The 144,179-nt window shown below is 50.9% G+C and overlaps 3 protein-coding genes across 5 annotated transcripts; 1 reads left to right on the forward strand and 2 right to left on the reverse strand.

Moving 5' to 3' along the window:
* Positions 1-2,972: 2,972 nt before the first annotated feature.
* ETFRF1 (electron transfer flavoprotein regulatory factor 1) lies at positions 2,973-5,221 on the reverse strand. Its single transcript, XM_073650523.1, has 3 exons — positions 5,140-5,221; positions 3,831-3,927; positions 2,973-3,523 (listed from the first exon to the last, which is right to left on the reverse strand). Exons 2-3 carry the CDS (start codon positions 3,873-3,875, stop codon positions 3,305-3,307), a joined length of 264 nt encoding a protein of 87 aa, XP_073506624.1. The 5' UTR covers positions 3,876-3,927; positions 5,140-5,221; the 3' UTR covers positions 2,973-3,304.
* DNAI7 (dynein axonemal intermediate chain 7) lies at positions 5,134-49,294 on the forward strand. Of its 3 annotated transcripts, none has more exons than XM_073650520.1 (15): positions 5,134-5,267; positions 28,713-28,818; positions 29,021-29,112; positions 29,440-29,544; positions 37,859-37,996; positions 38,278-38,424; positions 38,624-38,727; positions 38,870-39,137; positions 39,309-39,411; positions 39,700-39,863; positions 41,519-41,705; positions 41,795-42,009; positions 43,113-43,277; positions 43,419-43,532; positions 48,903-49,294. In XM_073650520.1, exons 1-15 carry the CDS (start codon positions 5,265-5,267, stop codon positions 49,170-49,172), a joined length of 2,181 nt encoding a protein of 726 aa, XP_073506621.1. In that variant the 5' UTR covers positions 5,134-5,264; the 3' UTR covers positions 49,173-49,294. The 3 variants fall into 3 exon arrangements, with proteins under 3 accessions (XP_073506621.1, XP_073506622.1, XP_073506623.1); XM_073650521.1 differs by having other exon boundaries at positions 41,795-41,918; positions 43,076-43,277; XM_073650522.1 differs by having other exon boundaries at positions 41,795-41,844.
* Positions 49,170-119,177, reverse strand: IRAG2 (inositol 1,4,5-triphosphate receptor associated 2). The gene is made up of 38 exons (XM_073650519.1): positions 118,610-119,177; positions 118,387-118,497; positions 118,128-118,308; positions 117,972-118,045; positions 116,412-116,493; positions 113,795-113,953; positions 113,019-113,136; positions 112,895-112,945; positions 111,557-111,634; positions 111,374-111,430; positions 111,099-111,158; positions 110,470-110,534; positions 110,288-110,390; positions 109,530-109,670; positions 107,954-108,055; positions 107,405-107,568; positions 99,108-99,222; positions 97,798-97,960; positions 97,137-97,177; positions 96,540-96,648; positions 95,905-96,037; positions 94,160-94,238; positions 89,458-89,498; positions 89,318-89,382; positions 53,515-53,721; positions 53,353-53,399; positions 53,135-53,189; positions 52,749-52,800; positions 52,626-52,653; positions 52,183-52,323; positions 51,910-52,044; positions 51,423-51,567; positions 51,301-51,338; positions 51,162-51,221; positions 50,425-50,483; positions 50,165-50,266; positions 49,939-50,040; positions 49,170-49,606 (listed from the first exon to the last, which is right to left on the reverse strand). The coding sequence occupies exons 1-38, from the start codon at positions 119,175-119,177 to the stop codon at positions 49,363-49,365; spliced, it is 4,275 nt and encodes a 1,424-aa protein (XP_073506620.1). The 3' UTR covers positions 49,170-49,362.
* Positions 119,178-144,179: the final 25,002 nt, after the last annotated feature.

Raw genomic sequence — 144,179 nt, forward strand, 5'->3', positions numbered from 1 at the left:
TTACCTGCCAGTCACCTGCCAGATTCCTGCCTGTTACCTGCCAGATTCCTGCCTGCTACCTGCCAGATTCCTGCTTGATACCTGCCAGATATCCGTTTACCTGCTTGCAAGCCTGCGGTCCGACGGTCTGCGTTCCGACACCTGTCAGTCTGTCTATGGACCAACCTGCCCGCTCACCTGGGAGCGCTCGTCTGCTACCTGCCTGCTAGTCTACCTGGAGGCTCCGCCGTCACTTGCTGTGACCACCTGCCTGTCCAGAGACTCTTGTCTGCTCACCTGGGAGCGCTCGTCTGCTACCTGCCTGCTAGCCTACCTGGAGGCTCCGCCGTCACTTGCCGTGACCACCTGCCTGTCCAGAGACTCTTGTCTGCTCACCTGGGAGCGCTCATCTGCTACCTGCCTGCTAGCCTACCTGGAGGCTCCGCCGTCACTTGCCGTGAGTACCCGTCCTTCTACCCAGAGACTGTCCCTGTCACTTGCCGTGACTACCTGCCCTTCTACCCAGAGACTGTCCCTGTCACTTGCCGTGACTACCTGCCCTTCTACCCAGAGACTGTCCCTGTCACTTGCCGTGATTACCTGCCCGTCTTCCCTGGGAGCCACCCGCTTCCTTACAAGGACCGCCCCCTTGTATAGTTGCTCAGAGGTTCCGCCTCCCAGACCCGTTACACATAGTCACTCCGGCACGTGCCAGTATCTGTTTTTAGTTTAACATATTCATGGGCATCTTGCAAGGCCTGGTCATAATAAGCCTTCTGGTGCTCACCAGTCAGATAGGGGGCCAGCATCTCCAACCACTGCTCCGGCGGTAGCTTTTCCCACTCTGCCACCCTCTCAAACATAGTCAAAAATGCCTCCACATGATTGCCCGGGGTCATTTTTTGCATGGCTCGTCTTACCGGACGTACGAGTCATCACCTGAAGTTGGAGGGGGGGGGGGCTATCGGCCTCCCACGAACCGACTCTGCGAGCAATTCCATCTGCTGCTGTTGTCGGAGCTGGTCCTGTTGGTGGATCTGTTGCAATAGCAGCTTGCTTGTCTCCTGCTGGGCTAGCACCAGGTGCTTGATCAGGTCCTCCATACCATCTGTCTTAGTTTTCTGGCTTATGGCTGTCTTTACCCAGGACATGCGGTTTGTCCTCCGCTGCTACACGTGGCTTCTGGGGATCTTTCCAGCGCTTCTACCGCCACCTGTGGTAGATCGCTCACACAGCTGCACATGGTGGTAGATGCAGGAATGCTGTTCCTTTTAATTCCTGAGTGGTTTATTAAAAACATGGCATAAAACACTATCAAGTCCATTAAAACAAACAGGCCTATCGTGGCATAATGGGTAAACTGAAGAAAATAAGGTAGCACAGTCCATAGGCCTGTGGAGGGGTCCGTCCGGATAGGGTTAGCACAGAAAACATGGTTCAGGAAAAGAAACACAAGCTCCTCTCTGGAGCGAGCGTCTCCAGACACTGAACCACTAATGCCTATGCAGGCCGTGTATTTAAACCCCAGACCACACCCTGAGGTGGAGATATGGAGAACAACCTCCCGCCCGCTCTATGGTTGTTCTCATAAAAACACGCCCTTTTACAAATGGTGGATTAACCCCTCCCAGCAAATAACATGCTGGAGGAAACTTAACGATTTTAATTCACTGAAGCCTGAAACATATCTCCCCTCCAGCACTTTACCAGTGACTTTGTCACAATTGTAAAAAGCTGCAAACAGAAGAGATGTCTACCGCTGATACATTGTAACAAGCCGCGCACAGGAGAGATGTCCACCGCTGATACATTGTAACAAGCCGCGCACAGGAGAGATGTCCACCGCTGATACATTGTAACAAGCTGCACACAGGAGAGATGTCCACCGCCGATACATTGTAACAAGCTGCACACAGGAGAGATGTCCACCGCCGATACATTGTAACAAGCTGCACACACGAGAGATGTCCACCGCTGATACATTGTAACAAGCCGCACACACGAGAGATGTCCACCGCTGATACATTGTAACAAGCCGCACACAGGAGAGATGTCCACCGCTGATACATTGTAACAAGCCGCACACAGGAGCGATGTCCACCGCTGATACATTGTAACAAGCCGCGCACAGGAGAGGTGTCCACCGCTGATACATTGTAACAAGCTGCACACAGGAGAGATGTCCACCGCCGATACATTGTAACAAGCTGCACACAGGAGAGATGTCCACCGCCGATACATTGTAACAAGCTGCGCACAGGAGAGATGTCCACCGCTGATACAATGTAACAAGCTGCGCACAGAAGAGATGTCCACCGCTGATACATTGTAACAAGCTGCGCACAGGAGAGATGTCCACCGCTGATACATTGTAACAAGCCGCGCACAGGGGAGATGTCCACCGCTGATACATTGTAACAAGCCGCGCACAGGAGAGATGTCCACCGCTGATACATTGTAACAAGCCGCACACAGGAGCGATGTCCACCGCTGATACATTGTAACAAGCCGCGCACAGGAGAGGTGTCCACCGCTGATACATTGTAACAAGCTGCACACAGGAGAGATGTCCACCGCCGATACATTGTAACAAGCTGCACACAGGAGAGATGTCCACCGCCGATACATTGTAACAAGCTGCGCACAGGAGAGATGTCCACCGCTGATACAATGTAACAAGCTGCGCACAGAAGAGATGTCCACCGCTGATACATTGTAACAAGCTGCGCACAGGAGAGATGTCCACCGCTGATACATTGTAACAAGCCGCGCACAGGGGAGATGTCCACCGCTGATACATTGTAACAAGCCGCGCACAGGAGAGATGTCCACCACTGATACATTGTAACAAGCTGCGCACAGGAGAGATGTCCACCGCTGGTACGTTGTAACAAATTTGCATTATTAGGTCACAATGAGTTCAGGACTTTGGATGTAAACAATTGTAGTCACTGACAGGAAGCAGAGGGATAGAGGGAGTCGAGACCTCGGGGTGCAGTGATTGCGCTTTATTATTAATAGTTCTCTGCACACGATCATCAGGCGTTTTCTGCCCTTTACCACAATGCAGTTGGTTCGGGGCCCCGCAGCGACTTTGGCAATGAGACAGGTGTTTGCCGCTGCTACATCACAGTAAGTAGAAGACGAGCGAGTGGTGAATAGTCAGAAACAGACGGATCCCTCCGGACTCGCTCCTCGCTGTATGTCGCTCCCCGCACTGTGCTGCGATGTGGCAGTGGCAGACAGCGATCTGCGTCTCGGCCGGGGGATGTGAGGCTCCTGGACCTCCCCTCCGGCTGCAGACCACTTATGCACGTCCTGATTTCTAGGACTCGGGGCCGTCCTCGTAGTATCGCTGCTTCATCGCTCGGTACTTGCGCAGGAAATATAACGCTTCCAGCTCTTTAATGACGAACTCCCCCCGAGCGATGAGTTCCCGGATCTTCTCCGGGTCGCTGACGTCCTTGTTCTTCATGAAGGCTTTCTTCAGTCGCTCCTTGAAGAAGGCTTCACCTTTCGGGTATTCCCGTCCCAAGAAGATAAGCTGCGGACGAGAAAGATGGACGGTGTCATACAGGGGAGAGGAGCCGACGAGCACTGATCAGTGCCTGCAGGGGGCAGCACTCAGAATGGTGTATAAAGCTGCATTATTTATTTATTTTTTTTATTATTATGTCCAGTTACACTCCTCCAACCTGCCATGTGTCAGTCTTCACTTGAGGCCTGGAATTCTATTCATGTAAAGACAAACCAAGGATCAAGTCCATCTCAAGAAGTGACATACTAATCAAGGATCAGGAGGCTCTGGATGAACAAGATAAGGCAGTGGTCATTGCTGGGGGGGGGCTTACGTTCTTGTACAGCTTCACGACCTCCCCTCGCAACGGATTCGCCATCTCCACACCTGAGGGACGGCGCTCGGGGGTCAGCACATCATGGAGGGCGCAGCTGAAAGAGAAGCAGATGGGTGTGAGGAGGAAGGTGGGCGCACGAGACCACCGGTGAATGCTCGAAAACCCGCAAACGCTACAGCGTAAACTGCCCGGCAGAGGGCAGGATCGGTGAGAAGGTTCCCGGCCGCTCTGTGGGGGTCCCGGGGTCCCTCCATCCTTCTATTCTGGGGACAGAACGGTTTCATTTTTCTCTTTTTCAGGATAATCCTCATTTCTCGATATCACGATTTTGGAGTAATTACAACTTATTAATTAACTTTTAGTAACTTTTTCTGTTGCGAACGAGTCGCAGGAGTTAATTTGTTGTTACTTTTGCGCCTTTTTTCCCAGAATAAAATTGTTCCCAGCACTTGTTCTTTTGCGCCTCGTTCCTTACATAATGGCCGCCTTTTTTTTAATGTTATCTCGGTTTCATCTCTATTTATTTGCTTCGGCATTACGGGCGTGATTTTGGGTATCCAGAATGTTTTAGCCTATGGCTGTGTTCACACATTGCGTTTTTTCATGCAATTTTTAAGCTGCGTCTTACAGCAGCAGAAGCTCTGAGATTTCCCAAGTCTCCTTGGCTTTTTTTTCCCTGATTTTGCAGCAGTCGTTTCTTGCATTGTTTTTTTCTCCCATATAAAGCAATGGCTGGTGGAAAAAAGCTGCAAAAAACACAGCAAAAAAATAGGCAGGTTTCAGGTTTTATTGCGTTTTTGGTGCAAAAACCTGGGGAAGTTGCATCGTTTTTTTTTTTTCATGCATTAAACTTTATCGACACGCACAAGAGACAAATGCACCTGACAAAAACGCTGTAAGGGAAATTTTCACGGGGTAATAAAATGTTATTTTCGCACTTTTTGTTTTTCGGGAGGCGGAAGAACTAAATATCAGCAATTGTGGTGACTTCATGGCATTTATAGTCCAGGTCTTATAATGTCCCCCGGGGGGGGGAGTAGCGGCCCCTCGCCCCTTCCTCCATAGTGGCCTCCTGGTGATCAGTGATTGGCTGCAGCGCTGAGACTCTCGGATTGGACCAAACAAGAACGCTGCAGCTGATCACTGGTGAATAAATACAAAAACTAATCAACTTTATTGGGGAATTCTGACAGATCAGTGATGAGACTACAAGTCCCAGCATGCCCCGGGGCGGTGTGATGAGGGGGGGGTCGGGTATGGAGGGTTTGGGGGCCGCTGCTGTTTCCCCGCTCTCCCCAGCACTGACCTCCAACCGACTTCCGGCAACAACGCGGCGCCTGCCGATGACGTCACCAGGTGCGCGCCGAGCTCCCAGAAGGCCCTGCGGTCTCTATGGCAACGAGGACGCAGCACCGAGACTAAAGAGGCAACATGGTGAGAGCAAGGGGGAGAGGAGTAATGGGGCGAGGGGGCCAGAAACCGGGGAGCTGAGGAGGAAGAGGAGTAATGGGGGGACAGGGCCAGAAACCGGGGGGCGGAAGAGGAGTAATGGGGGAACAGGCCCAGAAACCGTGGGACTGAAGAGGAGTAATGGGGGAACAGGGCCAGAAACCGGGGGACTGAAGAGGAGTAATGGGGGGACAGGGCCAGAAACCGGGGGACTGAAGAGGAAGAGGAGTAATGGGGAGACAGGGCCAGAAACCGGGGGGCAGAAGAGGAGTAATGGGGGGACAGTGGGCAGAAACCGGGGAGCTGAGGAGGAAGAGGAGTAATTGGGGGACAGTGGGCAGAAACCGGGGGGCTGAAGAGGAGTAATGGGGGAACAGGGCCAGAAACCGGGGGGCTGAAGAGGAGTAATGGGGGAACAGGGCCAGAAACCGGGGGGCTGAACAGGAGTAATGGGGGAACAGGGCCAGAAACCGGGGGCTGAAGAGGAGTAATGGGGGAACAGGGCCAGAAACCGGGGGACTGAAGAGGAGTAATGGGGGGACAGGGCCAGAAACCGGGGGACTGAAGAGGAAGAGGAGTAATGGGGAGACAGGGTCAGAAACCGGGGGCTGAGGAGTAATGGGGGGACAGGGCCAGAAACCGAGGGGCTGAGGAGGAAGAGTAGTAATGGGGGGAACAGTGTCCAGAAACCGGGGGCTGAGGAGTAATGGGGCGGACGGCGGCCAGAAACCGGGGGACTAAGGAGGAAGAGGAGGAATGGGGAGACAGTGGCCAGAAACCGGGGGGCTGAGGAGGAAGAGGAGTAATGGGGGGGACGGCGGCCAGAAACCAGGGGTCTGAGGAGGAAGATGAGTAATGGGGGGACAGCAGCCAGAAACCGGGGGGCTGAGGAGGAAGAGGAGTAATGGGGGGACAGTGACCAGAAACCGGGGGACTGAGGGAAAATGGGGGGGGACGGTGGCCATAAACCGGGGGTCTGAGGAGGAAGAGGAGTAATGGGGGGGACGGCGGCCAGAAACCAGGGGTCTGAGGAGGAAGAGGAGTAATGGGGGGACAGCAGCCAGAAACCGGGGGGCTGAGGAGGAAGAGGAGTAATGGGGGGACAGTGACCAGAAACCGGGGGACTGAGGGAAAATGGGGGGGGACGGTGGCCATAAACCGGGGGTCTGAGGAGGAAGAGGAGTAATGGGGGGACAGCAGCCAGAAATCGGGGGGCTGAGGAGGAAGAGGAGTAATGGGGGGGACAACGGCCAGAAAGCGGGAGACTGAGGAGGAATGGGGGGACAGCGGCCAGAATCCGAGGGGCTGAGGAGGTAGAGTAGTAATGGGGAGACAGGGCCAGAAACCGGGAGACTGAGAAGTAATGGGGGGACAGCGGCCAGAAACCGGGAGACAGGAGGAAAAGGAGTAATGGGGGGACAGCGGCCAGAATCCGAGGGACTGAGGAGGTAGAGTAGTAATGGGGAGACAGGGCCAGAAACCGGGAGACTGAGAAGTAATGGGGGGACAGCGGCCAGAAACCAGGGGGCTGAGGAGTAATGGGGGGACAGCGGATAGAAACCAGGGGGCTGAGGAGTAATGGGGGGACAGCGGCCAGAAACCAGGGGGCTGAGGAGTAATGGGGGGACAGCGGATAGAAACCAGGGGGCTGAAGAGAAAGAGGAATAATGGGGGAACAGTGGCCAGAAACCGGGGGGATAAGGAGGAAGAGGAGTAATGGGGGGACAGCGGCCAGAAACTGGGAGACGGAGGAGGAATGGGGGGACAGCAGCCAGAAACCGGGGGGCTGAGGAGGAAGAGGAGTAATTGGGGGACAGTGACCAGAAACCGGGGGACTGAGGGGGAATGGGGGGGGACGGTGGCCATAAACCGGGGGTCTGAGGAGGAAGAGGAGTAATGGGGGGACAGCAGCCAGAAACCGGGGGGCTGAGGAGGAAGAGGAGTAATGGGGGGGACAACAGCCAGAAAGCGGGAGACTGAGGAGGAATGGGGGGGCAGCGGCCAGAATCCGAGGGGCTGAGGAAGTAGAGTAGTAATGGGGAGACAGGGCCAGAAACCGGGAGACTGAGAAGTAATGGGGGGACAGCGGCCAGAAACCGGGAGACAGGAGGAAAAGGAGTAATGGGGGGACAGCGGCCAGAATCCGAGGGACTGAGGAGGTAGAGTAGTAATGGGGAGACAGGGCCAGAAACCGGGAGACTGAGAAGTAATGGGGGGACAGCGGCCAGAAACCAGGGGGCTGAGGAGTAATGGGGGGACAGCGGATAGAAACCAGGGGGCTGAGGAGTAATGGGGGGACAGCGGCCAGAAACCAGGGGTCTGAGGAGTAATGGGGGGACAGCGGATAGAAACCAGGGGGCTGAAGAGAAAGAGGAATAATGGGGGAACAGTGGCCAGAAACCGGGGGGATAAGGAGGAAGAGGAGTAATGGGGGGACAGCGGCCAGAAACTGGGAGACGGAGGAGGAAGAGGAGGAATGGGGGGACAGCAGCCAGAAACCGGGGGGCTGAGGAGGAAGAGGAGTAATGGGGGGACAGTGACCAGAAACCGGGGGACTGAGGGGGAATGGGGGTGGGGCGGTGGCCATAAACCGGGGGTCTGAGGAGGAAGAGGAGTAATGGGGGGACAGCCAGAAACCGGGGGGCTGAGGAGGAAGAGGAGTAATGGGGGGAACAACGGCCAGAAAGCGGGAGACTGAGGAGGAATGGGGGGACAGCGGCCAGAATCCGAGGGCTGAGGAGGTAGAGTAGTAATGGGGAGACAGGGCCAGAAACCGGGAGACTGAGAAGTAATGGGGGGACAGCGGCCAGAAACCGGGAGACAGGAGGAAAAGGAGTAATGGGGGGACAGCGGCCAGAATCCAAGGGACTGAGGAGGTAGAGTAGTAATGGGGAGACAGGGCCAGAAACCGGGAGACTGAGAAGTAATGGGGGGACAGCGGCCAGAAACCAGGGGGCTGAGGAGTAATGGGGGGACAGCGGATAGAAACCAGGGGGCTGAGGAGTAATGGGGGGACAGCGGCCAGAAACCAGGGGGCTGAGGAGTAATGGGGGGACAGCGGATAGAAACCAGGGGGCTGAAGAGAAAGAGGAATAATGGGGGAACAGTGGCCAGAAACCGGGGGGATAAGGAGGAAGAGGAGTAATGGGGGGACAGCGGCCAGAAACTGGGAGACGGAGGAGGAAGAGGAGGAATGGGGGGACAGCGGACAGAAACCGGGGGGCTGAGGAGAAAGGAGAATAATGGAGAAACAGCGGCCAGAATCCGGGGGGATGAGGAAGAGGAGTAATGGACGGGACAGCGGACAGAAATCGGGGGACTGAGGAGGAGTGGGGGGATAGCGGCCAGAAACCGGGGGGCTGAGGAGGAATGGGGGGAGGGGGCCAGAAACCGGGGGGCTGAGGAGGAAGAGGAGTAATGGAAGGACAGCGGCCAGAAACCGGGGGACTGAGGAGGAAGAGGAGTAATGGGGGGACAGCGGACAGAAACCGTGGGGCTGAGGAGGAATGGGGGGACGGTGGCCAGAAACCGGGGGGCTGAGGAGGAAGAGGAGTAGTGGGGGGACGGCGGACAGAAACCCGGGGGCTGAGGAAGAAGAGGAGTAATGGGGGGACGGCGGTCAGAAACAGGGGGGCTGAGGAGGAAGAGGAGTAGTGGGGGGACGGCGGCCATAAACCAGGGGGATGAGGAGGAAGAGGAGTAATGTGAGGGCGGCGGACAGAAACCGGGGGACTGAGGGGGAAGAGGAGGAATGGGGGGACAGCGGACAGAAACCAGGGGGCTGAGGTGTAAGAGGAATAATGCAGGAACAGCGGACAGAAACTGGGGGGCTGAGGAGGAATGGGGGGGATGTTGGCCAGAAAATGGGGGGGATGAGGAGGAAGAGGAGGAATGGTGCTCAGCGAACAGAAACCGGGGGGTGACAAGAAAGAGGAGTAGTGGGGGGACGGTGGCCAGAATCTGGGAGACTGAGGAGGAAGAGGAGTAATTGAGGATCTGGGCCAAAAAACGGGGGGATGAGGAGAAAGAGGAGTAATGAGGGGACGGCGGCCAGAAACCGGGGGACTGAGGAGGAGAAAGCAGCAGGCACAGTCCAGGGGGTCTCAGTTATTAGGAGTATTTATCTGGGGGGGGTGTATGAGGGGTATTAATAAGGAGGGGGTCAGGCACAGTCCGGGGGTCTCAGGTATTAGCAGTAGTAATCTGGGGGAGTATGAGGGGTATTAATAAAGAGGGGTCAGGCACAGTCCGGGGGTCTCAGGTATTAGCAGTAGTAATCTGGGGGGGGGTATGAGGGGTACTAATAAGGAGGGGGTCAGGCACAGTCTGGGGGTCTCGGGTATTAGCAGTAGTAATCTGGGGGGAGAGTATGAGGGATATTAATAAGGAGGGGGTCAGGCACAGTCTGGGGGTCTCAGGTATTAGCAGTAGTAATCTGGGGAGTATGAGGGGTATTAATAAGGAGGGGGTCAGGCACAGTCCGGGGGTCTCAGGTATTAGCAGTAGTAATCTGGGGGATATGAGGGGTATTAATAAGGAGGGGGTCAGGCACAGTCTGGGGGTCTCAGGTATTAGCAGTAGTAATCTGGGGGGTATGAGGGGTATTAATAAGGATGGGGTCAGGCACAGTCTGGGGGTCCAAGGTATTAGCAGTAGTAATCTGGGGAGTATGAGGGGTATTAATAAGGAGGGGGTCAGGCACAGTCTGGGGGTCTCAGGTATTAGCAGTAGTAATCTGGGGGGTATGAGGGGTATTAATAAGGATGGGGTCAGGCACAGTCTGGGGGTCCAAGGTATTAGCAGTAGTAATCTGGGGAGTATGAGGGGTATTAATAAGGAGGGGGTCAGGCACAGTCTGGGGGTCTCAGGTATTAGCAGTAGTAATCTGGGGGGTATGAGGGGTATTAATAAGGATGGGGTCAGGCACAGTCTGGGGGTCCAAGGTATTAGCAGTAGTAATCTGGGGGGTGTGAGGGGTATTAATAAGGAGGGGGTCAGGCACAGTCCTGGGGTCTTAGGTATTAGCAGTAGTAATCAGGGGGGTATGAGGGGTATTAATAAGGAGGGGGTCAGGCACAGTCCGGGGGTCTCAGGTATTAGCAGTAGTAATCTGGGGGGTATAAGGGGTATTAATAAGGATGGGGTCAGGCACAGTCTGGGGGTCCAAGGTATTAGCAGTAGTAATCTGGGGAGTATGAGGGGTATTAATAAGGAGGGGGTCAGGCACAGTCCTGGGGTCTTAGGTATTAGCAGTAGTAATCTGGGGGGTATGAGGGGTATTAATAAGGAGGGGGTCAGGCACAGTCCGGGGGTCTCAGGTATTAGCAGTAGTAATCTGGGGGGTATGAGGGGTATTAATAAGGAGGGGGTCAGGCACAGTCCGGGGGTCTCAGGTATTAGCAGTAGTAATATGGGGGAGTATGAGGGGTATTAATAAGGAGGGGGTCAGGCACAGTCTGGGGGTCTCAGGTATTAGCAGTAGTAATATGGGGGAGTATGAGGGGTATTAATAAGGAGGGGGTCAGGCACAGTCTGGGGGTCTCAGGTATTAGCAGTAGTAATATGGGGGAGTATGAGGGGTATTAATAAGGAGGGGGTCAGGCACAGTCTGGGGGTCTCAGGTATTAGCAGTAGTAATATGGGGGAGTATGAGGGGTATTAATAAGGAGGGGGTCAGGCACAGTCTGGGGGTCTCAGGTATTAGCAGTAGTAATCTGGGGGGTATGAGGGGTATTAATAAGGATGGGGTCAGGCACAGTCTGGGGGTCCAAGGTATTAGCAGTAGTAATCTGGGGGGTATGAGGGGTATTAATAAGGAGGGGGTCAGGCACAGTCCGGGGGTCTCAGGTATTAGCAGTAGTAATCTGGGGGGTATGAGGGGTATTAATAAGGATGGGGTCAGGCACAGTCTGGGGGTCCAAGGTATTAGCAGTAGTAATCTGGGGAGTATGAGGGGTATTAATAAGGAGGGGTCAGGCACAGTCTGGGGATCTTAGGTATTAGCAGTAGTAATCTGGGGGGAGAGTATGAGGGATATTAATAAGGAGGGGGTCAGGCACAGTCCGGGGGTCTCAGGTATCAGCAGTAGTAATCTGGGGGGAGAGTATGAGGGTTATTAATAAGGAGGGGGTCAGGCACAGTCTGGGGGTCTCAGGTATTAGCAGTAGTAATCTGGGGGGGTATGAGGGGTACTAATAAGGAGGGGGTCAGGCACAGTCTGGGGGTCTCGGGTATTAGCAGTAGTAATCTGGGGGGGGTATGAGGGGTACTAATAAGGAGGGGGTCAGGCACAGTCTGGGGGTCTCGGGTATTAGCAGTAGTAATCTGGGGGGAGAGTATGAGGGATATTAATAAGGAGGGGGTCAGGCACAGTCTGGGGGTCTCAGGTATTAGCAGTAGTAATCTGGGGAGTATGAGGGGTATTAATAAGGAGGGGGTCAGGCACAGTCCGGGGGTCTCAGGTATTAGCAGTAGTAATCTGGGGGATATGAGGGGTATTAATAAGGAGGGGATCAGGCACAGTCTGGGGGTCTCAGGTATTAGCAGTAGTAATCTGGGGGGTATGAGGGGTATTAATAAGGATGGGGTCAGGCACAGTCTGGGGGTCTCAGGTATTAGCAGTAGTAATCTGGGGGATATGAGGGGTATTAATAAGGAGGGGATCAGGCACAGTCTGGGGGTCTCAGGTATTAGCAGTAGTAATCTGGGGGGTATGAGGGGTATTAATAAGGATGGGGTCAGGCACAGTCCGGGGGTCTCAGGTATTAGCAGTAGTAATCTGGGGGGTATGAGGGGTATTAATAAGGAGGGGATCAGGCACAGTCTGGGGGTCTCAGGTATTAGCAGTAGTAATCTGGGGAGTATGAGGGGTATTAATAAGGAGGGGGTCAGGCACAGTCCGGGGGTCTCAGGTATTAGCAGTAGTAATCTGGGGGATATGAGGGGTATTAATAAGGAGGGGATCAGGCACAGTCTGGGGGTCTCAGGTATTAGCAGTAGTAATCTGGGGGATATGAGGGGTATTAATAAGGAGGGGATCAGGCACAGTCTGGGGGTCTCAGGTATTAGCAGTAGTAATCTGGGGGGTATGAGGGGTATTAATAAGGAGGGGGTCAGGCACAGTCTGGGTGTCTCAGGTATTAGCAGTAGTAATCTGGGGAGTATGAGGGGTATTAATAAGGAGGGGGTCAGGCACAGTCCTGGGGTCTTAGGTATTAGCAGTAGTAATCTGGGGGGTATGAGGGGTATTAATAAGGAGGGGGTCAGGCACAGTCCGGGGGTCTCAGGTATTAGCAGTAGTAATCTGGGGGGTATGAGGGGTATTAATAAGGAGGGGGTCAGGCACAGTCCGGGGGTCTCAGGTATTAGCAGTAGTAATCTGGGGGGTATGAGGGGTATTAATAAGGAGGGGGTCAGGCACAGTCCGGGGGTCTCAGGTATTAGCAGTAGTAATATGGGGGGCATGAGGGGTATTAATAAGGAGGGGGTCAGGCACAGTCTGGGGGTCTCAGGTATTAGCAGTAGTAATCTGGGGGGTATGAGGGGTATTAATAAGGAGGGGGTCAGGCACAGTCCGGGGGTCTCAGGTATTAGCAGTAGTAATATGGGGGAGTATGAGGGGTATTAATAAGGAGGGGTCAGGCACAGTCTGGGGGTCTCAGGTATTAGCAGTAGTAATCTGGGGGAGTATGAGGGGTATTAATAAGGAGGGGGTCAGGCACAGTCCGGGGGTCTCAGGTATTAGCAGTAGTAATATGGGGGGAGAGTATGAGGGTTATTAATAAGGAGGGGGTCAGGCACAGTCTGGGGGTCTCAGGTATTAGCAGTAGTAATCTGGGGGGGTATGAGGGGTACCAATAAGGAGGGGGTCAGGCACAGTCTGGGGGTCTCGGGTATTAGCAGTAGTAATCTGGGGGGGGTATGAGGGGTACTAATAAGGAGGGGGTCAGGCACAGTCTGGGGGTCTCGGGTATTAGCAGTAGTAATCTGGGGGGAGAGTATGAGGGATATTAATAAGGAGGGGGTCAGGCACAGTCTGGGGGTCTCAGGTATTAGCAGTAGTAATCTGGGGGGGTATGAGGGGTACCAATAAGGAGGGGGTCAGGCACAGTCTGGGGGTCTCGGGTATTAGCAGTAGTAATCTGGGGGGGGTATGAGGGGTACTAATAAGGAGGGGGTCAGGCACAGTCTGGGGGTCTCGGGTATTAGCAGTAGTAATCTGGGGGGAGAGTATGAGGGATATTAATAAGGAGGGGGTCAGGCACAGTCTGGGGGTCTCAGGTATTAGTAGTAATCTGGGGGGTATGAGGGGTATTAATAAGGAGGGGGTCAGGCACAGTCCGGGGGTCTCAGGTATTAGCAGTAGTAATCTGGGGGATATGAGGGGTATTAATAAGGAGGGGGTCAGGCACAGTCTGGGGGTCTCAGGTATTAGCAGTAGTAATCTGGGGGGTATGAGGGGTATTAATAAGGAGGGGGTCAGGCACAGTCCGGGGGTCTCAGGTATTAGCAGTAGTAATATGGGGGAGTATGAGGGGTATTAATAAGGAGGGGTCAGGCACAGTCCGGGGGTCTCAGGTATTAGCAGTAGTAATCTGGGGGGAGAGTATGAGGGTTATTAATAAGGAGGGGGTCAGGCACAGTCCGGGGGTCTCAGGTATTAGCAGTAGTAATCTGGGGGGTATGAAGGGTATTAATAAGGAGGGGGTCAGGCACAGTCCGGGGGTCTCAGGTATTAGCAGTAGTAATCTGGGGGGTATGAGGGATATTAATAAGGAGGGGGTCAGGCACAGTCCCGGGGTCTCAGGTATTAGCAGTAGTAATCTGGGGGGAGAGTATGAGGGATTATTAATAAGGAGGGGGTCAGGCACAGTCTGGGGGTCTCAGGTATTAGCAGTAGTAATCTGGGGGGAGAGTATGAGGGTTATTAATAAGGAGGGGGTCAGGCACAGTCTGGGGGTCTCGGGTATTAGCAGTAGCAATCTGGGGGGAGAGTATGAGGGTTATTAATAAGGAGGGGGTCAGGCACAGTCCGGGGGGTCTCAGGTATTAGCAGTAGTAATCTGGGGGGTATGAGGGGTATTAATAAGGAGGGGGTCAGGCACAGTCTGGGGGTCTCAGGTATTAGCAGTAGCAATCTGGGGGGAGAGTATGAGGGTTATTAATAAGGAGGGGGTCAGGCACAGTCCGGGGGTCTCAGGTATTAGCAGTAGTAATCTGGGGGGAGAGAGTATGAGGGTTATTAATAAGGAGGGGGTCAGGCACAGTCCGGGGGTCTCAGGTATTAGCAGTAGTAATCTGGGGGATATGAGGGGTATTAATAAGGAGGGGGTCAGGCACAGTCTGGGGGTCTCAGGTATTAGCAGTAGTAATCTGGGGGGTATGAGGGGTATTAATAAGGAGGGGGTCTGGCACAGTCCGGGGGTCTCAGGTATTAATCTGGGGGGGGTGTATGAGGGATATTAATAAGGAGGGGGTCAGGCACAGTCCGGGGGTCTCAGGTATTAGCAGTAGTAATCTGGGGGGTATGAAGGGTATTAATAAGGAGGGGGTCAGGCACAGTCCGGGGGTCTCAGGTATTAGCAGTAGTAATCTGGGGGGTATGAGGGATATTAATAAGGAGGGGGTCAGGCACAGTCCGGGGGTCTCAGGTATTAGCAGTAGTAATCTGGGGGGGGAGAGTATGAGGGTTATTAATAAGGAGGGGGTCAGGCACAGTCCGGGGGTCTCAGGTATTAGCAGTAGTAATCTGGGGGGTATGAGGGGTATTAATAAGGAGGGGGTCAGGCACAGTCCGGGGGTCTCAGGTATTAGCAGTAGTAATCTGGGGGGTATGAGGGGTATTAATAAGGATGGGGTCAGGCACAGTCTGGGGATCTTAGGTATTAGCAGTAGTAATCTGGGGGGAGAGTATGAGGGATATTAATAAGGAGGGGGTCAGGCACAGTCCGGGGGTCTCAGGTATCAGCAGTAGTAATCTGGGGGGAGAGTATGAGGGTTATTAATAAGGAGGGGGTCAGGCACAGTCTGGGGGTCTCAGGTATTAGCAGTAGTAATCTGGGGGGGTATGAGGGGTACTAATAAGGAGGGGGTCAGGCACAGTCTGGGGGTCTCGGGTATTAGCAGTAGTAATCTGGGGGGGTATGAGGGGTACTAATAAGGAGGTGGTCAGGCACAGTCTGGGGGTCTCGGGTATTAGCAGTAGTAATCTGGGGGGAGAGTATGAGGGATATTAATAAGGAGGGGGTCAGGCACAGTCTGGGGGTCTCAGGTATTAGCAGTAGTAATCTGGGGGGTATGAGGGGTATTAATAAGGAGGGGGTCAGGCACAGTCCGGGGGTCTCAGGTATTAGCAGTAGTAATCTGGGGGATATGAGGGGTATTAATAAGGAGGGGGTCAGGCACAGTCCGGGGGTCTCAGGTATTAGCAGTAGTAATATGGGGGAGTATGAGGGGTATTAATAAGGAGGGGTCAGGCACAGTCCGGGGGTCTCAGGTATTAGCAGTAGTAATCTGGGGGGAGAGTATGAGGGTTATTAATAAGGAGGGGGTCAGGCACAGTCCGGGGGTCTCGGGTATTAGCAGTAGTAATCTGGGGGGTATGAAGGGTATTAATAAGGAGGGGGTCAGGCACAGTCCGGGGGTCTCAGGTATTAGCAGTAGTAATCTGGGGGGTATCAGGGATATTAATAAGGAGGGGGTCAGGCACAGTCCGGGGGTCTCAGGTATTAGCAGTAGTAATCTGGGGGGAGAGTATGAGGGATTATTAATAAGGAGGGGGTCAGGCACAGTCTGGGGGTCTCAGGTATTAGCAGTAGTAATCTGGGGGGAGAGTATGAGGGTTATTAATAAGGAGGGGGTCAGGCACAATCTGGGGGTCTCGGGTATTAGCAGTAGCAATCTGGGGGGAGAGTATGAGGGTTATTAATAAGGAGGGGGTCAGGCACAGTCCGGGGGGTCTCAGGTATTAGCAGTAGTAATCTGGGGGGTATGAGGGGTATTAATAAGGAGGGGGTCAGGCACAGTCTAGGGGTCTCAGGTATTAGCAGTAGCAATCTGGGGGGAGAGTATGAGGGTTATTAATAAGGAGGGGGTCAGGCACAGTCCGGGGGTCTCAGGTATTAGCAGTAGTAATCTGGGGGGAGAGTATGAGGGTTTAATAAGGAGGGGTTCAGGCACAGTCCGGGGGTCTCAGGTATTAGCAGTAGTAATCTGGGGGGTATGAGGGTTATTAATAAGGAGGGGGTCAGGCAAAGTCCGGGGGTCTCAGGTATTAGCAGTAGTAATCTGGGGGGTATGAGGGTTTAATAAGGAGGGGGTCAGGCACAGTCCGGGGGTCTCAGGTATTAGCAGTAGTAATATGGGGGGGCATGAGGGGTATTAATAAGGAGGGGGTCAGGCACAGTCCGGGGGTCTCAGGTATTAGCAGTAGTAATCTGGGTGGAGAGTATGAGGGTTTAATAAGGAGGGGTTCAGGCACAGTCCGGGGGTCTCAGGTATTAGCAGTAGTAATATGGGGGGGCATGAGAGGTATTAATAAGGAGGGGGTCAGGCACAGTCCGGGGGTCTCAGGTATTAGCAGTAGTAATCTGGGGGGTATGAGGGGTATTAATAAGGAGGGGGTCAGGCACAGTCTGGGGGTCTCAGGTATTAGCAGTAGCAATCTGGGGGGAGAGTATGAGGGTTATTAATAAGGAGGGGGTCAGGCACAGTCCGGGGGTCTCAGGTATTAGCAGTAGTAATCTGGGGGGAGAGTATGAGGGTTTAATAAGGAGGGGTTCAGGCACAGTCCGGGGGTCTCAGGTATTAGCAGTAGTAATCTGGGGGATATGAGAGGTATTAATAAGGAGGGGGTCAGGCACAGTCCGGGGGTCTCAGGTATTAGCAGTAGTAATCTGGGGGGTATGAGGGGTATTAATAAGGAGGGGGTCAGGCACAGTCCGGGGGTCTCAGGTATTAGCAGTAGTAATCTGGGGGGTATGAGGGTTATTAATAAGGAGGGGGTCAGGCAAAGTCCGGGGGTCTCAGGTATTAGCAGTAGTAATCTGGGGGGTATGAGGGTTTAATAAGGAGGGGGTCAGGCACAGTCCGGGGGTCTCAGGTATTAGCAGTAGTAATATGGGGGGGCATGAGGGGTATTAATAAGGAGGGGGTCAGGCACAGTCCGGGGGTCTCAGGTATTAGCAGTAGTAATCTGGGTGGAGAGTATGAGGGTTTAATAAGGAGGGGTTCAGGCACAGTCCGGGGGTCTCAGGTATTAGCAGTAGTAATATGGGGGGGCATGAGAGGTATTAATAAGGAGGGGGTCAGGCACAGTCCGGGGGTCTCAGGTATTAGCAGTAGTAATCTGGGGGGTATGAGGGGTATTAATAAGGAGGGGGTTAGGCACAGTCCGGGGGTCTCAGGTATTAGCAGTAGTAATATGGGGGGAATGAAGGGTATTAATAAGGAGGGGGTCAGGCACAGTCCGGGGGTCTCAGGTATTAGCAGTAGTAATCTGGGGGTTATTAATAAGGAGGGGGTCAGGCACAGTCCGGTGGTCTCAGGTATTAGCAGTAGTAATCTGGGGGGTATGAGGGGTATTAATAAGGAGGGGGTCAGGCACAGTCCGGGGGTCTCAGGTATTAGCAGTAGTAATATGGGGGGCATGAGGAGTATTAATAAGGAGGGGGTCAGGCACAGTCCGGGGGTCTCAGGTATTAGCAGTAGTAATATGGGGGGCATGAGGAGTATTAATAAGGAGGGGATCAGGCACAGTCCGGGGGTCTCAGGTATTAGCAGTAGTAATATGGGGGGCATGAGGGGTATTAATAAGGAGGGGGTCAGGCACAGTCCGGGGGTCTCAGGTATTAGCAGTAGTAATCTGGGGGGTATGAGGGGTATTAATAAGGAGGGGGTCAGGCACAATGCGGGGGTCTCAGGTATTAGCAGTAGTAATATGGGGGAGCATGAGGGGTATTAATAAGGAGGGGGTCAGGCACTGTCCGGGGGTCTCAGGTATTAGCAGTAGTAATCTGGGGGATATGAGGGGTATTAATAAGGAGGGGGTCAGGCACAGTCTGGGGGTCTCAGGTATTAGCAGTAGTAATCTGGGGGGTATGAGGGGTATTAATAAGGATGGGGTCAGGCACAGTCTGGGGGTCTCAGGTATTAGCAGTAGTAATATGGGGGGCATGAGGGGTATTAATAAGGAGGGGGTCAGGCACAGTCTGGGGGTCTCAGGTATTAGCAGTAGTAATCTGGGGGGTATGAGGGGTATTAATAAGGAGGGGGTCAGGCACAGTCCGGGGGTCTCAGGTATTAGCAGTAGTAATATGGGGGAGTATGAGGGGTATTAATAAGGAGGGGTCAGGCACAGTCCAGGGGTCTCAGGTATTAGCAGTAGTAATCTGGGGGGAGAGTATGAGGGTTATTAATAAGGAGGGGGTCAGGCACAGTCCGGGGGTCTCAGGTATTAGCAGTAGTAATCTGGGGGGAGAGTATGAGGGTTATTAATAAGGAGGGGGTTAGGCACAGTCCGGGGGTCTCAGGTATTAGCAGTAGTAATCTGGGGGGAGAGTATGAGGGATTATTAATAAGGAGGGGGTCAGGCACAGTCTGGGGGTCTCAGGTATTAGCAGTAGTAATCTGGGGGGAGAGTATGAGGGTTATTAATAAGGAGGGGGTCAGGCACAGTCTGGGGGTCTCGGGTATTAGCAGTAGCAATCTGGGGGGAGAGTATGAGGGTTATTAATAAGGAGGGGGTCAGGCACAGTCCGGGGGGTCTCAGGTATTAGCAGTAGTAATCTGGGGAGTATGAGGGGTATTAATAAGGAGGGGGTCAGGCACAGTCTGGGGGTCTCAGGTATTAGCAGTAGCAATCTGGGGGGAGAGTATGAGGGTTATTAATAAGGAGGGGGTCAGGCACAGTCCGGGGGTCTCAGGTATTAGCAGTAGTAATCTGGTGGGAGAGTATGAGGGTTATTAATAAGGAGGGGGTCAGGCACAGTCTGGGGGTCTCAGGTATTAGCAGTAGTAATCTGGGGGATATGAGGGTTTAATAAGGAGGGGGTCAGGCACAGTCCGGGGGTCTCAGGTATTAGCAGTAGTAATCTGGGTGGAGAGTATGAGGGTTTAATAAGGAGGGGTTCAGGCACAGTCCGGGGGTCTCAGGTATTAGCAGTAGTAATATGGGGGGGCATGAGAGGTATTAATAAGGAGGGGGTCAGGCACAGTCCGGGGGTCTCAGGTATTAGCAGTAGTAATCTGGGGGGTATGAGGGGTATTAATAAGGAGGGGGTCAGGCACAGTCCGGGGGTCTCAGGTATTAGCAGTAGTAATATGGGGGGCATGAAGGGTATTAATAAGGAGGGGGTCAGGCACAGTCCGGGGGTCTCAGGTATTAGCAGTATTAATCTGGGGGTTATTAATAAGGAGGGGGTCAGGCACAGTCCGGTGGTCTCAGGTATTAGCAGTAGTAATCTGGGGAGTATGAGGGGTATTAATAAGGAGGGGGTCAGGCACAGTCTGGGGGTCTCAGGTATTAGCAGTAGTAATCTGGGGAGTATGAGGGGTATTAATAAGGAGGGGGTCAGGCACAGTCCTGGGGTCTCAGGTATTAGCAGTAGTAATCTGGGGGGTATGAGGGGTATTAATAAGGAGGGGGTCAGGCACAGTCTGGGGGTCTCAGGTATTAGCAGTAGTAATCTGGGGGGAGAGTATGAGGCTTTAATAAGGAGGGGGTCAGGCACAGTCCGGGGGTCTCAGGTATTAGCAGTAGCAATCTGGGGGGAGAGTATGAGGCTTTAATAAGGAGGGGGTCAGGCACAGTCCGGGGGTCTCAGGTATTAGCAGTAGTAATATGGGGGGCATGAGGGGTATTAATAAGGAGGCTGTCAGGCACAGTCCGGGGGTCTCAGGTATTAGCAGTAGTAATCTGGGGGTTATTAATAAGGAGGGGGTCAGGCACAGTCCGGTGGTCTCAGGTATTAGCAGTAGTAATCTGGGGGATATGAGGGGTATTAATAAGGAGGGGGTCAGGCACAATGCGGGGGTCTCAGGTATTAGCAGTAGTAATATGGGGGAGCATGAGGGGTATTAATAAGGAGGGGGTCAGGCACTGTCCGGGGGTCTCAGGTATTAGCAGTAGTAATCTGGGGGATATGAGGGGTATTAATAAGGAGGGGGTCAGGCACAGTCTGGGGGTCTCAGGTATTAGCAGTAGTAATCTGGGGGGTATGAGGGGTATTAATAAGGATGGGGTCAGGCACAGTCTGGGGGTCTCAGGTATTAGCAGTAGTAATATGGGGGGCATGAGGGGTATTAATAAGGAGGGGGTCAGGCACAGTCTGGGGGTCTCAGGTATTAGCAGTAGTAATCTGGGGGGTATGAGGGGTATTAATAAGGAGGGGGTCAGGCACAGTCCGGGGGTCTCAGGTATTAGCAGTAGTAATATGGGGGAGTATGAGGGGTATTAATAAGGAGGGGTCAGGCACAGTCCAGGGGTCTCAGGTATTAGCAGTAGTAATCTGGGGGGAGAGTATGAGGGTTATTAATAAGGAGGGGGTCAGGCACAGTCCGGGGGTCTCAGGTATTAGCAGTAGTAATCTGGGGGGAGAGTATGAGGGTTATTAATAAGGAGGGGGTTAGGCACAGTCCGGGGGTCTCAGGTATTAGCAGTAGTAATCTGGGGGGAGAGTATGAGGGATTATTAATAAGGAGGGGGTCAGGCACAGTCTGGGGGTCTCAGGTATTAGCAGTAGTAATCTGGGGGGAGAGTATGAGGGTTATTAATAAGGAGGGGGTCAGGCACAGTCTGGGGGTCTCGGGTATTAGCAGTAGCAATCTGGGGGGAGAGTATGAGGGTTATTAATAAGGAGGGGGTCAGGCACAGTCCGGGGGGTCTCAGGTATTAGCAGTAGTAATCTGGGGAGTATGAGGGGTATTAATAAGGAGGGGGTCAGGCACAGTCTGGGGGTCTCAGGTATTAGCAGTAGCAATCTGGGGGGAGAGTATGAGGGTTATTAATAAGGAGGGGGTCAGGCACAGTCCGGGGGTCTCAGGTATTAGCAGTAGTAATCTGGTGGGAGAGTATGAGGGTTATTAATAAGGAGGGGGTCAGGCACAGTCTGGGGGTCTCAGGTATTAGCAGTAGTAATCTGGGGGATATGAGGGTTTAATAAGGAGGGGGTCAGGCACAGTCCGGGGGTCTCAGGTATTAGCAGTAGTAATCTGGGTGGAGAGTATGAGGGTTTAATAAGGAGGGGTTCAGGCACAGTCCGGGGGTCTCAGGTATTAGCAGTAGTAATATGGGGGGGCATGAGAGGTATTAATAAGGAGGGGGTCAGGCACAGTCCGGGGGTCTCAGGTATTAGCAGTAGTAATCTGGGGGGTATGAGGGGTATTAATAAGGAGGGGGTCAGGCACAGTCCGGGGGTCTCAGGTATTAGCAGTAGTAATATGGGGGGCATGAAGGGTATTAATAAGGAGGGGGTCAGGCACAGTCCGGGGGTCTCAGGTATTAGCAGTATTAATCTGGGGGTTATTAATAAGGAGGGGGTCAGGCACAGTCCGGTGGTCTCAGGTATTAGCAGTAGTAATCTGGGGAGTATGAGGGGTATTAATAAGGAGGGGGTCAGGCACAGTCTGGGGGTCTCAGGTATTAGCAGTAGTAATCTGGGGAGTATGAGGGGTATTAATAAGGAGGGGGTCAGGCACAGTCCTGGGGTCTCAGGTATTAGCAGTAGTAATCTGGGGGGTATGAGGGGTATTAATAAGGAGGGGGTCAGGCACAGTCTGGGGGTCTCAGGTATTAGCAGTAGTAATCTGGGGGGAGAGTATGAGGCTTTAATAAGGAGGGGGTCAGGCACAGTCCGGGGGTCTCAGGTATTAGCAGTAGCAATCTGGGGGGAGAGTATGAGGCTTTAATAAGGAGGGGGTCAGGCACAGTCCGGGGGTCTCAGGTATTAGCAGTAGTAATATGGGGGGCATGAGGGGTATTAATAAGGAGGCTGTCAGGCACAGTCCGGGGGTCTCAGGTATTAGCAGTAGTAATCTGGGGGTTATTAATAAGGAGGGGGTCAGGCACAGTCCGGTGGTCTCAGGTATTAGCAGTAGTAATCTGGGGGATATGAGGGGTATTAATAAGGAGGGGGTCAGGCACAGTCCGGGGGTCTCAGGTATTAGCAGTAGTAATATGGGGGGCATGAGGAGTATTAATAAGGAGGGGGTCAGGCACAGTCCGGGGGTCTCAGGTATTAGCAGTAGTAATCTGGGAGGTATGAGGGGTATTAATAAGGAGGGGGTCAGGCACAGTCTGGGGGTCTCAGGTATTAGCAGTAGTAATCTGGGGGGTATGAGCGGTACTAATAAGGAGGGGGTCAGGCACAGTCTGGGGTCTCAGGTATTAGCAGTAGTAATATGGGGGAGCATAAGGGGTACTAATAAGGAGGGGGTCAGGCACAGTCCAGGGGTCTCAGGTATTAGCAGTAGTAATCTGGGGGGTATGAGGGGTACTAATAAGGAGGGGGTCAGGCACAGTCTGGGGGTCTCAGGTATTAGCAGTAGTAATCTGGGGGGGGTGTATGAGGGGTATTAATAAGGAGGGGGTCAGGCACAGTCCGGGGGTCTCAGGTATTAGCAGTAGTAATCTGGGGGGTATGAGGGGTATTAATAAGGAGGGGGTCAGGCACAGTCTGGCGGTCTCAGGTATTAGCAGTAGTAATCTGGGGCTTATGAGGGGTATTAATAAGGAGGGGGTCAGGCACAGTCCGGGGGTCTCAGGTATTAGCAGTAGTAATCTGGGGGGTATGAGGGGTATTAATAAGGAGGGGGTCAGGCACAGTCCGGGGGTCTCAGGTATTAGCAGTAGTAATCTGGGGGGTATGAGGGATATTAATAAGGAGGGGGTCAGGCACAGTCCGGTGGTCTCAGGTATTAGCAGTAGTAATCTGGGGGGTATGAGGGGTATTAATAAGGAGGGGGTCAGGCACAGTCCGGGGGTCTCAGGTATTAGCAGTAGTAATCTGGGGGGTATGAGGGGTATTAATAAGGAGGGGGTCAGGCACAGTCTGGGTGTCTCAGGTATTAGCAGTAGTAATCTGGGGGGTATGAGGGGTATTAATAAGGAGGGGGTCAGGCACAGTCCTGGGGTCTCAGGTATTAGCAGTAGTAATCTGGGGGGTATGAGGGGTATTAATAAGGAGGGGGTCAGGCACAGTCCGGGGGTCTCAGGTATTAGCAGTAGTAATCTGGGGGGTATGAGGGGTATTAATAAGGAGGGGGTCAGGCACAGTCCGGGGGTCTCAGGTATTAGCAGTAGTAATCTGGGGGGTATGAGGGGTATTAATAAGGAGGGGGTCAGGCACAGTCCGGGGGTCTCAGGTATTAGCAGTGGTAATCTGGGGGGTATGAGGGGTATTAATAAGGAGGGGGTCAGGCACAGTCTGGGTGTCTCAGGTATTAGCAGTAGTAATCTGGGGGGTATGAGGGGTATTAAAAAGGAGGGGGTCAGGCACAGTCCTGGGGTCTCAGGTATTAGCAGTAGTAATCTGGGGGGTATGAGGGGTATTAATAAGGAGGGGGTCAGGCACAGTCCGGGGGTCTCAGGTATTAGCAGTAGTAATCTGGGGGGTATGAGGGGTATTAATAAGGAGGGGGTCAGGCACAGTCCGGGGGTCTCAGGTATTAGCAGTGGTAATCTGGGGGGTATGAGGGGTATTAATAAGGAGGGGGTCAGGCACAGTCTGGGTGTCTTAGGTATTAGCAGTAGTAATCTGGGGGGTATGAGGGGTATTAATAAGGAGGGGGTCAGGCACAGTCCGGGGGTCTCAGGTATTAGCAGTAGTAATCTGGGGGGTATGAGGGGTATTAATAAGGAGGGGGTCAGGCACAGTCCAGGGGTCTCAGGTATTAGCAGTAGTAATCTGGGGTGAGAGTATGAGGGATATTAATAAGGAGGGGGTCAGGCACAGTCCGGGGGTCTCAGGTATTAGCAGTAGTAATCTGGGGGGCATGAGGGGTATTAATAAGGAGGTGGTCAGGCACAATGCGGGGGTCTCAGGTATTAGCAGTAGTAATCTGGGGGGTATGAGGGGTATTAATAAGGAGGGGGTCAGGCACAATGCGGGGGTCTCAGGTATTAGCAGTAGTAATATGGGGGAGCATGAGGGGTATTAATAAGGAGAGGGTCAGGCACAATGCGAGGGTCTCAGCTATTAGCAGTAGTAATCTGGGGGTTTGAGGGGTACTAATAAGGAGGGGGTCAGGCACAGTCCAGGGGTCTCAGGTATTAGCAGTAGTAATCTGGGGGAGTATGACGGGTACTAATAAGGAGGGGGTCAGGCACAGTCTGGGGGTCTCAGGTATTAGCAGTAGTAATCTGGGGGGTATGAGGGGTATTAATAAGGAGGGGGTCAGGCACAGTCCGGGGGTCTCAGGTATTAGCAGTAGTAATCTGGGGGGTATGAGGGGTATTAATAAGGAGGGGGTCAGGCACAGTCCGGGGGTCTCAGGTATTAGCAGTAGTAATCTGGGGGGTATGAGGGGTATTAATAAGGAGGGGGTCAGGCACAGTCCGGGGGTCTCAGGTATTAGCAGTAGTAATCTGGGGGGTATGAGGGGTATTAATAAGGAGGGGTTCAGGCACAGTCCGGGGGTCTCCGGTATTAGCAGTAGTAATCTGGGGGGTATGAGGGGTATTAATAAGCAGAGCAGTTACAGTCCGGGGGTCTCAGGTATTAGCAGTAGTAATCTGGGGGGTATGGGGGTTATTAATAAGCAGAGCAGTTACAGTCCGGGGGTCTCAGGTATTAGCAGTAGTAATCTGGGGGGTATGGGGGTTATTAATAAGCAGAGCAGTTACAGTCCGGGGGCCTCTGGTAATGTCCGGCCGTGTCCGTCGTGATCAGTGGCGGTCGCGGGCCCAGGACCCCAGCAGTCACCGCTGCACCTGCTGTTACCGTGGCCGCCGCTGATACTTTGTTTCTTTCTTCTCATTCATCTTTTCTTCTTACTTTATTTCCTGATATTTAGAAAAAGAAAAGGAAGGCGAGAAAGGCGAGTAAGGAGAGCGGAGAGCGCGGACCCCGCTGCCGCAGACCTAGAGCCAGATAGGAATATTCACACTGAGTCAGTGATGATGGAGACCTCATATCTGTGCTAGGCTGCGTTCACACGGAGCGATTTTTCCTTCAGCCAAAGCCTGCGTTCAGAATGTCCGTTTAGTGGCGTTTTTATTGTGTTTTTTGGGAACAGGTCACATCAGATTTCTGAGCTCTCATAACTTCTGCTGATTCAGTAAAAAGCAGCTTTAAATTTGCATAAAATTAACATTGAAAAAATTCTGCAAACCGCTGTGTGTGAACATAGCCTTATAACGCCATGTATACAGATTAGGGTCTGTGCACACGTAAATATTTGCTGCGTTTTTTAAACAGACTGCAGCATTTCTTAGTACCAGCAAAGTGGATGAGGTTCCTGACGTCTCGTTCACACACTGCTTATTTTTTCCTTGCAGATTTGAAGCAGTTTTGTATCTGCAGCGTATCTTTCAGCGTTTTTGCAGTGCTTTTTCCCCCTTTGTAACGATTTTGAAAAAACGCGGCAAAAACGCAAATCTTTTATGCAGCTTTTTTTCTACCAAGAGACATGTTTATTATGCAGGAATGTCTGCAACAAATACTTAATGTGTAAACATGCCCTTAATGTGATGTCATGGAGCGGCAGTCTGGTGTCTGGTGCAGGTCCGGGCAGCAGTGTGTATCCTGTAAAGACAAGAATGACAGACGCCAGAGATACCAAAGCCAGCCACAGTGCCATCCTAACAGTGACAGTGCGTCATAACCGTGCCCACTACAGTCCCCCATAATAGAGCCAGCCACAGTGCCATCCTAACAGTGACAGTGCGTCATAACCGTGCCCACTACAGTCCCCCATAATAGAGCCAGCCACAGTGCCATCCTAACAGTGACAGTGCATCATAACCGTGCCCACAACAGCCCCCCATAATAGAGCCAGCCACAGTGCCATCCTAACAGTGACAGTGCATCATAACTATGCCAACTACAGCCCCCCATAATAGAGCCAGCCACAGTGCCATCCTAACAGTGACAGTGCGTCATAACAGTGCCCACTACAGTCCCCCATAATAGAGCCACCCACAGTGCCATCCTAACAGTGACAGTGCATCATAACCGTGCCCACTACAGTCCCCCATAATAGAGCCAGCCACAGTGCCATCCTAACAGTGACAGTGCGTCATAATAGTGCCCACAACAGCCCCCCATAATAGAGCCAGCCACAGTGCCATCCTAACAGTGACAGTGTGTCATAACCGTGCCCATTACAGCCCCCCGTAATAGAGCCAGCCATACCGCTCCATAACTGCTACAGTGCCATCCACTGCCCCCCATAATAGAGCCAGCCATAGTGCCATCCTAACAGTGACCGTGCGTCATAACAGTGCCCACTATAGCCCCCATAATAGAACCAGCCACAGTGCCATCCTAACAGTCATAGTGCGTCATAACAGTGCCCATTACAGCCCCCTATAATAGAGCCAGCCATACTGCCCCATAACTGCTACAGTGCAATCCACTGCCCCCATAATAGAGCCAGCCACTGTGCCACCCTACCAGTGACTGTATAATAACCGTGCCCACTACAGCCCCCCATAATAGAGCCAGCCATACCCCCTCATAACTGCTACAGTGCCATCCACTGCCCCCCATAATAGAGCCAGCCATAGTACCATTCTAACAGTGACAGTGCGTCATAACCGTGCCCACTGCAGCCCCCTGTAATAGAGCCAGCCATACTCCCTCATAACTGCTACAGTACCATCCACTGCCCCCCATAGTAGAGCCAGCCACAGTGCCATAGTGACAGTGCGTCATAACCGTGCCCACTACAGTCCCCCATAAAAGAGCCAGCCATAGTGCCATCTTAACAGTGACAGTGCGTCATAACCGTGCCCACTACAGCTCCCCATAATAGAGCCAGCCACAGTGCCATCCTAACTGTGACAGTGCGTCATAACAGTGCCCACAACAGCCCCCCATAATAGAGCCAGCCACAGTGCCATCCAAACAGTGACAGTGCGTCATAACCATGCCCACTACAGCCCCCCATAATAGAGCCAGCCACAGTGCCAGCCTAACAGTGACAGTGCGCCATAACTATGCCCACTGCAGCCCCCCATAATAGAACCAACCACAGTGCCATCCTAACAGTCATAGTGCGTCATAACAGTGCCCATTACAGCCCCTCGTAATAGAGCCAGCCATACCGCCCCATAACTGCTTCAGTGCCATCCACTGCCCCCATAATAGAGCCAGCCATAGTGCCATCCTAACAGTGACAGTGCGTCATAACAGTGCCCACTACAGTCCCCCGTAATAGAACCAGCCACAGTGCCATCTTAACAGTGACAGTGCGCCATAACCGTGCCTACTACAGCCCCCATAATAGAACCAGCCACAATGCCATCCTAACAGTCATAGTGCGTCATAACAGTGCCCATTACAGCCCCCCGTAATAGAGCCAGCCATACCGCTCCATAATCGCTACAGTGCCATCCACTTCCCCCATTAAAAGAGCCAGCCATAGTGCCATCATAACAGTGACAGTGCATCATAACAGTGCCCACTACAGTCCCCCGTAATAGAACCAGCCACAGTGCCATCTTAACAGTGACAGTGCGCCATAGCAGTGTCTACTACAGCCCCCCATAATAGAACCAGCCACAGTGCCATCTTAACAGTGACAGTGCGCCATAACAGTGCCTACTACAGCCCCCCATAATAGAACCAGCCACAGTGCCATCCTAACAGTCATAGTGCATCATAATAGTGCCCATTACAGCCCCCTATAATAGAGCCAGCCATACTGCTCCATAACTGCTACAGTGCCATCCACTGCCCCCATAATAGAGCCCGCCATAGTGCCATCCTAACAGTGACTGTGCGTCATAACCGTACCCACTGCAGCCCCCCATAATAGAGCCAGCCATACCCCTTCATAACTGCTACAGAGCCATCCACTGCCCCCATAGTAGAGCCAGCCACAGTGCCATAGCGCCATCCTAACAGTCATAGTGCATCATTGCAGTGCCCACTACAGCCCCCACACCAGGGCCAGCCATAGTACCAGTGACAATGCCCCTAAAATTGTACCAGTCCTGGAGGCAGTGCCTTCTTTATGGAGGACACATTAGTGATTTCTCCTATGAAATTTGAAGGGGTCACATTACGATCCCCCATCCCCTATGATCCATATGTCGGAGCCCCCACAGCCTCAGCTCCGTGCTTTCAGCTTCCACCGGCCTCCACTCTGGCCTCTGTAGGACACTTTCTCCGTTTTCTGCTTTCCGGATTATCTCTTGGTTTTGTCTCAGATTTTCCGGATTATCAGACAGCAGAACAACATTGTTATAACCCACGTTTCCTATTACAGTCATCAAAAGGGACGTCGGCTTCTTCCCGGAAGAAAGGAAAACCCAGCAAAGCGGAAAAACAGCGGCTGCAGAAAGAGGAGGAGGAGCGAAGGCAGCGGGAGGAAGGTGAGCGGTCTGCACGCGCATCGGGGGGGCTCCTTCCTACCATATTGTGGGATTTCACTCTGAAAGGGGTTTTCCACTCTGAGCTGTGTCTGTCTTTCTATTCACTGACAGCAAGCAGAGGATATTTCCAGGCCCATCAGAAAGTTGTAGAACGGACATATTGGATTTAACCCTTTCCTCCCCTTGTCTCTGTGATTCCCAGAGGACGCTCGGTTTCTCGCTGAGCAGATCGAAGCCGCTCGTCTGGAGAAAGAACGACTGGAAAGAGAAGAGCTCGAGCGCCTGGAGGCCAAGGTGAGACCCGGCCGTGAAAGGGGAGGGCCCGGCCGTGAAAGGGGAGGACCCGGCCTTGAAAGGGGAGGGCCCGGCCGTGAAAGGGGAGGACCCAGACCTGCTTGAAGGGGAGGACCCGGCCAGGAAAGAGGAGAACCCGGACCTGCTTGAAGGGGAGGACCCGGCCGTGAAAGGGGAGGACCCGGAGCTGCTTAAAGGGGATGTCCACCTCATGTTTATTGCACCAAGGGCCCGATAGTGCTGGACATTATTAGAGGAGTGGCCGGTGTCACATGCCGGTTATTGCCCCTCGTTATCGCTCACATCTCTGCTCTCATCGTCTTACAGCAGCGGGACCACCGCGAGGAGGAGCTGGGAGAACGCCGAGCGCTGCTGGAGGAGAAGCTGGACGCTGCGGCTCGGTGGAAGAAAGACCTGCGGTCACGAGCGAAGGTGCGAGAACTACCCAGAGTGCAGCTCCTCGTAGACACCGGCCACCATCCTGCCCCCTTATATGAGTCTGCAGAAGAGCGCGTCTAATCCAGGAGACACTGTCCTGAGTGCAGCACACGCTGTATGTTATAGACGGTACATGTGTCCTGAGTGCAGCAGCGCACGCTGTATGTTATAGACGGTACATGTATCCTGAGTGCAGCAGCGCACGCTGTATGTTATAGACGGTACATGTGTCCTGAGTGCAGCAGCGCACGCTGTATGTTATAGACGGTACATGTATCCTGAGTGCAGCAGCGCACGCTGTATGTTATAGACGGTACATGTGTCCTGAGTGCAGCAGCGCACGCTGTATGTTATAGACGGTACATGTATCCTGAGTACAGCAGCGCACGCTGTATGTTATAGACGGTACATGTGTCCTGAGTGCAGCAGCGCACGCTGTATGTTATAGACGGTACATGTGTCCTGAGTGCAGCAGCGCACGCTGTATGTTATAGACGGTACATGTGTCCTGAGTGCAGCAGCACACGCTGTATGTTATAGACGGTACATGTGTCCTGAATGCAGCAGCACACGCTGTATGTTATAGACGGTACATGTGTCCTGAATGCAGCAGCACACGCTGTATGTTATAGACGGTACATGTGTCCTGAGTGCAGCAGCGCACGCTGTATGTTATAGACGGTACATGTGTCCTGAGTGCAGCAGCGCACGCAGTATGTTATAGACGGTACATGTGTCCTGAGTGCAGCAGCGCACGCTGTATGTTATAGACGGTACATGTGTCCTGAATGCAGCAGCACACGCTGTATGTTATAGACGGTACATGTGTCCTGAGTGCAGCAGCGCACGCTGTATGTTATAGACGGTACATGTGTCCTGAGTGCAGCAGCGCACGCTGTATGTTATAGACGGTACATGTGTCCTGAGTGCAGCAGCGCACGCTGTATGTTATAGACGGTACATGTGTCCTGAGTGCAGCAGCGCACGCTGTATGTTATAGACGGTACATGTGTCCTGAATGCAGCAGCGCACGCTGTATGTTATAGACGGTACATGTGTCCTGAGTACAGCAGCGCACGCTGTATGTTATAGACGGTACATGTATCCTGAGTGCAGCAGCGCACGCTGTATGTTATAGACGGTACATGTGTCCTGAGTGCAGCAGCGCACGCTGTATGTTATAGACGGTGCATATGTCCTGAGTGCAGCAGCGCACGCTGTATGTTATAGACGGTGCATATGTCCTGAGTGCAGCAGCGCACGCTGTATGTTATAGACGGTGCATATGTCCTGAGTGCAGCAGCGCACGCTGTATGTTATAGACGGTACATGTATCCTGAGTGCAGCAGCGCACGCTGTATGTTATAGACGGTACATGTATCCTGAGTGCAGCAGCGCACGCTGTATGTTATAGACGGTACATGTGTCCTGAGTGCAGCAGCGCACGCTGTATGTTATAGACGGTGCATGTGTCCTGAGTGCAGCAGCGCACGCTGTATGTTATAGACGGTGCATGTGTCCTGAGTGCAGCAGCGCACGCTGTATGTTATAGACGGTACATGTGTCCTGAGTGCAGCAGCGCACGCTGTATGTTATAGACGGTACATGTATCCTGAGTGCAGCAGCGCACGCTGTATGTTATAGACGGTACATGTGTCCTGAGTGCAGCAGCGCACGCTGTATGTTATAGACGGTACATGTATCCTGAGTGCAGCAGCGCACGCTGTATGTTATAGACGGTACATGTGTCCTGAGTGCAGCAGCGCACGCTGTATGTTATAGACGGTACATGTATCCTGAGTACAGCAGCGCACGCTGTATGTTATAGACGGTACATGTGTCCTGAGTGCAGCAGCGCACGCTGTATGTTATAGACGGTACATGTGTCCTGAGTGCAGCAGCGCACGCAGTATGTTATAGACGGTGCATGTGTCCTGAGTGCAGCAGCGCACGCTGTATGTTATAGACGGTACATGTGTCCTGAGTGCAGCAGCGCACGCTGTATGTTATAGACGGTACATGTGTCCTGAGTGCAGCAGCGCACGCTGTATGTTATAGACGGTACATGTGTCCTGAGTGCAGCAGCGCACGCTGTATGTTATAGACGGTACATGTATCCTGAGTGCAGCAGCGCACGCTGTATGTTATAGACGGTACATGTATCCTGAGTGCAGCAGCGCACGCTGTATGTTATAGACGGTACATGTGTCCTGAGTGCAGCAGCGCACGCTGTATGTTATAGACGGTGCATGTGTCCTGAGTGCAGCAGCGCACGCTGTATGTTATAGACGGTGCATGTGTCCTGAGTGCAGCAGCGCACGCTGTATGTTATAGACGGTACATGTGTCCTGAGTACAGCAGCGCACGCTGTATGTTATAGACGGTACATGTATCCTGAGTACAGCAGCGCACGCTGTATGTTATAGACGGTACATATGTCCTGAGTGCAGCAGCGCACGCTGTATGTTATAGACGGTACATGTGTCCTGAGTGCAGCAGCGCACGCTGTATGTTATAGACGGTACATGTGTCCTGAGTGCAGCAGCGCACGCTGTATGTTATAGATGGTGCATGTGTCCTGAGTGCAGCAGCGCACGCTGTATGTTATAGACGGTACATGTGTCCTGAGTGCAGCAGCACACGCTGTATGTTATAGATGGTGCATGTGTCCTGAGTGCAGCAGCGCACGCTGTATGTTATAGACGGTACATGTGTCCTGAGTGCAGCAGCACACGCTGTATGTTATAGATGGTGCATGTGTCCTGAGTGCAGCAGCGCACGCTGTATGTTATAGACGGTACATATGTCCTGAGTGCAGCAGCGCACGCTGTATGTTATAGACGGTACATGTGTCCTGAGTGCAGCAGCACACGCTGTATGTTATAGATGGTGCATGTGTCCTGAGTGCAGCAGCGCACGCTGTATGTTATAGACGGTACATGTGTCCTGAGTTCAGCAGCGCACGCTGTATGTTATAGACGGTGCATGTGTCCTGAGTGCAGCAGCGCACGCTGTATGTTATAGACGGTACATGTGTCCTGAGTACAGCAGCGCACGCTGTATGTTATAGACGGTACATGTGTCCTGAGTGCAGCAGCGCACGCTGTATGTTATAGACTGTAGATGTGTCCTGAGTGCAGCAGCACACGCTGTATGTTATAGATGGTGCATGTGTCCTGAGTGCAGCAGCGCACGCTGTATGTTATAGACGGTACATGTGTCCTGAGTGCAGCAGCACACGCTGTATGTTATAGACGGTACATGTGTCCTGAGTTCAGCAGCGCACGCTGTATGTTATAGACGGTACATGTGTCCTGAGTACAGCAGCGCACGCTGTATGTTATAGACTGTAGATGTGTCCTGAGTGCAGCAGCACACGCTGTATGTTATAGATGGTGCATGTGTCCTGAGTGCAGCAGCGCACGCTGTATGTTATAGACGGTACATGTGTCCTGAGTGCAGCAGCACACGCTGTATGTTATAGACGGTACATGTGTCCTGAGTGCAGCAGCGCACGCTGTATGTTATAGACGGTACATGTGTCCTGAGTGCAGCAGCGCACGCTGTATGTTATAGACGGTACATGTGTCCTGAATGCAGCAGCACACGCTGTTTGTTATAGACGGTACATGTGTCCTGAATGCAGCAGCACACGCTGTATGTTATAGACGGTACATGTGTCCTGAGTGCAGCAGCGCACGCTGTATGTTATAGACGGTACATGTGTCCTGAGTGCAGCAGCGCACGCAGTATGTTATAGACGGTACATGTGTCCTGAGTGCAGCAGCGCACGCTGTATGTTATAGACGGTACATGTGTCCTGAATGCAGCAGCACACGCTGTATGTTATAGACGGTACATGTGTCCTGAGTGCAGCAGCGCACGCTGTATGTTATAGACGGTACATGTGTCCTGAGTGCAGCAGCGCACGCTGTATGTTATAGACGGTACATGTGTCCTGAGTGCAGCAGCGCACGCTGTATGTTATAGACGGTACATGTGTCCTGAGTGCAGCAGCGCACGCTGTATGTTATAGACGGTACATGTGTCCTGAATGCAGCAGCGCACGCTGTATGTTATAGACGGTACATGTATCCTGAGTGCAGCAGCGCACGCTGTATGTTATAGACGGTACATGTGTCCTGAGTGCAGCAGCGCAAGCTGTATGTTATAGACGGTGCATGTGTCCTGAGTGCAGCAGCGCACGCTGTATGTTATAGACGGTGCATATGTCCTGAGTGCAGCAGCGCACGCTGTATGTTATAGACGGTGCATATGTCCTGAGTGCAGCAGCGCACGCTGTATGTTATAGACGGTACATGTATCCTGAGTGCAGCAGCGCACGCTGTATGTTATAGACGGTACATGTGTCCTGAGTGCAGCAGCGCACGCTGTATGTTATAGACGGTGCATGTGTCCTGAGTGCAGCAGCGCACGCTGTATGTTATAGACGGTACATGTGTCCTGAGTGCAGCAGCACACGCTGTATGTTATAGACGGTACATGTGTCCTGAGTACAGCAGCGCACGCTGTATGTTATAGACTGTAGATGTGTCCTGAGTGCAGCAGCACACGCTGTATGTTATAGATGGTGCATGTGTCCTGAGTGCAGCAGCGCACGCTGTATGTTATAGACAGTACATGTGTCCTGAGTGCAGCAGCACACGCTGTATGTTATAGACGGTACATGTGTCCTGAGTTCAGCAGCGCACGCTGTATGTTATAGACGGTACATGTGTCCTGAGTACAGCAGCGCACGCTGTATGTTATAGACTGTAGATGTGTCCTGAGTGCAGCAGCGCACGCTGTATGTTATAGATGGTGCATGTGTCCTGAGTGCAGCAGCGCACGCTGTATGTTATAGATGGTGCATGTGTCCTGAGTGCAGCAGCGCACGCTGTATGTTATAGACGGTACATGTGTCCTGAGTGCAGCAGCGCACGCTGTATGTTATAGACGGTACATGTGTCCTGAGTGCAGCAGCGCACGCTGTATGTTATAGACGGTACATGTGTCCTGAGTTCAGCAGCGCACGCTGTATGTTATAGACGGTACATGTGTCCTGAGTTCAGCAGCGCACGCTGTATGTTATAGACGGTACATGTGTCCTGAGTGCAGCAGCGCACGCTGTATGTTATAGACGGTACATGTGTCCTGAGTGCAGCAGCGCACGCTGTATGTTATAGACTGTAGATGTGTCCTGAGTGCAGCAGCGCACGCTGTATGTTATAGATGGTGCATGTGTCCTGAGTGCAGCAGCGCACGCTGTATGTTACAGACGGTACATGTGTCCTGAGTGCAGCAGCGCACGCTGTATGTTATAGACGGTACATGTGTCCTGAGTGCAGCAGCGCACGCTGTATGTTATAGACGGTACATGTGTCCTGAGTGCAGCAGCGCACGCTGTATGTTATAGACGGTACATGTATCCTGAGTGCAGCAGCGCACGCTGTATGTTATAGATGGTACATGTGTCCTGAGTGCAGCAGCGCACGCTGTATGTTATAGATGGTACATGTGTCCTGAGTGCAGCAGCGCACGCTGTATGTTATAGACGGTACATGTGTCCCGAGTACAGCAGCGCACGCTGTATGTTATAGACGGTACATGTGTCCTGAGTGCAGCAGCGCACGCTGTATGTTATAGATGGTACATGTGTCCTGAGTGCAGCAGCACACGCTGTATGTTATAGACGGTACATGTGTCCTGAGTGCAGCAGCACACGCTGTATGTTATAGACGGTACATGTGTCCTGAGTGCAGCAGCGCACGCTGTATGTTATAGACGGTACATGTGTCCTGAGTGCAGCAGCGCACGCTGTATGTTATAGATGGTGCATGTGTCCTGAGTGCAGCAGCGCACGCTGTATGTTATAGACGGTACATGTGTCCTGAGTGCAGCAGCGCACGCTGTATGTTATAGACGGTGCATGTGTCCTGAGTGCAGCAGTGCACGCTGTATGTTATAGAATGTACATGTGTCCTGAGTACAGCAGCGCACTCTGTATGTTATAGATGGTACATGTATCCTGAGTACAGCAGCGCACGCTGTATGTTATAGATGGTACATGTATCCTGAGTTCAGCAGCGCACGCTGTATGTTATAGACGGTACATGTGTCCTGAGTGCAGCAGCACACGCTGTATGTTATAGACGGTACATGTGTCCTGAGTGCAGCAGCGCACGCTGTATGTTATAGACGGTACATGTGTCCTGAGTGCAGCAGCGCACGCTGTATGTTATAGACGGTACATGTGTCCTGAGTGCAGCAGCGCACGCTGTATGTTATAGACGGTGCATGTGTCCTGAGTGCAGCAGCGCACGCTGTATGTTATAGACGGTACATGTGTCCTGAGTGCAGCAGCGCACGCTGTATGTTATAGACGGTACATGTGTCCTGAGTGCAGCAGCGCACGCTGTATGTTATAGACGGTACATGTGTCCTGAGTGCAGCAGCGCACGCTGTATGTTATAGACGGTACATGTGTCCTGAGTGCAGCAGCGCACGCTGTATGTTATAGACGGTACATGTGTCCTGAGTGCAGCACCCAACTCTTTATACACAGAGATGGATGCGCTGCAGAGGGTGGTCCGGTGTCTGTAAGTGAGGAGCACAGACCCACCATACTGTGTGCTTACCCTACCTGCACCCTCACACTACCACTCTGCGTGCTTACATTACCATCACCCTGCGTGCTTACACTCTCAGCACCCTGCGCGCTTACACTCTCAGCACCCTGCGCACTTACACTCTCAGCACCCTGCGCGCTTACACTCTCAGCACCCTGCATGCTTACACTCTCAGCACCCTGCATGCTTACACTCTCAGCACCCTGCGCGCTTACACTCTCAGCACCCTGCATGCTTACACTCAGCACCCTGCGCGCTTACACTCTCAGCACCCTGCGCGCTTACACTCTCAGCACCCTGCGCGCTTACACTCTCAGCACCCTGCGCGCTTACACTCTCAGCACCCTGCGCGCTTACACTCTCAGCACCCTGCGCGCTTACACTCTCAGCACCCTGCGCGCTTACACTCTCAGCACCCTGCGCGCTTACACTCTCAGCACCCTGCGCGCTTACACTCTCAGCACCCTGCGCGCTTACACTCTCAGCACCCTGCGCGCTTACACTCTCAGCACCCTGCGCGCTTACACTCTCAGCACCCTGCGCGCTTACACTCTCAGCACCCTGCATGCTTACACTCTCAGCACCCTGCGCGCTTACACTCTCAGCACCCTGCGCGCTTACACTCAGCACCCTGCGCGCTTACACTCTCAGCACCCTGCGCGCTTACACTCAGCACCCTGCGCGCTTACACTCTCAGCACCCTGCACGCTTACACTCTCAGCACCCTGCGCGCTTACACTCTCGGCACCCTGCGCGCTTACACTCTCGGCACCCTGCGCGCTTACACTCAGCACCCTGCGCGCTTACACTCTCAGCACCCTGCGCGCTTACACTCTCAGCACCCTGCGCGCTTACACTCTCAGCACCCTGCGCGCTTACACTCTCAGCACCCTGCGCGCTTACACTCTCAGCACCCTGCGCGCTTACACTCTCAGCACCCTGCGCGCTTACACTCTCAGCACCCTGCGCGCTTACACTCTCAGCACTCTGCGCGCTTACACTCTCAGCACCCTGCGCGCTTACACTCTCAGCACCCTGCGCGCTTACGCTATTATCACCTTGCATGCTTAAACTACCAGCACCCTGAGCACTTACGCTCTATGCACCCTATGCTACGAGCACCCTAAGCACTTAAACTCTCAGTAGCATCCATAGTTACACTCTGAGCACCCTGTGCGGTTACATTCTTGACACCCTGCACACCTATGCTGCCAGCACCCTGCCTGTTTACACTCTCAGCACCCTGCATGCTTATGCTCTGAGCACCCTGCCTGTCTACTCTTTCAGCACCCTGCACTCTTACGCTCTCGGCACCCTGCACGCTTACGCTCTCGGCACCCTGCACGCTTACGCTCTCGGCGCCCTGCCCTCTTACGCTCTCGGCGCCCTGCACGCTTTCGCTCTCGGCACCCTGCACGCTTACGCTCTCGGCACCCTGCACGCTTACGCTCTCGGCACCCTGCACGCTTACGCTCTCGGCACCTTGCACCCTTACTCTCTCGGCACCCTCACGCTTGCGCTCTCGGCACCCTGCCTGTTTGCGCTCCACACCCTACATTCTCTGCCCCCGGCCTGTCTACACTCTCAGCGCTCAGCATGCTTGCACTCTATAACCTGCACGCTTACGCTCTCCTTCAGCTCCATTCTCTGCTCTAATGATCCGCCTGTCACATTCGCAGTGGGATCGTTACATGCTGTGCAATGGGAGCCCCGATCCCACCGTCCCCCAGGAGATCAACACCTTCATGAGCCTGTGGAGCGACGAGGCGGAGGAGGACGTGGAGTCCACGCTGAGCAGAAGCCGCCTGGTGCTGTGTGTGAGTCCACCGCCGCCGCACTGTCAGGAGGCGGGATACAGGCTGGTGTGAACGGCGCCTACTGGGAGGTGCTGGGGCCGATCTCAGGACCTGGGTTTGGCCTTCAGATGCCGGGGAGGGGGGTCACTCATCGGAGCTCACGGGCACCACTGACTTGATGGTGCAGAGAGGGGTCACACAGAGGGGAGGGGTCGCACAGAGGGGCACACAGGGGTCGTACGGAGGGTCAGAGGTGTCACGGAGGTGTCTGCGTAGTAATCTGACTTCTTGTGACGTTGCAGCTGATTGCGGAGCTGGAGTTCCTCCTCGCTGACGCTCCCCGCGAGGAGCTGGGAGAAGACGAAGCCGCCGAGTACACGCAGACGACACGGCAGCTGCAGGCGCTTCTCCAGCGCAAATTCGATGACGCCACGGAGCTTCTCCTGAAGGTACCGGTGTACTGGCAGTGTTACCGTCCTTGTCTGGCTCCTGCTCTAGTTACTCCCAGAGCTGCAGGCGACATGGTCAGACACAGACGTGGTATGTGAGTTGTATGTGCTGCCACTGAGTGCAGCTCTGGATGTGACTGGAGCAGACGCTCAGCGCTCCGCGCAGACTTACACTGATGTCCGTCCGTCCGTCCTGCAGAACGCGGCCGCACTGTCGGACATCGATACGGGGAACATGGAGAAAGTTATCGGAAATGAAACCGTCGCCCTCTGCATCTGGGCCAATCTGAACAAGAACCCCAGGTGAGACCCCCGGAGCGGTGCTGCTGACCCCCCGGAGCGGCGCTGCTGCCCCCCCCGCCCGGAGCAGTGCTGCTGCCCCCCCCGCCCGGAGCAGTGCTGCCCCCTGCAGGGAGCCTTTACCGGCCGGTTCCCCTCCGTGCAGGTTCCGGGGTCACCACTTCCAGGAGGAGGCGATGGCGTTCGATCTGCCCAAACCTCTGGCGCTGAGTAACATCGCCGTCCGCATCCTCCGCACGGACTACGACCACCTTTCCTGTCTGAGCCGCACGTTCCAGCCGCCGGCGAAGGAGGCTGAGGAAAATCCCGAAGCCCCGGAGGGTGAGGCCGGAGACTGGAGGCCGGCGGAAGAGGAGGAGGAGGAGGAGGACGGGAAACCTGTGCCGGGAAGTGACGCTGCAGAGGAGGTGAAGGTGAGGAGGACAAGACCCCCCTAGAGTAGCCTGTGACGGGGCTCATCCAGAGCTTGTTGGTGCATCGGGCACACAGAACAGGGGAAGGTGACTGGCGATTGATTGAAGATGGCCACCTGCACTCACAGCAGCACAGAGGGGCTGGAGCACAACCTGTTTTCTGTACCGCAGAGCATCCTGAGCGCCGCGGGGGACAGAGAAGACATAAACGAGCCAGATGAGAAGGCGGCTGCTGAGGCCGAGAGGGAGAGTCCGGCGGGAGACCCCAGTGAAGGTGGGTGCACCCCTCCAGCCTGCTGACTGTTTCCCCAGCCGCCTGCAGCGGAGAAGGTCTGGATCTGATCTCTGTGCTGGCTCCATCCCATGAACGGTGTCTCGTACCCCAGTCCCCTCCCAGAGCTGCAGGTCAGGTAAACTGCAGAATTGTGATCGCAGCTCTGAAAGGAACTTATTGGGATGAAGTACTAGGACCAGGCGCTCGTACACATTAATCACCAATCCATATGTCTTAGAAATCCTAGATTATTAGGTGCCGGATTAAAGGAATGTCTGTATTATTCAGGCCGATCCCCGACACCGAAACTGGACGAAGCCGAAGAGGAGGAGACGCTGGAGGACGACGTGCTGGATCTGCGGCAATTCACAAGTCTGGGGGGAGTTTATTATTTCGATGTCCTCGTTCTCCCACCGCAGCAAAAGCAAGTGAACGGCTGGAGCATGGTGCAGGTAACGAGCGCATACCCCCGAAACACTGCAGAACACTGAGTGCAGCTCTGGAGAGTAATACAGGATCAGTAATGTATGTACACAGTGACTGCACCAGCAGAATAGTGAGTGCAGCTCTGGAGTATAATACAGGATGTAACTCAGGTTCAGTAATGTAATGTATGTACACAGTGACTGCACCAGCAGAATAGTGAGCGCAGCTCTGGAGAGTAATACAGGATGTAACTCAGGATCAGTAATGTAATGTATGTACACAGTGACTGCACCAGCAGAATAGTGAGTGCAGCTCTGGAGTATAATACAGGATGTAACTCAGGATCAGTAATGTAATGTATGTACACAGTGACTGCACCAGCAGAATAGTGAGTGCAGCTCTGGAGTATAATACAGGATGTAACTCAGGATCAGTAATGTAATGTATGTACACAGTGACTGCACCAGCAGAATAGTGAGTGCAGCTCTGGAGTATAATACAGGATGTAACTCAGGATCAGTAATGTAATGTATGTACACAGTGACTGCACCAGCAGAATAGTGAGTGCAGCTCTGGAGTATAATACAGGATGTAACTCAGGATCAGTAATGTAATGTATGTACACAGTGACTGCACCAGCAGAATAGTGAGTGCAGCTCTGGAGTATAATACAGGATGCAACTCAGGATCAGTAATGTAATGTATGTACACAGTGACTGCACCAGCAGAATAGTGAGTGCAGCTCTGGGGTATAATACAGGATGTAACTCAGGATCAGTAATGTAATGTATGTACACAGTGACTGCACCAGCAGAATAGTGAGTGCAGCTCTGGAGTATAATACAGGATGTAACTCAGGATCAGTAATGTAATGTAATGTATGTACTCAGTGACTGCACCAGCAGAATAGTGAGTGCAGCTCTGAAGTATAATACAGGATGTAACTCAGGATCAGTAATGTAATGTATGTACACAGTGACCGCACCAGCAGAATAGTGAGTGCAGCTCTGGGGTATAATACAGGATGTAACTCAGGATCAGTAATGTAATGTATGTACACAGTGACTGCACCAGCAGAATAGTGAGTGCAGATCTGGAGTATAATACAGGATGTAACTCAGGATCAGTAATGTAATGTATGTACACAGTGACTGCACCAGCAGAATAGTGAGTGCAGCTCTGGAGTATAATACAGGATGTAACTCAGGATCAGTAATGTAATGTATGTACACAGTGACTCCACCAGCAGAATAGTGAGTGCAGCTCTGGAGTATAATACAGGAGGTAACTCAGGATCAGTAATGTAATGTATGTACACAGTGACTGCACCAGCAGAATAGTGAGTGCAGATCTGGAGTATAATACAGGATGTAACTCAGGATCAGTAATGTAATGTATGTACACAGTGACTGCACCAGCAGAATAGTGAGTGCAGCTCTGGAGTATAATACAGGAGGTAACTCAGGATCAGTAATGTAATGTATGTACACAGTGACTGCACCAGCAGAATAGTGAGTGCAGCTCTGGAGTATAATACAGGAGGTAACTCAGGATCAGTAATGTAATGTATGTACACAGTGACTGCACCAGCAGAATAGTGAGTGCAGCTCTGGAGTATAGTGCAGGATGATATTATACACTCTTTGTAGTTTTCCTGATCTCTTTCCTCTGGTCTCTGCAGCTTCTGACTGGCGGTTTGCAGAGGTTCTCTTACCCCCAGGAATCGTTCCTTTCCTCCAGTCTGGGGGTGTCGCTCCAGGAGAAGGATATGGAGGGTCTCCGCTCGCCCCCAGTTGGAGTTTCCATTAAAGTTCCCCACAACGTGATCTTCTTTGAGGATCCTCAGGTGGCTCGATGGGACCCAGAAAGTAACGTAGTCGTTCTGTCTTGGCGCCTCCTCCTCATATGTTCCCGCCATCGCTCCCGTCCTAATTTCTCCCATCTTTATATATTTCAGGCCTGAACTGGAAGACGGACGCCATCATGAACGTGACCTACAAGGCGGAGGTGCGGGAGCTGAGGTTCAGCATGGAGGCCTTCTCCACCTTCACCCTGGTCCAGGAGTCGCACCTTCACATGCCGTACGAGTCCTGGGAGCTGCACCCCAACGGCAGCAACGGGGTCACGCTGAGCATCGCCTCCGCCGTCACCGACATCCAGATAGAAGTCAAGGCCAGTCCGTCTCTGCACCGCTGCTCGCTGTCACTGGACCACTAGCTTAAAGCTCACGCGGAGTTAACCCTTTACTGCTCATTCACGTTCTTTCAATAGCCGTAATTACTTTTTCGCTGCCATTCACGGCCCGGAGTCGGATGAGGTCCTATTTCGTTTTTTTTGTGGGATAAGATCTACTTTTTATTGACACCATGCGACATATTAGAAGACGGGCAAAACTTGTCTTGTGTTTCTCCAGGTCACTAAATTATGACAATTTTTTTTTTTTTCTAATGAACAAAAGTTCTAAAAGTTTTTGCGCTTTTCCTAGTCCCCTAATATTTACATTTTTTTTTTAGTGCGGCTTGTTTTTTTTTTTGCCTGGCGATCTGACTGTTTTATTGACACCGTTGGGCTCTATACGACATTTTGATTGCTTCTTATTGTATTTTTTTTTTTTTTTTTTTTTTAAAGGGCCAGTGTCCAATTTTATGTAAATACAGTTTAAGCCCTTAATGACAAGCACCATACACGGAGCAGGCTCAGGAGATAGCAGGCAGAGGACGGCTGTGCATCGGACATAGCGGGCAGAGGACGGCTGTGCATCGGACATAGCGGGCAGAGGACGGCTGTGCATCGGACATAGCGGGCAGAGGACGGCTGTGCATCGGACATAGCGGGCAGAGGACGGCTGTGCATCGGACACGGCAGGCAGAGGACGGCTGTGCAGCGCAGCCGAGCACAGCAGACAGCAGGCAGACGACGGCTGTGCAGCGCAGCCGAGCACAGGAGACAGATGATGGCTGTGCAGCGCAGCCCATGGCTGTACAACACCGCTATCAGCTGTGAGTGAAGTTGAGCATTGGGTGCTGCTGTTAACCAGTTAAATGCCGCTGTCAATCTTAACATGATTGCATGGGGTCTGCTGAAGACCCCCATGCCGGTCATGGCCGTTCTCCTATGAGGAGCCGCCTGGCGTTAACATTCATAGGCAGTGACTTTTACTATTCAACGGACTATGAAAAAAAAAAACATAATAATTTCCATAAAAACCAAAACAGACCCCCAAATCTTTGTGAGCCAGCAGGGGGCATCCTATTAATACAGTGTGTCCGGCGCAGGATGAGCAGTGTCGGCTGGCTGCCGTCTCCGGCGTTGATGCAGACCTGACGCGCGTCATCGGGAGGTGGACGACCCCTCTGTGTCTCAAGGCCGAGATGAAGAGAGTCGGTCTGAACGTCTTTCCTGCAGAGGATTCTGGGAAATACGTCAGCATCAATAAGAAGGTGAGAAAAGCCGAGCGCTTGTACCGACCTGTAGTGACATCAGAGGCCGCCATGTATAATGACATCACCGTACACAACACGCACTTGTCCACAATACGCCGAGTTGCGCATTTTACAATTTAAGGTTTTTTTTCTTGACAGAATGAACAGGTGGAAACGATGGCGTACCAGGAGATGGCGCTGCTGTCACCATCATTCACCTTCGCCTGGAGCAAATGGAACCACAGCTGTGGCCACGAGCAGATCGTGGTGAAGGTGCGGGGCGAGCATGGGGTGAAGGGGGTGATAACGCGCTCCCTGCGGTGTGACCCCGTACACTAATCCATGCGTCAGTCTGTGGGAAAACACCCCTATAAATAGCGGGGGCACCCAGGCATCCGATTACTTTATTAGATTCCAGGAGTAATAATGGAGGGATAGCACAATGTGTAAAAAGATCCTGCAGGCGTCAGTACAGGTAGGAAAAACACTGATGCAGGAGCGAGGGGTGGGAGGAAAAGAGGCGGGCGAAGGAGCGAGGGGTGGGAGGAAAAGAGGCGGGCGAGGGGTGGGAGGAAAAGAGGCGGGCGAAGGCGCGAGGGGGGAAAAGAGGCGGGCGAAGGCGCGAGGGGGGAAAAGAGGCGGGCGAAGGCGCGAGGGGGGAAAAGAGGCGGGCGAAGGCGCGAGGGGGGAAAAGAGGCAAGAGAAGGCGCGAGGGGGGAAAAGAGGCAGGAGAAGGCGCGAGGGGGGAAAAGAGGCAGGAGAAGGCGCGAGGGGGGAAAAGAGGCAGGAGAAGGAGCGAGGGGGGAAAAGAGGCAGGAGAAGGAGCGAGGGGGGAAAAGAGGCAGGAGAAGGAGCGAGGGGGGAAAAGAGGCAGGAGAAGGAGCGAGGGGGAAAAGAGGCAGGAGAAGGAGCGAGGGGGGGGGAGAGGCAGGAGAAGGAGCGAGGGGGAAAAGAGGCAGGAGAAGGAGCGAGGGGGGGGAGAGGCAGGAGAAGGAGCGAGGGGGGGGGAGAGGCAGGAGGAGGGAAAAAAGGCAGAAGGAGCGGGGGGAGGCAGGAGGAGGGAAAAAAGGGAAGAGAAGAAGCGAGGGGGGGGGGAGAGGCAGGAGGAGGGAAAAAAGGGAAGAGAAGAAGCGAGGGGGGGGGAGAGGCAGGAGGAGGGAAAAAAGGGAGGCGAAGGAGTGAGGGGGAGGCAGGAGGAGGGAAAAAGGAGGAGAAGGAGCGAGGAGGGGGGGGGAGAGGCAGGAGGAGGGAAAAAAGGGAGGAGAAGGAGCGATGGGGGGGGATGCAGGAAGAGGGAAAAAAGGGAGAAGGGGGGGAGGCAGGAGGAGGGAAAAAAAGGAGGAGAAGGAGCGAGGGGGGGGGGGGAGAGGCAGGAGGAGGGAAAAAAGGGAGGAGAAGGAGCGAGGGGGGGGGAGAGGCAGGAGGAGGGAAAAAGGAGGAGAAGGCGTGAGAGGGGGGGGGGAGAGAGGCAGGAGGAGGGAAAAAAGGGAGGAGAAGGAGCGAGGGGGGGAGGCAGGAGGAGGGAAAAAAGGGAAGAGAAGGAGCGAGGGGGGGGAGAGGCAGGAGGAGGGAAAAAAGGATGAGAAGGAGTGAGGGGGGGGGAGATGCAGGAGGAGGGAAAAAAGGGAGAAGGGGGAGGCAGGAGGAGGGAAAAGAGGGAAGAGAAGGAGCGAGGGGGGAGGCAGGAGGAGGGAAAAGAGGGAAGAGAAGGAGCGAGGGGGGGGGCAGGAGGAGGGAAAAAGTAGGAGAAGGAGGGGGGAGGCAGAGGAGGGAAATAAGTAGGAGAAGGAGCGAGGGGGGGAGGGAGAGGCAGGAGGAGGGAAAAAAGGGAAGAGAAGGAGCGAGGGGGGGAGAGGCAGGAGGAGGGAAAAAAGGGAGGAGAAGGAGCGAGGGGGGAGGGAGAGGCAGGAGGAGGGAAAAAAGGCAGAAGGAGCGGGGGGAGGCAGGAGGAGGGAAAAAAAGGGAGGAGAAGGAGCGATGGGGGGGGGGGATGCAGGAAGAGGGAAAAAAGGGAGAAGGGGGGGAGGCAGGAGGAGGGAAAAAAAGGAGGAGAAGGAGCGAGGGGGGGGAGAGGCAGGAGGAGGGAAAAAAGGGAGGAGAAGGAGCGAGGGGGGGGGGAGAGGCAGGAGGAGGGAAAAAAGGGAGGAGAAGGAGCGAGGAGGGAGGCAGGAGGAGGGAAAAAGGAGGAGAAGGAGCGAGGGGGGAGGCAGGAGGAGGGAAAAAGGAGGAGAAGGAGCGAGGAGGGGGGGGGAGAGGCAGGAGGAGGGAAAAAGGAGGAGAAGAAGCGAGGGGGGAGAGGCAGGAGGAGGGAAAAAAGGGAAGAGAAGAAGCGAGGGGGGGGGGGAGAGGCAGGAGGAGGGAAAAAAGGGAAGAGAAGGAGCGAGGGGGGGGGAGGCAGGAGGAGGGAAAAAAGGGAGGCGAAGGAGTGAGGGGGAGGCAGGAGGAGGAAAAAGGAGGAGAAGGAGCGAGGAGGGGGGGGGAGAGGCAGGAGGAGGGAAAAAGGAGGAGAAGAAGCGAGGGGGGAGAGGCAGGAGGAGGGAAAAAGGGAAGAGAAGGAGCGAGGGGGGGGGGGAGAGGCAGGAGGAGGGAAAAAAGGGAAGAGAAGGAGCGAGGGGGGGAGGCAGGAGGAGGGAAAAAAGGGAAGAGCAGGAGCGAGGGGGGGCAGGAGGAGGGAAAAAGGATGAGGGGGGAGAGGCAGGAGGAGGGAAAAAAGGGAAGAGAAGGAGCGAGGGGGGGGGAGAGGCAGGAGGAGGGAAAAAAGGGAAGAGCAGGAGCGAGGGGGGGGCAGGAGGAGGGAAAAAGGAATGAGGAGGGGGGCAGGAGGAGGGAAAAGAGGGAAGAGAAGGAGCGAGGGGGGGGCAGGAGGAGGGAAAAAGTAGTTGAAGGAGGGGGGGAGGCAGAGGAGGGAAAAAAGGAGGAGAAGGAGCGAGGGGGGGGAGAGAGGCAGGAGGAGGGAAAAAGTAGGAGAAGGAGGGGGGGAGGCAGAGGAGGGAAAAAAGGAGGAGAAGGAGCGAGGGGGGGGGACAGAGGCAGGAGGAGGGAAAAAGTAGGAGAAGGAGGGGGGGGGAGGCAGAGGAGGGAAAAAAGGAGGAGAAGGAGCGAGGGGGGGGGGAGAGAGAGGCAGGAGGGAGGGAAAAAGTAGGAGAAGGAGGGGGGAGGCAGAGGAGGGAAATAAGTAGGAGAAGGAGCGAGGGGGGGGGGGGAGAGGCAGGAGGAGGGAAAAAAGGGAAGAGAAGGAGCGAGGGGGGGGGGAAAGGGAGGAGAAGGAGCGAGGGGGGAGGGAGAGGCAGGAGGAGGGAAAAAAGGGAAGAGAAGGAGCGAGGGGGGGGCAGGAGGAGGGAAAAAGGATGAGGGGGGAGAGGCAGGAGGAGGGAAAAAAGGAGGAGAAGGAGCGAGGGGGGGGGAGAGGCAGGAGGAGGGAAAAAGTAGGAGAAGGAGGGGGGGGAGGCAGAGGAGGGAAAAAAGGAGAATAAGGAGCGAGGGGGGGAGAGAGAGGCAGGAGGAGGGAAAAAGTAGGAGAAGGAGGGGGGGAGGCAGAGGAGGGAAAAAAGGAGGAGAAGGAGCGAGGGGGGGGAGAGAGGCAGGAGGAGGGAAAAAGTAGGAGATGGAGCGAGGGGGGGGGGAGAGGCAGGAGGAGGGAAAAAGTAGGAGAAGGAGGGGGGGGAGGCAGAGGAGGGAAAAAAGGAGAGAAGGAGCGGGGGGGGGGAGAGAGGCAGGAGGAGGGAAATAAGTAGGAGAAGGAGCGAGGGGGGGGGGGGGGAGAGGCAGGAGGAGGGAAAAAAGGGAAGAGAAGGAGCGAGGGGGGAGAGGCAGGAGGAGGGAAAAAAGGGAGGAGAAGGAGCGAGGGGGGAGGGAGAGGCAGGAGGAGGGAAAAAAGGGAAGAGAAGGAGCGGGGGGGGGGGAGAGGCAGGAGGAGGGAAAAGTAGGAGAAGGAGGGGGGGAGGCAGGAGGAGGGAAATAAGGAGGAGAAGGAGCGAGGGGGGGAGAGGCAGGAGGAGGGAAAAAAAGGGAAGAGAAGGAGCGAGGGGGAGGGAGAGGCAGGAGGAGGGAAAAAAAGGGAAGAGAAGGAGCGAGGGGGGGGAGAGGCAGGAGGAGGGAAAAAGAAGGAGAAGGAGCGAGGGGGGAGAGGCAGGAGGAGGGAAAAAAGGAGGAGAAGGAGCGAGGGGGGAGGGAGAGGCAGGAGGAGGGAAAAAAGGGAAGAGAAGGAGCGAGGGGGGAGGGAGGCAGGAGGAGGGAAAAAAGGGAAGAGAAGGAGCGAGGGGGGAGGGAGAGGCAGGAGGAGGGAAAAAAGGGAAGAGAAGGAGCGAGGGGGGGGGAGAGGCAGGAGGAGGGAAAAAAGGGAGGAGAAGGAGCGAGGGGGGGAGAGGCAGGAGGAGGGAAAAAGAAGGAGAAGGAGCGAGGGGGGAGAGGCAGGAGGAGGAAAAAAGGAGGAGAAGGAGCGAGGGGGGAGGGAGAGGCAGGAGGAGGGAAAAAAGGGAAGAGAAGGAGCGAGGGGGGAGGGAGGCAGGAGGAGGGAAAAAAGGGAAGAGAAGGAGCGAGGGGGAGGGAGGCAGGAGGAGGGAAAAAAGGGAAGAGAAGGAGCGAGGGGGGAGGGAGAGGCAGGAGGAGGGAAAAAAGGGAAGAGAAGGAGCGAGGGGGAGAGGCAGGAGGAGGGAAAAAAAGGGAGGCGAAGGAGCGAGGGGGGGGGAGAGGCAGGAGGAGGGAAAAAAGGGAGGCGAAGGAGTGAGGGGGGAGGCAGGAGGAGGGAAAAAGGAGGAGAAGGAGCGAGGAGGGGGGGGGGGAGAGGCAGGAGGAGGGAAAAAAGGGAGGAGAAGGAGCGAGGGGGGGGGGAGAGGCAGGAGGAGGGAAAAAGAAGGAGAAGGAGCGAGGGGGAGAGGCAGGAGGAGGGAAAAAAGGGAAGAGAAGGAGCGAGGGGGGGGAGGCAGGAGGAGGGAAAAAAGGGAAGAGAAGGAGCGAGGGGGGGGCAGGAGGAGGGAAAAAGGATGAGGGGGGAGAGGCAGGAGGAGGGAAAAAGTAGGAGAAGGAGGGGGGGAGGCAGAGGAGGGAAAAAAGGAGGAGAAGGAGCGAGGGGGGGGAGAGAGGCAGGAGGAGGGAAAAAGTAGGAGAAGGAGGGGGGGAGGCAGAGGAGGGAAATAAGTAGGAGAAGGAGCGGGGGAGGCAGAGGAGGGAAATAAGTAGGAGAAGGAGCGAGGGGGGGGAGAGGCAGGAGGAGGGAAAAAAGGGAAGAGAAGGAGCGAGGGGGGAGAGGCAGGAGGAGGGAAAAAAGGGAGGAGAAGGAGCGAGGGGGGAGGGAGAGGCAGGAGGAGGGAAAAAAGGGAAGAGAAGGAGCGGGGGGGGGGGGGGAGGCAGGAGGAGGGAAAAAGTAGGAGAAGGGGGGGGGGGGGGCAGAGGAGGGAAATAAGGAGGAGAAGGAGCGAGGGGGAAGAGGCCAAGGGGCTGCGTAGAGGTTGGGGAATAGTAGGGACGGTGCACTTGGTTGAAGCCTGGCTGGCTGACCTCATAGCGGCTGTAACAAGCCCCTGACCTCCTCCCCATGTTGCTAGGCCAGCAGTCCCTTTTTCTGCCCCTCCAGCAGCGCCCCCTCCTGGTCATTGTGGTATTAGGTGTCAGAATCTGCCGTGTATGAGGTCTGTTCCCTTCCAGGTGAGGGAAGCCGCCGGCTCGTGCAGTGAGGACGACTGGTCGCTGTACATGCTGAGCCCCCAGAGGACGCAGCGCCTCAAGGTGTCCGAGTGCAGCGAGAGCTTCTCGGCGGAGCTGTACGACGGCAGTGAGTTCCACAGCTCCTTGTATCACATGGTCCGAGACCACTGCAGCCCCGAGGCCATGGCGCGGCTGCCGCACTCCCACCACCTCTTCATAGACTGTGTGTACGAGCTGCTGCGCTCCACCAGACTGCTGACCTTCTCGTAAGATAAACCCAACTTTATTCAATAAATACCACAACCGACCACAGTCAGGAAGACGCAGGGCGGAGAAAATACAGAGAAACCGGATCACCCCTCCCCCGCCTGCAATAAAATAGTATATACATAGGCTTAAATTATATTCTGTCCTGATACAAATGTACAAAACCTCAGCGCTGGAGAAAGTTCCCGGTGCTTCATACCGGCGGGGGCGCATTGTGCCGGAGGCCCAGATACGGCCACAGCAGCTGCTGGACAGATGTCCACGACACGCCGGTGCCCGCCGGAGCGCCATCCACTGGTTTATGGAAGGAGAGGCCCGTGAGGAAGCTGAGCAGCGTCACCAGTAGGACGGCGGCCACGGCCAGGACCACCAGGGGCTTATTGATGTTCACCATGGATCGTTTCAGGCTCGTCGCACAGGACAGGACTCTGCTATAACTGCGGGGAAAAAATACACTCACATAAAAAGCAAAAATTAAAAAAAATTATATACATTTTTCCACTTATGTACGTATATGAAAAAAGATCTCAAAGTAAAAGTATAAAAAAAAAAAAATATATAAAAACTTAATACAGAAAATTAGTTAAAAAATACAGATCTAAACTTAAAAGAAAACAAAAGTGGTTGAAAAATGAAAAAAATAAAAGCGTAGAATGATGCACTGGATAATGTGGCGATTATTTTTCTGCACGCAGCTACTTTTTTATATCTATAATTTTCGGGCATTGAGAGGTTTTAATCACTTGTTCTAGAAGGTGCAGCGACTTACGTGGTCTCCGCCGTGGCGGGCGGCAGCGCTCTCTGGACGTAGCTGGGTTTCCGGACTCGCTCTTCTTTTACTTCTTCTATTAGTTCGGCGCTCGGCTCGTCCCTGTGCAGGTAAAACGAAGCGCGGTCACAGCGGCGATCGGGGGAGGGGGGCACAACAAATACACGACGATCCCAGGCAGAAATCTGATCCGGACAGAACGTGATGGGGCGCAGCGGTCACTTACTCCTTTATGGCGGTCTCTTCGCTCGCCTCCGGCCGGGCGTACGTGTCCATGAAGCGCTGCAGCGTCGGGCGGTTATCGTTCGGTCTGGAACCCACCAGCTTCCTGGGGGGCAAAGAAAATATGGTTTCCTTAAAGGGATCATTGAAACAGCAAGTACAGGAGTCTCTCTCCTGATGGGTCCCCCTTTTAAGAGTCCAGCAGAGGCAGACCCACATCATTACCAGCGATCCCCCCCCCCCCCCCATCACAGACCCCCTTACCAGCTGTTTGACCTCCGATGTTGTAGTTTTCCATCGATTCTGTCTCCTCCAAATAGATCCTGTGATGATAAAAATTATAGATTGGAGGTCGGCAATGAGTGAACGCGACCCTCACTGGATAATGCTGAGGTTCTCCACACCCCGTGTGCCCCCTGCAGAGTTACCCATCTACCACCCCACGAGGCCCCCATAACCACCAGGCGGAGTCCAGACAATGGCGTCTGCTGGAGTCCGAGAAGTTCTGCAACTTTCTGATAGATTTTGGTTTCCGGTCAGTGAAGGTAACAGTCCGACGACGACTCTCAGGGAAGTCGCCCTCCGAAACCGATTGTTACAAGGTAACAAAGCTGCACAGGTTCGGACTGGCGCACGGGGGAACAGGGGAATCCTCCGGTAGGCCACAGTGATGAAGTGCTAATGAATTGTGCAGAAAAAAGAAAAAAAAAAAAACTAGCCAAATTCATATTATAGAGAAGCAAAAGTAAATTTGTATACTGGGGGTCCGGTCATTGTTTCATGTAGCTGAACAGGGGCCCCAAGAAGCACCGTTACTGGGAGGCCTTACCCTGTCCAGTCCGACAGTGAATCTGTATACAATGTAACAGACCCTCAGGCCAGAATGGGTGGTCTTTGGCCTCTGAACATAAAGTCTGGACTTCCCCAGTCACTGACAGCAGGAAGGAACTGAAGCAGCATTAGTTGCAGAACTTCATGACAGAGTATAGAAGGGGAGATACCATGGGGGATCCGGTGCCTCTGGGGTACGCCGGCATGCTGACCCTCCTGGCTGGTGACACCTGGCACAGAGAAGGAGAGGTGAGAAGACAGCGACCACCCTGACCCTCGCCAGCGCTCTGCCCAAATCACAGGACTCACCTTACTCGCTATAGAGGACGCCAGCTTCAGGGAATCCTCTGTAAGAGCAGACATTACACGTTACCATTACCTCCTGCCACCAGGGGGCGCAGTGACCGCACACCATTCCCCGCACAGGTCACCTCTCTCCGGGGGGGCGCTGGAGCGATCGTTCTGCTGCATGGCCTCCCGCAGCTCCTCCAGCTCCGCGTGCTCCTTGGCGTACATGCGCTTCAGGTTCTCCACGTGCTGGATCATCACCTCCACCGCCTTACTGACTCTGCTCTCCTGCAAAACAGAGACCGCTACTTACACGGAAAGACCCTCTGCTTGCTGGCAGTGAGTGAAACAGTCCTGTCCAGACCCCCCCCCCCCCCCAAAAAAAAAACTGAGGGTTTGTTACACTGTATCGGTGCATCATTGTGTAGCTCATCAAGAATGGATACAATGTAACCGTCCGAAAACCCATCCTGAGCTGAGTGTTCGTTACATTGTATCTATGAGGAGCTCAGAGGATTGAAGAGACTGAATATGGGACCTTCTGACAGCTTTGGTTTTGTTACATCGTATCCAGTGTCTGAATGGGAACATGAATTGTTTAGATCCCGTCAGACGACGTCCCGCGCTCACCTGGTGAATGGCGCCCAACATCTCCGATCGGCTGGCCACCCGCGTGGTGTGCTGGATGAGGAACTCCAGGCTTTTCTCCAGCCTCTTCACGATGTCGTGCGTCTGATTGTCGTCCTCGCAGAGCGGCGTCAGCGCCTGCAACCGAGAGATCTGTAAATCTAACTTGCCCGGAGGCCAACGCCGAACCCGGTCCCACCGATCACCCCCACCCCGAGCGCCTCGGCACAACCACAGTCATCCTCCAATAAGATGGTCGGTCGTTTCCGCACGAACCTCCAGCAGCTTCTTGCAGCTCGCCAGTTCCTTCTTTAGGTTTTCTTCCGCCAGATCTCGGGACCTTTCTTCAAGTCGCAGCCTCTTATCCAACGTGAAGATGTCGCATTTGAACCCGAGGGAAAGACGCAAGAACTCGGTCTAAAAATAAGAAGCAATAGATACGAGGAGCTCAGCAGAGGTATGAGTGCAGCTCTGGGGTTCCCCCATTAGCTTTCTGGCTGCAAAACACGTCCCCCGCCACCTCCTGCTGATTCAGTGTCTGTGTACAGTGCAGGGGAGGTGGGGGGGACACCGATCCACAGACACTGAACCGGGTGAAGATCTCCGCCAACATGTGGATGCAGCTTTGGATGTGACCAGAGCATGGAGCGAGATGGATCTGGTCACAGATTGTGATAGTGCACCGGTGCCGCCGTCTTCGGGGGGTTCACAGAACTCACCTCCATTTCCTTCTCATTACTTGAGCGACTGCAAGAGAAAAAAAAAAAAAAAAAAAGATTTCACACATTTAGGAAATGAGACGAATGTTCAGGAGCAAAACGGAGGAGTCCAGGGGCACTTACTGGTTCTCCTCCACAGCCTGGAGATTCCTCACCATAGACCCAGCGGAAGGTCCTAATGTGCAGAAGAGAAAGGGTTAAATGAACACGGGCCCGGAGTCTGGGGGCCACACAGTGGAACCGGAGGATAGCCCGGACCACGGCGATCAGCTTCCGTTATTGGTAGGGGGTCTTAGCACTTGGATGCAACCTTTCACATGTCAGGAGCACTGGTGATACAACATTACAGTAGTGGCTCTCATGTAATCTGCTCATTGACCACCAGAGGTCACTACAGCCTACAATAAGATCATGTTTTTTTGGGGGCGAGGAATGAGGGGCTGGTGCGCAGACTACACCACTTCATCCCTCTCTCCAGGGGGTCTCCATCCCAGGAGCAAATACCTCACCTTCCTCTGGGGGCGGCCGCTTCTCCTCGCTCTCCGGCTTTATGTGCGACGATTCCTAGAAAGACAAGAGCACATTCATCAAGTCATGAAGCGGAGACGTCCGGAGCCAAATGTGTGTGACCCCCTGCATCATATCCTAATGGGCAATGTTCCCCTCCAGCTCTGTTGGGGGTTGTAGTCCACAGTTCATACGTTGATCAGCATTGGTCTATACTCACAGCGCCGCCATCTTTGGAGCAGTCTTCTCGGTGTTGTACGGATGAGGCTGTGAGGCAGAAATAATCAGAGTCAATCAGCACAATCTGCGATCACATCGGCCATCACCCCCCTGAGTGCTACATTTAGGGTCTTGCAGATTCTAGGATCCTCCCGTCATTTACCCTCATTCTCCGTGAAGCCGGAATCTTGTGAACGTTCTGCCGCGTTTTCCTTCTCGGCGTCGTCTTTACTTTCTGCGTCGTCTTTACTTTCTGCGTCGTCTTTACTTTCTGCGTCGTCTTTACTTTCTGCGTCGTCTTTACTTTCTGCGTCGTCTTTACTTTCTGCGTCAGATCCGCGCTGTAGAATAGTCACCAAGTCTGCGCCGGCTACGAAGAGAATATGACGGATCAACGTCACGAGGAGAAACAGAAGACGTCGCCTGGCAGTTTAGTGGTGTCTTAGCCCGTACTATCCCTGGGAAAGATGGGTGGCACAGAACAGCCGCCATGACAGCGTTATACAGCGTGGCATAAGCCGGAGACGAATCGTCAGCATTCAGGAAAATGGAGTAAAATCATGTCTAGGAGCCGCTCCTGGGAACAGACGCTCTCCGGCTCTGCTGCATCGCGCTGAGGATTAGGGCTCGTGTCGTGTAAAGGTCGTCCCGACGCCCCGGGGCAGCGCTGCTGCTTGTAGAACAAATCACAGGATAATCGGCGGCTAATTATCAGCTTTGTGTTGTCACTAATAATAATAATGACGGGTTTAAGAGCCGGAAGAACCTTGTAAAGGAGCCGTGCACATTTATAGATCCGGGCACGGCTGTTCCCAAAGAAAAAGTCTCTGCCCGGGATCTAGAGATCCTGAGCTCCGAGCAGCCCCTGGATCCCACTGGTTTCTACAACAGATCAAACCGATGGAGATCCAGGAATCAAGAGATCTCCATCCCCAGACCAATGGGAGCAACCAGTGTCCTGCTGAAAGAGCGCTGCCATTAGGGGATCCGCTGCCATACAGCAGAGACTGTGCATCCACATGATGCCTGCAGAACATCACCCCCACCATACTGCAGAGCCACCACTAGGGGGAGCACACTACATACAGATTTATACAGCCACCACTAGGGGGAGCTCACTACATACAGATTTATACAGCCACCACTAGAGGGAGCTCACTACATACAGATTTATACAGCCACCACTAGGAGCCTGTAGTCTGTGGAGGAAGGTGTCTCGCTTTGTTTGCTCCGTAGCAGTTCTTTTACACCCAGGAATCCCCCCCCCCTCTCTGACCCAGGAAAGAGGGGTTTAGCAGATGAACTGTGGGGCTGAGTCCATGTCTCCCACCCCTCGGTCTAAGCCGGCGAGGGGTGGGAGCTCATTGCTACCGGCAAAGAGGGTCACCAGATCCAACAAGGCCCAAAGCATGGAGGACACAGGAGGGCTGCAAAGCCCCTAAGGCTGAGGCGAGGGCCACTGCTGTGTCTCCTCCCAGAGGTGAGCGGAGTACTCGCAGAGGTGCAGCAACTGCGGTGGAGAAGGATTGGGGCACTAGGGCCGCACGGGAGCCTGTTACCAGCTATGGCTCCCGCATCCATGTGTACCTCTGAGTATGAGGAGGCCGGGAAGACCCTGAGAAGGCTCCGGGGAGGAGATGAAGGAGGCGAGGCAGGCTGCAGACAGAGCCTCTTGCACAGACAAGTCTGCCCTAACAGCCAGGATATCCCGCCTGGGGATATGCATCGAGGGCATGGAAGTCCAGAGAGCGGCCATATTGGACAACAGAGGGCACTTTTCGGGAAAAGCTGGAGAATGAGGACTGGTTCCACAACATGGCTGCTGCAAAGGAGCCAGAGGGGTCTCGGCCTCCGACCCAGGTGGAGGAGGTGGACCATGTGGAGATGGAGGCGGCACCGTACCCACCTGCGGGCTTGGTAAGTGATCTCCAGGCCACACACAGCCAGCTAGATCCAGTGCAGGTCCCACTCCCATCAGACAATAGTATTTCAGAGGATGATGGGGGTGATGTGGATGATAGCAGTAGTGGGGGTTGCCTCGTCATGCAGCAGATCCGTCAGCTAGAGTCCCCAGTAAATTATGCCCACCTGAAGTTTGGGGATGAGGTCTGCGGGGGGACGAGGCAACCAGGAGGGGGAAAGAAACGGAAAAAAGGAAGAAAACATCGTAGGAGAAGTTGGTGTTTGTCCCCCTTCCTGGGACCCCCCAATCCCGCTGTGTGGAGCCCGCTACGCACCCCGGCCCGGGCCCAGCAGTGTGTCCGGTGCGAGGGAGCGGGGAGAGTACAAGACATAGGGCGCAGGTCGCCGTCTCTGCTGGCGGTAGCAGAGGGGGCGAGAGTGGTCCCTCCCGGCAGCTGTACAGGGGGTCTCCAGGAGAAATGTGGTTGGTCTTCGCTGGAGGGGCGATGAGGCGTGTCCATCCAGGACAAATGTGGTGAAGCTCCTCATGAAGATGGACTTCAGGGCTATTGACTTATTTGCTCTGATACATCCTTTTGGGACCTCCATCTTTGATATCAGCCTTATTCGGCCGGAGGGCTTGGGGCTCTTTTGGGTCGAATTATGAGCTGGTAAAAAAGAGGAGCCCGGTTGGCAAAGGTTTGCCGTGGAGGCAATTTCTTGCCAAAGTGGGCCGAAGAAAGTGACCGTTTTAACGTGTAACGAGTCTCTTTCTGGCATAGACATAATGACCTGGTTGAGCCGGTACGGCGAAGTTGTGGAGGTCCCTAAGAACAACTGGGACAATTTTGGCATCTGGTCAGAGGGCTGGACCTTCACGGTGACGTTGAAGCGTTCAGGGGGCACTGTCACCCACATCCCTTCCTCGGCTTTCCTGGGAAGGGATTGGATTCTGGTCTTCTACCAGGGACAGCCGATGGTCTGCCACAGGTGCGGTGATCCTCGCCACTTCAGCGCGGGCTGCATGGTGCAGAAATGTGCCTTGTGTGGCGAGGTGGGTCACCTCGCCACGTCCTGTGGTGTCATTATATATCACCTGTGTGGTGATCTAGGTCACCCATTCAGCAACTGCCCTCGTTCCTTCTTGAATGCCATGGCCGGCCGGGCGGAGGGGAGCCACGAGGAAGTACCTGGCGGTGCAACTTCTGCAGAGGCTGGAGGTGGCAGCGGGGGAGGAGCTGAGGGGCCAGTGAAGAATGACAGGGCTACGGGCCCCTCTTACCATCGGAGGCAGGCGAGCATTCAGGAGCAGCCTCGGGAAACTGGAGTGATGGCTGCCCCCTCCTCCAAAGCGATGGCCCATTTCACTGAGGCCCCAGGGAAGGAAGTGGTGAATGAAGAGATCAGACGGATGGAGAGAGGAGATGGCTGATCTCTCAGATGCCTCCCAATATAGAAGTTTTGATGAGGATGGAGGGGAACAGCCAAAAGAAATGGGTGACAAGGGTACCAAGATTACCAAAAGTACAAAAAAAAAGAGGAAAAAGAAGGGAGGTGGAAAATCTTCTCCCTCCCTGACCAAGGTGCCTAGGGAAGGTCCCACTGACTCCCCTCTGATCCCCCTCACCAACCAGTTCCAAGACCTTGACCACCCAGCTGAGATGGGAGTCGGGGGTGAGGTTCCGGAGGTAACATTGGGAGAGTCTTTGGGAAGGGGTGGGGGGTCCCTTCTCCGGAGGATGCGTCTTCCTCGTGAGGTGAGGCCAACCCTGGGTCCAGAGATGAGAAAGAGGTGGGAGGGATGGATACCTCTGGACGATGAAGCCCCCCCCTCTTCTTTTCAGAGAGACAGATGAACAGGCTAGGAAAATGGGTGGGGGGGGAGGGGGAAAGAAAAAAGGCCATCTAATTCGATCACTCATGATGGCGGCACCCACCCAGTTGACTCTGGCGTCCATTAATGTCGCTAGTATAAAGTCTGATGCTGCTAGATTTGTGGCTGAAATTTTGAGACCAGACTTATGGATATGGGGGCCATACACAAGGTGGAGAGCGAGTGGAGGTGCTGGCACTCGTATTAGTCTCTTGCTGCCGAGCCGTGTAGCGGGGTGGTGGTCCTTTTTAAGACTGCATCGGTTGAATGCTGGAGAGAGTTTTCGCGGGAGAAATGGGGAGGTGCCTGGTCTTGGACATCTTCATGAGGGGACAGGAGCTTCGGCTCATTAACATCTATGGTCCAGTCAAAGCGGGACCGTAAAAGTCTCTTCCTGAAGATTAAGCCCCATCTTTTTACGAGCCGGCAGGTGGTCTTTGGAGGCGACTTTAATACTGTCACAAGGCTTCGTTATAGGGGAGGCTCCATTGACCTCCTGGCTTATGATAGTAATACTCTTAATAGCATAGCTAGTGACGCTCGCCTGGTGGATGTCCACATCCGGCACACCCCAGATCACTGTGGTTTCACCTTTCATAGAGGTAACTGTAGGTCCAGGATAGACAGGTTTTTTTTTTTTGAAGGAGGAAGCCATGTCTTCAGCAGTATCTGTTGTTGAGGTGGAGTTCTCCGATCACTGTCTGATTTCTTTTTCCTTGAATGTTGCAGAGACCCCCTCGGATGGGAAAAGGACTATGGAAGCTGAATTCGTCCCGCTTGGAGGAAGCGAAGATCAGACAATCCTTTGGAGGACTTTCTTCAGAGCTAGGTACCGCTTTTGGATCTCTGTAGCAATAAGTCAGACTGGTGGGAGATGTTCAAAGAAAGGGTTGAGAGTTTCTTCCGCCAGCTCTCGAGCCTCAGGAGTCTGAGCAGGTACCGCTTGTATCAGGGACTGAGGAGGAAACTAACATCTCATCTCGACTGGAGATGACCGTGAGGGAATCTCCACAGTGAACTCTTTACTCAAGGAGGTGTCAGTACGATAGGCATACATCTTTGGTTTTTGAGAGGGATTTCGGGAGGTACCGCTCGCCCAACCCCTACAGAAACTGTAAGATGTCAGTGAGTTGTAAGGTGGTGACAGGTCTGGTCGATGGTATGGGTTTCTTGAACAGATCCAAGTCAGGGATCCTGGATGTGATCTGATCTTTCTACTCACACCTTTTGGGGAAGGAGGATGTGGATCAGTACGTGATGTTGGCTTTCCTGGCCGAAGTCATCCCTGAGCCATGGGATGACCCCTCGCTTCACGTTTTGACAGGTAATCAGGGAAGAGGAAGTTCGACTGGCCATTGATGGGCTTCAGCCCAAGAAATCGCCAGGTCTGGATGGCTTAACATCCAAGTTTTATAAAACCTTTAGGGACTCCTTGGTCCCACTCTTGACTGAGGTGCTTAACGAGTATCTCTCCTCAGACACTCTTTCCCGGTCAATGAGGCAGTCGGCCCTGATTATCCTGTCAAAGGGTAAGGACTCGTCCCATATTGAGAATTGGCGTCCCATAGCACTTCTCAATATGGACCGAAAGATTCTGGCAAAGGTGCTGTTCAATCGGCTGGTGAAGTTTGCACCCCAGCTCCTTTCGAGGGCCCAGTATTGCTCTGTTCCAGGCCGCAGCACTTTTAGTGCAGTACTCGGTGTCCGAGAGGCAGTGGAGCTGGGTAGGACGGGCCACTGGAAGGAGTATTTGCGGTCTTTAGACCAGGTGAAGGCTTTTGATCAGGTTAACCACGATTACCTCTGGTCCGTCCTTCTGAGGTACGGTCTGCCTGGGGGGGTTGGTAAATTGGCTAAAGATCTTGTATGCGGGGGGCAGAGACTTTCCCGCTCGTGAGTGACTGGTCTGGCCGCCCTTTTGAGGTTTGGTCTGGGGTCCGCCAGGGCTGTCCGTTGAGCCCACTGTTATACGTGTTTGCGATAGATCCCCTTTAAAGGAGGGTTGAGCGCAGGCCGTTGGCGGGAGTCAGGATGGATCAGGCGGCCTCGGAAGCCACTCTAAGGGTGGTAGCGTATGCCGATGACGTCTCCTTTTTCGTATCCTCGGTTGAGGAGGCGGAGTGGGTCATGTCTGAGGTTAGTTGCTACTCCGAGGCTTCTGGGTCCATGCTTAAATCAGGGGAAAAAAAAAAAGTGTGAGAGTCTCTGGTTGGGAGGGGGAAGACCCTAGCTTTAGTCTCCCAGACACTCTTCCAGAGCCCCAGGCTTCGGCAAAAATTCTGGGCATTGAATTTGGCCCTGGGGACTACCCAACAAAATTGGGAGGGCAGAATTCAGATAGTCGCCCAGAAGGTGGACCAGTGGAAGGGTTGGTCTTTGACCCTGAGGGAAAGGGTTAGCCTGGTTAAGGTTTTTTTTTGCTACCCTTGTTAATATACCTGGGTAGTGTCTGCATGTTGCCAGAGCCTCTCTGGACACAGGTCTACAGTCTGTTCTTCCAGATGTTATGGGGGAATAGACTGAACCTAGTCAAACAAGAGGTCACATATCGCACAAAGAGACTAGGAGGGTTGGGTATGGTCATCCCAATGGTGTTTCTAGTAAACACTTGTCAAGACTAACATCGCCAACCGCTGGTCAGAGAGAGCTCCTCCGTGGGTATTCTCCTGCAGGGGATGGTTTCGGCCCTTCTTCCAGGATGGGAGACAGGAGGGCAAGTGAAGGATCTCCGCACACCGCATGGACATCTCCCAGCTTACGCTACCCCGGTTCTGAAGGTAATCCGCCTGTGGGGTCTGGGAATGTGGGAGATCAGGACCATGTTGAGGAACTTTCTTGACATGAGGGTTTTGTTGACCCAATTCCAGAAGCCCATGGTGCTCAAAGATTGCCCAAGTCGGGTTCTGGAGGGCGGGTTGAGGTTGAATTCTACACTGGTCCCCTTGAAGTTTTGGGACTTGGTGCTGCTTCAATGGGAAGGTGTATGTAAGGGACAACCTGAAGTGTAGGAACTCCAAAGACCGGGGTTGTCCCAGTGAGGAGTGTTGCGACACGCTGGAAAGCATGGCGCACTTCGTCCTTCAGTGTCCTTTTAATACAAGGGTCTACAACGGGGTAGGTGCTTCCATAGGTTGGCTTCGGCTGGCACACCTTTCCTATGCGGAGGGGGCGTATGGGGCATTCAGATCCCTGGGTGGCAGAGATTGGGGCACTTTATTTCTAGTCCGTTTAGTCATCAAGTTTTACACGTGGAACGCAATCCTGGCTCTGGGTTAGTGGTGTAATGTAGAGAGTTATGTAGCATTGTATTGTAAGGTGATGTTCCTGTGGCTTACTGGGTTAATGCACCTGTCTTGTAGGCAGGAGGTCATAGGTTCCTCGGTGAGATTATTTTTGTATTGTGTGGGTTTTTTTATTGGTGGTGGTGGTGGTGGGGGGGGGGGGGGTTAGTGGTAGGTTTGTTATCATTGTATTTGCTATGTAACAAAAAAAAAACTTGTGTGGTTTATGTAGATGTGTGTTAAGCCAGGCGGCTTTTATGTTTCCTTTTGGGTGATAGACAGTTTTCTTTGTCAGGTTTGGTATGATGTGTGTATTAATAAAATGTGTCTTCTCTCCTTGGGTGAAGTAACCTGGGGAGGAGGAGATCTGGAAGGATCAAAAAGTGACAAGAATAAAGGACAGAAAACAGCTAAGAGAGAAAGATGGAAGGAGGAAGCTTCTCTGAGAAAGAAGAAGACAGTTTTTTTGTTTTTTGTTTTTTTTTTTGGGGGGGGGGGTTTGATTGCAAGTTTTGTATTTTGAGAATAAAAGTTCACCACTAGAGGGAGCTCACTACATACAGATTTATACAGTCACCACTAGAGGGAGCTCACTACATACAGATTTATACAGTCACCACTACAGGGAGCTCACTACATACAGATTTATACAGTCACCACTAGAGGGAGCTCACTACATACAGACTTATACAGCCACCACTAGGAGGAGCTCCCTACATGCAGAATTATACAGTCACCACTAGAGGGAGCTCACTACATGCAGAATTATACAGTCACCACTAGAGGGAGCTCACTACATGCAGATTTATACAGCCACCACTAGGAGGAGCTCACTACATACAGATTTATACAGCCACCACTAGACGGAGCTCACTACATACAGATTTATACAGCCACCACTAGGGGGAGCTCCCTACATGCAGAATTATACAGTCACCACTAGAGGGAGCTCACTACATGCAGAATTATACAGTCACCACTAGAGGGAGCTCACTACATACAGATTTATACAGTCACCACTAGAGGGAGCTCACTACATACAGATTTATACAGTCACCACTAGAGGGAGCTCACTACATACAGATTTATACAGCCACCACTAGGAGGAGCTCCCTACATGCAGAATTATACAGTCACCACTAGAGGGAGCTCACTACATGCAGAATTATACAGTCACCACTAGAGGGAGCTCACTACATACAGATTTATACAGCCACCACTAGGAGGAGCTCACTACATACAGATTTATACAGCCACCACTAGAGGGAGCTCACTACATACAGATTTATACAGCCACCACTAGGAGGAGCTCACTACATACAGATTTATACAGCCACCACTAGGAGGAGCTCACTACATACAGATTTATACAGCCACCACTAGAGGGAGCTCACTACATACAGATTTATACAGCCACCACTAGAGGAAGCTCACTACATACAGATTTATACAGTCACCACTAGGAGGAGCTCACTACATACAGATTTATACAGCCACCACTAGAGGGAGCTCACTACATACAGATTTATACAGCCACCACTAGGAGGAGCTCACTACATACAGATTTATACAGCCACCACTAGGGGGAGCTCACTATATACAGATTTATACAGTCACCACTAGAGGGAGCTCACTACATACAGATTTATACAACCACCACTAGAGGGAGCTCACTACATACAGATTTATACAACCACCACTAGAGGGAGCTCACTACATACAGATTTATACAGTCACCACTAGAGGGAGCTCCCTACATGCAGATTTATACAGCCACCACTAGGAGGAGCTCCCTACATGCAGAATTATACAGTCACCACTAGAGGGAGCTCACTACATGCAGAATTATACAGTCACCACTAGAGGGAGCTCACTACATACAGATTTATACAGCCACCACTAGAGGGAGCTCACTACATACAGATTTATACAGTCACCACTAGAGGGAGCTCACTACATACAGATTTATACAGTCACCACTAGAGGGAGCTCACTACATACAGATTTATACAGTCACCACTAGAGGGAGCTCACTACATACAGATTTATACAGTCACCACTAGAGGGAGCTCACTACATACAGATTTATACAGTCACCACTAGAGGGAGCTCACTACATACAGATTTATACAGTCACCACTAGAGGGAGCTCACTACATACAGATTTATACAGTCACCACTAGAGGGAGCTCACTACATACAGATTTATACAGTCACCACTAGAGGGAGCTCACTACATACAGATTTATACAGTCACCACTAGAGGGAGCTCACTACATACAGATTTATACAGTCACCACTAGAGGGAGCTCACTACATACAGATTTATACAGCCACCACTAGAGGGAGCTCACTACATACAGATTTATACAGCCACCACTAGGAGGAGCTCACTACATACAGATTTATACAGCCACCACTAGGAGGAGCTCACTACATACAGATTTATACAGCCACCACTAGAGGGAGCTCACTACATACAGATTTATACAGCCACCACTAGGGGGAGCTCACTACATACAGATTTATACAGCCACCACTAGGAGGAGCTCACTACATACAGATTTATACAGTCACCACTAGAGGGAGCTCACTACATACAGATTTATACAGTCACCACTAGGGGGAGCTCACTACATACAGATTTATACAACCACCACTAGAGGGAGCTCACTACATACAGATTTATACAGTCACCACTAGAGGGAGCTCACTACATACAGATTTATACAGCCACCACTAGGAGGAGCTCCCTACATGCAGAATTATACAGTCACCACTAGAGGGAGCTCACTACATGCAGAATTATACAGTCACCACTAGAGGGAGCTCACTACATACAGATTTATACAGCCACCACTAGGAGGAGCTCCCTACATGCAGAATTATACAGTCACCACTAGAGGGAGCTCACTACATGCAGAATTATACAGTCACCACTAGAGGGAGCTCACTACATACAGATTTATACAGCCACCACTAGGAGGAGCTCACTACATACAGATTTATACAGCCACCACTAGAGGGAGCTCACTACATACAGATTTATACAGCCACCACTAGGAGGAGCTCACTACATACAGATTTATACAGCCACCACTAGGAGGAGCTCACTACATACAGATTTATACAGTCACCACTAGAGGAAGCTCACTACATACAGATTTATACAGTCACCACTAGGAGGAGCTCACTACATACAGATTTATACAGCCACCACTAGAGGGAGCTCACTACATACAGATTTATACAGCCACCACTAGGAGGAGCTCACTACATACAGATTTATACAGCCACCACTAGGAGGAGCTCACTACATACAGATTTATACAGTCACCACTAGAGGGAGCTCACTACATACAGATTTATACAGTCACCACTGGGAGGAGCTCACTACATACAGATTTATACAGTCACCACTAGAGGGAGCTCACTACATACAGATTTATACAGTCACCACTACGGGGAGCTCACTACATACAGATTTATACAACCACCACTAGAGGGAGCTCACTACATACAGATTTATACAGCCACCACTAGGAGGAGCTCACTACATACAGATTTATACAGCCACCACTAGGAGGAGCTCACTACATACAGATTTATACAGTCACCACTAGAGGGAGCTCACTACATACAGATTTATACAGTCACCACTAGGGGGAGCTCACTACATACAGATTTATACAACCACCACTAGGGGGAGCTCACTACATACAGATTTATACAACCACCACTAGAGGGAGCTCACTACATACAGATTTATACAGTCACCACTAGGGGGAGCTCACTACATACAGATTTATACAGTCACCACTAGGGGGAGCTCACTACATACAGATTTATACAGCCACCACTAGAGGGAGATCACTGCATACAGATTTATACAGTCACCACTAGGGGGAGCACACTGCATACAGATTTATACAGCCACGACTAGAGGGAGCTCACTACATACAGATTTATACAGCCACCACTAGGGGGAGCTCACTACATACAGATTTATACAGCCACCACTAGGAGAAGATCACTACATACAGATTTATACAGCCACCACTAGAGAAGATCACTATATACAGATTTATACAGCCACCACTAGGGGGAGGTCACTACATACAGATTTATACAGTCACCACTAGAGGGAGCTCACTACATACAGATTTATACAGTCACCACTAGAGGGAGCTCACTACATACAGATTTATACAGTCACCACTAGAGGGAGCTCACTACATACAGATTTATACAGCCACCACTAGGAGGAGCTCCCTACATGCAGAATTATACAGTCACCACTAGAGGGAGCTCACTATATACAGATTTATACAGCCACGACTAGAGGGAGCTCACTACATACAGATTTATACAGCCACCACTAGGGGGAGCTCACTACATACAGATTTATACAGCCACCACTAGGAGAAGATCACTACATACAGATTTATACAGCCACCACTAGAGAAGATCACTATATACAGATTTATACAGCCACCACTAGAGGGAGCTCACTACATACAGATTTATACAGCCACCACTAGGAGGAGCTCACTACATACAGATTTATACAGTCACCACTAGAGGGAGCTCACTACATACAGATTTATACAGTCACCACTAGGGGGAGCTCACTACATACAGATTTATACAGTCACCACTAGAGGGAGCTCACTACATACAGATTTATACAGTCACCACTAGGGGGAGCTCACTACATACAGATTTATACAACCACCACTAGGAGGAGCTCACTACATACAGATTTATACAGCCACCACTAGGAGGAGCTCACTACATACAGATTTATACAGTCACCACTAGAGGAGGAGCTCACTACATACAGATTTATACAGTCACCACTAGAGGAAGCTCACTACATACAGATTTATACAGTCACCACTAGGGGGAGCTCACTACATACAGATTTATACAACCACCACTAGAGGGAGCTCACTACATACAGATTTATACAGTCACCACTAGGGGGAGCTCACTACATACAGATTTATACAACCACCACTAGGAGGAGCTCACTACATACAGATTTATACAGCCACCACTAGGAGGAGCTCACTACATACAGATTTATACAGTCACCACTAGAGGAGGAGCTCACTACATACAGATTTATACAGTCACCACTAGAGGAAGCTCACTACATACAGATTTATACAGTCACCACTAGGGGGAGCTCACTACATACAGATTTATACAACCACCACTAGAGGGAGCTCACTACATACAGATTTATACAGTCACCACTAGGGGGAGCTCACTACATACAGATTTATACAGCCACCACTAGAGGGAGATCACTGCATACAGATTTATACAGTCACCACTAGGGGGAGCACACTGCATACAGATTTATACAGCCACGACTAGAGGGAGCTCACTACATACAGATTTATACAGCCACCACTAGGGGGAGCTCACTACATACAGATTTATACAGCCACCACTAGGAGAAGATCACTACATACAGATTTATACAGCCACCACTAGAGAAGATCACTATATACAGATTTATACAGCCACCACTAGGGGGAGGTCACTACATACAGATTTATACAGTCACCACTAGAGGGAGCTCACTACATACAGATTTATACAGTCACCACTAGAGGGAGCTCACTACATACAGATTTATACAGTCACCACTAGAGGGAGCTCACTACATACAGATTTATACAGCCACCACTAGGAGGAGCTCCCTACATGCAGAATTATACAGTCACCACTAGAGGGAGCTCACTATATACAGATTTATACAGCCACCACTAGAGGGAGCTCACTACATACAGATTTATACAGCCACCACTAGAGGGAGCTCAATACATACAGATTTATACAGCCACCACTAGAGGGAGCTCAATACATACAGATTTATACAGCCACCACTAGAGGGAGCTCACTACATACAGATTTATACAGCCACCACTAGGAGGAGGTCACTATATACAGATTTATACAGTCACCACTAGGGGGAGCTCACTACATACAGATTTATACAGCCACCACTAGAGAAGATCACTATATACAGATTTATACAGCCACCACTAGGGGGAGGTCACTACATACAGATTTATACAGCCACCACTAGGAGAAGATCACTACATACAGATTTATACAGCCACCACTAGAGAAGATCACTACATACAGATTTATACAGCCACCACTAGGGGGAGCTCACTACATACAGATTTATACAGCCACCACTAGGAGGAGCTCACTACATACAGATTTATACAGCCACCACTAGGAGGAGCTCCCTACATGCAGAATTATACAGTCACCACTAGAGGGAGCTCACTACATGCAGAATTATACAGTCACCACTAGAGGGAGCTCACTACATACAGATTTATACAGCCACCACTAGGAGGAGCTCACTACATACAGATTTATACAGCCACCACTAGGAGGAGCTCACTACATACAGATTTATACAGCCACCACTAGGAGGAGCTCACTACATACAGATTTATACAGTCACCACTAGAGGGAGCTCACTATATACAGATTTATACAGCCACCACTAGGAGGAGCTCACTATATACAGATTTATACAGTCACCACTAGGGGGAGCTCACTACATACAGATTTATACAACCACCACTAGAGGGAGCTCACTACATACAGATTTATACAGCCACCACTAGGAGGAGCTCACTACATACAGATTTATACAGCCACCACTAGGAGGAGCTCACTACATACAGATTTATACAGTCACCACTAGAGGGAGCTCACTACATACAGATTTATACAGTCACCACTAGGGGGAGCTCACTACATACAGATTTATACAACCACCACTAGGAGGAGCTCACTACATACAGATTTATACAGCCACCACTAGGAGGAGCTCACTACATACAGATTTATACAGTCACCACTAGGAGGAGCTCACTACATACAGATTTATACAGTCACCACTAGAGGGAGCTCACTACATACAGATTTATACAGTCACCACTAGGGGGAGCTCACTACATACAGATTTATACAACCACCACTAGAGGGAGCTCACTACATACAGATTTATACAGTCACCACTAGGGGGAGCTCACTACATACAGATTTATACAGCCACCACTAGAGGGAGATCACTGCATACAGATTTATACAGTCACCACTAGGGGGAGCACACTGCATACAGATTTATACAGCCACGACTAGAGGGAGCTCACTACATACAGATTTATACAGCCACCACTAGGGGGAGCTCACTACATACAGATTTATACAGCCACCACTAGGAGAAGATCACTACATACAGATTTATACAGCCACCACTAGGGGGAGGTCACTATATACAGATTTATACAGCCACCACTAGGGGGAGGTCACTACATACAGATTTATACAGTCACCACTAGAGGGAGCTCACTACATACAGATTTATACAGTCACCACTAGAGGGAGCTCACTACATACAGATTTATACAGTCACCACTAGAGGGAGCTCACTACATACAGATTTATACAGCCACCACTAGGAGGAGCTCACTATATACAGATTTATACAGCCACCACTAGAGGGAGCTCACTACATACAGATTTATACAGCCACCACTAGAGGGAGCTCAATACATACAGATTTATACAGCCACCACTAGAGGGAGCTCAATACATACAGATTTATACAGCCACCACTAGAGGGAGCTCACTACATACAGATTTATACAGCCACCACTAGGAGGAGGTCACTATATACAGATTTATACAGTCACCACTAGGGGGAGCTCACTACATACAGATTTATACAGCCACCACTAGAGAAGATCACTATATACAGATTTATACAGCCACCACTAGGGGGAGGTCACTACATACAGATTTATACAGCCACCACTAGGAGAAGATCACTACATACAGATTTATACAGCCACCACTAGAGAAGATCACTACATACAGATTTATACAGCCACCACTAGGGGGAGCTCACTACATACAGATTTATACAGCCACCACTAGGAGGAGCTCACTACATACAGATTTATACAGCCACCACTAGGAGGAGCTCCCTACATGCAGAATTATACAGTCACCACTAGAGGGAGCTCACTACATGCAGAATTATACAGTCACCACTAGAGGGAGCTCACTACATACAGATTTATACAGCCACCACTAGGAGGAGCTCACTACATACAGATTTATACAGCCACCACTAGGAGGAGCTCACTACATACAGATTTATACAGCCACCACTAGGAGGAGCTCACTACATACAGATTTATACAGTCACCACTAGAGGGAGCTCACTATATACAGATTTATACAGCCACCACTAGGAGGAGCTCACTATATACAGATTTATACAGTCACCACTAGGGGGAGCTCACTACATACAGATTTATACAACCACCACTAGAGGGAGCTCACTACATACAGATTTATACAGTCACCACTAGGGGGAGCTCACTACATACAGATTTATACAGCCACCACTAGAGGGAGATCACTGCATACAGATTTATACAGTCACCACTAGGGGGAGCACACTGCATACAGATTTATACAGCCACGACTAGAGGGAGCTCACTACATACAGATTTATACAGCCACCACTAGGGGGAGCTCACTACATACAGATTTATACAGCCACCACTAGGAGAAGATCACTACATACAGATTTATACAGCCACCACTAGAGAAGATCACTATATACAGATTTATACAGCCACCACTAGGGGGAGGTCACTACATACAGATTTATACAGTCACCACTAGAGGGAGCTCACTATATACAGTCACCACTAGAGGGAGCTCACTACATACAGATTTATACAGCCACCACTAGAGGGAGGTCACTACATACAGATTTCTACAGCCACCACTAGGGGGAGCTCACTACATACAGATTTATACAGCCACCACTAGGGGGAGCTCACTACATACAGATTTATACAGCCACCACTAGGGGGAGCTCACTACATACAGATTTATACAGCCACCACTAGAGAAGATCACTATATACAGATTTATACAGCCACCACTAGGGGGAGGTCACTACATACAGATTTATACAGCCACCACTAGGAGAAGATCACTACATACAGATTTATACAGCCACCACTAGAGAAGATCACTACATACAGATTTATACAGCCACCACTAGGGGGAGCTCACTACATACAGATTTATACAGCCACCACTAGGAGGAGCTCACTACATACAGATTTATACAGCCACCACTAGGAGGAGCTCCCTACATGCAGAATTATACAGTCACCACTAGAGGGAGCTCACTACATGCAGAATTATACAGTCACCACTAGAGGGAGCTCACTACATACAGATTTATACAGCCACCACTAGGAGGAGCTCACTACATACAGATTTATACAGCCACCACTAGGAGGAGCTCACTACATACAGATTTATACAGCCACCACTAGGAGGAGCTCACTACATACAGATTTATACAGTCACCACTAGAGGGAGCTCACTATATACAGATTTATACAGCCACCACTAGGAGGAGCTCACTATATACAGATTTATACAGTCACCACTAGGGGGAGCTCACTACATACAGATTTATACAACCACCACTAGAGGGAGCTCACTACATACAGATTTATACAGTCACCACTAGGGGGAGCTCACTACATACAGATTTATACAGCCACCACTAGAGGGAGATCACTGCATACAGATTTATACAGTCACCACTAGGGGGAGCACACTGCATACAGATTTATACAGCCACGACTAGAGGGAGCTCACTACATACAGATTTATACAGCCACCACTAGGGGGAGCTCACTACATACAGATTTATACAGCCACCACTAGGAGAAGATCACTACATACAGATTTATACAGCCACCACTAGAGAAGATCACTATATACAGATTTATACAGCCACCACTAGGGGGAGGTCACTACATACAGATTTATACAGTCACCACTAGAGGGAGCTCACTATATACAGTCACCACTAGAGGGAGCTCACTACATACAGATTTATACAGCCACCACTAGAGGGAGGTCACTACATACAGATTTCTACAGCCACCACTAGGGGGAGCTCACTACATACAGATTTATACAGCCACCACTAGGGGGAGCTCACTACATACAGATTTATACAGCCACCACTAGAGAAGATCACTATATACAGATTTATACAGTCACCACTAGGGGGAGGTCACTACATACAGATTTATACAGTCACCACTAGAGGGAGCTCACTATATACAGTCACCACTAGAGGGAGCTCACTACATACAGATTTATACAGTCACCACTAGAGGGAGCTCACTACATACAGATTTATACAGCCACCACTAGGAGGAGCTCACTACATACAGATTTATACAGCCACCACTAGGGGGAGGTCACTACATACAGATTTATACAGTCACCACTAGAGGGAGCTCACTACATACAGATTTATACAGCCACCACTAGAGGGAGCTCACTACATACAGATTTATACAGCCACCACTAGAGGGAGGTCACTACATACAGATTTATACAGCCACCACTAGGGGGAGCTCACTACATACAGATTTATACAGCCACCACTAGGGGGAGCTCACTACATACAGATTTATACAGCCACCACTAGAGAAGATCACTATATACAGATTTATACAGCCACCACTAGGGGGAGGTCACTACATACAGATTTATACAGTCACCACTAGAGGGAGCTCACTATATACAGTCACCACTAGAGGGAGCTCACTACATACAGATTTATACAGCCACCACTAGAGGGAGCTCACTACATACAGATTTATACAGCCACCACTAGGGGGAGCTCACTACATACAGATTTATACAGCCACCACTAGGGGGAGCTCACTACATACAGATTTATACAGCCACCACTAGGGGGAGCTCACTACATACAGATTTATACAGCCACCACTAGGGGGAGCTCACTACATACAGATTTATACAGCCACCACTAGGGGGAGCTCACTACATACAGATTTATACAACCACCACTAGGGGGAGCTCACTACATACAGATTTATACAACCACCACTAGAGGGAGCTCACTGCATACAGATTTATACAGTCACCACTGGGGGGAGCTCACTACATACAGATTTATACAGTCACCACTAGGGGGAGCTCACTACATAAAGATTACACAGTCACCACTAGGGGGAGCTCACTACATACAGATTTATACAGCCACCACTAGAGGGAGATCACTATATACAGATTTATACAGCCACCACTAGAGGGAGATCACTACATACAGATTTATACAGTCACCACTAGAGGGAGCTCACTATATACAGATTTATACAGTCACCACTAGAGGAAGCTCACTATATACAGATTTATACAGCCACCACTAGGGGGAGGTCACTACATACAGATTTATACAGTCACCACTAGAGGGAGCTCACTACATACAGATTTATACAGTCACCACTAGAGGGAGCTCACTACATACAGATTTATACAGTCACCACTAGAGGGAGCTCACTACATACAGATTTATACAGCCACCACTAGGAGGAGCTCCCTACATGCAGAATTATACAGTCACCACTAGAGGGAGCTCACTACATGCAGAATTATACAGTCACCACTAGAGGGAGCTCACTACATACAGATTTATACAGCCACCACTAGAGGGAGCTCACTACATACAGATTTATACAGCCACCACTAGAGGGAGCTCACTACATACAGATTTATACAGCCACCACTAGGAGGAGCTCACTATATACAGATTTATACAGCCACCACTAGAGGGAGCTCACTACATACAGATTTATACAGCCACCACTAGAGGGAGCTCAATACATACAGATTTATACAGCCACCACTAGAGGGAGCTCACTACATACAGATTTATACAGCCACCACTAGGAGGAGCTCACTACATACAGATTTATACAGCCACCACTAGGGGTAGCTCACTATATACAGATTTATACAGTCACCACTAGGGGGAGCTCACTACATACAGATTTATACAACCACCACTAGAGGGAGCTCACTACATACAGATTTATACAGCCACCACTAGGGGGAGCTCACTACATACAGATTTATACAACCACCACTAGAGGGAGCTCACTGCATACAGATTTATACAGTCACCACTGGGGGGAGCTCACTACATACAGATTTATACAGTCACCACTAGGGGGAGCTCACTACATACAGATAACACAGTCACCACTAGGGGGAGCTCACTACATACAGATTTATACAGCCACCACTAGAGGGAGCTCACTATATACAGATTTATACAGCCACCACTAGGGGGAGGTCACTACATACAGATTTATACAGTCACCACTAGAGGGAGCTCACTATATACAGATTTGTACAGTCACCACTAGAGGAAGCTCACTATATACAGATTTATACAGCCACCACTAGGGGGAGGTCACTACATACAGATTTATACAGTCACCACTAGAGGGAGCTCACTACATGCAGAATTATACAGTCACCACCAGAGGGAGCTCACTACATACAGATTTATACAGCCACCACTAGGAGGAGCTCACTACATACAGATTTATACAGCCACCACTAGAGGGAGCTCAATACATACAAATTTATACAGCCACCACTAGAGGGAGCTCAATACATACAAATTTATACAGCCACCACTAGAGGGAGCTCAATACATACAGATTTATACAGCCACCACTAGAGGGAGCTCACTACATACAGATTTATACAGCCACCGCTAGGAGGAGCTCACTACATACAGATTTATACAGCCACCACTAGGGGTAGCTCACTATATACAGATTTATACAACCACCACTAGAGGGAGCTCACTACATACAGATTTATACAGTCACCACTAGGGGGAGCTCACTACATAGATTTATACAGCCACCACTAGAGGGAGCACACTGCATACAGATTTATACAGCCACGACTAGAGGGAGCTCACTACATACAGATTTATACAGCCACCACTAGGGGGAGCTCACTACATACAGATTTATACAGCCATTACTAGGAGAAGATCACTACATACAGATTTATACAGCCACCACTAGAGAAGATCACTATATACAGATTTATACAGCCACCACTAGGGGGAGGTCACTACATACAGATTTATACAGTCACCACTAGAGGGAGCTCACTATATACAGTCACCACTAGAGGGAGCTCACTACATACAGATTTATACAGCCACCACTAGAGGGAGCTCACTACATACAGATTTATACAGCCACCACTAGGGGGAGCTCACTACATACAGATTTATACAGTCACCACTAGGGGGAGCTCACTGCATACAGATTTATACAGTCACCACTAGGGGGAGCTCACTACATACAGATTTATACAGCCACCACTAGGGGGAGCTCACTACATACAGATTTATACAACCACCACTAGGAGAAGCTCACTACATACAGATTTATACAACCACCACTAGAGGGAGCTCACTGCATACAGATTTATACAGTCACCACTGGGGGGAGCTCACTACATACAGATTTATACAGTCACCACTAGGGGGAGCTCACTACATACAGATTACACAGCCACCACTAGAGGGAGCTCACTACATACAGATTTATACAGTCACCACTAGGGGGAGCTCACTACATACAGATTTATACAGTCACCACTAGAGGGAGATCACTACATACAGATTTATACAGTCACCACTAGGGGGAGCACACTGCATACAGATTTATACAGCCACCTCTAGAGGGAGCTCACTACATACAGATTTATACAGCCACCACTAGGGGGAGCTCACTACATACAGATTTATACAGCCACCACTAGAGGGAGCTCACTACATACAGATTTATACAGTCACCACTAGGGGGGGGGGGGGGGGGGCTCACTACATACAGATTTATACAGCCACCACTAGAGGGAGATCACTATATACAGATTTATACAGCCACCACTAGAGGGAGATCACTACATACAGATTTATACAGTCACCACTAGAGGGAGCTCACTATATACAGATTTATACAGTCACCACTAGAGGAAGCTCACTACATACAGATTTATACAGCCACCGCTAGGGGGAGCTCACTACATACAGATTTATACAGCCACCACTAGGAGGAGCTCACTACATACAGATTTATACAGCCACCACTAGGGGTAGCTCACTATATACAGATTTATACAGTCACCACTAGAGGGAGCTCACTACATACAGATTTATACAGCCACCACTAGAGGGAGCTCACTACATACAGATTTATACAACCACCACTAGAGGGAGCTCACTGCATACAGATTTATACAGTCACCACTAGGGGGAGCTCACTACATACAGATTTATACAGTCACCACTAGGGGGAGCTCACTACATACAGATGTACACAGCCACCACTAGAGGGAGCTCACTACATACAGATGTATACAGTCACCACTAGGGGGAGCTCACTACATACAGATGTACACAGCCACCACTAGAGGGAGATCACTACATACAGATTTATACAGTCACCACACTGAATACAGATTTATACAGTCACCACTAGGGGGAGCTCACTACATACAGATTTATACAGCCACCACTAGGGGGAGCTCACTACATACAGATTTATACAGTCACCACTAAGGGGGGGGGGGGGGCTCACTACATACAGATTCATACAGCCACCACTAGAGGGAGCTCACTACATACAGATTTATACAGCCACCACTAGAGGGAGCTCACTACATACAGATTTATACAGTCACCACTAGGAGGAGCTCACTACATACAGATTTATACAGCCACCACTAGGGGGGGGGGGGCTCACTACATACAGATTTATACAGCCACCACTAGGGGGAGCTCACTACATACAGATTTATATAGTCACCACTAGAGGGAGCTCACTACATACAGATTTATACAGTCACCACTAGGAGGAGATCACTACATACAGATTTATACAGCCACCACTAGAGGGAGCTCACTATAATACAGATTTATATAGCCACCACTAGAGGGAGCTCACTATAATACAGATTTATATAGTCACCACTAGAGGGAGCTCACTACATATAGATTTATACAGTCACCACTAGAGGGAGATCACTACATACAGATTTATACTGCCACCACTAGAGGGAGCTCACTACATACAGAATTATACAGTCACCACTAGAGGGAGCTCACTACATACAGAATTATACAGTCACCACTAGAGGGAGCTCACTACATACAGATTTATACAGCCACCACTAGGAGGAGCTCACTACATACAGATTTATACAGCCACCACTAGAGGGCGCTCACTACATACAGATTTATACAGCCACCACTAGGAGGAGCTCACTACATACAGATTTATACAGTCACCACTAGAGGAAGCTCACTATATACAGATTTATACAGCCACCACTAGAGGGAGCTCACTACATACAGATTTATACAGCCACCACTAGGAGGAGCTCACTACATACAGATTTATACAGCCACCACTAGAGGGAGCTCACTACATACAGATTTATACAGCCACAACTAGGAGGAGCTCACTACATACAGATTTATACAGCCACCACTAGGGGTAGCTCACTACATACAGATTTATACAGTCACCACTAGGGGTAGCTCACTACATACAGATTTATACAGTCACCACTAGAGGGAGCTCACTACATACAGATTTATACAGCCACCACTAGGGGGAGCTCACTACATACAGATTTATACAGTCACCACTAGGGGGAGCTCACTACATACAGATTTATACAGCCACCACTAGAGGGAGGTCACTACATACAGATTTATACAGTCACCACTAGAGGGAGCTCACTATATACAGATTTATACAGTCACCACTAGAGGGAGCTCACTATATACAGATTTATACAGCCACCACTAGGGGGAGCTCACTATATACAGATTTATACAGCCACCACTAGGGGGAGGTCACTACATACAGATTTATACAGTCACCACTAGAGGGAGCTCACTACATACAGATTTATACAGCCACCACTAGAGGGAGCTCACTACATACAGATTTATACAGCCACCACTAGAGGGAGCTCACTACATACAGATTTATACAGCCACCACTAGGAGGAGCTCACTACATACAGATTTATACAGCCACCACTAGGAGGAGCTCACTACATACAGATTTATACAGTCACCACTAGAGGAAGCTCACTATATACAGATTTATACAGCCACCACTAGAGGGAGCTCACTACATACAGATTTATACAGCCACAACTAGAGGGAGCTCACTACATACAGATTTATACAGCCACAACTAGGAGGAGCTGACTACATACAGATTTATACAGCCACCACTAGGGGTAGCTCACTACATACAGATTTATACAGTCACCACTAGAGGGAGCTCACTACATACAGATTTATACAGCCACCACTAGGGGGAGCTCACTACATACAGATTTATACAGCCACCACTAGGGGGAGGTCACTACATACAGATTTATACAGTCACCACTAGAGGGAGCTCACTACATACAGATTTATACAGCCACCACTAGAGGGAGCTCACTACATACAGATTTATACAGCCACCACTAGAGGGAGCTCACTACATACAGATTTATACAGCCACCACTAGGGGGAGCTCACTACATACAGATTTATACAGCCACCACTAGGTGGAGCTCACTACATACAGATTTATACAGCCACCACTAGGGGGAGCTCACTACATACAGATTTATACAGCCACCACTAGGGGGAGCTCACTACATACAGATTTATACAGCCACCACTAGGGGGAGCTCACTACATACAGATTTATACAGCCACCACTAGGAGGAGCTCACTATATACAGATTTATACAGTCACCACTAGAGGGAGCTCACTACATACAGATTTATACAGCCACCACTAGGGGGAGCTCACTACATACAGATTTATACAACCACCACTAGAGGGAGCTCACTGCATACAGATTTATACAGTCACCACTGGGGGGAGCTCACTACATACAGATTTATTCAGTCACCACAAGGGGGAGCTCACTACATACAGATTTATACAGTCACCACTAGGGGGAGCTCACTACATACAGATTTATACAGCCACCACTAGAGGGAGATCACTATATACAGATTTATACAGCCACCACTAGAGGGAGCTCACTACATACAGATTTATACAGCCACCACTAGAGGGAGCTCATTATATACAGATTTATACAGTCACCACTAGAGGGAGCTCACTATATACAGTCACCACTAGAGGGAGCTCACTACATACAGATTTATACAGCCACCACTAGAGGGAGCTCACTACATACAGATTTATACAGCCACCACTAGGGGGAGCTCACTACATACAGATTTATACAGCCACCACTAGGGGGAGCTCACTACATACAGATTTATACAGCCACCACTAGGGGGAGCTCACTACATACAGATTTATACAGCCACCACTAGGGGGAGCTCACTACATACAGATTTATACAACCACCACTAGGGGGAGCTCACTACATACAGATTTATACAACCACCACTAGGGGGAGCTCACTACATACAGATTTATACAACCACCACTAGAGGGAGCTCACTGCATACAGATTTATACAGTCACCACTGGGGGGAGCTCACTACATACAGATTTATACAGTCACCACTAGGGGGAGCTCACTACATAAAGATTACACAGTCACCACTAGGGGGAGCTCACTACATACAGATTTATACAGCCACCACTAGAGGGAGATCACTATATACAGATTTATACAGCCACCACTAGAGGGAGATCACTACATACAGATTTATACAGTCACCACTAGAGGGAGCTCACTATATACAGATTTATACAGTCACCACTAGAGGAAGCTCACTATATACAGATTTATACAGCCACCACTAGGGGGAGGTCACTACATACAGATTTATACAGTCACCACTAGAGGGAGCTCACTACATACAGATTTATACAGTCACCACTAGAGGGAGCTCACTACATACAGATTTATACAGCCACCACTAGGAGGAGCTCCCTACATGCAGAATTATACAGTCACCACTAGAGGGAGCTCACTACATGCAGAATTATACAGTCACCACTAGAGGGAGCTCACTACATACAGATTTATACAGCCACCACTAGAGGGAGCTCACTACATACAGATTTATACAGCCACCACTAGAGGGAGCTCACTACATACAGATTTATACAGCCACCACTAGGAGGAGCTCACTATATACAGATTTATACAGCCACCACTAGAGGGAGCTCACTACATACAGATTTATACAGCCACCACTAGAGGGAGCTCAATACATACAGATTTATACAGCCACCACTAGAGGGAGCTCACTACATACAGATTTATACAGCCACCACTAGGGGTAGCTCACTATATACAGATTTATACAGTCACCACTAGGGGGAGCTCACTACATACAGATTTATACAACCACCACTAGAGGGAGCTCACTACATACAGATTTATACAGCCACCACTAGGGGGAGCTCACTACATACAGATTTATACAACCACCACTAGAGGGAGCTCACTGCATACAGATTTATACAGTCACCACTGGGGGGAGCTCACTACATACAGATTTATACAGTCACCACTAGGGGGAGCTCACTACATACAGATAACACAGTCACCACTAGGGGGAGCTCACTACATACAGATTTATACAGTCACCACTAGAGGGAGCTCACTATATACAGATTTATACAGCCACCACTAGGGGGAGGTCACTACATACAGATTTATACAGTCACCACTAGAGGGAGCTCACTACATGCAGAATTATACAGTCACCACCAGAGGGAGCTCACTACATACAGATTTATACAGCCACCACTAGGAGGAGCTCACTACATACAGATTTATACAGCCACCACTAGAGGGAGCTCAATACATACAAATTTATACAGCCACCACTAGAGGGAGCTCAATACATACAAATTTATACAGCCACCACTAGAGGGAGCTCAATACATACAGATTTATACAGCCACCACTAGAGGGAGCTCACTACATACAGATTTATACAGCCACCGCTAGGAGGAGCTCACTACATACAGATTTATACAGCCACCACTAGGGGTAGCTCACTATATACAGATTTATACAACCACCACTAGAGGGAGCTCACTACATAGATTTATACAGCCACCACTAGAGGGAGCACACTGCATACAGATTTATACAGCCACGACTAGAGGGAGCTCACTACATACAGATTTATACAGCCACCACTAGGGGGAGCTCACTACATACAGATTTATACAGCCATTACTAGGAGAAGATCACTACATACAGATTTATACAGCCACCACTAGAGAAGATCACTATATACAGATTTATACAGCCACCACTAGGGGGAGGTCACTACATACAGATTTATACAGTCACCACTAGAGGGAGCTCACTATATACAGTCACCACTAGAGGGAGCTCACTACATACAGATTTATACAGCCACCACTAGAGGGAGCTCACTACATACAGATTTATACAGCCACCACTAGGGGGAGCTCACTACATACAGATTTATACAGTCACCACTAGGGGGAGCTCACTGCATACAGATTTATACAGTCACCACTAGGGGGAGCTCACTACATACAGATTTATACAGCCACCACTAGGGGGAGCTCACTACATACAGATTTATACAACCACCACTAGGAGAAGCTCACTACATACAGATTTATACAACCACCACTAGAGGGAGCTCACTGCATACAGATTTATACAGTCACCACTGGGGGGAGCTCACTACATACAGATTTATACAGTCACCACTAGGGGGAGCTCACTACATACAGATTACACAGCCACCACTAGAGGGAGCTCACTACATACAGATTTATACAGTCACCACTAGGGGGAGCTCACTACATACAGATTTATACAGTCACCACTAGAGGGAGATCACTACATACAGATTTATACAGTCACCACTAGGGGGAGCACACTGCATACAGATTAATACAGCCACCTCTAGAGGGAGCTCACTACATACAGATTTATACAGCCACCACTAGGGGGAGCTCACTACATACAGATTTATACAGCCACCACTAGAGGGAGCTCACTACATACAGATTTATACAGTCACCACTAGGGGGGGGGGGGGGGGGGGGCTCACTACATACAGATTTATACAGCCACCACTAGAGGGAGATCACTATATACAGATTTATACAGCCACCACTAGAGGGAGATCACTACATACAGATTTATACAGTCACCACTAGAGGGAGCTCACTATATACAGATTTATACAGTCACCACTAGAGGAAGCTCACTACATACAGATTTATACAGCCACCGCTAGGGGGAGCTCACTACATACAGATTTATACAGCCACCACTAGGAGGAGCTCACTACATACAGATTTATACAGCCACCACTAGGGGTAGCTCACTATATACAGATTTATACAGTCACCACTAGAGGGAGCTCACTACATACAGATTTATACAGCCACCACTAGAGGGAGCTCACTACATACAGATTTATACAACCACCACTAGAGGGAGCTCACTGCATACAGATTTATACAGTCACCACTAGGGGGAGCTCACTACATACAGATTTATACAGTCACCACTAGGGGGAGCTCACTACATACAGATGTACACAGCCACCACTAGAGGGAGCTCACTACATACAGATGTATACAGTCACCACTAGGGGGAGCTCACTACATACAGATGTACACAGCCACCACTAGAGGGAGATCACTACATACAGATTTATACAGTCACCACACTGAATACAGATTTATACAGTCACCACTAGGGGGAGCTCACTACATACAGATTTATACAGCCACCACTAGGGGGAGCTCACTACATACAGATTTATACAGTCACCACTAGGGGGGGGGGGGGGGGGCTCACTACATACAGATTCATACAGCCACCACTAGAGGGAGCTCACTACATACAGATTTATACAGCCACCACTAGAGGGAGCTCACTACATACAGATTTATACAGTCACCACTAGGAGGAGCTCACTACATACAGATTTACACAGCCACCACTAGGGGGGGGGGGGGCTCACTACATACAGATTTATACAGCCACCACTAGGGGGAGCTCACTACATACAGATTAATATAGTCACCACTAGAGGGAGCTCACTACATACAGATTTATACAGTCACCACTAGGAGGAGCTCACTACATACAGATTAATACAGCCACCACTAGAGGGAGATCACTACATACAGATTTATACAGCCACCACTAGAGGGAGCTCACTATAATACAGATTTATATAGCCACCACTAGAGGGAGCTCACTATAATACAGATTTATATAGTCACCACTAGAGGGAGCTCACTACATATAGATTTATACAGTCACCACTAGAGGGAGATCACTACATACAGATTTATACTGCCACCACTAGAGGGAGCTCACTACATACAGAATTATACAGCCACCACTAGGAGGAGCTCACTACATACAGATTTATACAGCCACCACTAGAGGGAGCTCACTACATACAGATTTATACAGCCACCACTAGGAGGAGCTCACTACATACAGATTTATACAGCCACCACTAGAGGGCGCTCACTACATACAGATTTATACAGCCACCACTAGGAGGAGCTCACTACATACAGATTTATACAGTCACCACTAGAGGAAGCTCACTATATACAGATTTATACAGCCACCACTAGAGGGAGCTCACTACATACAGATTTATACAGCCACCACTAGAGGGCGCTCACTACATACAGATTTATACAGCCACCACTAGGAGGAGCTCACTACATACAGATTTATACAGTCACCACTAGAGGAAGCTCACTATATACAGATTTATACAGCCACCACTAGAGGGAGCTCACTACATACAGATTTATACAGCCACCACTAGGAGGAGCTCACTACATACAGATTTATACAGCCACCACTAGGGGTAGCTCACTACATACAGATTTATACAGTCACCACTAGGGGTAGCTCACTACATACAGATTTATACAGTCACCACTAGAGGGAGCTCACTACATACAGATTTATACAGCCACCACTAGGGGGAGCTCACTACATACAGATTTATACAGTCACCACTAGGGGGAGCTCACTACATACAGATTTATACAGCCACCACTAGAGGGAGGTCACTACATACAGATTTATACAGTCACCACTAGGGGGAGCACACTGCATACAGATTTATACAGCCACCACTAGAGAAGATCACTACATACAGATTTATACAGTCACCACTAGAGGGAGCTCACTATATACAGATTTATACAGTCACCACTAGAGGGAGCTCACTATATACAGATTTATACAGCCACCACTAGGGGGAGCTCACTATATACAGATTTATACAGCCACCACTAGGGGGAGGTCACTACATACAGATTTATACAGTCACCACTAGAGGGAGCTCACTACATACAGATTTATACAGCCACCACTAGAGGGAGCTCACTACATACAGATTTATACAGCCACCACTAGAGGGAGCTCACTACATACAGATTTATACAGCCACCACTAGGAGGAGCTCACTACATACAGATTTATACAGCCACCACTAGGAGGAGCTCACTACATACAGATTTATACAGTCACCACTAGAGGAAGCTCACTATATACAGATTTATACAGCCACCACTAGAGGGAGCTCACTACATACAGATTTATACAGCCACAACTAGAGGGAGCTCACTACATACAGATTTATACAGCCACCACTAGAGGGAGGTCACTACATACAGATTTATACAGTCACCACTAGGGGGAGCACACTGCATACAGATTTATACAGCCACCACTAGAGGGAGCTCACTACATATAGATTTATACAGCCACCACTAGGGGGAGCTCACTACATACAGATTTATACAGCCACCACTAGGAGGAGCTCACTACATACAGATTTATACAGCCACCACTAGAGAAGATCACTACATACAGATTTATACAGTCACCACTAGAGGGAGCTCACTACATACAGATTTATACAGCCACCACTAGGGGGAGCTCACTACATACAGATTTATTCAGTCACCACTAGGGGGAGCTCACTACATACAGATTTATACAGTCACCACTAGGGGGAGCTCACTACATACAGATTTATACAGCCACCACTAGGGGGAGCTCACTATATACAGATTTATACAGCCACCACTAGAGGGAGCTCACTACATACAGATTTATACAGCCACCACTAGAGGGAGCTCACTATATACAGATTTATACAGTCACCACTAGAGGGAGCTCACTATATACAGATTTATACAGCCACCACTAGGGGGAGGTCACTACATACAGATTTATACAGTCACCACTAGAGGGAGCTCACTACATACAGATTTATACAGTCACCACTAGGGGGAGCTCACTACATACAGATTTATACAGTCACCACTAGGGGGGGGGGGGGGGGGAAGGGCTCACTACATACAGATTTATACAGCCACCACTAGGGGGAGCTCACTACATACAGATTTATACAGTCACCACTAGGGGGGGGGGGGGGGCTCACTACATACAGATTTATACAGTCACCACTAGAGGGAGCTCACTACATACAGATTTATATAGTCACCACTAGAGGAAGCTCACTACATACAGATTTATACAGTCACCACTAGGGGGGGGGGGCTCACTACATACAGATTCATACAGCCACCACTAGAGGGAGCTCACTACATACAGATTTATACAGTCACCACTAGAGGGAGCTCACTAAATACAGATTTATACAGCCACCACTAGAGGGAGCTCACTACATACAGATTTATACAGTCACCACTAGGGGGGGGGGGGGGGGCTCACTACATACAGATTTATACAGTCACCACTAGGGGGGGGGAGCTCACTACATACAGATTTATACAGTCACCACTAGATTGAGCTCACTACATACAGATTTATACAGCCATCACTAGGAGGAGCTCACTACATACAGATTTATATAGTCACCACTAGAGGGAGCTCACTACATACAGATTTATATAGTCACCACTAGAGGGAGCTCACTACATACAGATTTATATAGTCACCACTAGAGGGAGCTCACTACATACAGATTTATATAGTCACCACTAGAGGGAGCTCACTACATACAGATTTATACAGTCACCACTAGGGGGGGGGGGGCTCACTACATACAGATTCATACAGCCACCACTAGAGGGAGCTCACTACATACAGATTTATACAGTCACCACTAGGGGGAGCTCACTACATACAGATTTATACAGCCACCACTAGAGGGAGGTCACTACATACAGATTTATACAGCCACCACTAGAGGGAGGTCACTACATACAGATTTATACAGTCACCACTAGGGGGAGCACACTGCATACAGATTTATACAGCCACCACTAGAGGGAGCTCACTACATATAGATTTATACAGCCACCACTAGGGGGAGCTCACTACATACAGATTTATACAGCCACCACTAGGAGGAGCTCACTACATACAGATTTATACAGCCACCACTAGAGAAGATCACTACATACAGATTTATACAGTCACCACTAGAGGGAGCTCACTATATACAGATTTATACAGTCACCACTAGAGGGAGCTCACTATATACAGATTTATACAGCCACCACTAGAGGGAGCTCACTATATACAGATTTATACAGCCACCACTAGGGGGAGGTCACTACATACAGATTTATACAGTCACCACTAGAGGGAGCTCACTACATACAGATTTATACAGCCACCACTAGAGGGAGCTCACTACATACAGATTTATACAGCCACCACTAGAGGGAGCTCACTACATACAGATTTATACAGCCACCACTAGGGGGAGCTCACTACATACAGATTTATACAGCCACCACTAGGTGGAGCTCACTACATACAGATTTATACAGCCACCACTAGGGGGAGCTCACTACATACAGATTTATACAGCCACCACTAGGAGGAGCTCACTATATACAGATTTATACAGTCACCACTAGAGGGAGCTCACTACATACAGATTTATACAGCCACCACTAGGGGGAGCTCACTACATACAGATTTATACAACCACCACTAGAGGGAGCTCACTGCATACAGATTTATACAGTCACCACTGGGGGGAGCTCACTACATACAGATTTATTCAGTCACCACTAGGGGGAGCTCACTACATACAGATTTATACAGTCACCACTAGGGGGAGCTCACTACATACAGATTTATACAGCCACCACTAGAGGGAGATCACTATATACAGATTTATACAGCCACCACTAGAGGGAGCTCACTACATACAGATTTATACAGCCACCACTAGAGGGAGCTCACTATATACAGATTTATACAGTCACCACTAGAGGGAGCTCACTATATACAGATTTATACAGCCACCACTAGGGGGAGGTCACTACATACAGATTTATACAGTCACCACTAGAGGGAGCTCACTACATACAGATTTATACAGCCACCGCTAGGGGGAGCTCACTACATACAGATTTATACAGTCACCACTAGGGGGAGCTCACTACATACAGATTTATACAGTCACCACTAGGGGGGGGGGGGGGGGAGAAGGGCTCACTACATACAGATTTATACAGCCACCACTAGGGGGAGCTCACTACATACAGATTTATACAGTCACCACTAGGGGGGGGGGGGGGGGGCTCACTACATACAGATTTATACAGTCACCACTAGAGGGAGCTCACTACATACAGATTTATATAGTCACCACTAGAGGGAGCTCACTACATACAGATTTATACAGCCACCACTAGAGGGAGCTCACTAAATACAGATTTATACAGCCACCACTAGAGGGAGCTCACTACATACAGATTTATACAGTCACCACTAGGGGGGGGGGGGGGGGGCTCACTACATACAGATTTATACAGTCACCACTAGGGGGGGGGGAGCTCACTACATACAGATTTATACAGTCACCACTAGATTGAGCTCACTACATACAGATTTATACAGCCATCACTAGGAGGAGCTCACTACATACAGATTTATATAGTCACCACTAGAGGGAGCTCACTACATACAGATTTATATAGTCACCACTAGAGGGAGCTCACTACATACAGATTTATATAGTCACCACTAGAGGGAGCTCACTACATACAGATTTATATAGTCACCACTAGAGGGAGCTCACTACATACAGATTTATACAGTCACCACTAGGGGGGGGGGGGGGCTCACTACATACAGATTCATACAGCCACCACTAGAGGGAGCTCACTACATATAGATTTATACAGCCACCACTAGAGGGAGCTCACTATATACAGATTTATACAATCACCACTAGAGGGAGCTCACTATATACAGATTTATACAGCCACCACTAGAGGAATCTCACTACATACAGATTTATACAGCCACCACTAGTGGGAGCTCACTACGTACAGATTTATACAGCCACCACGAGGAGGAGCTCACTACATACAGATTTATACAGCCACCACTAGGGGGAGCTCACTACATACAGATTTATACAGCCACCACTAGAGGGAGCTCACTACATACAGATTTATGCAGTCACCACTAGGGGGAGCTCACTACATACAGATTTATACAGTCACCACTAGAGGGAGCTCACTACATACAGATTTATACAGTCACCACTAGAGGGAGCTCACTACATACAGATTTATACAGCCACCACTAGAGGGAGCTCACTACATACAGATTTATACAGCCACCACTAGGGGGAGCTCACTACATACAGATTTATACAGTCACCACTAGGGGGGGGGGGCTCACTACATACAGATTTATACAGTCACCACTAGGGGGGGGGGGCTCACTACATACAGATTTATACAGTCACCACTAGGGGGGGGGGAGCTCACTACATACAGATTTATACAGTCACCACTAGGGGGAGCTCACTACATACAGATTTATACAGCCACCACTAGGGGGAGCTCACTACATACAGATTTATACAGTCACCACTAGAGGGAGCTCACTACATACAGATTTATGCAGTCACCACTAGAGGGAGCTCACTACATACAGATTTATACAGCCACCACTAGAGGGAGCTCACTACATACAGATTTATACAGTCACCACTAGGGGGGGGGGCTCACTACATACAGATTTATACAGTCACCACTAGGGGGGGGCTCACTACATACAGATTTATACAGTCACCACTAGGGGGGGGCTCACTACATACAGATTTATACAGTCACCACTAGGGGGGGGGCTCACTACATACAGATTTATACAGTCACCACTAGGGGGGGGAGCTCACTACATACAGATTTATACAGTCACCACTAGGGGGGGGGCTCACTACATACAGATTTATACAGTCACCACTAGATTGAGCTCACTACATACAGATTTATACAGTCACCACTAGAGGGAGCTCACTACATACAGATTTATACAGCCACCACTAGAGGGAGCTCACTACATACAGATTTATACAGCCACTACTAGGAGGAGCTCACTACATACAGATTTATATAGTCACCACTAGAGGGAGCTCACTACATACTGATTTATATAGTCACCACTAGGGGGAGCTCACTACATACAGATTTATACAGCCATCACTAGGGGAGCTCACTACATACAGATTTATATAGTCACCACTAGAGGGAGCTCACTACATACAGATTTATATAGTCACCACTAGGGGGAGCTCACTACATACAGATTTATACAGCCATCACTAGGGGGAGCTCACTACATACAGATTTATACAGTCACCACTAGAGGGAGCTCACTACATACAGATTTATACAGTCACCACTAGGGGGAGCTCACTACATACAGATTTATACAGTCACCACTAGGAGGAGCTCACTACATACCGATTTATACAGTCACCACTAGAGGGAGCTCACTACATACAGATTTATACAGTCACCACTAGAGGGAGCTCACTACATACAGATTTATACAGTCACCACTAGATTGAGCTCACTACATACAGATTTATACAGTCACCACTAGAGGGAGCTCACTACATACAGATTTATACAGCCACCACTAGAGGGAGCTCACTACATACAGATTTATACAGCCACTACTAGGAGGAGCTCACTACATACAGATTTATACAGTCACCACTAGGGGGAGCTCACTACATACAGATTTATACAGTCACCACCAGGAGGAGCTCACTACATACAGATTTATACAGTCACCACCAGGAGGAGCTCACTACATACAGATTTATACAGTCACCACTAGGGTGAGCTCACTACATCCAGATTTATACAGCTACCACTAGAGGGAGCTCACTACATACAGATTTATACAGTCACCACTAGAGGGAGCTCACTACATACTGATTTATATAGTCACCACTAGGGGGAGCTCACTACATACAGATATATACAGCCACCACTAGAGGGAGCTCACTACATACAGATTTATACAGCCATCACTAGGGGGAGCTCACTACATACAGATTTATACAGCCACCACTAGAGGGAGCTCACTACATACAGATTTATACAGCCACCACTAGGGGGAGCTCACTACATACAGATTTATATAGTCACCACTAGAGGGAGCTCACTACATACAGATTTATACAGCCACCACTAGAGGGAGCTCACTACATACAGATTTATACAGTCACCACTAGAGGGAGCTCACTACATACAGATTTATACAGCCACCACTAGAGGGAGCTCACTACATACAGATTTATACAGCCACCACTAGAGGGAGCTCACTACATACAGATTTATACAGCCACCACTAGAGGGAGCTCACTACATACAGATTTATATAGTCACCACTAGAGGGAGCTCACTACATACAGATTTATACAGCCACCACTAGAGGGAGCTCACTACATACAGATTTATATAGTCACCACTAGAGGGAGCTCACTACATACAGATTTATACAGCCACCACTAGAGGGAGCTCACTACATACAGATTTATATAGTCACCACTAGAGGGAGCTCACTACATACAGATATGCATCCTACTAAAACAGACAGACATTTCCCAAGGACCCGCTACTTACCTGATGACTGGAGGGTGGTCTCCGGGGCCGCCCCTTCGGCCGAGGTCTGCGAAATCACAGAAATGCTGCACGGGATAAAGATAAATAATTTAGGAGAAAGAATAAACAAACTAATAATTTCCCAACTTCAGCTTTCTGACCTGGCCGTATCCGCAGACCCTGGAAGATCATCCCTGCAAATCTGCAATATCAGAACATAGTAAAGGGTTAATCGCCACAGTCGTGATATTTCACAATTACATCAGTGTCTATTCCAATCTTAATAGGAAGTGGTCAATACTGGGAGACTGCCCCCTGCTGGGGAAAGCTGGGTACTTGTTGGCTGGAGCTCTGGGGTATTGGGGGGGAGGGGCAGCGGCAGAACTTCTGCTCTACTGATCCCACCACCGGGGGCGGCCTCTTTCCTGACCTCACCCTCGGAGGCCTCTTTCCTGACCTCACCCTCGGCCTTTATATATCATTGTGTAAACTGTGGAAATTGATACAATGTATCATCAGGAAGGAGAAACAGGAAACAGTGCACGATAATGGTGAGGAACACCCCGATAAGAAGGTCGCCCCAAGAGCCAGGAAGTCCCCCTGATAAGATCCCCCACAAGACGGGACACGTTGTGATGTACTTCTGTTCCTGGGAAAGCTGGGTGACGGCCACATATAGACGGTAAGATGAAAGCTGGGTGAATTGACAGCTGAGTGACAGCCCGTGTCCAGATCAGCAGCCTCGTCCACAGGAGCAGGAGGTCATCTGAAGACCACCACTGCCTCAGATTCAAAATCCACCTCCGTCCTCCTTGCTTTACACTTCAGCTTTGCTTGTTTTCACTTGACGTTGTGGGTTTAGTTTCTGGACTATTTAGCTTGTGCTAAAGACTGGCCTCCGTCGTCGTTCCAATCGGGGTCAGAGCATTAAAAAAAGTTCAGACTTCAGGGTTACCGGCCCTTTATGGTTTGTATTTAGGACATGAAGCTTCTTTAAAAAAAAAAAAAAAAAAAAGGGGAAGCGGTAACGACGCGAGGACGGAGTTCAGCGCTCGTCATTCACTTCATGCAAATTCAGGCTATTTTTGCCGTCTGATTTGAATCTTTACAGTCACAGGCGAAAATATTGTGCAGGATCCGTCACAGCGAGGAAAGCAGCAGAACCGGAACCGAGGAGCGCGTCTGCCCCTTTAACAGCCCGACAAGCAGATGACCAATTGTAAGGTGAATCATAAGTTGTGGCAGCGCCCCCAAGAGCCAGAGAACCGCAGCACCCCCCCCCCCACCCCGAGAACCGCGGCAGCCCACCGAGAGCCAGAGAACCGCAGCCCCCCCCCCCCCCCCCCTGAGAACCGCGGCAGCCCACCGAGAGCCAGAGAACCGCAGAGAAAACGTGGCAGCGCTCCCCCGAGAACCAGAGAACCGCCCCAACCCGCCGAGAACCAGAGAAACGCGCCAGCCCGCCGAGAACCAGAGAAACGCGCCAGCCCACCGAGAACCAGAGAAACACGCCAGCCCGCCGAGAACCAGAGAACCAGAGAAACGCGCCAGCCAAGAACCAGAGAAACACGCCAGCCCGCCGAGAACCAGAGAACCAGAGAAACGCGCCAGCCAAGAACCAGAGAAACGCGCCAGCCCACCGAGAACCAGAGAACCAGAGAAAAGCGCCAGCCAAGAACCAGAGAAACGCGCCAGCGTCCCCCCCCCAAGAACCAGAGAAACAAGTCGGTGCCCCCTCCCCGAAAACCAGAGAAACGCGTCGGTGTCCCCCCCGAGAACAAGAGAAACGCGCCAGCGCCCCCCCCCCAGAACCAGAGAAGTGCGCCAGTGCCCGCCGAGAACCAGAGAAACGCGCCAGTGCCCGCCGAGAACCAGAGAAGTGCGCCAGCGACCCCCGAGCACCAGAGAGCCCCCCCCCAGAACCAGAGAAGTGCGCCAGCGCCCCCCCCAGAACCAGAGAAACGCGCCAGCGCCCCCCCCCAGAACCAGAGAAGTGCGCCAGCGACCCCCGAGCACCAGAGAGCCCCCCCCACCCCTCGAGAAACGCGGCAGCTGCTCAGGAGATAGTCAGAACTTCAGGTGTGAGAAGCATATAGTCGGGGTGGGACTTTAGTCTCCCCGTTCTCCCCGTTCTCATGATCTCCTTTCTGTCACTGTCTCTGCAGCGCTCTCGCCTTTCCTACAAAGCGTTAATGGCGTTTCGCCGTCGCGCCCCCTCCCCGGTGCTGCAGGAATTTGTGTATTTCCATCTCTTTATGGCTCCATTGCAGCCGGAGGACGGGAAGATTTAAGTTCCTGACACAAGAAGCTCAAGTCGCGGCTCTTAAGAGACTGAATCTTAGAGAAACGTCAGATCATTATACTAAACAGCGATCATCGCCCCGGACGCATTAACCCCTCCGCTGCCAGCAGCCCCACACCGCAAGGAATGGGTGATGATCGACCAATGGCCGCGGCCCCCCCTGCAGCGCTCTCCCATCGGCCGGTGCTCAGGAGGAGCCAGAAAAAATCAGCAATGGCTGATAACTGCAAGCAATAGCTTACAGTCTGACTAGTAAAAAAAATCCCAGTGGTCATCCTCCCTAGAAGCCGCACTTCATCCAGATGTCCCACAATAAAACACCTGAACTATACGGACCCCTGCGCCCACCCACGAGGTTAATATGGACCCTTGGAAAGTCGGCCGGAGAAGAGTCAGAAGTTTAATGATTGAAAATAAAACCGCAACCCACAACCCCGACCCTCCATCGCCTCTGACCCACGGCCCGCAGGGTTAGCGGTCACCGCGCTCATCATCTCCATGCTGTTAAATTCACACAAAAGAACCGAACTCCGGCCCCAAAGGCAACGCCAAGGGGAAGATGGGGAAGTAGGGGGGGATTATAACCGTATGGGAAATAAAACCGCTAAACACTGAGGCTTCTAGGACTGTAAACAGGAACAGAGGATATCACCAAAGAGAAAGGAAGGAGAAGGAACTGATCAATAAGTCACATCACAAATGTCATATACATGTTCCTATACATAGGGGGCAGTATTATAGTAGTTATATTCTTGTACATAGGGGCAGTATTATAGTAGTTATATTCTTGTACATAGGGGCAGTATTATAGTAGTTATATTCTTGTACATAGGGGCAGTATTATAGTAGTTATATTCTTGTACATAGGGGCAGTATTATAGTAGTTATATTCTTGTACATAGGGGACAGTATTATCGTAGTTATATTCTTGTACATAGGAGCAGTATTATAGTAGTTATATTCTTGTACATGGGGAGCAGTATTATAGTAGTTATATTCTTGTACATGGGGAGCAGTATTATAGTAGTTATATTCTTGTATATAGGAGCAGTATTATAGTAGTTATATTCTTGTATATAGGAGCAGTATTATAGTAGTTATATTCTTGTACATAGGGGCAGTATTATAGTAGTTATATTCTTGTACATAGGGGCAGTATTATAGTAGTTATATTCTTGTACATAGGGGCAGTATTATAGTAGTTATATTCTTGTACATAGGGGCCAGTATTATAGTAGTTATATTCTTGTACATAGGGGACAGTATTATCGTAGTTATATTCTTGTACATAGGAGCAGTATTATAGTAGTTATATTCTTGTACATGGGGAGCAGTATTATAGTAGTTATATTCTTGTACATGGGGAGCAGTATTATAGTAGTTATATTCTTGTATATAGGAGCAGTATTATAGTAGTTATATTCTTGTATATAGGAGCAGTATTATAGTAGTTATATTCTTGTACATAGGGGCAGTATTATAGTAGTTATATTCTTGTACATAGGGGCAGTATTATAGTAGTTATATTCTTGTACATAGGGGCAGTATTATAGTAGTTATATTCTTGTACATAGGGGCCAGTATTATAGTAGTTATATTCTTGTACATAGGGGACAGTATTATCGTAGTTATATTCTTGTACATAGGAGCAGTATTATAGTAGTTATATTCTTGTACATGGGGAGCAGTATTATCGTAGTTATATTCTTGTACATAGGAGCAGTATTATAGTAGTTATATTCTTGTATATAGGAGCAGTATTATAGTAGTTATATTCTTGTATATAGGAGCAGTATTATAGTAGTTATATTCTTGTACATAGGAGCAGTATTATAGTAGTTATATTCTTGTACATAGGAGCAGTATTATAGTAGTTATATTCCTGTACATAGGGGCAGTATTATAGTAGTTATATTCTTGTACATAGGGGCAGTATTATAGTAGTTATATTCTTGTACATAGGGGCAGTATTATAGTAGTTATATTCTTGTATATAGGGGCAGTATTATAGTAGTTATAGTCTTGTACATAGGAGCAGTATTATAGTAGTTATATTCTTGTACATAGGAGCAGTATTATAGTAGTTATATTCTTGTATATAGGGGCAGTATTATAGTAGTTATAGTCTTGTACATAGGAGCAGTATTATAGTAGTTATATTCTTGTACATAGGAGCAGTATTATAGTAGTTATATTCTTGTATATAGGGGCAGTATTATAGTAGTTATATTCTTGTACATAGGGGGCAGTATTATAGTAGTTATATTCTTGTACATAGGAGCAGTATTATAGTAGTTATATTCTTGTACATAGGGGCAGTATTATAGTAGTTATATTCTTGTACATAGGGGCAGTATTATAGTAGTTATATTCTTGTACATAGGAGCAGTATTATAGTAGTTATATTCTTGTACATAGGGGGCAGTATTATAGTAGTTATATTCTTGTACATAGGGGCAGTATTATAGTAGTTATATTCTTGTACATAGGGGGCAGTATTATAGTAGTTATATTCTTGTACATAGGGGGCAGTATTAGAGTAGTTAATATCAGTTTCTTACCTTGGAGATCGGTTTTTCCATGTCAGACGCCTTAACAGTCTCTTCATCCGTCTGCACTCCAACAGCTGTTAATATCGGCCTAAACAGACAGAAATATACAAGTTATAAAATGATTTTATTAGGTTTTGTCTGAGTGTTTTTTATCTGCAGTATCCTCCAGCTAGCACTCCCCCAGTCACCAGTCCTACAATCTATTACTCCCTGTTATCAGCCACTTCTCGGAGAGATGGCTGCAGAGTTTGTCGCGGAGACCCCCGCGTTGTGAACGATCAGCTGCTTTTCTTATCATGCTCCGGCACCATTATAAAACTTTACGCCTCACTTTCCCGCTCGTTCCTTTCCACCCGTTTCCAGTTTATACTTAGTTTTTTCCAATCACAAGACCGAAAAGCGAAACAAAAACTCACAAACAACCAGAACTTTTTCTGCTGCAAAAAACAGAAGTAGAATCAATTTACCAAAATCTAGAAAACGTCGGGTGGTGGTGGGGGGGGGGGGGGTGGGTTCGGGAGGCGACAAGGAGGAGACAATGGCCCCGGGGGCGACAAGGAGGAGACAATGGCCCCGGGGGCGACAAGGAGGAGACAATGGCCCCGGGGGCGACAAGGAGGAGACAATGGCCCCGGGGGCGACAAGGAGGAGACAATGGCCCCGGGGGCGACAAGGAGGAGACAATGGCCCCGGGGGCGACAAGGAGGAGACAATGGCCCCAGGTGCGGAGGTGAGAAGATGCAAAGTCTGAATATTAAACAAATGAATGGAAGGTGACATCGCTATAAACCGGCTCCGAGATGTAAGAACTAGATGCAGCCGCAGCTCATACAGCGGACCCCCGTCCTGACAGACCTGTATGGGGGTCCCAGGAGCACACGAAGCATCTTCAAGTATAGCGGAAAGTCCTGCAAGTCTCCAACAGATGAATATTCACTTCCCGATCTTTGAGAGGTCTGCCATCTGTCAGTGACTAAAGTCACCCCGACCATGTCCATCTCACAGCTGAGGGTTTGTTACAAGTAACCTGCACTGATACATTGTATGAGAATTGTCTAGCTTAGATACAATACATCTGTGACAATCAGCTGTGAGATCCGGAGGAATCCGTTCACTGACAGTAATCAGAGATTATAAAGAATGGTAAAAAGTGAAAATAAGAGGGAGAAAGGGGTGAAGTAAGGAGTTACAGACCAGGACACTTGTGCGGAGTTTGTACCGGCAGTGACCCCCTCTCCGGTGTCCCCCCGTGCCGATACCCGGTGCTCCGCTCTATAGATGGTCACATCGGCCGGCAGCTGCCATCAGACGCCGGGGAACGTTCCACCCGATTTGTTTATCTCCTCATTCTTTCCACGCGTCTGCCGAGCTTTGCATGTGTTCAGTGCAACGCGCCCAGAGGAGAAGATATTCAAATCCCCCCACGGCCGTCACTGCGGGGGGCCGGCGGGGTATTAACGACCGGACGGGGTCACGCCATTAATTACAGCTCTTCCCCCAAAATATTCACATAAGCGATGAAATCATCACTCGCGCCACTTCTGTACCCGCTGGTATTAATGGTACATGATGGAAGGGTCCCCAGGGGCCAATGGTCCGCAGTAGAGTAAGTGGGGCAGACGTGGACGCTGCACAATGTTACACGCCGTCACCAGTCTGTCTTTTCGGCGCTGCTCCTTGGGGTCAGTAACGTCTACCAGGGGACGCCGCTCCCCTCCCCCCACCATCCCGCCCCGGCACAAGGCCGCGCTCACCGCTGAGGGATCAGTGAGGCTTCTTCTGACGCTGCAGAGTCGCTCAGCTTCGTGTCCTCGACTCCGGGATCAGGTTTCTGCCGATCCGTGGTTGCCAGGTAATTTGGCGTTGGCGGCCCCCACGCCGCCGCATCTGAAAGGTGGATTAACACTTAATATTATAAATCTGAGACTGGAAGGCTAAAAAGCTGCAAAAACATAATAAGTTCTAAATCCACCGCACCCTTCTTAGGGAATTGCTACGCGAGCAGTTTTCCAGTAAGAAATGACCCTTTATAGGAGGACGATCTCCCTGCAGCCCCCCCGAGGACCCCGAAATCTCATCCGGGGCGTATATAGATATATAAAGTATATATCCTCCGCGGCATGCAGCTCTGGGGGCCACGGACTGGGGTATAAAGCTGCACACAGCCATATTTGCCCTTAGGGGGCGTCACCAGAGGCTCCTCTCCCCCCGACAGCCAATCACAGGGAGATATGGATTTGGTGCCCCAATGGGGGATCAGCAGAGAGCAGGATTATTCCCCCCCATAATCTACTAAAGGAGTAGTAGATCCAAGGAGAGCAGAGGCGGTAGAAGGGGGACAAGCCGATCCTGCACTTAGTGACCCCGATGCATCTCAGCCTCAGGTTACCTAATGACGGTGTGTATCCGAGCTGCGCCTCCTCCCCGGGTGCGGTCTGGAGACGTCCGCAGATGCAGCTGGATTCTTGGGCACCGACCTCCTCTCGGATGGAAGACGTCTGGAGTAGAAGAGTTTGTATAATGCACAAATATTTATACTGCAGACTCCCCCATAATCTCAGGTCTGGGCGGGTGGACCCCCGCGCCCCCGGGATCCTATCCAGCTGTTCCAGGCTGTGCAAGTTACCAGTCTGTGCAGAGAAGCCCAACTGGGACTGTTTATAGTGAGACCCTGCAACTCCACACCCACCGCTAATCCACGTATGGGGGTCCGACCAGAGTATGAAGAATCAGGACATACAGTGTCCTGGTGCAAAGTCTGGGAAAACCGGAGAGACCCAACAACCCAGCTTTCCCGGAGTCCTGAAAAGTAACGTCCTCTGCCTTATAATAAAAGGACCCTCTCAGGACTCTCGGAAGCTCTGGGACCACCGCACATTCAGGCCACTTTGATTAAAGTTTGGAAATTAACTTTGCAGAAGAGAAAAGTGCAAAAAATTAAATAAAAATAATAATTTCTACAGATTGTGATCAGATCGGGATCTACCTGGTGATCCAGGATCCGGCCCTGCAGCAGATTTATCGTCTCTGAGAAAAAGAAATTTAGATTTCAGCAATTAAGATGAATTTTGGTTTCACAGATTTGTTGGAAAGAATAATATAATTTAAAATATATAATAAAATATAATATAATAAAATAAATAAAAAATATAATATAATAGATATTTCTCGTTTTATTTTTGTTTTTATACGAAAAACAGTCAAAACCAGAAACTCAAAAACATAAAATGGACTAAAGATAAAAAAATTAAAAAGATAAAATTAAATATATGACCAAAGAGATACTGAACGTAGATATCTGACCGCGACCAGAGACCATGAGAATAAATGCAGATGTTACGTAACACGTACAGATATTCTCCACGGCCGAGGCTCCGCAGAGCGCTGCGCTCTGCATAATCAGATTTTAATTTTGCAAATTCTTAAGCAAAAAGGGGAAAAAGTCCAAAAATAAAAAGGAAACCGACAGAAGACGAGCTCGTCCACGTCTGCAAAATCTCCAATAGAGAAGTTAAACAAATTTCTACAATTTCAGTTCCAATCGATTTGCGATTCGCCATCTGAGGAAAGGACGGGTGGGGGATAGAAGCAAGGAGTTCTCTGGGGTTTGTTGCCGCCGGTGTCACTTACCCGCCGGTGTCACTCACCCTCCGGCTCGGTCGCCGTTGGCTCTCGGCTCCGGCAGTCGCTGGTTAACGCTCGCACTGCCGTCTGCAGCTCCTGCTGCTCCCTCCGGGCTTCTTCTAACTCTCTCTGCAGCTCCTCCGACTCTGACCGCACGGCGCGGAGAGAGATTTCCAAATCATCGATCTGCGGATGATAGGAGGCAGCAATAGCAAAGAGGAAGCAACTGTGCAGCCACAATGAGTGCCAGGGAGAGTGCACGGCGAGGGCTGCACCAATCAGGGCGAGAGGGCTGCGAAGAGGTGCCAGAAACAACAGTGCAATACACCAGAGGGAGAAAGGGGCCAGAAACAACAGTGCAATACACCAGAGGGAGAAAGGGGCCAGAAACAACAGTGCAATACACCAGAGGGACAAAGGGGCCAGAAACAACAGTGCAATACACCAGAGGGACAAAGGGGCCAGAAACAACAGTGCAATACACCAGAGGGACAAAGGGGCCAGAAACAACAGTGCAATACACCAGAGGGAGAAACGGCCCAGAAGCCAGCATCGCACCCCCCCTACGGCGCCAGAAGCCAGCATCCCTCCCCCCCCCCCCCTACGGCGCCAGAAGCCAGCATCCCTCCCCCCCCCCCCCCCCCTACGGCGCCAGAAGCCAGCATCCCTCCCCCCCCCCCCTACGGCGCCAGAAGCCAGCATCCCCCCCCCCTACGGCGCCAGAAGCCAGCATCCCCCCCCCTCCTACGGCGCCAGAAGCCAGCATCCCCCCCCCCCTACGGCGCCAGAAGCCAGCATCCCCCACCCCCTACGGCGCTAGAAGCCAGCATCCCCCCCCCCCCCCCTACGGCGCCAGAAGCCAGCATCCCCCCCCCCCCTACGGCGCCAGAAGCCAGCATCCCCCACCCCCTACGGCGCCAGAAGCCAGCATCCCCCCCCCCCCCCACCAACAGGGCCAGAGTGTGGAGCCCTCCTATAGGGTCAAAATCCGGCGCCCCCCCCCTTAACGGGGCCAGAGCGCGAAGCAGAGAACGGCACTCCCACAATAGATTCCCCATACAGGGGACTGCACCAGGCATTCTTGTTTGCGTCCATCAATGACGGCTTCCATAGAGCTGGTGACATTGTTGTCTGTTCATTGTGGATCTCACGGGTTTGGCAGACACCAGAGATTATAGCACAACGAGCTTCATAACAATTCTACAGGAAGAGCAGCGAGTTGGGCAACGACAACTTCCCCATAACTTCCCTTCCCACCTCCGATCGGCCAAACCGGCGAAACCACAAAGAACGCGGCGGAGCCGTGCCAGCGGGCGCCCGGGGACAGCGGTACCTGGCTGGTCAAGTCATCTTGTGTGGAAGCCGAACCATGGAGCTGGGTGAGGACGGCGGCCTCCCTCCCCTCGGCCTCCTCCTGCAGATGCCGGGCGGCCTCCAGATCTTGTGCTCTGTTCAATGAGTGGAAACCACAAGTCAATGACATTTTGCTTTTTTTTTTTAAAAAAGGGCATATGACGAGAGGCGGCGGAGAGGAGCGAACACCTGTCTACAGGGTTCATTGTTCCTCAAACCACCAAATGATGTCACATGCAAAAACCGGATAAAACAAACATCCCTGAAATTACTGCAGAGCATCGCACCGAGCACCAAAGAGGATCCAGGGCGAGACCGCGGGAATATAACTACTATAATACTGCTCCCTATGTACAAGAATATAACAACTATAATACTGCTCCCTATGTACAAGAATATAACTACTATAATACTGCCCCTATGTACAAGAATATAACTACTATAATACTGCCCCCATGTACAAGAATATAACTACTATAATACTACCCCTATGTACAAGAATATAACTACTATAATACTGCTCCTATATACAAGAATATAACTACTATAATACTGCCCCCTATGTACAAGAATATAACTACTATAATACTGCCCCTATGTACAAGAATATAACTACTATAATACTGCCCCCTATGTACAGGAATATAACTACTATAATACTGCTCCTATGTACAAGAATATAACTACTATAATACTGCTCCCTATGTACAAGAATATAACTACTATAATACTGCCCCCTATGTACAAGAATATAACTACTATAATACTGCCCCCTATGTACAAGAATATAACTACTATAATACTGCCCCCTATGTACAAGAATATAACTACTATAATACTGCCCCCTATATACAAGAATATAACTACTATAATACTACCCCTATGTACAAGAATATAACTACTATAATACTGCCCCTATGTGCAAGAATATAACTACTATAATACTGCTCCTATGTACAAGAATATAACTACTATAATACTGCACCTATGTACAAGAATATAACTACTATAATACTGCTCCTATGTGCAAGAATATAACTACTATAATACTGCTCCCTATGTACAAGAATATAACAACTATAATACTGCTCCTATGTACAAGAATATAACTACTATAATACTGCCCCCATGTACAAGACTATAACTACTATAATACTACCCCTATGTACAAGAATATAACTACTATAATACTACCCCTATGTACAAGAATATAACTACTATAATACTACCCCTATGTACAAGAATATAACTACTATAATACTGCCCCTATGTACAAGAATATAACTACTATAATACTGCCCCTATGTACAAGAATATAACTACTATAATACTGCCCCCTATGTGCAAGAATATAACTACTATAATACTGATCCTATGTACAAGAATATAACTACTATAATACTGCCCCTATGTACAAGAATATAACTACTATAATACTGCCCCTATGTACAAGAATATAACTACTATAATACTGCCCCCTATGTGCAAGAATATAACTACTATAATACTGCCCCCTATGTGCAAGAATATAACTACTATAATACTGCCCCTATGTACAAGAATATAACTACTATAATACTGCCCCTATGTACAAGAATATAACTACTATAATACTGCCCCTATGTACAAGAATATAACTACTATAATACTGCCCTCTATGTACAAGAATATAACTACTATAATACTGCCCCCTATGGACATGAGTGTTTATAGTTTCCTCCTCCTGCCGGTTTCCTTTCGGGACGGCATTACAGGGATTGGCGGTTTTCTCCATCTTTTATGGATGTGGTCGATGCTGATGATCTGTACAGAACGTCTCTGGATCTGACTACAAAGCTCGGAGCGCAGATGTTGGATATAAATCAGAGCTGGGTTTATAGAACAAGGTGCGATTGTGACGAAGTGCAGCTCTGCACATCAGACGACTGCACATCCGAGGTGGAGTGTTCACGGCACGCGACATTTGGGCAATTCATGTTTTGCAGCAGGAGGGTCTTCCTCAGGGGTCGAGTCTCCTGAGAGGCCTGATCAGCGAACGCTCCTATACGATTGATCAAAGTTGGTGATGGATTCCGGGAAAAAAGAAAAGGAAAACTAAGAAATGTGGAAGGAAAAGCATCAGCTGGAGGCTCGGAGAGGCCGGTGCCGGGAGGTCGCTCCACTCAGTCTATTCTCCTGGGATACAGCACAACTTCATCATCCACAGAGCAGCACTCACATCATGCTGACAATTTAAGACTAGGCTTTAATCCCTGGCAAAATCCAGAGAGCGCGCGGCAAACCGAGCGAAGGTCAGAAGAGGCGCAGGACAAAACACCGGCGTCACGCGAGTCCACGACAGCACGAGAGATGGATCAGTCTCCCCGTGTGAAGCCTCGCAGAGCGATTACAGGGTGTTTACATACACATCATGAATACCGTACACAGACGCCACAAGGACAAGCGCCGCAACACCTGCCAAACCTCCACAACCCCAGTGCCGCTCAGTAACCCCTTCATGGAGGCAACGAGATAATAGTCAGCCCAACGTCTCACTGCAAAATGTGTCTATGTACATCACACAGGAAGAAAGCTGCCCCCTATATACAAGAATATAACTGCTATAATACTGCCCCCTATGTACAAGAATATAACTACTATAATACTGCCCCCTATATACAAGAATATAACTGCTATAATACTGCCCCCTATGTACAAGAATATAACTGCTATAATACTGCCCCCTATATACAAGAATACAACTACTATAATACTGCCCCCTATGTACAAGAATACAACTACTATAATACTGCCCCCTATGTACAAGAATGTAACTACTATAATACTGCCCCCTATGTACAAGAATATAACTACTATAATACTGCTCCTATGTACAAGAATATAACTACTATAATACTGCTCCTATGTACAAGAATATAACTACTATAATACTGCTCCTATGTACAAGAATATAACTACTATAATACTGCCCCTATGTACAAGAATATAACTACTATAATACTGCCCCTATGTACAAGAATATAACTACTATAATACTGCTCCTATGTACAAGAATATAACTACTATAATACTGCCCCCTATGTACAAGAATATAACTACTATAATACTGCCCCCTATGTGCAAGAATATAACTCCTATAATACTGCCCCCCCATGTACAAGAATATAACTACTATAATACTGCCCCTATGTACAGGAATATAACTACTATAATACTGCTCCTATGTACAAGAATATAACTACTATAATACTGCTCCTATGTACAAGAATATAACTGCTATAATACTGCCCCTATGTACAAGAATATAACTACTATAATACTGCCCCTATGTACAAGAATATAACTACTATAATACTGCTCCTATGTACAAGAATATAACTACTATAATACTGCCCCCTATGTACAAGAATATAACTACTATAATACTGCCCCCTATGTGCAAGAATATAACTCCTATAATACTGCCCCCTATGTACAAGAATATAACTACTATAATACTGCCCCTATGTACAGGAATATAACTACTATAATACTGCTCCTATGTACAAGAATATAACTACTATAATACTGCTCCTATGTACAAGAATATAACTACTATAATACTGCTCCTATGTACAAGGCATACATCAGTATTTGTTTGGTATTATTTAGGCACTGTATATTGCTATCACTTCTCCTGTCTTCTCCTCTGGGACACCCCACATGGACAAGCTTCCAGTGAGGTGCCAGGCTAAGCATACTGCCCAGCATTAACAGGACATTGCGCGATGAGGCAGTTTGTATTGACAACATACATTGCTGATTCAGTGTGGATCCTTCACACGAGCCACATTGCTTGAAAGGAAGTTCTGGCCAATCTTACTTCCGTATTATGCCGAGAAAACTTGATGGAGAGGAGAACTAATGGAATTAGATATAGTGATGGAAGATGTGTCTCTAGGTTGGAAGGCACTCAACAAGCTACTGGGGAAGAGACCATGGTCGACCCGAGTATGACCAGTGCTTATGATGGGCCAGGATCTAGGTCTCAATGCAGTCAGTGATACAATGCAGTCATCTCGAAATGACTAGAAGGAGTGCTAATCCATTTCACAGTCATACAAGTCTACTCACCAACAACAGACGCCAAGGAATCATAGAATCATAGAATGGTTGAGTTGGAAGGGACCTCCTGGGTCATCTGGTCCAACCCCCTGCTCAAAGCAGGATTCACTAAATCATCTCAGACAGATGTCTGTCCAGCCTCTGTTTGAAGACGTCCATTGAAGGGGAACTCACCACCTCTCGTGGCCGCCTGTTCCACTCATTAATCACCCTAACTGTCAAAAAGTTTTTTCTAATATCTAATCTGTGTCTCCTCCCATTCAGTTTCATCCCATTGCTTCTAGTCTTTCCTTGTGCAAATGAGAATAAAGATGATCCTTCCACAATGTGACAGCCCTTGACATATTTGTAGACAGCTATTAAGTCTCCTCTCAGTCTTCTTTTTTGCAAGCTAAACATTCCCAAATCCTGCAACCGTTCCTCATAGGACATGGTTTGCAGACCGGTCACCATTCTGGTCGCTCTTCTCTGAACTTGTTCCAGTTTGTCTATGTCTTTTTTAAAATGTGGTGCCCAAAACTGTACACAGTATTCCAGATGAGGTCTGACCAAAGAGGAGTAAAGACCGATAATGACTTCACGTGATCTAGACTGTATGCTTCTGTTAATACATCCCAGAATTGTATTTGCCTTTTTTGCTGCTGCATCACACTGTTGACTCATGTTCAGTCTATGATCTATTAGTATACCTAAGTCTTTTTCACATGTACTGTTGCTTAGCTCTATGTAGTACTTTGCATTTTTCCCTGTTAAAAACCATTCTGTTGGTTGCTGCCCACTGCTCCAGTTTATTTAGGTCTTTTTGAATCCTCTCTCTCTCTTCTCTAGTATTAGCTATCCCTCCTAGCTTTGTGTCATCAGCAAATTTAATCAGTTTACCCTCAATTCCTTCATCTAAATCATTGATAAAGATGTTGAACAATACAGGTCCCAGGACAGAGCCCTGTGGTACCCCACTTGAGACATTCATCCAGCTGGATGTGAAGCCATTTACAACCACCCTTTGAGTCCGATCACTAAGCCAGTTATGAATCCACCTAACAGTTGCCTGGTCCATTGCATACTTGGTCATTTTTTCAATAAGGATGGTGTGAGATACTTTGTCAAATGCTTTGCTGAAGTCAAGATATACTATATCTACAGCATTTCCCTGATCCACCCAGTCAGTGATTCTGTCATAGAAGGAAATTAAGTTAGTCTGACATGACTTGTTAGTTACAAACCCATGCTGACTCTGGTTAATCACTTCATTCTTATCCATGTACTTACATACATGTTGTTTAATAATTTGTTCAAAGATCTTTCCTGGTATAGAAGTCAGACTCACCGGCCTATAGTTCCCTGGGTCCACCTTCTTCCCTTTTTGAAGATAGGAACAACATTTGCTCTTCTCCAGTCTTCTGGGACTTCTCCTGTTCTCCAAGAATTTTCAAAGATTATGGAGAGTGGTTCTAAAATTTCTTCTACGATCTCCTTCAGTACTCTGGGGTGTAATTCATCTGGACCTGGAGACTTGAACTCATTTATGTTAGCTAAATATTCCCTCACAATCTTTCTGTTTACAGATAACTTGGATTCCTCTATTCCTTTAAAAGGACAGTGAAGATCAGTTGATGTTACATTTTCTTTCTGAGAGAAAACAGATGCAAAATAGGAATTAAAAAGTTCGGCCTTCTCAACATCCTCTCTTACCATTTCTCCATTTTCATCCTGTAAAAATCCTATAGCATCTTTGACTTTTCTTTTACTTTCGACATACCCCCAAAATCCTTTTTTATTGCTTTTGACATCTCTTGCAAGCCTTAATTCATTGTCAGCTTTAGCTAACCTGATACGTGCCCTGCAGGGTCTGCAGACTGCATTATAATCTTCTTTAGATATGCCTCCCTCTTTCCATTTAATAAACATTTCTTTCTTTCTTTTTAGCATGTGTTTAAGTTCTGTGTTCATCCATCCTGGTTTCCTTAAATGCTTCCCATTCTTCCTACTTTTCGGGATTGTTAACGATTGTGCTTTGAGAATCTCATTTTTAAACATTTCCCATCCTTCCTGGACATTTTTGTCCTTAAGGACATCCAGCCATTGGATCCCTCCTATTCTCTTTCTGAGTCTCTTAAAATCTGCCTTTCTAAAATCTAACCTTGAAGTTTGAGTCTTCACATGTCTTCCTCCTCTAGTTATCCAAAATTCTATAATAGCATGATCGCTGCCTCCTAGGATGAAGGTGATGAACTATTCTTCGACCAAGTTCAAGAGGAAAAATCAACAAGACGCCAAAACAAGACTTACTCAGTATCACGGGAGAACTGGATGTCAGAAGTGGTCCACGGCAAACATGGAACAGTTTTTGGAAACTTTAGACTTTGTGAAGATAATGAGGCTGGAGGAAAATTCATTGACTTTTCTACGACAAATCAACTGTCCATCATGAACACCTTCTTTCAAAATCACTAATAGAGACTTTTTACATGGAACATTGACATCACCGAATGGGGCTTACAATAATCAGAACTCACCCCACCCCCTTCCTCATCCATGGTTAACAGAAGAGACCCTAAAGATCATTAAAGAAAGACGAATGTCAAAAAGGTAACAAGCAGGATGTAGACAAACATCAGTAAAAGACTAAAGAGAGCCATTAGAGCAGACAAAGAACACTTATTACCAAAAGATATGTATAGACATAGAAAGAGAACATCTGAAGGGAAAGACCAGGAAGGTATAGCAAAAGATCAAACAGATACGACAAAAGTGTGACCAAGAGTGGGAATGTTGAAAGACGCCAACGGGAACTAACGGTTTCAGAACAGATCAAGGAAAGATGGAAAGAATATACGGAGCTCTTCTACAAGAGTGACTCAGTGATACGGGAGGAAACAGACTGGAAATAATTAAGAGCTGAACATCTTGAAAAGGCGAAGATAAAAGGTTCAGTCCAACAAAGTGACCATATTCCAATAAAGTCTACTGAAGCAGAAGTTGATGTCACCAGATATGGACAACTGGTAAATGACCCAAGGACGGGACAAGATTGGTGTTTATTCCTATTCCAAAGATGAAGGTGCTATTGACCGTGGAAACTATCGGACTACTGCGCTCATACTTCATGCCAGCAAAATACTACTGAAATCCTACAAAGACGGTTACAGCCTTACTGAAGCATCTAAATCAGCCTCATTAGGAACCTTTACATCGATCAATAAGCAACAGTGCGAAAGGAATACGGTGGTAGAGCGAGGCGTCAAACATGGTTGCATCTTGTCACCAGTCTTCTTCAATATATAAGCCATTTTCAGGAAGACTGGACTTGCCGAAAAAGATGGAGGCATCAAAGTTGCTGGACGAAATCATCAACAATCTTATATACGCAGACGATACAACAAGCGTAGATGGAATGCAGGACTTATTACGGAGTGTCAAGATGGAAAGCTCAAGCATGGGACTCCTACTCCATACACGGAAGACAAAGACATTGACTACTGTCAGATACAACGGGACACATTTGAGATGGACGGCAACGATCTCGAAGTTGTAAATGACTTTAACCTACTCGGATCAACGATCACTCATCGATATAGCGATGACACCAGAAGTCAATAGGAGAATAGTTCTGGGCAAATTAACAATGAAGTCAATGGACAAGGTCTTCAAAATCGAGGAACATTTCACTGCAGACAAAGACACGGCTCGTACAAAGTCTGGTCTTGTCTGTGGTGACATATGGAAGCAAAACCTGGACGATAAAGAAACAAGGCAGAAGAAGAATCGTGGCCTTCAAAATGTGGTGCTGGAGAAGGAGGTCATCAACACCATTGGATGGCAAGAAGAAGAAATCAAGCCAGACATGTCACTCAGAGCAAGGATCACCAAGCTACGGACTTGCCTACTATGGACACAACATAAGAGAGCAAACACTGGAGAAGGACATCATGGTCGGAAGAATAGAAGGAACAAGGTGAAGAGGCAGACCAGAGACCCGATGGCCTACCTAGGCTACACAAGATTGATCTTTCTACAGAGCGTTCATCCATCAAGTCTCCATGGCTCGAGACTGTTAAAATAATAATGTTTAAGAATAAAACTGCTATAATACTGCCCCCTATGTACAGTAATATTACTATGGCTTGTGTAGATCATTAGAGAACATGGGGCAGATCATCACTCCCATCTCACCTGGCGCTCAGCTCCTTCCTCAGGTGTAGTTGCTCCGTCTTCATCCTCCGTAGGTTTCCTGACAATTTTGCAAACTCCTTGTCCAGAGATTCCCGATGCTGCCGCAGGTGCTGGAGCTTTTCGTCCCAATTTTTCATCCTTTCCCTCAAATCTTTTTGTATTATCTGAGGAGATTGTAAAACGGGGATGTCCCCAAGAGGTAAAGTGTCAAGTCCTGGAACTGCCATCCGCAGACACATGTCTCCCCCCCTCCAACCTATTTGACATTAAATTGAAAAAAAAATTCTCCTGCAGGAAAATAAATAAACTTTCTCTAAGGAGAGCCCTTATCTAGAAGCCACTGCCCTTGTGATCAGTGGATCATCCAGATCAGTGATCATCAGCAGAAAGTTCTCTGCAGTGGCCACTACAGGCGAAATGTAGTACTACACAACGGATCATCATCATGGACTCCAGTAGTCGCCGCTTTCGGAGATCCCGCTTGGCCCATTTAAGTTTTCAGATCACCATTGCCAAAATATCACAACTTCTACCAAGAGACGCATTTACCGTCAGCATCTTCCCGGACAGATCCTTCACGTCAATATCAGACTCAATCAGGTGTTGCAGGGAGAGCAGCACTTGGTCAGCCATCGTGTTGGTGTCTTTTTGCTGAAGGGGAAAGAACAAAAATGGGGTGATGGTATGTGGGGTTAAGGGTGTCAGATGAGGGGAGAAGTTATATATGAAGGCTCTTCTTCCATCAGACACACACACACACACACACACACACACACACGCAATACTTGTGAGATCCATGCCCACAGACACTGACGAAAAACCCAAGAAGACGGCAGAAGTTAAAAAGGTAGACTAGTTCCTCCATGAAACTGTTTTATCTGGGCACTTTTAGACGAGACCCCACCTGCCGCCACCACTCTCTCCATCCCAGCCCACCAGCCGCCACCACATTCTCCAACCCACCAGCCGCCACCACCACCACTCTCTCCAACCCACCAGCCGCCGCCACCACCACTCTCTCCAACCCACCAGCCGCCGCCACCACCACTCTCTCCAACCCACCAGCCGCCACCACCCCTCTCTCAAACCCACCAGCCGCCGCCACCACCCCTCTCTCAAACCCACCAGCCGCCGCCACCACCCCTCTCTCAAACCCACCAGCCGCCGCCACCACCCCTCTCTCAAACCCACCAGCCGCCGCCACCACCCCTCTCTCAAACCCACCAGCCGCCGCCACCACCCCTCTCTCAAACCCACCAGCCGCCGCCACCCCTCTCTCAAACCTACCAGCCGCCGCCACCACCCCTCTCTCAAACCCACCAGCCGCCGCCACCACCCCTCTCTCAAACCCACCAGCCGCCGCCACCACCCCTCTCTCAAACCCACCAGCCGCCGCCACCACCCCTCTCTCAAACCCACCAGCCGCCGCCACCACCCCTCTCTCAAACCCACCAGCCGCCGCCACCACCACCACTCTCTCAAACCCACCAGCCGCCGCCACCACCACTCTCTCAAACCCACCAGCCGCCGCCACCACCACCACTCTCTCAAACCCACCAGCCGCCACCACCACCGCCACCACCACCGCCACTCTCTCAAACCCACCAGCCGCCGCCACTCTCTCAAACCCACCAGCCGCCGCCACTCTCTCAAACCCACCAGCCGCCGCCACTCTCTCAAACCCACCAGCCACCGCCACTCTCTCAAACCCACCAGCCGCCGCCACTCTCTCAAACCCACCAGCCGCCGCCACTCTCTCAAACCCACCAGCCGCCGCCACCACCACTCTCTCCAACCCAACAGCCGCCGCCACCACCACTCTCTCCAACCCAACAGCCGCCGCCACCACCACTCTCTCCAACCCAACAGCTGCCGCCACCACCACTCTCTCAAACCCAACAGCTGCCGCCACCACCACTCTCTCAAACCCAACAGCCGCCGCCACCACCACTCTCTCAAACACACCAGCCGCCGCCACCACCACTCCCTCAAACCCACCAGCCGCCGCCACCACCACCACTCCCTCAAACCCACCAGCCGCCGCCACCACCACTCTCTCAAACCCAACCCACCAGCTGCTGCCACCACCACCACTCTCTCCAACCCAACCCACCACTACCCTCACCAGCCCATGGAGAATGGTCTTGAACTCTGAGGCCATTTGTTCATGACTGGGTTCTTGAAGCAACAACAAAACCTCCTGATCCAAAGTGATGTCAACAGAAGACATTCGTCCAGTAGAGCTCATCCAGTCAGGTGTAGAGATCTAGGAACAAGAAAGTGGGGTATCGGAAGGAATAAGAAGGTTGGGAGCCAGTAAGTAAAGAGACCTGGAAGAAGCTTGAAGTTTGCTTTTAGAAATTGTTTTCAATAGGATGGTGGAATTGGAATGGTGTAATATGAAAATTCTGGCTAGTCTCCACTAGGGGGAGCTTATTGAGTTTTATTAATTTGTATACAAGGAGCTCCCCCTAGTGGTGGCTATAGGCAGTAGAATTTTATACAGTGTGGCATTGTCTTTGCAGGGGACTTGAGGCCGTGTCAGAAAGGCTGAACTTTGAGAACTAATAGAAACCGTGTCGAGAAATGGAGATTTTGATTTGTAGGGCCTCTCAGCACAGAATGACTGATGAAACAAAATACAGGTGCTTGGTGCATCACGGCGGCCAAACAGCCAAGTTCCTCTTCCCACCTACTTGTTTTCCATCTCTGACTGCCTCTATTTTGATTGACAGCTCTGACTGGGCAGATCTGGATGGAAAACAAGTAGATGGGAAAGGGGCACTGGACTATTTGGCCGCCATGATGCCCCGAGCGCCTGTGCTTTGTTTGAACAGTCATTCCGAGGCTCACAGTCCCTTTAAATATATACATGGCGATCACCTCCAGCGAATGTTGTGCATACTCCAGCTCCGTGTGCAGCGAGTTCACGCCGCCCCCGAGGACGCGGCTCAGCTTGTAGGTGATCGGAGAGTTGATCCCGTTCCTGGAATAGATACAGAATTATTGCAGCCTGGGGGGGGGGAATCACGGTCACAGGTCCGGGACATCTGCCGAGGACTCACGAGAGAAGCTCCTGCTCCATTTGTTGCAGATTACTCTCCAGTTTATTCTTCTCAATTCTCAAATTCTAAGAATAAAATTGAGAAAAGTGAATTTAAGGGGGGGGGGGGGGACGGGACCTCCTCCTACCATAGGATATTATGGCTCAACCAAGAACTGGCAGCATCTAAAAGCTTCCAGAGGCGGCAGAACCATTTATTAGGTCTACAGCCACGCGAGACTCGGAAGTCACCACCTGAACCAAAATGGTGTCCATTCCCCCTAAATTAAAAGAATTGGCTTTAAGAGGCTTTAAGTTTTGTAATATACAAATACAGAGTCTATTTCAGTCTGATTGGTGCAATTGTATCACTAAATAGCCATACGTAGCGCTCCGCAGGGGCGTATCCTACAAATCCCTCCCCCTCTGGGAACCAATCAGAAGTGCAGGCACAGAGGACACACCCCTGCTGTTCTTATTACTTAGAAACGGTAATTAGGATTACTCTATTAAGCCGCAATGAAGCCCCCCACATAAAGGGAAACCAGCATAGCCTGGATAGGTGGGTGGGGGTGGGGGGGGTGGGGGGTGGGGTGTCACCTTTAAGAACCCCTTTCCCTTCTCTATATACGTAGAGGAATAGGTTTGTACCTCAATGACTGAGCTGTACTCCATCAGCGTAGACTTCATTTCTTCAATATAATGATCTTTCTGTAACAAAGAGGAGGAGTCACTGGTGAAAAACAGCGACTGATACATTGCAACAGACCCTCAGCTGTGATAAGCGTTCAATCAAGACAGGCTTCCAACCTCTAAATAAAAACTAGAATGATTCTATTTACAAAGGAATTGATACAAAGTAACGTTGCAGAACGGTTGAAATCCCCCCCCATCCCCTATAAAGACCCCACAGTCCGCTCACTGACCCTCAGCAGTTCCGCGTCCTTCTTCTGCAGCGCGCTCTCAAAATCCGTCACCTGTAACTGGAGGAGGGAAAAGATCACAGAGAAGATCGAGAAGAGCGAGTAACGCCGCAAAACATAATCCCCCCCAAACGCCAAATTAATGGGTGCGAGGAGACCCCTGACCAACACACAGCCGGACATTACCTGCAGCTCTGCAGCTTTATCTGTGACTTGTGACATGGCCTTTCTGACCTCTTCAACCTCCAGGACGCTGCGCTGATTCTGTGAACGACGCAAGAAAAATCCGAGATACAGATTCTAAAGATGTGGCTAATAACTCTGCGGCCACAGTCAATGCCGCCCGCACCCAGTCCCCGTGGCGGCCCCTGTCCCCGTCCCCACAGTCCCCGTGGCGGCCCCTGTCCCCGTCCCCACAGTCCCCGTCCCCCACACCCACAGTCCCCGTGGCGGCCCCTGTCCCCGTCCCCCGCACCCACAGACCTCGTGGTGGCCCCTGTCCCCCACACCCACAGTCCCCGTGGCGGCCCCTGTCTCAGTCGCCCACACCCACAGTCCCCGTGGCGGCCCCTGTCCCCGTCCCCCGCACCCACAGTCCTCGTGGTGGCCCCTGTCTCAGTCGCCCGCACCCACAGTCCCCGCGGCGGCCCCTGTCCCCGTCGCCCGCACCAACAGTCCCCGTGGAGGCCCCTGTCCCCGTCGCCCGCACCCACAGTCCCCGTGGCGGCCCCTGTCCCCGTCGCCCGCACCCACAGTCCCCGTGGCGGCCCCTGTCCCCGTCGCCCGCACCCACAGTCCCCGTGGCAGCCCCCGTCCCCCCGCACCCACAGTCCCCGTGGCGGCCCCTGTCCCCGTCCCCCCGCACCCACAGTCCCCGTGGCGGCCCCTGTCCCCCCGCCCTCGCACCCACAGTCCCCGTGGCGGCCCCTGTCCCCCCGCACCCACAGTCCCCGTGGCGGCCCCTGTCCCCCCGCACCCACAGTCCCCGTGGCGGCCCCTGTCCCCCCGCACCCACAGTCCCCGTGGCGGCCCCTGTCTCAGTCGCCCACACCCACAGTCCCCGTGGCGGCCCCTGTCCCCGTCCCCCGCACCCACAGTCCTCGTGGTGGCCCCTGTCTCAGTCGCCCGCACCCACAGTCCCCGCGGCGGCCCCTGTCCCTGTCGCCCGCACCAACAGTCCCCGTGGAGGCCCCTGTCCCCGTCGCCCGCACCCACAGTCCCCGTGGCGGCCCCTGTCCCCGTCGCCCGCACCCACAGTCCCCGTGGCAGCCCCCGTCCCCCCGCACCCACAGTCCCCGTGGCGGCCCCTGTCCCCGTCCCCCCGCACCCACAGTCCCCGTGGCGGCCCCTGTCCCCCCGCCCCCACAGTCCCCGTGGCGGCCCCTGTCCCCCCACCGTCCCCGTGGTGGCCCCCGTCCCCCCGCACCCACAGTCCCCGTGGCGGCCCCTGTCTCAGTCGCCCGCACAGTCCCCGTGGCTGCCCCCGTCCCAGTGGCAGCCCCCGTCCCAGTGGCCCGCACGCACCTCGTCCTGCAGGGAGGTGATCTGGTGAATTAGCCACAGATTCTCTTTTCCCTACAAAACACAAACAAAGTCAAAAACTAAATCCCTGGCGACGTTTCACCATATAAAGTCGAGGACCGATTACCATCTGCTTGTTGTGGGCGACCAGCTTGGACTTGGACTCCTCCAGGGCCGCCATGTTGAGCTTTAACTCCTCCATTTCAACTTTCATGGTCCGCACTGTGGTGACGGACTGCTGAGAGCTGCAAGGTGGGGAGGAAACGAAGAGCATTAAAAACCTTTCAACAAGCCTGTGCAGCCCGGCGAGGCAGTCTACTGGACAGCAGCAAAGACAAGCCTGTGCAGCCCGGCGAGGCAGTCTACTGGACAGCAGCAAAGACAAGCCTGTGCAGCCCGGCGAGGCAGTCTACTGGACAGCAGCAAAGACAAGCCTGTGCAGCCCGGCGAGGCAAAGACAAGCCTGTGCAGCCCGGCGAGGCAGTCTACTGGACAGCAGCAAAGACAAGCCTGTGCAGCCCGGCGAGGCAGTCTACTGGACAGCAGCAAAGACAAGCCTGTGCAGCCCGGCGAGGCAGTCTACTGTACAGCAACAAAGACAAGCCTGTGCAGCCCGGCGAGGCAGTCTACTGTACAGCAACAAAGACAAGCCTGTGCAGTCTACTGTACAGCAGATAGGTATATGCCCTGGAATCAGTCACCAAGAAATGGAGTTATGATGGGATTATGCAGAACGTGATGCAGCAATAATGCAGCAAGAGGATGTTTGATTTCAGCTGTGAAGCCAGGAAAATTTGACAAATGCTCCTAGTTTAGATTTACATAATTTGGAAATAATGTGACTAAACCTCACCGGAGCCTCGTCCGCTCCTTCACCTGCAGGTACCGTGGCCAGGACATTACCTCTGCAACTGGGTCCGCAGCTCCTCGTTCTCCTCCAGGAGTCGGTGATTAGACTCTTCCTGAGCTTCGTTGGCCGCCTTCAGTTTGCTGCGCTGCTCCTGCAGCTTCTGGTTGTTGTACTGGAGATCAGCAATGCAAGTGATGAGGTCCGAAGTGTCACTGGGAAGAGAAACCCCGAGATCAGCCACATCATACACAGCTCAGTGTCCCCAAAACCAGTCACATTTATACTCCAGAGCTGCACTCACTGTGTACATACATTACATTACTGATCCTGAGTTACATCCTGTATTATACTCCAGAGCTGCACTCACTATTCTGCTGGTGCAGTCACTGTGTACATACATTACATTACTGATCCTGAGTTACATCCTGTATTATACTCCAGAGCTGCAGTCACTATTCTGCTGGTGCAGTCACTATGTACATACATTACATTACTGATCCTGAGTTACCTCCTGTATTATACTCCAGAGCTGCACTCACTATTCTGCTGGTGCAGTCACTGTGTACATACATTACATTACTGATCCTGAGTTACATCCTGTATTATACTCCAGAGCTGCACTCACTATTCTGCTGGTGCAGTCACTGTGTACATACATTACATTACTGATCCTGAGTTACATCCTGTATTCTACTCCAGGGCTGCACTCACTATTCTGCTGGTGCAGTCACTATGTACATACATTACATTACTGATCCTGAGTTACCTCCTGTATTATACTCCAGAGCTGCACTCACTATTCTGCTGGTGCAGTCACTGTGTACATACATTACTGATCCCGAGTTACATCCTGTATTATACCCCAGAGCAGCACTCACTATTCTGCTGGTGCAGTCACTGTGTACATACATTACTGATCCTGAGTTACATCCTGTATTATACTCCAGAGCTGCACTCACTATTCTGCTGGTGCAGTCACTGTGTACATACATTACTGATCCTGAGTTACCTCCTGTATTATACTCCAGAGCTGCACTCACTATTCTGCTGGTGCAGTCACTGTGTACATACATTACATAACTGATCCTGAGTTACATCCTGTATTATACCCCAGAGCTGCACTCACTATTCTGCTGGTGCAGTCACTGTGTACATACATTACTGATCCCGAGTTACATCCTGTATTATACCCCAGAGCAGCACTCACTATTCTGCTGGTGCAGTCACTGTGTACATACATTACTGATCCTGAGTTACATCCTGTATTATACTCCAGAGCTGCACTCACTATTCTGCTGGTGCAGTCACTGTGTACATACATTACATTACTGATCCTGAGTTACATCCTGTATTATACCCCAGAGCTGCACTCACTATTCTGCTGGTGCAGTCACTGTGTACATACATTACATTACTGATCCTGAGTTACATCCTGTATTATACCCCAGAGCTGCACTCACTATTCTGCTGGTGCAGTCACTGTGTACATACATTACATTACTGATCCTGAGTTACCTCCTGTATTATACCCCAGAGCTGCACTCACTATTCTGCTGGTGCAGTCACTGTGTACATACATTACTGATCCTGAGTTACATCCTGTATTATACTCCAGAGCTGCACTCACTATTCTGCTGGTGCAGTCACTGTGTACATACATTACATTACTGATCCTGAGTTACCTCCTGTATTATACCCCAGAGCTGCACTCACTATTCTGCTGGTGCAGTCACTGTGTACATACATTACATCATTGATCCTGAGTTACATCCTGTATTATACTCCAGAGCTGCACTCACTATTCTGCTGGTGCAGTCACTGGGTACATACATTACTGATCCTCCAGAGCTGCACTCACTGTTCTGACACCTTTGCGGTGCTCCTGTAGTACAGGGGGTAGTTAGCTTTGCGCCTCTGTAGTTCCCGGTGTGGAGATCTGCGCGGACACCGGTGGAATGATCTGGAATGTGGCGGATTGTTGGAGGTTCTCAGGGCGTTTAGTGAATGCTGCTCTGGAGGAGTTGGTATTATGGAACACATTACATAATTCAGCATAAAACCTCATACAGGGAAGGAACAGATGAAGCTTGGAATATGTGAGGAGGGAGCTGCCGCTCTGTGGAGAGGACGGCGGAAGGTATATAGTCAGTGTATACCGCGGGGGGGTGGGGGGGTGGGGGGGTGGAGATCAGTACCCCCCCACTCCCCTGATGCTTTATCACTGTCCTCTGTTTGGGGTCAGCCTCAGTTATTGCTGGAGAGACAATTCTTTATTAGGTGCACAGCGCCCCCTGCTGGACATTCCGTGCACTGCAGCTCCACTGATCTTCCCTCCAGGTTGCTGGTTCTTACCTGCACTAACACATTGGGACAGATTGTCAGCTGTTCAAGCAGAAAATAGATACATTTTATATTATAAAGTTGATCGTCCGTCCATAAGATCAGGGGGGCGAGCGCTGGGCAGGAGACCATCAGCCTGGTCTCGGTATTATCACCCTCCCACCAGTAAAGTCAGCCAGACCCCAGCGATATCGGACAGCCGGGGTTCTGCTGTAAGTCATGGGGTCATCCTGGGCCGAGACCCCTCTTATTGCACCAGGATTGTGCAGTGAGAAGCGTCAGGTCCTTCCCTGGGTACTTTGTGTTTGCACCGATGACGCGGCCACTCACAGGTCTCCTCTGGACACGTCGCCACCAAAAGCCTCCAAGCTCCCGCATGTCACGTTCATGGTGCTGCCGGAGACCCTGCGCCCTGAACACAGAAAACCAATAATCAGTCAGAGTAGAAATATGGGGGCCCGGCCACACAGAGGGGGGCCCGCACATACAGTGGGAGCCAAGCAGAATGAGTAACAGAAGGCAGAAGTGGAGCATCACCAGGGGCCAAGCAGATGGAGAGATGGGGAGCAGGAGTGGAGCAGCGCCAGGGGCCAAGCGGATGGTGAGATGGGGAGCAGGAGTGGAGCAGCGCTAGGGGCCAAGCGGATGGAGAGATGGGGAGCAGGAGTGGAGCAGCGCCAGGGGCCAAGCGGATGGAGAGATGGGGAGCAGGAGTGGAGCAGCGCCAGGGGCCAAGCGGATGGAGAGATGGGGAGCAGGAGTGGAGCAGCGCCAGGGGCCAAGCGGATGGAGAGATGGGGAGCAGGAGTGGAGCAGCACCAGGGGCCAAGCGGATGGAGAGATGGGGAGCAGGAGTGGAGCAGCGCCAGGGGCCAAGCGGATGGAGAGATGGGGAGCAGGAGTGGAGCAGCACCAGGGGCCAAGCGGATGGAGAGATGGGGAGCAGGAGTGGAGCAGCACCAGGGGCCAAGCGGATGGCGAGATGGGGAGCAGGAGTGGAGCAGCGCCAGGGGCCAAGCGGATGGAGAGATGGGGAGCAGGAGTGGAGCAGCGCCAGGGGCCAAGCGGATGGAGAGATGGGGAGCAGGAGTGGAGCAGCGCCAGGGGCCAAGCGGATGGAGAGATGGGGAGCAGGAGTGGAGCAGCACCAGGGGCCAAGCGGATGGAGAGATGGGGAGCAGGAGTGGAGCAGCACCAGGGGCCAAGCGGATGGAGAGATGGGGAGCAGGAGTGGAGCAGCACCAGGGGTCGAGCAGAGCAGTGACAAAGAGTGAGGAGCAGGACCAGGGACTGAATGGACGTAGTGACAGAAACCGAGTGTCGCACAGTATCAGGGCCAAGTGGGTGCAGAGCAGTACCTGGGGCCGACTGGACGCAGCGATGGAAAGGTGGAGAGGTGAAGTTCCTGGGTCTAGTGCACAAAGTGATTGACAGCGATGCCGTAACTGGGGCCAACTGGGTGCAGTGATGGAGGCTCGGAGTGGCGCAGAACCAGGGGCCGACTATGCAGCATCAGAGGAGCACTGCAATACTGGGGCCAAGCGGATGAAGCGATGTGGACCGACAAGATATAGTGACAGGGAGCGGCGCAGTAGCGGGAGCCAACCTGGGGCAGTGACAGGGAGCCAACGCGGCGCAGTGACAGGGAGCCAACGCGGCGCAGTGACAGGGAGCCAACGCGGCGCAGTGACAGGGAGCCAACGCGGCGCAGTGACAGGGAGCGGCGCAGTACCGGCAGCCAACCTGGCGCAGTGACAGGGAGCGGCGCAGTACCGGCAGCCAACCTGGCGCAGTGACAGGGAGCGGCGCAGTACCGGCAGCCAACCTGGCGCAGTGACAGGGAGCGGCATTGTACATAGTAAAATGACCGCCATTTAGACAGTGTCTCACCGGCCAGGAGACTCTCGCGCAGTTTCATCATGGAGTCTTCCGCCAGCACAGATTCCTTGGTTTTGTTTTCTGATCTGTAAGAAGTAAATACAAATGGTGAAGACGCCGATGCTGCCCCCGCCGGCCACAGATCAGACGATGGCACCGCTCACTCACCCGTTGTTCCTGCAGTCCTCCACCCACTCCTTCATGATGGCGTGATACGTGTCCAGGTCCATGGAGATGTCCCTGCTCTCGGGGTCCAGCATGTGGCACAGCTCGCTGAGGCCGCTATCTTCAGAGCCGCGACTAGTCGTGTGCCGCAGGTAATCCACAATCTTGGACACTGCCACTTTACCTGTCACCGAGAAAGGGCAAGATTGGCGCAAGTGTCTCCCAGGACAATATGGTGACGGACACATGACCCGTCCCCCACCTCGGTGCTCTGTGTCGCACGCATGGAAGATGCTGTCCAACAAGTCCTCCTCGCAGATCAGGCTCACCTCCGAGGCCGCCTCCGACTTCTGCTCCGTCCTCCTCCTGAGACCTAGAGGAAGGCGACATGGAGTTATAGCACATGCATGCATGACCGCTGACAACCTACCTGTACGTTCTGAGAGAGGTTGTCAGCCCCAAGCCCAGTGGTGGTGACATGTTACCTGCGCTCTCGCTCAGTGACAGTCTTTTCACCACCGGAGATCTCAGCATGAACTGATCGGACTTCCGGCCATAGTAGAAGTTGGGGTCGGAGGGGAGGACTCTGTCTTCCAGGATGACACTTTTATTCTCAGAACTGGGGAGAATGGATTGGAACTTGAAGGGGTTGTCGCGGGGTCCCACCAGAGGGGTGGAGCAGCTCTGTGAGCCGCAGGTTGTCCACAGCTTCTTGTTCTGCTCTGTGGCCGCTGTGCAGGTGGAGTAGAGCGTGGTGCTGAATGGGGAGTCACAGGTCGTCACTTGCTGCGCCGCAGGTGAGAAAGTGGTGCCGTTCCCCGGGCTGGAGAAACTGATCAGGTTCTTGCTGGTGTTTTTCATGGTCTGGTTCTTCAGAACCTCCTCCAGGTTCTTCTTGGTGCTGGACTGGGGGCTGTCAAAATTCCGGGACTGGAACTTGGGAATCTGCAGATACTGGTTGGACTCCTGATTTCGCATCTCGATGGTTTTGATTTTGCGTCGGATGCTGTCCACCGGGTTGTGACGCTTGGAGGCAGAGCCAGTTTCAGCCATCTTTACTCCTAATTACATACAGAGGAAATTGAGACAAACCATTAAAACAGACACTAGGTGGCGCCTATAATAAGTTGCCACAAGCTCCTCCCCTAGCACCATCTCAGCCACAAAAAGTCTGGAGGAAAAAGTCCAAGGGGCGGGGCTAAGAGCCTTCCACCTCTGGATGGCGCAATGGGGGAGCCCTATAGAAGAAAATTACGCCATGTAGTGCTGTCTATACAGATCCTTAACATCCCCTGGTGGAAGCTTCAGCTTAAATCAATTCTCATGTGAGAATGTCTAAAATCTGACCGTCAGTCTAATCGTTAGGTTATAACCCCATTGTGCACATGAAGAGAAAAAACTTGTAATAAATGTCAGAAATCCACTCCCTTCTCCTCCAGGACGGATCGTTCATTCACAGAATTATCAGATAAGATCTGTATTCAGTAAAGACAAATTGTTACATGACTGAGAGGAGATAACAGTTGGTGCTTGTAAGATTCTATGGAGAGGAAGGGGGGAGGAGCCACGAGGGAAGACTATCCCCAGTATCCACAGATTGCTTCATAATGCATAAAAAGCTCATTGTCCTCCAAGATCAGAGGCACCTGCAGAGGGGAGCTGTCACCCAGGGGCGCTGTCACCCACCCTGGCACACAGGGGCGCTATCACCCACCCGCATAGGGGCGTCATCACTCACCTGCAGAAGGGCAGCCTCGCCCAGCCACAGAGGGGGGCGCTGTCACCTACCTGCATAGGGGCATCATCACTCACCTGCAGAAGGGCAGCCTCGCCCAGCCACAGAGGGGCGCTGTCACCCACTCGCATAGGGGCGTCATCACTCACCCACCTGCATAGGGGCGTCGTCGCTCATCTGCAGAGGGGAGCTGTCACCCACCCACATAGAGGCATCATCCCTCACCTGCAGAGGGGCAGCCTCGCCCAGCCACAGAGGGGCGCTGTCACCCACCCACATAGGGGCGTCATCACTCGCCTGCAGAGGGGCAGCCTCGCCCAGCCACAGAGGGGCGCTGTCACCCACCCACATAGGGGCGTCATCACTCGCCTGCAGAGGGGCAGCCTCGCCCAGCCACAGAGGGGAGCTGTCACCCACCCACATAGAGGCATCATCCCTCACCTGCAGAGGGGCAGCCTCGCCCACCCAGAGGGGGGCGCAGTCACCCACCCACATAGGGGCGTCATCACTCGCCTGCAGAGGGGGGCGCTGTGACCCACCCACATAGGGGAATCATCAATCACCCACCTGCATAGGGGCGCTGTCACCCACCCACATAGGGGTGTCATCCCTCACCTGCAGAGGGGCAGCCTCGCCCAGCCACAGAGGGGCGCTGTCACCCACCCACCTAGGGGCGTCATCACTCGCCTGCAGAGGGGCAGCCTCGCCCAGCCACAGAGGGGCGCTGTCACCCACCCTCATGACCTTCTTTAGATCTTTCCAGATCACATTATCAGGGGTAACAATGAGAATGACAAGAATACCAGGAGCCGGCAAACATCGATACATTAGATACAACCACAATGTCCGCAGATTATGGGGGACCCCACACGCTACAGACATATTATGGGGGGGCCAATATAATAATATAGAGGATCTGTGGGATCACATGGTGACAACAGAACACCGATCTGTGGACTGACACATTATATCCATCCACATGAGGCCACCACCATCACACGCACTACAACCACTAATAAGGCAGCGATCCCTCTCAGGACACCTTCTGTGATAACCGAGCACTGTGACATTATACACTTATAACGAGGGCGACTGGAAGTGATTATAGAGGCTACTTTATCATTTTTTAGATTGGGACTTTTACCAGAGCTGGAGGTTCAATATCTTCTGATGAGCAGGGATTCAGACTCCCATCATCTGCACAATGGAAACCAGGTGTCTGCACTCAGCACCATAAATACTCCTGATGTCCCCTCCCCCGTGAAAGAACTGCTCAGAGGCTGCCTCCATGTGGACACCATGAGGTACTGCAGTACCAAACATCATATCAGAGGATGGAGGCGCCAGCATCAATGGCTGATACATCCCGACATGTATTTATCTCATGGTTACAAAATAACATTCATTCTCACCTCCTCCCCCAGTAATGGCTGATAACAGGGAGTAATAGATTGCAGTCTCCTGTCCTACAGTCACCTCCCCCAGTAATGGCTGATAACAGGGAGCAATAGATTGTAGTCTCATTAAACTATACCATTATACTATTTGGTGGGCTATGTGGGGGGCCATTATACTATTTGGAGGGCTGTGTGGGGGGCCATTATACTATTTGGTGGGCTATGTGGGGGGCCATTATACTATTTGGTGGGCTATGTGGGGGGCCATTATACTATTTGGTGGGCTATGTGGGGGGCCATTATACTATTTGGATGGCTGTGTGAGGGGCCATTATTCTATTTTGGGGGCTGTCTGGGGGGGCCATTATACTATTTGGATGGCTGTGTGGGGGGCCATTATACTATTTGAAGGGCTGTGTGGGGGGCTATTATATTATTTGGAGGGCTATGTGGGGGGCCATTATACTATTTGGAGGGCTGTGTGGGGGGCCATTATACTATTTGGATGGCTGTGTGGGGGGCCATTATACTATTTGAAGGGCTGTGTGGGGGGCCATTATAGTATTTGGGGGGCTGTGTGGGGGGCCATTATACTATTTGGAGGGCTGTGTGGGGGGCCATTATACTATTTGGAGGGCTCTGTGGGGAGCCATTATACTATTTGGAGGGCTATTATACTATTTGGAGGGCTATCTGGGGGGCCATTATACTATTCGGAGGGCTGTGGGTGGGGACCATTATACTATTTGGAGGGCTGCGTGGGGGGCCATTATACTATTTGGAGGGCTGTGTGGGGGGCCATTATACTATTTGGAGGGCTCTGTGGGGGGCCATTATACTATTTGGAGGGCTATTATACTATTTGGAGGGCTATCTGGGGGGCCATTATACTATTCGGAGGGCTGGGTGGGGACCATTATACTATTTGGAGGGCTACGTGGGGGGCCATTATACTATTTGGATGGCTGTGTGGGGGGCTATTATACTATTTGGAGGTCTAGGCGGGGGCCATTATACTCTTTGGAGCGCTAGGCGGGGGGCCATTATACTATTTGGAGGGCTATGTGGGGGGCCATTATACTGTTTGGAGGGCTATGTGGGGGGCCATTATACTATTTGGAGGGCTGTATAGGGGGCCATTATACTATTTGGATGGCTGTGTGGGGGGCCATTATACTATTTGGAGGGCTGTGTGAGGGGCCATTATACTATTTGGAGGGCTATGTGGGGGGCCATTATACTATTTGGAGGGCTATGTGGGGGCTATTATACTATTTGGAGGGCTGTGTGTGGGGCCATTATACTATTTGGAGGGCTGTGTGAGGGGCCATTATACTATTTGGAGGGCTATGTGGGGGGCCATTATACTATTTGGAGGGCTATGTGGGGGCTATTATACTATTTGGAGGGCTGTGTGTGGGGCCATTATACTATTTGGAGGGCTAGGCGGGGGCCATTATACTATTTGGAGGGCTAGGCGGGGGGCCATTATACTCTTTGGAGTGCTAGGCGGGGGGCCATTATACTATTTGGAGGGCTAGGCGGGGGGCCATTATACTCTTTGGAGTGCTAGGCGGGGGGCCATTATACTATTTGGAGGGCTATGTGGGGGGCCATTATACTGTGCGTGTGGCGAAATTCACTGTGGGGGTATCATACTGTGTTTGGGGGGCACTTTTGTTGGCATCATACTTTATGGTGGCCATGAAAGAGGCATGTTAATGCGTGGGAACACTAAGGGGCTTCAGTCGGAGTAACATAACTTTGTGGGGGCTGCACAGTTGTGGGATCTGCTCTTCTGTGACGGAGTATGATTTTTTCTTTTTTGTGGGGATTTTTGCTCTGGGGCCCCATGATTTCTATGTCCTCCCTGTGTATAGCGGTCATTGTGCCCTCCGCTCGACCTCCGTGTGATGTAGTGACTCTCCCCTGGCCGATTTTCCACAGCGCTGGCACCGTTTCTGGTACGCAGCACATGCTGCCAGCTGATAATATCCTGAACCTTCATGTGATCTGACATTTATACTCTGAAATCCCCAGTGAATGGAAGCAGCGGTGCTGGCGAGCGGCGCTCCCCCGGCAGCAGAGCGTTAACCGTTTCTGCACCCGTCTCTCACATGATGACGGCCGCCATCTTTCTCGTTATCACGTCGCTCATTTGCAGACTCATCTTTTTGATCTCTTGGAGCCTGGTGTTTTGCACGGTCACCATCAGGTGGCGCTGCTCTGTTGCTCTGTGGGTCGTATTTTCCCCGATTCCTTATCTCAGGTGTTTATACCACTGGAGACTTGGATCACCCCCCATGTTGACTCTGAGGGGTGGGGTGGAAGGTGTGCTGTGTGCTCGCCTCTCCCCCTAACAGCTGCCAGTGTTTTTACTTGGGACCTTGACATTATCACACCTCCACAATAACAAGTCCCATAAAGACAGGAGGCGCGGCAGGCGGGCGGACAGGTGGGCAGGCGGGCGGACGGGTGGGTGTTCGGGCAATGACCGTGAACCCGTCCTGTGACCGAAAAATACCGTCCGTGTGAGCGGAATATCAGAAAACGCCAGCACGGCGCTTATTACCGAGACGCCGTCACTTTAAGTGGATCTGACACCGGATATAAGTGGATGATAAGTCTTCATATTACAATGTATCTGTGCAGACAATCACCTGTGAGCAGCAGAGATCACTCCTGTCCTGGTGGTTTGTTACAATGTATCAGTGCAGACAATCACCTGTGAGCAGTCACAGCAGCACAGAGCTCTCCTGTCCTGGTGGTTTGTTACAATGTATCAGTGCAGACAATCACCTGTGAGCAGCAGAGATCACTCCTGTTCTGGTGGTTTGTTACAATGTATCAGTGCAGACAATCACCTGTGAGCAGTCACAGCAGCACAGATCTCTCCTGATCTGGTTGTTTGTTACAATGTATCAGTGCAGACAATCACCTGTGAGCAGTCACAGCAGCACAGAGCTCTCCTGATCTGGTGGTTTGTTACAATGTATCAGTGCAGACAATCACCTGTGAGCAGTACAGATCGCTCCTGTTCTGGTGGTTTGTTACAATGTATCAGTGCAGACAATCACCTGTGAGCAGTACAGATCGCTCCTGTTCTGGTGGTTTGTTACAATGTATCAGTGCAGACAATCACCTGTGAGCAGTCACAGCAGCACAGATCTCTCCTGATCTGGTTGTTTTTTACACTGTATTAGTGCAGACAATCACCTGTGAGCAGTCACAGCAGCACAGAGCTCTCCTGATCTGGTGGTTTGTTACAATGTATCAGTGCAGACAATCACCTGTGAGCAGTCACAGCAGCACAGAGCTCTCCTGTTCTGGTGGTTTGTTACAATGTATCAGTGCAGACAATCACCTGTGAGCAGTCACAGCAGCACAGAGCTCTCCTGTCCTGGTGGTTTGTTACAATGTATCAGTGCAGACAATCACCTGTGAGCAGTACAGATCGCTCCTGTTCTGGTGGTTTGTTACAATGTATCAGTGCAGACAATCACCTGTGAGCAGTCGCAGCAGCACAGAGCTCTCCTGTCCTGGTGGTTTGTTACAATGTATCAGTGCAGACAATCACCTGTGAGCAGTCACAGCAGCACAGATTGCTCCTGTTCTGGTGGTTTGTTACAATGTATCAGTGCAGACAATCACCTGTGAGCAGCACAGAGCTCTCCTGTCCTGGTGGTTTGTTACAATGTATCAGTGCAGACAATCACCTGTGAGCAGCAGAGATCACTCCTGTTCTGGTGGTTTGTTACAATGTATCAGTGCAGACAATCACCTGTGAGCAGTCACAGCAGCACAGAGCTCTCCTGTCCTGGTGTTTTGTTACCATGTATCAGTGCAGACAATCACCTGTGAGCAGTCAAAGCAGCACAGAGCTCTCCTGTCCTGGTGGTTTGTTACAATGTATCAGTGCAGACAATCACCTGTGAGCAGTACAGATCGCTCCTGTTCTGGTGGTTTGTTACAATGTATCAGTGCAGACAATCACCTGTGAGCAGTCACAGCAGCACAGAGCTCTCCTGTCCTGGTGGTTTGTTACAATGTATCAGTGCAGACAATCACCTGTGAGCAGTCACAGCAGCACAGAGCTCTCCTGTCCTGGTGGTTTGTTACAATGTATCAGTGCAGACAATCACCTGTGAGCAGTCACAGCAGCACAGATCTCTCCTGTTCTGGTGGTTTGTTACACTGTATTAGTGCAGACAATCACCTGTGAGCAGTCACAGCAGCACAGAGCTCTCCTGTCCTGGTGGTTTGTTACAATGTATCAGTGCAGACAATCACCTGTGAGCAGTCACAGCAGCACAGAGCTCTCCTGTTCTGGTGGTTTGTTACAATGTATCAGTGCAGACAATCACCTGTGAGCAGTCACAGCAGCACAGAACTCTCCTGTCCTGGTGGTTTGTTACAATGTATCAGTGCAGACAATCACCTGTGAGCAGTCACAGCAGCACAGAGCTCTCCTGTCCTGGTGGTTTGTTACAATGTATCAGTGCAGACAATCACCTGTGAGCAGTCACAGCAGCACAGAGCTCTCCTGTCCTGGTGGTTTGTTACAATGTATCAGTGCAGACAATCACCTGTGAGTAGCACAGAGCTCACCTGTCCTGGTGGTTTGTTACAATGTATCAGTGCAGACAATCACCTGTGAGCAGTCACAGCAGCACAGAGCTCTCCTGTCCTGGTGGTTTGTTACACTGTATCAGTGCAGACAATCACCTGTGAGCAGCACAGATCGCTCCTGTCCTGGTGGTTTGTTACACTGTATCAGTGCAGACAATCACCTGTGAGCAGCACAGATCGCTCCTGTTCTGGTGGTTTGTTACAATGTATCAGTGCCGACAATCACCTGTGAGCAGCACAGATCGCTCCTGTTCTGGTGGTTTGTTGCAATGTATCAGTGCAGACAATCACCTGTGAGCAGTCACAGCAGCACAGAGCTCTCCTGTCCTGGTGGTTTGTTACAATGTATCAGTGCAGACAATCACCTGTGAGTAGTCAAAGCAGCACAGAGCTCTCCTGTCCTGGTGGTTTGTTACAAAGTATCAGTGCAGACAATCACCTGTGAGCAGTCACAGCAGCACAGAGCTCTCCTGTCCTGGTGGTTTGTTACAATGTATCAGTGCAGACAATCACCTGTGAGCAGTCACAGCAGCACAGAGCTCTCCTGTCCTGGTGGTTTGTTACAATGTATCAGTGCAGACAATCACCTGTGAGCAGTCACAGCAGCACAGAGCTCTCCTGTCCTGGTGGTTTGTTACAATGTATCAGTGCAGACAATCACCTGTGAGCAGTCACAGCAGCACAGAGCTCTCCTGTCCTGGTGGTTTGTTACAATGTATCAGTGCAGACAATCACCTGTGAGTAGCACAGAGCTCTCCTGTCCTGGTGGTTTGTTACAATGTATCAGAGCAGACAATCACCTGTGAGCAGTCACAGCAGCACAGAGCTCTCCTGTCCTGGTGGTTTGTTACAATGTATCAGTGCAGACAATCACCTGTGAGCAGCACAGATCGCTCCTGTCCTGGTGGTTTGTTACAATGTATCAGTGCAGACAATCACCTGTGAGCAGCACAGATCGCTCCTGTTCTGGTGGTTTGTTACAATGTATCAGTGCAGACAATCACCTGTGAGCAGTCACAGCAGCACAGAGCTCTCCTGTCCTGGTGGTTTGTTACAATGTATCAGTGCAGACAATCATCTGTGAGCAGCACAGATCGCTCCTGTCCTGGTGGTTTGTTACACTGTATCAGTGCAGACAATCACCTGTGAGCAGCACAGAGCTCTCCTGTCCTGGTGGTTTGTTACAATGTATCAGTGCCGACAATCACCTGTGAGCAGCACAGATCGCTCCTGTTCTGGTGGTTTGTTGCAATGTATCAGTGCAAACAATCACCTGTGAGCAGTCACAGCAGCACAGAGCTCTCCTGTCCTGGTGGTTTGTTACAATGTATCAGTGGAGACAATCACCTGTGAGCAGTCACAGCAGCACAGAGCTCTCCTGTCCTGGTGGTTTGTTACAATGTATCAGTGCAGACAATCACCTGTGAGCAGTCACAGCAGCACAGAGCTCTCCTGTCCTGGTGGTTTGTTACAATGTATCAGTGCAGACAATCACCTGTGAGCAGTCACAGCAGCACAGAGCTCTCCTGTCCTGGTGGTTTGTTACAATGTATCAGTGCAGACAATCACCTGTGAGCAGTCACAGCAGCACAGAGCTCTCCTGACCTGGTGGTTTGTTACAATGTATCAGTGCAGACAATCACCTGTGAGCAGCACAGATCGCTCCTGTCCTGGTGGTTTGTTACACTGTATCAGTGCAGACAATCACCTGTGAGCAGTCGCAGCAGCACAGAGCTCTCCTGTCCTGGTGGTTTGTTACACTGTATTAGTGCAAACAATCACCTGTGAGCAGTCACAGCAGCACAGAGCTCTCCTGTCCTGGTGGTTTGTTACAATGTATCAGTGCAGACAATCACCTGTGAGCAGTACAGATCGCTCCTGTTCTGGTGGTTTGTTACAATGTATCAGTGCCGACAATCACCTGTGAGCAGCACAGATCGCTCCTGTTCTGGTGGTTTGTTGCAATGTATCAGTGCAGACAATCACCTGTGAGCAGTCACAGCAGCACAGAGCTCTCCTGTCCTGGTGGTTTGTTACAATGTATCAGTGCAGACAATCACCTGTGAGCAGTCACAGCAGCACAGAGCTCTCCTGTCCTGGTGGTTTGTTACAAAGTATCAGTGCAGACAATCACCTGTGAGCAGTCACAGCAGCACAGAGCTCTCCTGTCCTGGTGGTTTGTTACAATGTATCAGTGCAGACAAACACCTGTGAGCAGTCACAGCAGCACAGAGCTCTCCTGTCCTGGTGGTTTGTTACAATGTATCAGTGCAGACAATCACCTGTGAGCAGTCACAGCAGCACAGAGCTCTCCTGTCCTGGTGGTTTGTTACAATGTATCAGTGCAGACAATCACCTGTGAGCAGTCACAGCAGCACAGAGCTCTCCTGTCCTGGTGGTTTGTTACAATGTATCAGTGCAGACAATCACCTGTGAGTAGCACAGAGCTCTCCTGTCCTGGTGGTTTGTTACAATGTATCAGAGCAGACAATCACCTGTGAGCAGTCACAGCAGCACAGAGCTCTCCTGTCCTGGTGGTTTGTTACAATGTATCAGTGCAGACAATCACCTGTGAGCAGCACAGATCGCTCCTGTCCTGGTGGTTTGTTACAATGTATCAGTGCAGACAATCACCTGTGAGCAGCACAGATCACTCCTGTTCTGGTGGTTTGTTACAATGTATCAGTGCAGACAATCACCTGTGAGCAGTCACAGCAGCACAGAGCTCTCCTGTCCTGGTGGTTTGTTACAATGTATCAGTGCAGACAATCATCTGTGAGCAGCACAGATCGCTCCTGTCCTGGTGGTTTGTTACACTGTATCAGTGCAGACAATCACCTGTGAGCAGCACAGAGCTCTCCTGTCCTGGTGGTTTGTTACAATGTATCAGTGCCGACAATCACCTGTGAGCAGCACAGATCGCTCCTGTTCTGGTGGTTTGTTGCAATGTATCAGTGCAAACAATCACCTGTGAGCAGTCACAGCAGCACAGAGCTCTCCTGTCCTGGTGGTTTGTTACAATGTATCAGTGCAGACAATCACCTGTGAGCAGTCACAGCAGCACAGAGCTCTCCTGTCCTGGTGGTTTGTTACAATGTATCAGTGCAGACAATCACCTGTGAGCAGTCACAGCAGCACAGAGCTCTCCTGTCCTGGTGGTTTGTTACAATGTATCAGTGCAGACAATCACCTGTGAGCAGTCACAGCAGCACAGAGCTCTCCTGTCCTGGTGGTTTGTTACAATGTATCAGTGCAGACAATCACCTGTGAGCAGTCACAGCAGCACAGAGCTCTCCTGACCTGGTGGTTTGTTACAATGTATCAGTGCAGACAATCACCTGTGAGCAGCACAGATCGCTCCTGTCCTGGTGGTTTGTTACACTGTATCAGTGCAGACAATCACCTGTGAGCAGTCGCAGCAGCACAGAGCTCTCCTGTCCTGGTGGTTTGTTACACTGTATTAGTGCAAACAATCACCTGTGAGCAGTCACAGCAGCACAGAGCTCTCCTGTCCTGGTGGTTTGTTACAATGTATCAGTGCAGACAATCACTTGTGAGCAGTACAGATCGCTCCTGTTCTGGTGGTTTGTTACAATGTATCAGTGCAGACAATCACCTGTGAGCAGTCACAGCAGCACAGATCTCTCCTGATCTGGTTGTTTGTTACACTGTATTAGTGCAGACAATCACCTGTGAGCAGTCACAGCAGCACAGAGCTCTCCTGGTCTGGTGGTTTGTTACAATGTATCAGTGCAGACAATCACCTGTGAGCAGTCACAGCAGCACAGAGCTCTCCTGTCCTGGAGGTTTGTTACAATGTATCAGTGCAGACAATCACCTGTGAGCAGTCACAGCAGCACAGAGCTCTCCTGGTCTGGTGGTTTGTTACAATGTATCAGTGCAGACAATCACCTGTGAGCAGTCACAGCAGCACAGATCGCTCCTGTCCTGGAGGTTTGTTACAATGTATCAGTGCAGACAATCACCTGTGAGCAGTCACAGCAGCACAGAGCTCTCCTGGTCTGGTGGTTTGTTACAATGTATCAGTGCAGACAATCACCTGTGAGCAGTCACAGCAGCACAGAGCTCTCCTGTTCTGGTGGTTTGTTACAATGTATCAGTGCAGACAATCACCTGTGAGCAGTCACAGCAGCACAGAGCTCTCCTGTCCTGGTGGTTTGTTACAATGTATCAGTGCAGACAATCACCTGTGAGCAGTACAGATCGCTCCTGTTCTGGTGGTTTGTTACAATGTATCAGTGCAGACAATCACCTGTGAGCAGTCACAGCAGCACAGATCTCTCCTGATCTGGTTGTTTTTTACACTGTATTAGTGCAGACAATCACCTGTGTGCAGTCACAGCAGCACAGAGCTCTCCTGGTCTTGTGGTTTGTTACAATGTATCAGTGCAGACAATCACCTGTGAGCAGTCACAGCAGCACAGAGCTCTCCTGTTCTGGTGGTTTGTTACAATGTAACAGTGCAGACAATCACCTGTGAGCAGTCACAGCAGCACAGAGCTCTCCTGTCCTGGTGGTTTGTTACAATGTATCAGTGCAGACAATCACCTGTGAGCAGTCACAGCAGCACAGAGCTCTCCTGACCTGGTGGTTTGTTACAATGTATCAGTTCAGACAATGACCTGTGAGCAGCACAGATCGCTCCTCTTCTGGTGGTTTGTTACAATGTAAAAGTGCAGACAATCACCTCTGAGCAGTCACAACAGCACAGATCTCTCCTGATCAGGAGGTTTGTTACACTGTATCAGTTCAGACAATCACCTGTGAGCAGCACAGATCGCTCCTGACCTGGTGGTTTGTTACAATGTATCTGTGCAGACAATCACTTGTGAGCAGTCACAGCAGCACAGAGCTCTCCTGTTCTGGTGGTTTGTTACAATGTATCAGTGCAGACAATGAACTGTGAGCAGTCACAGCAGCACAGAGCTCTCCTGATCTGGAGGTTTGTTACACTGTATTAGTGCAGGCAATCACCTGTGAGCAGTCACAGCAGCACAGAGCTCTCCTGATCTGGTGGTTTGCTACAATGTATCTGTGCAGACAATCACCTGTGAGCAGTCACAGCAGCACAGAGCTCTGCTGATCTGGAGGTTTGTTACAATGTATCAGTGCAGACAATCACCTGTGAGCAGTCACAGCAGCACAGAGCTCTCCTATCCTGGTGGTTTGTTACAATGTATCAGTGCAGACAATGAACTGTGAGCAGTCACAGCAGCACAGAGCTCTCCTGTCCTGGTGGTTTGTTACAATGTATCTGTGCAGACAATCACCTGTGAGCAGTCACAGCAGCACAGATGTCTCCTGATCTGGTGGTTTGTTACAATGTATCAGTGCGGACAATTACCTGTGAGCAGTCACAGCAGCAGAGAGCTCTCCTGATCTGGTGGTTTGTTACAATGTATCAGTGCAGACAATCACCTGTGAGCAGTCACAGCAGCACAGAGCTCTCCTGTTCTGGTGGTTTGTTACAATGTATCAGTGCAGACAATGAACTGTGAGCAGTCACAGCAGCACAGAGCTCTCCTGATCTGGAGGTTTGTTACACTGTATTAGTGCACGCAATCTCCTGTGAGCAGTCACAGCAGCACAGAGCTCTCCTGATCTGGTAGTTTGCTACAATGTATCTGTGCAGACAATCACCTGTGAGCAGTCACAGCAGCACAGAGCTCTGCTGATCTGGAGGTTTGTTACAATGTATCAGTGCAGACAATCACCTGTGAGCAGTCATAGCAGCACAGAGCTCTCCTGATCTGGAGGTTTGTTACAATGTATCTGTGCAGACAATCAACTGTGAGCAGTCACAGCAGCACAGAGCTCTCCTGTCCTGGTGGTTTGTTACACTGTATCAGTGCAGACAATCACTTGTGAGCAGTCACAGCAGCACAGAGCTCTCCTGTTCTGGTGGTTTGTTACAATGTATCAGTGCAGACAATGAACTGTGAGCAGTCACAGCAGCACAGAGCTCTCCTGATCTGGAGGTTTGTTACACTGTATTAGTGCAGGCAATCACCTGTGAGCAGTCACAGCAGCACAGAGCTCTCCTGATCTGGTGGTTTGTTACAATGTATCTGTGCAGACAATCACCTGTGAGCAGTCACAGCAGCACAGATCTCTCCTGATCTGGTGGTTTGTTACAATGTATCAGTGCAGACAATCACCTGTGAGCAGTCACAGCAGCACAGAGCTCTCCTGTCCTGGTGGTTTGTTACAATGTATCTGTGCAGACAATCACCTGTGAGCAGTCACAGCAGCACAGATCTCTCCTGATCTGGTGGTTTGTTACAATGTATCAGTGCAGACAATCACCTGTGAGCAGTCACAGCAGCACAGATCTCTCCTGATCTGGTGGTTTGTTACAATGTATCAGTGCAGACAATCACCTGTGAGCAGTCACAGCAGCACAGAGCTCTCCTGATCTGGTGGTTTGTTACAATGTATCTGTGCAGACAATCACCTGTGAGCAGTCACAGCAGCACAGATCTCTCCTGATCTGGTGGTTTGTTACAATGTATCAGTGCAGACAATCAACTGTGAGCAGCACAGATCACTCCTGTCCTGGTGGTTTGTTACAATGTATCTGTGCAGACAATCACCTGTGAGCAGTCACAGCAGCACAGAACTCTCCTGATCTGGAGTTTTGTTACACTGTATTAGTGCAGACAATCACCTGTGAGCAGTCACAGCAGCACAGAGCTCTCCTGTTCTGGTGGTTTGTTACAATGTATCAGTGCAGACAATCACCTGTGAGCAGTCACAGCAGCACAGATCTCTCCTGATCTGGAGGTTTGTTACACTGTATTAGTGCAGACAATCACCTGTGAGCAGTCACAGCAGCACAGAGCTCTCCTGATCTGGAGGTTTGTTACACTGTATTAGTGCAGACAATCACCTCTGAGCAGCACAGATCACTCCTGTTCTGGTGATTTGTTACAATGTATCAGTGCAGACAATTACCTGTGAGCAGTCACAGCAGCACAGATCTCTCCTGATCTGGAGGTTTGTTACACTGTATTAGTGCAGACAATCACCTGTGAGCAGTCACAGCAGCACAGAGCTCTCCTGTTCTGGTGGTTTGTTACAATGTATCAGTGCAGACAATCACCTGTGAGCAGTCACAGCAGCACAGATCTCTCCTGATCTGGAGTTTTGTTACACTGTATTAGTGCAGACAATCACCTGTGAGCAGTCACAGCAGCACAGAGCTCTCCTGTTCTGGTGGTTTGTTACAATGTATCAGTGCAGACAATCACCTGTGAGCAGTCACAGCAGCACAGATCTCTCCTGATCTGGAGGTTTGTTACACTGTATTAGTGCAGACAATCACCTGTGAGCAGTCACAGCAGCACAGAGCTCTCCTGATCTGGTTGTTTGTTACACTGTATTAGTGCAGACAATCACCTCTGAGCAGTCACAGCAGCACAGAGCTCTTCTGATCTGGTGGTTTGTTACAATGTATCAGTGCAGACAATCACCTGTGAGCAGTCACAGCAGCACAGAGCTCTCCTGTCCTGGTGATTTGTTACAATGTATCAGTGCGTAGAATCATCTGTGAGCAGTCACAGAAGCACAGAGCTCTCCTGATCTGGAGGTTTGTTACACTGTATTAGTGCAGACAATCACCTGTGAGCAGCAGAGATCACTCCTGTTCTGGTGGTTTGTTACAATGTATCAGTGCAGACAATCACCTGTGAGCAGTCACAGCAGCACAGAGCTCTCCTGATCTGGTGGTTTGTTACAATGTATCAGTGCAGACAATCATCTGTGAGCAGCACAGATCGCTCCTGTCCTGGTGGTTTGTTACACTGTATCAGTGCAGACAATCACCTGTGAGCAGCACAGATCGCTCCTGTTCTGGTGGTTTGTTACAATGTATCAGTGCAGACAATCACCTGTGAGCAGCACAGATCGCTCCTGTTCTGGTGGTTTGTTGCAATGTATCAGTGCAAACAATCACCTGTGAGCAGTCACAGCAGCACAGAGCTCTCCTGTCCTGGTGGTTTGTTACAATGTATCAGTGCAGACAATCACCTGTGAGCAGTCACAGCAGCACAGAGCTCCCCTGACCTGGTGGTTTGTTACAATGTATCAGTGCAGACAATCACCCGTGAGCAGTCACAGCAGCACAGAGCTCTCCTGTCCTGGTGGTTTGTTACAATGTATCAGTGCAATCACCTGTGAGCAGTCACAGCAGCGCAGAGCTCTCCTGTCCTGGTGGTTTGTTACAATGTATCAGTGCAGACAATCACCTGTGAGCAGTCACAGCAGCACAGATCTCTCCTGATCTGGTGGTTTGTTACAATGTATCAGTGCAGACAATCAACTGTGAGCAGCACAGATCACTCCTGTCCTGGTGGTTTGTTACAATGTATCTGTGCAGACAATCACCTGTGAGCAGTCACAGCAGCACAGAACTCTCCTGATCTGGAGTTTTGTTACACTGTATTAGTGCAGACAATCACCTGTGAGCAGTCACAGCAGCACAGAGCTCTCCTGTTCTGGTGGTTTGTTACAATGTATCAGTGCAGACAATCACCTGTGAGCAGTCACAGCAGCACAGATCTCTCCTGATCTGGAGGTTTGTTACACTGTATTAGTGCAGACAATCACCTGTGAGCAGTCACAGCAGCACAGAGCTCTCCTGATCTGGAGGTTTGTTACACTGTATTAGTGCAGACAATCACCTCTGAGCAGCACAGATCACTCCTGTTCTGGTGATTTGTTACAATGTATCAGTGCAGACAATCACCTGTGAGCAGTCACAGCAGCACAGATCTCTCCTGATCTGGAGGTTTGTTACACTGTATTAGTGCAGACAATCACCTGTGAGCAGTCACAGCAGCACAGAGCTCTCCTGTTCTGGTGGTTTGTTACAATGTATCAGTGCAGACAATCACCTGTGAGCAGTCACAGCAGCACAGATCTCTCCTGATCTGGAGTTTTGTTACACTGTATTAGTGCAGACAATCACCTGTGAGCAGTCACAGCAGCACAGAGCTCTCCTGTTCTGGTGGTTTGTTACAATGTATCAGTGCAGACAATCACCTGTGAGCAGTCACAGCAGCACAGATCTCTCCTGATCTGGAGGTTTGTTACACTGTATTAGTGCAGACAATCACCTGTGAGCAGTCACAGCAGCACAGAGCTCTCCTGATCTGGTTGTTTGTTACACTGTATTAGTGCAGACAATCACCTCTGAGCAGTCACAGCAGCACAGAGCTCTCCTGATCTGGTGGTTTGTTACAATGTATCAGTGCAGACAATCACCTGTGAGCAGTCACAGCAGCACAGAGCTCTCCTGTCCTGGTGATTTGTTACAATGTATCAGTGCGTAGAATCATCTGTGAGCAGTCACAGCAGCACAGAGCTCTCCTGATCTGGAGGTTTGTTACACTGTATTAGTGCAGACAATCACCTGTGAGCAGCAGAGATCACTCCTGTTCTGGTGGTTTGTTACAATGTATCAGTGCAGACAATCACCTGTGAGCAGTCACAGCAGCACAGAGCTCTCCTGATCTGGTGGTTTGTTACAATGTATCAGTGCAGACAATCATCTGTGAGCAGCACAGATCGCTCCTGTCCTGGTGGTTTGTTACACTGTATCAGTGCAGACAATCACCTGTGAGCAGCACAGATCGCTCCTGTTCTGGTGGTTTGTTACAATGTATCAGTGCAGACAATCACCTGTGAGCAGCACAGATCGCTCCTGTTCTGGTGGTTTGTTGCAATGTATCAGTGCAAACAATCACCTGTGAGCAGTCACAGCAGCACAGAGCTCTCCTGTCCTGGTGGTTTGTTACAATGTATCAGTGCAGACAATCACCTGTGAGCAGTCACAGCAGCACAGAGCTCCCCTGACCTGGTGGTTTGTTACAATGTATCAGTGCAGACAATCACCTGTGAGCAGTCACAGCAGCACAGAGCTCTCCTGTCCTGGTGGTTTGTTACAATGTATCAGTGCAATCACCTGTGAGCAGTCACAGCAGCACAGAGCTCTCCTGTCCTGGTGGTTTGTTACAATGTATCAGTGCAGATAATCACCTGTGAGCAGTCACAGCAGCACAGAGCTCTCCTGTCCTGGTGGTTTGTTACAATGTATCAGTGCAGACAATCACCTGTGAGCAGTCACAGCAGCACAGAGCTCTCCTGACCTGGTGGTTTGTTACAATGTATCAGTGCAGACAATCACCTGTGAGCAGCACAGATCGCTCCTGTCCTGGTGGTTTGTTACACTGTATCAGTGCAGACAATCACCTGTGAGCAGTCGCAGCAGCACAGAGCTCTCCTGTCCTGGTGGTTTGTTACACTGTATTAGTGCAAACAATCACCTGTGAGCAGTCACAGCAGCACAGAGCTCTCCTGTCCTGGTGGTTTGTTACAATGTATCAGTGCAGACAATCACCTGTGAGCAGTACAGATCGCTCCTGTTCTGGTGGTTTGTTACAATGTATCAGTGCAGACAATCACCTGTGAGCAGTCACAGCAGCACAGATCTCTCCTGATCTGGTTGTTTGTTACACTGTATTAGTGCAGACAATCACCTGTGAGCAGTCACAGCAGCACAGAGCTCTCCTGGTCTGGTGGTTTGTTACAATGTATCAGTGCAGACAATCACCTGTGAGCAGTCACAGCAGCACAGAGCTCTCCTGTCCTGGAGGTTTGTTACAATGTATCAGTGCAGACAATCACCTGTGAGCAGTCACAGCAGCACAGAGCTCTCCTGGTCTGTTGGTTTGTTACAATGTATCAGTGCAGACAATCACCTGTGAGCAGTCACAGCAGCACAGATCGCTCCTGTCCTGGAGGTGTGTTACAATGTATCAGTGCAGACAATCACCTGTGAGCAGTCACAGCAGCACAGAGCTCTCCTGGTCTGGTGGTTTGTTACAATGTATCAGTGCAGACAATCACCTGTGAGCAGTCACAGCAGCACAGAGCTCTCCTGTTCTGGTGGTTTGTTACAATGTATCAGTGCAGACAATCACCTGTGAGCAGTCACAGCAGCACAGAGCTCTCCTGTCCTGGTGGTTTGTTACAATGTATCAGTGCAGACAATCACCTGTGAGTAGCACAGAGCTCTCCTGTCCTGGTGGTTTGTTACAATGTATCAGTGCAGACAATCACCTGTGAGCAGTACAGATCGCTCCTGTTCTGGTGGTTTGTTACAATGTATCAGTGCAGACAATCACCTGTGAGCAGTCACAGCAGCACAGATCTCTCCTGATCTGGTTGTTTTTTACACTGTATTAGTGCAGACAATCACCTGTGTGCAGTCACAGCAGCACAGAGCTCTCCTGGTCTGGTGGTTTGTTACAATGTATCAGTGCAGACAATCACCTGTGAGCAGTCACAGCAGCACAGAGCTCTCCTGTTCTGGTGGTTTGTTACAATGTAACAGTGCAGACAATCACCTGTGAGCAGTCACAGCAGCACAGAGCTCTCCTGTCCTGGTGGTTTGTTACAATGTAACAGTGCAGACAATCACCTGTGAGCAGTCACAGCAGCACAGAGCTCTCCTGATCTGGTGGTTTGTTACACTGTATCAGTGCAGACAATCACCTGTGAGCAGTCACAGCAGCACAGAGCTCTCCTGATCTGGAGGTTTGTTACAATGTATCAGTGCAGACAATCACCTGTCAACAGTCACAGCAGCACAGAGCTCTCTTGATCTGGTGGTTTGTTACAATGTATCAGTGCAGACAATCACCTGTCAGCAGTCACAGCAGCACAGAGCTCTCTTGATCTGGTGGTTTGTTACAATGTATCAGTGCAGACAATCACCTGTGAGCAGTCACAGCAGCACAGAGCTCTCTTGATCTGGTGGTTTGTTACAATGTATCAGTGCAGACAATCACCTGTCAGCAGTCACAGCAGCACAGAGCTCTCTTGATCTGGAGGTTTGTTACAATGTATCAGTGCAGACAATCACCTGTCAGCAGTCACAGCAGCACAGAGCTCTCTTGATCTGGTGGTTTGTTACAATGTATCAGTGCAGACAATGAACTGTGAGCAGTCACAGCAGCACAGAGCTCTCTTGATCTGGTGGTTTGTTACACTGTATCAGTGCAGACAATCACCTGTGAGCAGCACAGATCGCTCCTGTTCTGGTGGTTTGTTACAATGTATCAGTGCAGACAACCACCTGTGAGCAGTCACAACAGCACAGAGCTCTCCTGATCTGGTGGTTTGTTACACTGTATTAGTGCAGACAATCACCTGTGAGCAGTCACAGCAGCACAGAGCTCTCCTGATCTGGCGGTTTGTTACAATTTATCAGTGCAGACAATCACCTGTGAGCAGCACAGAGCTCTCCTGATCTTTTTTGTTACAATGTATCTGTCTGATGTCATGGATGTTTAGATTCTTGCAGTGTGTTGTATAGACTGGATACATTGTGACAAATCCTCAGCTGTCAGAAATACTAGGTCTGTTCAGGTTTTCAACCTGTTCTCATTCATTGTCAGCAAGCAGAAGTTTTGAGCTTTCTGAGGAAATGAAAAAAGTCTTTTAAGAAGTTATTGAAATTTTATTAAAGGGACGTTCTGGGTAAAAGTGATCCACTTTGCTATGACTGGTGGGGACGTGATTGGAGGAGCATGACAAAGGCGGTGTGCAATGCTCCGCCCACTCTGCACAGTAGCGCCCTCTATGACAGATCTGACACACGTGTCCTTTGAGGCTTTCAGCGCAGGTTCTGGCAGGACGGGTGACCCAGATTGGGGTGACAGGTGCGCTATAATTCATAAGTGTATCTTGGCTCCGCCGCTTGATTATGAGGCAAGACCCTGAGTCTGTGAGCGCAGGACGTCCTCCAGGAGGGGTACAGAGGAGGACGGCTGTGATGCCAGGAGGGGTGCAGAGGAGGACGTCCTCCAGGAGGGGTGCAGAGGAGGACGGCTGTGATGCCAGGAGGGGTGCAGAGGAGGACGTCCTCCAGAAGGGGTGCAGAGGAGGACGGCTGTGATGCCAGGAGGGGTGCAGAGGAGGACGGCTGTGATGCCAGGAGGGGTGCAGAGGAGGACGGCTGTGATGCCAGGAGGGGTGCAGAGGAGGACGTCCTCCAGGAGGGGTGCAGAGGAGGACGGCTGTGATGCCAGGAGGGGTGCAGAGGAGGACGTCCTCCAGGAGGGGTGCAGAGGAGGACGGCTGTGATGCCAGGAGGGGTGCAGAGGAGGACGTCCTGCAGGAGGGGTGCAGAGGAGGACGGCTGTGATGTCAGGAGGGGTGCAGAGGAGGACGTCCTCCAGGAGGGGTGCAGAGGAGGACGTCCTCCAGGAGGGGTGCAGAGGAGGACGGCTGTGATGCCAGGAGGGGTGCAGAGGAGGACGTCCTCCAGGAGGGGTGCAGAGGAGGACGTCCTCCAGGAGGGGTGCAGAGGAGGACGTCCTCCAGGAGGGGTGCAGAGGAGGACGTCCTCCAGGAGGGGTGCAGACGAGGACGTCCTCCAGGAGGGGTGCAGACGAGGACGTCCTCCAGGAGGGGTGCAGAGGAGGACGTCCTCCAGGAGGGGTGCAGAGGAGGACGTCCTCCAGGAGGGGTGCAGAGGAGGACGGCTGTGATGCCAGGAGGGGTGCAGAGGAGGACGTCCTCCAGGAGGGGTGCAGAGGAGGACGGCTGTGATGCCAGGAGGGGTGCAGAGGAGGACGTCCTACAGGAGGGGTGCAGAGGAGGACGGCTGTGATGCCAGGAGGGGTGCAGAGTAGGACGTCCCGCAGGAGGGGTGCAGAGGAGGACGGCTGTGATGCCAGGAGGGGTGCAGAGGAGGACGTCCTCCAGGAGGGGTGCAGAGGAGGACGTCCTCCAGGAGGGGTGCAGAGGAGGACGTCCTCCAGGAGGGGTGCAGAGGAGGACGTCCTCCAGGAGGGGTGCAGAGGAGGACGTCCTCCAGGAGGGGTGCAGAGGAGGACGGCTGTGATGCCAGGAGGGGTGCAGAGGAGGACGTCCTCCAGGAGGGGTGCAGAGGAGGACGGCTGTGATGCCAGGAGGGGTGCAGAGGAGGACGTCCTCCAGGAGGGGTGCAGAGGAGGACGGCTGTGATGCCAGGAGGGGTGCAGAGGAGGACGTCCTCCAGGAGGGGTGCAGAGGAGGACGGCTGTGATGCCAGGAGGGGTGCAGAGGAGGACGGCTGTGATGCCAGGAGGGGTGCAGAGGAGGACGGCTGTGATGCCAGGAGGGGTGCAGAGGAGGACGTCCTCCAGGAGGGGTGCAGAGGAGGACGGCTGTGATGCCAGGAGGGGTGCAGAGGAGGACGTCCTCCAGGAGGGGTGCAGAGGAGGACGGCTGTGATGCCAGGAGGGGTGCAGAGGAGGACGTCCTGCAGGAGGGGTGCAGAGGAGGACGGCTGTGATGTCAGGAGGGGTGCAGAGGAGGACGTCCTCCAGGAGGGGTGCAGAGGAGGACGTCCTCCAGGAGGGGTGCAGAGGAGGACGTCCTCCAGGAGGGGTGCAGAGGAGGACGGCTGTGATGCCAGGAGGGGTGCAGAGGAGGACGTCCTCCAGGAGGGGTGCAGAGGAGGACGTCCTCCAGGAGGGGTGCAGAGGAGGACGTCCTCCAGGAGGGGTGCAGAGGAGGACGTCCTCCAGGAGGGGTGCAGACGAGGACGTCCTCCAGGAGGGGTGCAGACGAGGACGTCCTCCAGGAGGGGTGCAGAGGAGGACGTCCTCCAGGAGGGGTGCAGAGGAGGACGGCTGTGATGCCAGGAGGGGTGCAGAGGAGGACGTCCTCCAGGAGGGGTGCAGAGGAGGACGGCTGTGATGCCAGGAGGGGTGCAGAGGAGGACGTCCTACAGGAGGGGTGCAGAGGAGGACGGCTGTGATGCCAGGAGGGGTGCAGAGGAGGACGTCCCGCAGGAGGGGTGCAGAGGAGGACGGCTGTGATGCCAGGAGGGGTGCAGAGGAGGACGTCCTCCAGGAGGGGTGCAGAGGAGGACGTCCTCCAGGAGGGGTGCAGAGGAGGACGTCCTCCAGGAGGGGTGCAGAGGAGGACGTCCTCCAGGAGGGGTGCAGAGGAGGACGTCCTCCAGGAGGGGTGCAGAGGAGGACGGCTGTGATGCCAGGAGGGGTGCAGAGGAGGACGTCCTCCAGGAGGGGTGCAGAGGAGGACGGCTGTGATGCCAGGAGGGGTGCAGAGGAGGACGTCCTCCAGGAGGGGTGTAGAGGAGGACGTCCTCCAGGAGGGGTGCAGAGGAGGACGTCCTCCAGGAGGGGTGCAGAGGAGGACGTCCTCCAGGAGGAGTGCAGAGGAGGACGGCTGTGATGCCAGGAGGGGTGCAGAGGAGGACGTCCTCCAGGAGGGGTGCAGAGGAGGACGTCCTCCAGGAGGGGTGCAGAGGAGGACGTCCTCCAGGAGGGGTGCAGAGGAGGACGTCCTCCAGGAGGGGTGCAGAGGAGGACGTTCTCCAGGAGGGGTGCAGAGGAGGACGTCCTCCAGGAGGGGTGCAGAGGAGGACGTCCTCCAGGAGGGGTGCAGAGGAGGACGTCCTCCAGGAGGGGTGCAGAGGAGGACGTCCTCCAGGAGGGGTGCAGAGGAGGACGGCTGTGATGCCAGGAGGGGTGCAGAGGAGGACGTCCTCCAGGAGGGGTGCAGAGGACGGCTGTGATGCCAGGAGGGGTGCAGAGGAGGACGGCTGTGATGCCAGGAGGGGTGCAGAGGAGGACGGCTGTGATGCCAGGAGGGGTGCAGAGGAGGACGTCCTCCAGGAGGGGTGCAGAGGAGGACGTCCTCCAGGAGGGGTGCAGAGGAGGACGGCTGTGATGCCAGGAGGGGTGCAGAGGAGGACGTCCTCCAGGAGGGGTGCAGAGGAGGACGGCTGTGATGCCAGGAGGGGTGCAGAGGAGGACGTCCTCCAGGAGGGGTGCAGAGGAGGACGGCTGTGATGCCAGGAGGGGTGCAGAGGAGGACGTCCTCCAGGAGGGGTGCAGAGGAGGACGGCTGTGATGCCAGGAGGGGTGCAGAGGAGGACGTCCTCCAGAAGGGGTGCAGAGGAGGACGGCTGTGATGCCAGGAGGGGTGCAGAGGAGGACGTCCTGCAGGAGGGGTGCAGAGGAGGACGGCTGTGATGTCAGGAGGGGTGCAGAGGAGGACGTCCTCCAGGAGGGGTGCAGAGGAGGACGTCCTCCAGGAGGGGTGCAGAGGAGGACGGCTGTGATGCCAGGAGGGGTGCAGAGGAGGACGTCCTCCAGGAGGGGTGCAGAGGAGGACGTCCTCCAGGAGGGGTGCAGACAAGGACGTCCTCCAGGAGGGGTGCAGAGGAGGACGTCCTCCAGGAGGGGTGCAGAGGAGGACGGCTGTGATGCCAGGAGGGGTGCAGAGGAGGACGTCCTCCAGGAGGGGTGCAGAGGAGGACGGCTGTGATGCCAGGAGGGGTGCAGAGGAGGACGTCCTCCAGGAGGGGTGCAGAGGAGGACGGCTGTGATGCCAGGAGGGGTGCAGAGGAGGACGTCCTGCAGGAGGGGTGCAGAGGAGGACGGCTGTGATGACAGGAGGGGTGCAGAGGAGGACGTCCTCCAGGAGGGGTGCAGAGGAGGACGTCCTCCAGGAGGGGTGCAGAGGAGGACGTCCTCCAGGAGGGGTGCAGAGGAGGACGTCCTCCAGGAGGGGTGCAGAGGAGGACGTCCTCGAGGAGGGGTGCAGAGGAGGACGTCCTCCAGGAGGGGTGCAGAGGAGGACGGCTGTGATGCCAGGAGGGGTGCAGAGGAGGACGTCCTCCAGGAGGGGTGCAGAGGAGGACGGCTGTGATGCCAGGAGGGGTGCAGAGGAGGACGTCCTCCAGGAGGGGTGTAGAGGAGGACGTCCTCCAGGAGGGGTGCAGAGGAGGACGTCCTCCAGGAGGAGTGCAGAGGAGGACGGCTGTGATGCCAGGAGGGGTGCAGAGGAGGACGTCCTCCAGGAGGGGTGCAGAGGAGGATGTCCTCCAGGAGGGGTGCAGAGGAGGACGTCCTCCAGGAGGGGTGCAGAGGAGGACGTCCTCCAGGAGGGGTGCAGAGGAGGACGGCTGTGATGCCAGGAGGGGTGCAGAGGAGGACGTCCTCCAGGAGGGGTGCAGAGGACGGCTGTGATGCCAGGAGGGGTGCAGAGGAGGACGGCTGTGATGCCAGGAGGGGTGCAGAGGAGGACGGCTGTGATGCCAGGAGGGGTGCAGAGGAGGACGTCCTCCAGGAGGGGTGCAGAGGAGGACGTCCTCCAGGAGGGGTGCAGAGGAGGACGGCTGTGATGCCAGGAGGGGTGCAGAGGAGGACGTCCTCCAGGAGGGGTGCAGAGGAGGACGGCTGTGATGCCAGGAGGGGTGCAGAGGAGGACGTCCTCCAGGAGGGGTGCAGAGGAGGACGGCTGTGATGCCAGGAGGGGTGCAGAGGAGGACGTCCTCCAGGAGGGGTGCAGAGGAGGACGGCTGTGATGCCAGGAGGGGTGCAGAGGAGGACGTCCTCCAGGAGGGGTGCAGAGGAGGACGTTCTCCAGGACCTGCGCAGAGGAGGACGTCCTCCAGGAGGGGTGCAGAGGAGGACGTCCTCCAGGAGGGGTGCAGAGGAGGACGTCCTCCAGGAGGGGTGCAGAGGAGGACGTCCTCCAGGAGGGGTGCAGAGGAGGACGTCCTCCAGGAGGGGTGCAGAGGAGGACGGCTGTGATGCCAGGAGGGGTGCAGAGGAGGACGTCCTCCAGGAGGGGTGCAGAGGACGGCTGTGATGCCAGGAGGGGTGCAGAGGAGGACGGCTGTGATGCCAGGAGGGGTGCAGAGGAGGACGGCTGTGATGCCAGGAGGGGTGCAGAGGAGGACGTCCTCCAGGAGGGGTGCAGAGGAGGACGTCCTCCAGGAGGGGTGCAGAGGAGGACGGCTGTGATGCCAGGAGGGGTGCAGAGGAGGACGTCCTCCAGGAGGGGTGCAGAGGAGGACGTCCTCCAGGAGGGGTGCAGAGGAGGACGGCTGTGATGCCATGAGGGGTGCAGAGGAGGACGTCCTCCAGGAGGGGTGCAGAGGAGGACGGCTGTGATGCCAGGAGGGGTGCAGAGGAGGACGTCCTCCAGGAGGGGTGCAGAGGAGGACGGCTGTGATGCCAGGAGGGGTGCAGAGGAGGACGTCCTCCAGGAGGGGTGCAGAGGAGGACGGCTGTGATGCCAGGAGGGGTGCAGAGGAGGACGTCCTCCAGGAGGGGTGCAGAGGAGGACGGCTGTGATGCCAGGAGGGGTGCTGAGGAGGACGTCCTACAGGAGGGGTGCAGAGGAGGACGGCTGTGATGCCAGGAGGGGTGCAGAGGAGGACGTCCTCCAGGAGGGGTGCAG

Source organism: Phyllobates terribilis, unplaced genomic scaffold (assembly GCF_046119375.1).
Source record: "Phyllobates terribilis strain yellow unplaced genomic scaffold, ASM4611937v1 Scaffold_10__3_contigs__length_209671492, whole genome shotgun sequence".
Lineage (NCBI taxonomy): Eukaryota > Metazoa > Chordata > Amphibia > Anura > Dendrobatidae > Phyllobates > Phyllobates terribilis.

Excerpts from the sequence above, each read along its gene's own strand:
- DNAI7 (XM_073650520.1), top strand. Across the intron at positions 29,113-29,439 it reads TCGAGCGCCTGGAGGCCAAG|CAGCGGGACCACCGCGAGGA; the intron begins GTGAGACCCGGC and ends ATCGTCTTACAG. Across the intron at positions 41,706-41,794 it reads GGCTCGATGGGACCCAGAAA|GCCTGAACTGGAAGACGGAC; the intron begins GTAACGTAGTCG and ends TATATATTTCAG.
- IRAG2 (XM_073650519.1), bottom strand. The coding sequence starts at position 119,177 with ATGGCTGAAACTGGCTCTGCCTCCAAGCGTCACAACCCGGTGGACAGC. Across the intron at positions 118,309-118,386 it reads GTGCGACACAGAGCACCGAG|GTAAAGTGGCAGTGTCCAAG; the intron begins GTGGGGGACGGG and ends TCTCGGTGACAG. Across the intron at positions 51,568-51,909 it reads TGTTGGGCGCCATTCACCAG|GAGAGCAGAGTCAGTAAGGC; the intron begins GTGAGCGCGGGA and ends TCTGTTTTGCAG.
- ETFRF1 (XM_073650523.1), bottom strand. The coding sequence starts at position 3,875 with ATGGCGAATCCGTTGCGAGGGGAGGTCGTGAAGCTGTACAAGAAC. Across the intron at positions 3,524-3,830 it reads TCGTGAAGCTGTACAAGAAC|CTTATCTTCTTGGGACGGGA; the intron begins GTAAGCCCCCCC and ends TCTCGTCCGCAG.